The 144,179-nt window shown below is 36.0% G+C and overlaps 6 protein-coding genes across 15 annotated transcripts in view; 3 read left to right on the top strand and 3 right to left on the bottom strand.

Annotated features, from left to right (window-relative positions):
- The window catches only part of LOC120631458 (kinesin light chain), a 75,892-nt gene extending 31,191 nt beyond the window's left edge, over nt 1-44,701 (bottom strand). Inside the window, exons 1-3 of one of the 4 annotated variants that reach the window (XM_039901061.1) lie at nt 28,640-28,764; nt 16,584-16,756; nt 1-96 (exon numbers count right to left, since the gene is read on the bottom strand). The exon at nt 1-96 is cut by the window's left edge and continues 118 nt beyond it. In XM_039901061.1, the coding sequence (XP_039756995.1) occupies nt 1-96; nt 16,584-16,612 (125 nt within the window). In that variant the 5' untranslated portion in view covers nt 16,613-16,756; nt 28,640-28,764. Of the gene's footprint in view, nt 97-16,583; nt 16,757-28,639; nt 28,765-44,617 lie in introns of those variants that run through there. The other 3 variants (XM_039901060.1, XM_039901058.1, XM_039901059.1) reach the window with 3 other exon arrangements.
- Nucleotides 44,702-46,261: 1,560 nt separating this feature from the next.
- Nucleotides 46,262-54,293, top strand: LOC120631457 (thioredoxin, mitochondrial). Of its 4 annotated transcripts, none has more exons than XM_039901057.1 (4): nt 46,262-46,551; nt 48,465-48,611; nt 49,738-49,902; nt 53,117-54,293. In XM_039901057.1, exons 1-4 carry the CDS (start codon nt 46,528-46,530, stop codon nt 53,171-53,173), a joined length of 393 nt encoding a protein of 130 aa, XP_039756991.1. In that variant the 5' UTR covers nt 46,262-46,527; the 3' UTR covers nt 53,174-54,293. The 4 variants fall into 4 exon arrangements, with proteins under 4 accessions (XP_039756991.1, XP_039756990.1, XP_039756989.1 ...); XM_039901056.1 differs by lacking the exon at nt 53,117-54,293 and adding an exon at nt 50,382-52,012 and having other exon boundaries at nt 46,262-46,354; XM_039901055.1 differs by lacking the exon at nt 53,117-54,293 and adding an exon at nt 50,382-52,012 and having other exon boundaries at nt 46,262-46,420.
- Nucleotides 54,294-59,752: 5,459 nt separating this feature from the next.
- Nucleotides 59,753-102,156, bottom strand: LOC120631335 (protein pecanex). 2 transcript variants are annotated; one of them, XM_039900826.1, is made up of 26 exons: nt 101,700-102,156; nt 97,743-97,909; nt 96,602-96,729; nt 91,099-95,612; nt 89,565-89,729; nt 88,634-88,778; nt 87,567-87,733; nt 86,863-87,019; nt 86,032-86,157; nt 85,179-85,295; nt 83,506-83,658; nt 81,731-81,927; nt 80,386-80,555; nt 79,775-79,948; nt 78,993-79,140; nt 74,382-74,533; nt 73,113-73,296; nt 71,754-71,923; nt 70,897-71,045; nt 70,297-70,407; nt 69,597-69,691; nt 68,718-68,840; nt 67,862-67,924; nt 66,565-66,710; nt 65,333-65,756; nt 59,753-64,419 (listed from the first exon to the last, which is right to left on the bottom strand). In XM_039900826.1, the coding sequence occupies exons 1-26, from the start codon at nt 101,850-101,852 to the stop codon at nt 64,279-64,281; spliced, it is 8,439 nt and encodes a 2,812-aa protein (XP_039756760.1). In that variant the 5' UTR covers nt 101,853-102,156; the 3' UTR covers nt 59,753-64,278. The 2 variants fall into 2 exon arrangements, with proteins under 2 accessions (XP_039756760.1, XP_039756761.1); XM_039900827.1 differs by having other exon boundaries at nt 96,602-96,711.
- A 245-nt stretch (nt 102,157-102,401) lies between these two features.
- LOC120631636 (mitochondrial 2-oxodicarboxylate carrier) lies at nt 102,402-108,990 on the top strand. Its single transcript, XM_039901291.1, has 4 exons — nt 102,402-102,839; nt 103,904-104,176; nt 105,840-106,021; nt 108,061-108,990. The coding sequence occupies exons 1-4, from the start codon at nt 102,498-102,500 to the stop codon at nt 108,191-108,193; spliced, it is 930 nt and encodes a 309-aa protein (XP_039757225.1). The 5' UTR covers nt 102,402-102,497; the 3' UTR covers nt 108,194-108,990.
- Nucleotides 108,991-109,347: 357 nt separating this feature from the next.
- LOC120631705 lies at nt 109,348-114,542 on the top strand. 3 transcript variants are annotated; one of them, XM_039901384.1, is made up of 4 exons: nt 109,348-109,407; nt 110,910-111,181; nt 112,155-112,357; nt 113,559-114,542. In XM_039901384.1, exons 2-4 carry the CDS (start codon nt 110,918-110,920, stop codon nt 114,394-114,396), a joined length of 1,305 nt encoding a protein of 434 aa, XP_039757318.1. In that variant the 5' UTR covers nt 109,348-109,407; nt 110,910-110,917; the 3' UTR covers nt 114,397-114,542. The 3 variants fall into 3 exon arrangements, with proteins under 3 accessions (XP_039757318.1, XP_039757317.1, XP_039757319.1); XM_039901383.1 differs by having other exon boundaries at nt 109,366-109,467; XM_039901385.1 differs by lacking the exon at nt 109,348-109,407 and adding an exon at nt 109,920-109,933.
- A 6,286-nt stretch (nt 114,543-120,828) lies between these two features.
- On the bottom strand, nt 120,829-139,461 carry LOC120631602 (ecdysteroid-regulated 16 kDa protein). Its single transcript, XM_039901249.1, has 4 exons — nt 139,295-139,461; nt 123,587-123,700; nt 122,185-122,303; nt 120,829-121,122 (listed from the first exon to the last, which is right to left on the bottom strand). Exons 1-4 carry the CDS (start codon nt 139,359-139,361, stop codon nt 120,982-120,984), a joined length of 441 nt encoding a protein of 146 aa, XP_039757183.1. The 5' UTR covers nt 139,362-139,461; the 3' UTR covers nt 120,829-120,981.
- Nucleotides 139,462-144,179: the final 4,718 nt, after the last annotated feature.

The raw sequence follows: 144,179 nt of genomic DNA, 5'->3' as shown, positions 1-144,179 counted from the left end.
CGCAGAGCCTCAAGCCCCGCGGCCACGGTGCGAGCGCCCGCCACCATCTCCTCCTGCGTCATCGCCGTCATCTTGCCGAGCGATTCGATCTTCTTTCTGAGGAAGAGGAAACATACATATAACAATAGTCCCGATGGTTGTTTCAGACAATGGTCTTCTCACGAAAAACTTCGACCTGTTGACATCTTAAGAAGCTTTCGAAGGTAGTCAGTCATAAAACGGCGCGTGTTGTGAGGAGGTTCCTTACTCTGGAGACCAGACCACCGGTTTCTTGGGTACTCAAAAGCCCCGCAAGCGGAGTAGGGTATTTTTTTTTATAAAAATGATCAAAACCTATAATAGTCCACTGCTGGACTATATACCTCCCCCAAAGAGAGGTTTTGCCCATAAACACCACCCTGGGCAGATGAGTTGGTGATCGCAGTCGCTCCGTTAATTCCCTAAGTCGCATCGTAAACACCCGCGAGGAGAGAAAGGGTGGTGAAATTGTATTCTGATCAGCTGCCACCACATCGCACAAATTCGGATAGGTACTATACATAAATATAAAAATAGTTGGAAAATCTAAAGGTGCACGCCTCATAATTTCATTCATCACAATAAAATTTATTTGTGAATAATAATTAAACTACATCTAATTATACCGTGAAAAGTAAAAGGCTTCTATTCCTCAAAATACTGAAGCCTATAAAAAAAAACAACTGGATAAGTAGAAGTATTTCGCTCGTTATCGTGACCACAAGATACGGGATCCGCACATACACACGGACGTCCAAGACAGAACTTTTTTAAACAATTTTTTAATTAGTTTAAATAATAAAAATAGATTTAAAAATATCATGAGTGTTAAAAATAGTGTTTTTCTCAACATTTTTCTATTTATATTCACTAGAAATAAAGAATAAAAAAGTGACATTTTAAGTTGGAGAATCACTCGGTGTGCGTAAACTGACAGTAATACCCACCTCTACGCTTCGCTTATGAGGCGTGCAATAAGTAAACCTTAGAAAGGATTATTGGTCTTTTTTGGCTATATTGACGGGGAATTTCGGTATCTTTGTATCTTTTGCTCACACTAGGTCCCTAGTAATATCGCCCCAATTTAAATTCTGCCCTGTGGCTCTTGCCTCCATTTACTATTACGAATGGTATAGATACATAAGCTTTACAGATTTAAGCGCTGCTCGTATGTCGGAACTAGTATTTTATCCTTTTTTCCGTTTAAAACAGAGGAACGACATTCCTTACTGCACAAGGCAATGCCAACAGACGTCGCCTATAAATACTTGTAGCACGTAAAACAAAGGAAACGAAGTAAGTATAGGCAGGCGACCGTGAACGGAACCTTGGGATAGAAAACGATACCGATCAAGTTTAAACGTCTCGTATCAACGGATAAGTATAAAGGCTATTGCATTACATCTCTAAAGGCGAACATGTAAAATGGCATTCCCTAAATATAGGTCAATATTTTACTGGTAATGTAATCTTTACCTAATTTATGTTTTCTTTTTGAGCGAGTAATCAAAAGTTTCTGAAAGGACTGGCATTGTATGTACAGATTTAAAAATAGCATAGCGCCAATACAATAATAATAATAATAATAAATATAATATATAACAATATATATAATATTTAAATATACTACGACAATACACACATCGCAATCTAGCCCCAAAGTAAGCTTAGTTTGTGTTATGGGTACTAAGATGCCTGATGAATATAATGTGAATTATATACATAAATACTTAGAATATACATATGAACACCCAGACACTGAAAAATTATCAAATTTTTTCCTATCCGAAAAGCAAGGCCACGTTAAATTTTATTACTATTATCATCATCATGTAGAATCATGACCGGACCACTACATGGCAGGGGTCTCCTCCCACATTGAGAAGGGGTTAAGGCTGTAGTAAACCACGCTGGCCCAGCGTATTGGTGGACTCCACACACCTTTGAGATATTATGGACAACTCTCAGGTACTCAGATTTCCTCACGATGTTTTCCTTCACCGTTGAAGCAAGTGATATTTTAATTACTTAAATGTTATTTAAATGGAATTTGGGTCCACAACAAAATTTTGTCCTTATCGGTCCAGCCGTTCAATAAGTCCGTTCGGTGACAAGATGTTTCAAAGTAAGTATATGAACAACTTTCAAGTAGGTTTAATTACTTATCTAGAATGATACAATATTATATGTAATATAATGACCACACTATCAGTCATCATTACTTAGAAATATTACAAGTACATATAACATTGCTTGTCAACTTCAGGCCTTCTTCTGAAACCAGGGGAAATAAGGTAATACTTATTTCCCTTGGTTTCAATATAGGTTGGGTGCGAGAATAAACGCGGGAACGAACGTTACCCTTCAAGGTACTAGCTGTTGTTTTAAGTAGTGTATTCTTGTAAAAAAATCTGGTGTAGTTTTCAAATAGTACTTTTGTAATTAATTTTGTTTAGGTGTAGTCCTCTAATTTTTAAACTCGAGATAGCTTCTACATTAAAATGTACGATTGAATTAAATAAAAAAAATATTTTACTGATTTTTATACAAGTATCAATATAGTATAGGCTCATCAAACATTCGACTTGTGGACGTATCGAAAGTTATCGAATGTCAATTGATGATAAAGAAATTTTAACAACTCAATATTTATAGTATAAAAGAAATATTATTTTTGATGATGGAAAAGAGCGACTGCTGAGTTACTTGCAGACTTCTTCTCGGTGGCATATGCCTTCCAATCCGGATGGTAGTCACTAAAAAGAGACTTTTAATAGGGCTGCTTGTAGAGATTTTTTTTTATTTTTTATTAAATTGGTTTAGATAAATAATAAAAAAGTAAAATAATACTTATGTCAGAGCGACGAATATGAAATGGGATTGTTATGTTGTGAGGCCCCAGACGACCTGACAATGAGTAGGAAGTGAATTGCAAAATGAAAACGGGGTGCGACGTGGTATCCCACGACATCGAGCTATCGACGGATGTAGTATCAAAAGTGCCATCATTTTAGTTATTTATTTGCATCCTATTTTTTACGCCTTAACATAATCATGGCCCTGTCAGGGCGTAGCGATAAGAAACAGTTTGACCGTTATAGTTAATACAAATACACGATTTCCGTCTTAGGGTTCTAATTAGTGTTAGTAGAAATATATATTAGATGTCAGAATAATTATATTAAAGATCGTCAAGTTAATAAATTAAATCATTGGGTACAAAGAATAAAGATATTTTTGACTTTCACTTTGACTTTAGCAGTTTTATGATCATTATTTCTTAATATTCAATTCTAAAATTCTTCATTCATGTAGGCAGGTGGTTTTAAGTTAAGAGATGAAGGAATTATTAATTTTCGTATACGGAAGGATGGGGCTGACATTCTTATTGTTAAGAAAAGTCCCGAATAAACAAAGAATTAACAAAAAAAAAATTAGACAGGCCTATCACAGGCACATATGAAGCGTTCATAAATATTTGCTTCCATTAATGCGAGGTGATGGACGATGGTGAAAACTACATTCGATAACTTAAAATTATAGCTAGGATTATGTTCGGATTTCGTAGTCTCAAGAAGCAAGAGTTACTTTGCGGTTTTTTTTTTATTCCACTACAAGTTAGACCTTTACTGCAATTCCACCTACTAAGTGATATTGAGTCTAAGAAGGCGTCCATAAAATGTGGGGGCGAGTCAAATCTCATCTAATCTTACGTTGGAGAGATCTTTTGGGCCCAATCTCTCTTTTTGGCTCTTTTGGGGGTATCGGCAAATATCAATATTTTTTTTCTGATTGAAAAAAATATATATACTATTTTGGTCCATTTAATCCGGTGTTTGTACGTTTGTTTTTCTTTGCGTAATGTCATGACATAACTAAGCAACCAAACAATTTTATTTTTGGTATAGAGTTAGTTGCGAGGACGCAGACTATGTATAAATAAAAATGATACTAATGTGCAAGAAATAGAAAATTGTCTATGTTTTTCCTTTTTTACTTAATTGTGAAAAAACTCACGATAACCGAGTGAAAAGTTAACAGGAATTGTAAACATGACAACGATACGGGCTTGCCTAGTGCGGGTACCAACAGTCGTTTTTTATGGTTAGATTGTTCATTGTTAACAAACATTTTTCATTTTCGGTTCCCACAGGATTGGTGCAAACCGTTATAAAAGTGGCCAAGGGTCGCGGGTAACAGCAGCAACAGTTATAGTATTAAAAAATTTTAAGTGTTTCCGTTTGTCCCATACGTTCCGACTCAACTACTGGAGCTCAAAATTTTAGGCCAAACAATAACCAAGCAAACCCTTAAACAATCGCCGGCCTATTTTCCTAATAGGATTCGGCTACTCAAATATAAATCCAATTTGGAAGGATTATTTTACCACAGGTTGACATGCGCCATGAGATTGGGGGCAATCGTCAGATTAAAGCTAACTTTGATTTATAACTTGTTTTCATCATATTAAATTCACTACCTAGTTGCTGCCCGTGACTTTTCGTTTTGAAATTATATTTTAAGTTAATGTATTCTTGTAAAAAATAATCGGAGCTATTAAAATTTGATTTATTGAATTTTTGAATGAATTGAATGGAATGAATTAGGTAAAAACATAAATACCCTCAATGATAAAACTATTTATTTACCTTCTTTTGTTTCTAACGGTGATTTAATAAAATTTTGGAACACAAAAGCTGCTATCGCGATTTAACTATGATAAGTTAGATATATTCCCTCGCGGACTTTTCTGTAGACGATAATAATGAATACTTTAATCATGCAATACACAAGTTTATACCATGCCGTGCCACTTTGGTTTACATTAACAATCAAGTTATTTAATGCAGAAAAATGGGTTAAATAAGATATTTTTTATGCATAATAACGCATGCCAGGATCACATCCCGCAACGTACCGCCCTGAGTCAACCCGAAGCTCAAGTTCAAGTTAAGCTTCATGTCCCTGCAATTACAGTGTTGCTTTGCGCCAGTAAAAAGCATTGCGGTAGTATATTCCCGAACGATCTCTGTCACAAAAAGCTTTCTGCTACTAAACTAATGTCACTGGTTGTAATTTGGCTGGAAACATTATGTTTGCAATAACTAGTCATAGTATATCGAAAGAAGCATCATCATCGTCATCATCATATCAACCCACTACTGGGCACGGGTCAGCTCCCACAATGAGAATGGGTTAAGGCCCTAGTCCACCAAGCTGGCCCAGTGCGGATTGGTGGGCTCCAATAGTCGCGTGCAAAGAGGGTATCCACATAATAATAAATAAATATATTACAACAATACGCACATCGCCATCTAGCCCCAAAGTAAGCGTAGCTTGTGTTATGGGTACTAAGATGACTGTTGAATATTTTTATAAATAATATACATAAATACTTAGAGTATACATATAAACACCCAGACACTGAAAAGCAATTATTCTCATCACACGAACATTTTCCAGTTGTGGGAATTGAACCCACGGCCTTGGACTCAGAAAGCAGGCTCGCTGCAAATTACGCCAATCGGCCGTCACAGGGTTTGCGGATGATAGAAAGAGAAGAAAATTTGTGCTATAAAGCTAAAAGGCAGGCTTTTTATAACTCTTACAGGATAGGCATACCCTTAAGTTTTATAAAACTCGTAATGAAGTTTTTTTTTATATCATCTGCCCGCTTAGTGCATACCCCGTATGCACGCCACTTGGGCTCCACACACCTTTGAGAACATCATGTAGAATTCTCAGGCATGAAGGTTTCCTCACGATGTTTTTTGTTCACCGTTGAAGAAAGTGATATTTTAATTACTTTAAACGCACATAACTAAAAAAAGTTGGAGGTACGTATTGGGATTCGAATTCGGCCCCGCAAAAGTGAAGTCGAGCTTGTGCCAACTGGGCTATCACCGCTTTACCGCACTTAAAGTATGTTTCATAACTATGAAACCAAAGGAAGGACGTTAAAGCTATTGACCCATATCAAAATTGTCGAACGATTTGCATATTATGTGATTTCCTGTCGCATATTCTCACGATGCGTTAGCGGTGCGGCCATTTCACAATTGGTTTGGTGAGTGCGTTTTCATCATCATTTTGCGTTTAGTGCATGCATTAATTTTTTTGTTATTCATTTCGTCATTATAAGATTTTCCAGTTGTGGGAATCGAAACCACAGCCTTGGACTCAAAAAACAGGGTCGCTGACCACTGCGCCAATCGCCCGTCAAATACCGGGAGAGAAGAAGTTTACCCCCCGTTTATTATTATACGTATATTACTTCCATATGTGCGCCAATATGCTCAGACAGTTAATAAAGCTGAGGGAGAAGATAAAATGTTGTCCTTTCAACAGGAAGAACAATGACGGCCGATTGGCGCAGTGGGCAGCGACCCTGCTTTCTGAGCCAAGGTCGTGGGTTCGAATCCCACAACTGGAAAATGTTTGTGTGATGAACCTGAAAGTTTTTTAAGTATCTGGATTCTGGGTGTTAATGTATATTATTCATATAATTATACTCAGTCATCTTAGTACCCATAACACAAGCTATGCTTACTTTGGGGCTAGATGGCGATGTGTATATTGTCGAAGTATATTTATTTATTTATTTATTTAATGTATCCGAACAGTGCTAGCAGCGCGGGTGACATCGCAGTCAAAGACCAACATATAGTTAAATTAAAAATTAAATTCTCCGTTGCAGAATAAATTCTGCAACGGAGGCAACACCGTGAAATCCTCTGAAATCCCTCAGCGGTCTGCCGAAACAGTTTATTACTTTCGCATTGCACCACATGGGGCGGATAAAGCCCCCTCAACGTCGTCTTAAACTTTTATTTCGTACGCTAAACTTCCTTGTCTAGGTGTGAGTTTAAAAATTACCTCGTGCTCGTGCGGATATAAAGGAAATGTGTTCACTGCTAAAACAAAGAATAATAAAGTTCGATGTCCGTCGTAACGAGAACGTAGGAGAACTAAGAGTTCATATTCGAAATCTTCAGCAAGCTTCAGAGTGGCATTGGAAAGTCTGGTTTATGTATTAGTATGTAGATATTCGTATGTATGTACTAAATAGTGTACCCCACCTATTTGTTTTCTTTTTAGTTTTCCTAATCCTAAGGTTGCCTGGCAGATATCGTTACTTAGCGATAAGGCCGCCTTATGTATCCTCCTTCATTCTTAATGTGTTTGTTCGTTTTTTGTCTCGTTTTTCTGAGTGGTGTACAAATAAAGAGTATAAATAAATAAATAAAGTCCCCCTATCGCCATCGAATGGTTAATTAACTCATATCTTGTTTATTTCGTCACAATATAGATCTTCATCGTCAACCCCACAACAGAGCACGGTTCTCCTCTCAGAATGAGAAGGTCGCGCCGTAGTGTACCACGCTGGCCAAGTGTGGATTGGTTGGTAGACTTCACACGCCCTTGAGATCGTTATGAAGAACTCTCGGGCATGCAGGTTTCATCACGATGTTTTCCTCCATCGTTTAATACATATAATATTTAAATTGCTTAAATGAAAAGATGCACATAACTCCGAAAAGTTAGTGACTCGACGACGAAAGGCAAGTCGAAACCTTACTCATTAGGCTATCACCGCTTTATATCAATACTATTGTTGCCAGCGACTTCGTCTGCGTTTGATTTGGTTTTTTGATGTGGCATTCAATTTAGTTGTAGTTCTAAAAAAAAAAAAAAAGTATTCAGTATCGCTAAGCCTTAAATGAGGGGTTTGCTGCTGTCCACTGAGGAGTTCTGTCCTCTATCTCCAACCACGTTCATCAGATTTACACAGTTTGGACAAAATTAAACACATCTCTATAGTACAAAAATAATTATTTAAATCGGTTATAATTTGGCTGAGTTATGGTGTAAAATCGTCAAACACTTTCATCCCCTCTCCCAAAGGAACCGAGCTTAATGTCGGGATAAAACGTATCCTATATTACTTCTAACACTTCCAAGAATATGCGTACAAAGTTTCATGAGGATCGGTTAAGTAGTTTTTGCGTGAAAGCGTAACAAACAAACTTACATTGACATTTATAGTATAGTAAGTATAGTAGGGATACTCTCTTAATCAATATTAAGGAAGGATGGCCACTGATTCATACAGCATAAGAGTCACCTAAATTATGCAGCAGAGATCGTCAACACTTTTTGTTTTTGAATTACTAAATGAAATACCTATTTAGTTGGCCTGTTGCCACAATAAAACATTTTTTTTCTTTTCTCTTTATTATTAAAACAAAAAACACAAAATGAGGAAAGTCTGAACCAGGAATATTTTTAAAGTATTTTTGCTTCCATACTAGTTTTTTTATAGTTATTATTTTAAATTCAAATTCAAAAATGTTTAATTAATGTAGACCTTATCACAGGCACTTATGAAGCCTTCTTATACTTAACATGTTGACACTAATGTTACTGATGGTAATAACTGCATTCGTTAACTTAAAACTAAAGCTAGGAGGTTTCCAAATGCGCCATGGTCTAAGAAGAGCCCACAACAAACTTAGCCAGGTTTTTTTTGTTATCACCATCTCACTGTCACATTAATGTTTAGCTATGAGGTTAGAGCAATTTAAAGCCATGCTTATTTATCATACATGTAATCCTTATTATTATAATAGGAAATTATTATTATTATGTATGGTTCTCCACCCTCACCAACACCTCGCAAGCCGTGCAAGAAACTCGTTTAACAAAGTGATAAACTGCCCCGAACGAGCTCTGGCACAAAAGTGGTGATGCAGTCTTCATTATGGCAGCAACATTTTGAAGTTAAAGCTTTTTGACCATATCCAAGTTAAATGACCTTCATCCAATTAGCTCTGGAATTGCACCCGCAGATGTTTCTTCTACCGCGTGTATGAAATTGTCGCGGGTTTTATTTTTAGAACTTCAATGTCACCACAAAGTAGTTGCATACGGCAGGATGACGGCAGGTGATAATTCCATGTTCGTGTCACGGAGTACAAACTTGTTGTTTTGAGTTTACTATTAGCATCCTTTGTATGCTTTGCACGTTCCTGTTAGACCTAGATTTTAATGTATAAGGATAGGTACACATAATAGGATCGACGCCTTCGTCAGACCATTGTAGGACTAAAAAAAAGTGTACGTGAAACCTTTACGCGCGATTGATGTAAAACTTTAATTATTATTTATTGATGAGAGTAAAATGTTCCTGGGACTCCGCCATTTCATTCAATATTCACTATTTCATTTTATATTCTATTTCAAATTCATTAGTATCAATTTCACATTCTATAAATATTTTCATTTATTAAACAGAATAATTGAGAGTAGAAAAATGGAGGTTAGATCAGCACATGTTAATATAACCTTGTCATTGAATATTATAGAATGTCGCAATCGAAAAAAAAATTATTACTAATTTATTTTAGGTATATTAGAGATTTCCAAAAAACTTTGCAATTTTTTTTTTTTAACTATTGTATTATTATTCACTTTACTATTCACAATTGATCCCTTTAAAAATATTAGAAATAAATAATCCCAATTGATTATGATATTTGCCACTAGCCGGCGTATAAGTGAAGAAGCGTGGAATATATGACTTACGACCAATCTAAATTATTATTTTTAAATAGCGGAAACTACACAGACGTCTGACGTAAGCGTTACTTCCGTCAGATAAAAACTGAGTTACTCCCTAGTCGCGCCTTAACAAGTTTTACTTCAATTACTCTATGCCTTAATTTACGAACGATACGGGTACCGAAATGGGTATATCATACACCCGGGAAAGGAATAAAGACTCCATACCAGGGCTTTCCAATACCAGCTGAGGTGACTGTCGTAGACTAGCCGATTTACATTTCTAAAGTTCCGTGTTTAATATACCTATTAGTTGAATTACTAAACGTGTCCAATATACAAAGGTATAACTTACGAGATATCTTAGATTTTCTTAAAGCAAATGTAAAAGGAGTAATACCGTCAAAATCAATCAATTTCTAGCTGACATCGGAAACAATCACTAAAGTCTAATACATGTACATTTTTTATCTCAAAACTGATACAAAATGCATGGTTGCAAGATAATGATTAATTACACATGGCGGTTCTTGGATAGTTACAGAAATTAAAAGCGGAAATCCTTTGCCAATAAAACTTATAATTATATAACAACAGTTAGATAATATTGAACGATTCCAGCGGAATTAAAAAAACCCAAAAAGACGGACGATGTCGTGGGCAACAGCTTGTTATATACAACAAAAGTAGCAACAAGTTATATCGCTAAACTAATTTGGAATACGCCAAGTCAGAGTATCATGTTTCTATAGTATAGAAAACAGAGGTTATTACAACCTTCCCGAAGTTTCAGCCCCCACCACCCCAAGGGGTAGGTAATAGCGGACGCGAGGCGCATAAAATATCCCCGTCGCCACGGTAACCAAGGGCGGCAACCCTCATAAGCAAGGCTTACGGTTTCAGGAGCTGTACAAAGAATATTCTACTGAGAAATGATTTTACGTCCTCCCAGAGCTAGAAATATTGGTTTTTTATTCCACTACAAGTTAGATATTGACTGCAATCTTTGGTGGTACATGATGATGCAATCTAAGATGGCATCGGGCTAACCTGTTAGGGAGTATAGCAGTTATATCGATTAGCGGCACGTCTTTGTCGGTAGGGTGGTAAATAGCCAATCAGAGCAGACATTAGAAAATACAGAAATTATAAATTTCCCAAAATGCACCTGCCAGGAATCGAATCCGGGACCTCCAACTTGAAACAACAATTAAAGACAACAAGAACTTTTTGGAAACGTTAACTCAAGCGTCAATGCGATTAAATGTCCAGAAAATGCATTAAGTCTGACCTCTTCAATTCGGTACAATTTTGTATCTACCAACATTGTAAAACCAATCAGCAAATAAACGAACTGAATTGAATTAAATCCCTACTTAATATTATAAATGTCAATGTAAGTTTGTTTGTAACGATTTCACCCAAAAACTACTTAACCGATCCTCATGAAACTTTGTACACATATTCTTGGAAGTGTTAGAAGTAATATAGGATACTTTTTATCCCGACATTAAGCGGTTCCTTTGGGAGATGGGGATAAATGTTTGACGATATTACACCATAACTCCGACAAATTATAACCGATTTAAATAATTAAAACCGATTTTTTGTACTATAGAGGTTATAATATGTGTTTAATTTTGCCCAAACTCTGGTTGGAGATAGAGGACAGAACTCCTCAGCAGACAGCAGCAAACCCCTCATTTAAGGCTTAGCGATACTGAATACTTTATTTTTTTTTAGACCTGTAGATCTGATTAAATTTAATGCCACATCAAAAAACAAAATCAAACGCAAACAAAGTTGCGGGCGGCTAGTTAATAATATAACGTTAAAGAAAAAAAATATCGTCCAAAATCTAGATATTGAATACGACATACAAAACGTAAACGTATACGGAATCGTTAGTTAAGCAGTGTTCGTCACATTTGAAAAACACTACATAACTATTTCGTAGTTAAGAGGTAGAGGCAAAAGTCTACGCTTTGTCTTCTTAAACTTAACCAGGGATGTATAAATCAAAAAAGCAAAAAAAAAAGTCGGTGCCGTTTAAATGAATTCATATTTTCCCTCCGCAACTTGAGTTTGTTTGCATAAAATGGCCGTGTCTCTCGTTAGAAATTCTGTTCTTTCTATCTTTAAAAAGAAATGAAGCCGATGCCTGTGATATACAAAACTAAAGATATACCTACAGAACTTGTCAGATGTAACGAATGCTAAAGACATATATGCTTACAACTTAAGTAGGTATGGACCAAAACCATGTGGGCTTGTGCACTGAAGTTTGTGCATTAAAAATATAAATGCCAAACCACATTTTTGTAAGATTCGGCCCGGAGATTTCCGCATTGAAATTTATGTAAAATTCAAATTTATAGACAGACTTTTTCTTATTTATTACGCACCGCAAGTATTACTAAATTTAGTAAATTTATATACTGGTACGTATTAATATTTAAAAGTATACAATAGCACTGAAGAGTCGTTAGCTGCTGTTCGTTAAAGCTCCGTGCTTTGTTCTCGAAGATCTAAAAGTTTTACGTTTAACGCTAAATAAATATACTTATTAACTTCTCTTCTAATTCCTTCTAATTGTCTCGTCCTTATCTTATCTTCGATCTTCGGATATACTAGCCTACATTACAAATTACAAAACTACTCCTTATAAATGTAATAAAGCGGTTGCTTGGTTACGCAATTATTGGTATTATTATTTAAAATGTCAAATTACCGGTGACAGTACAGAGATAAAAATAGTCACCAGCTATAGCCTTTACATCGTTTACTAGTAAGGCCCTAATGAGTATATTTGTAGGCGGATTTATCTTGGCATATACACAGCATACATTTTACATAGGCCTTTTGAGGCCTTGGCCCTTTAAATACCTGTCGTACGGCGGTTTAAATACCTGTCATAATAGAATAAATACATATTATAGCACAAACAGAAATTTGAAATTATGGTTTAAAATCATGTTATATCGTACAAGGCAATCCAGACACTTCAACCACATTCAACAGATTCAACGTATTTCAACAGATACTACAAGTGTGCATCTTTGGTTGCTAACATCAATGATCCCGACTTAAAATAACAGATATTACACTCTGAGAGATGTGGGGTCTTTTTGAGCACCTCTCTGTGCTCCCCAGTTTGTCTAGACGCATCGATTACCCTTCCGTTCGTCCGGTGACGCTACCCTAATTGGATTAGCCAAGCTTTGTTTTACATTTTCCTGAATTTTTCAGCATAGGAAAGTTCTACCTCTTTCACACTCAAAATCATTTTTTCACTTTGTCTCCTCTCATTTCTCCTTTTGTTACCGGTATATATTTCCAATTGCATAAGCTTTGCTTTGTTTTACATTTTCCTGATTTTTTCAGTACATATTTTTTTCTCTCTCACACTCATAATTTTCAGTACATAAAAGTTCTATATCTCTCTACTTCTCTATTCATTCATGCTCCTGTTAGCCGGATTTAATTGCACTATTCACGTTTTAGACAGCCAAAAAAAAGCATGTTCAAAATTTAAAAGTTAAAGTTAAAACAATTCAACAGTGGATGGTTTTCAACAGTTAACGTACTCGTAGCTTTCGCAAGTCAAGATCTTCGCAAACTTACTCATAAATTATCTTTTTTTTGGTACCCCTTGTCGGTTCCTACGGCATCGTTCCGGAGAGCTATATAGTTTAGCAGCACGTCTTTGTCGGTAGGGTGTTATCTCCCGGATCCCGGCTCGAACCAGGGAACTCCAATCATAGGACTACAGCGGTCACCACTGTGCGGGAGGATCGTTATAATCTAGCATCATGGTTCAGATTGCCTCGAGATCGACTTTGTTATGTAATAGCTAGCGGTCCTTCGCGACGTCGTCCGCGTATAACTTAAGCTTAAAAGAAAGGACAAATGATGGCGCGGACTTTTTTTTAGAACTTTTAAAGGAGAACAACTTTGTCATACATGATTTTATCGAAACTTTAACCGTTTACACATCGCACGCAACGGAAGCTCTCAAAAGGAAATAAAACCCGACTTTGTTCATTGGTGCTATGCTCATATCGGTCTTAGCGTGATGATATACAACGTGTAATAGAATCACGAAATAATTTTGAAGCATGCATACGTATATTTCATAAGCAATCAACCCCATGCAAAATATTAAATCAAAAAAAGCCTTTTTTTCCATACCAACGTATTCAAAACATTCTCAGTGTTTACTTATGACAACCCTATTGAAGATAAAAGACCGACACGCGCATAGTACCTACGCTACGCTACCTAATAAAGTGGCAGGAGTCCCATGATTTTAATTTAGCATGTGGTGATAGGGATGTATCTGATTTTATCAGTAAAAAAGTGAATTAATCAAAAACTATTAGGTTTTCGGTTTCACAGATATGTCTCAGATTCATAACATAATGTTTATCTTAAGCCTGTGCAGTATTTATTTCGGTTTTCATTCACACGTTGTGAAGCCTTCCTCGATGGGCTATCCAACACTGAAAGAATTTTTCTTATCGAATAAGTAGTTCCTGAGATCATCGCGTTTAAATAAATTAACAAACAAACAAACTCTACACTATACATTTATATTAGTATAAGATATGTGGTGATTTACCACAAAATGCATTTTCTCTGGACATAAACCAGTTGCTCCAGGCACGTTGCCAAAATTCACCTCGAGTAAACGATATTCCTTTGTGTATGTCCTAGTATGATATGACACTAAATTTATTGGGTCTTATTATTTATTTATTTATATTTTTTCTGCAGCGACCTTCTTTATGCCTTGAAGACCTACTAGGCTCAGTGCTAAGCGCTGTGGATTATAAGTGTGAGATCCAGGGTTCGATTCGCGGCGGGGGTAATTTGAGAATTTATATTTTCTGATTTCTCTGGTTCTGGGGGTCTGTTCTGTGGGAGGCTTCGATCACGGCTAGTTACCACCCTACTGACAAAGACGTGCCGGCAAGCGATTCAGCGTTCCGGTACGACGTCGCGTAAAAACCGACTAGTGGTGTATGGGTTTAATATAACTGCCATACCCCTAACAGGTTAACCCGGTCCCATCTTAGAATGCATCAACTCTAACCATCAGGTTACGGGCTCAATTTTAGTTGTAAAACAAAACTACTTTTCTGTATACAAGGACAGTTGGAACGGGGCTAGTTAGGCGATGGGATGGAAAACCTTTTACTAGACAACATTTTCCTAAGAAATTACGCAGTGACAACCAATAGTAGTGCACGGCTAAACCTACCTAAACGAAATTTTGCATGGCGATAGCTTGCGTCCTAGAAATGGATAAATTACACGTCTAGTATTTTATATGCAGAAAAAAAAACTAGAATCGCATGCTGTTCAAAACAACCATATATTGATACCAGCTTTGTTTACAAAATTTATATTAATCGTATGTTTATAGATGCTGTTGAACGAATAAGATTTACTTACACAGATATATTTATGTATACGAAATTGGGTCGCTCATATCCATTTCACGAGTTGGCTGAAAAGGTTCGATAAAGGCGCTTGCGTAAGCTCTTCAAAGTTCAAGGGCGCTAGGATGAAGTACAATATCGGATCAGTTTCTTTGTCGTCCTTCGTATTTTATCGAGGCTGGAGTTTAATTAGATTATAAAGAACTTTTTCCTTGGTTTAGTTGAACGTGTAAATTTTCAGCACAAAGCCCGTAGTTACAAATAATAAAAGATTACGTAACCGATAAAAAAGCTTGGATGTGAATCATACCTCTAACCAGTCTGCTCTTCTAATAATATAAAATTAAAATTACAATGTGAGATGGTGATAGCAAAAGAGAACACCCGGCTAAGTGTGTTGTGGGCTTCTTCTTAAACCATACTTGGAACCCTCGTAGGATTAGGTTTAAGTTGGTTTACTTATTCTTATCTAAACATATATGTATGAACGCTTCATAAGTGCCTGTGATAGGGCCTACATGAATAAAGAAATTTTGAATTTGAATTTGAATATTATCCCCAAAGAAAAAAACTTTGAACCGTCTTGTCAAACAATGTACACTATTTCATAGACCCCTATGTATTGTTTGTACACTATTTCATAGGGGTCTATGAAATAGTGTACATTGTTTGACAAGACGGTCAAAAATTTCCAATCGTATTGATATAAAAATCGATACCGATTCCAATGTATAGAAAAAGTAACATCGTCCCATAGACAAGTTCAAGGTCGCTATCAGGTTATTCGAAAAAGGAAACAACGTCTCTATTACACTCAAATAAAGAAACAAAGTCAAAGATATGTAGCACATGGGTACCTATAGTGAAAATGTACTACCAATTGAAAACCACTTGCTCAAACAAATCTTGCAATTGATCGTAATATTTCACGTAACCACAGACACGGGCTTGATGCCTGACTGACTGACACACCAAAGCGTTTAACCTGCGTTTTAGTATCAAGATTTTTTCTAAAATCTTGCAACCCACACAATGCGTGCTTAGCGACGCGGCGTTCATATTTGCGTCTTGCGAGCAACTCTTGCTCAAACGGCCGCGTATTTGACGCAAATTTGTAAACCACAAAGGAAATAGGTACGCCTCAGTTTAGGCAAGCTTTAGCGAGGGCCACAACACCGCGCCCAATCCACAAGGCTAGCATGGACAGAAGACACTTTCTCTTCTGGTAATGGACAAAATATTTATCTTATACCACAGTTTTACACACTCTTTGAGCATGGACGCATTGGTGGAAATAATATTCGAATAAAGTACGTGTAATTTTAATCGAGGGTTAACATTTTGTTCCCCTGTTGCCGTATGCTTTTGCAGATGGACAAGTAAATTTTATTCCTTATCGTGGCATATTATCGAAGGATAACATTTTTGTCTCTTACCTATGCTAGCCCATCTAGGCCCTTAGCACTGTTAATGATCGCACGGTGGTCGCAATTTTGAACGCCACAAAGGACGCGGCTTAGACGCCGCATGGTGGCGTTACCTTTAGTGAATTATACTTACATTCTGTAGGCGTTTAAAGTCTTCGACATGGTATGTGATGCGCTCTAACAGGTTATATCCATCACACTGCACTAACACAATTTGCACATACACTTTTGTACTGTATCACAAAATAATCACTAAATTCTTAATAACGATATCAGTCTGAGATAAAACTTATGCGATTTCAAAAGCTAGAAGAAAATAATAATTAACATTTTAAATAGCTCAGCTGTCTATAGACGACTAATAATTAGTCTCGTTTTAATTAATTGTCGATATATTTTGTACTCTGTAGATTTTTTTGTAAGTATTGCATGTTCAATTCGTAGGTTGGTTTGGAAGGTAACCTTTTTGGCTTGCGGTTGTGTGCGAATGCGTTCCCGTTACCCAGTCCCCAGGGGACGAGTTGGAACACCGTGAGATGGCTACCTTAGAAAAAGTTACCAAACTAAAATTAACTAAAAAAAACTATCTCGGTACGTGAAATAATTTCATCCACGTACCTACTACCTATATACTAAAACTGGAAACGACTTCTAAAGTGATTCCCAATAAGCTTTGTTACGGAGTGATTTAAGAGGCAATACCTCTCACAGTGTGCTGATTCTGTAAATGTTTATGGGCAATATTAATAACACTCATTGCCGTACTGTGTAATTTTACTGATAGGTGACCAACCGTGTCTCCATACAAAAAACATGATTTGACAGCAACGGTTGTACACTGCAACCGTTTGACTTTTAAATTGAGACCGGTAATTACTTGTCAGAGAAGTAATACAATTTAAAAGCCGGTGTTATGTTACTGTTATTACCAATTTGCATAAACATATTTATAGCATTAGACAAACCGTCAACCCTCTTTAATAACTCCTAATCAAAGCTTCTTGGAATTACTTTAGAAGTCGTTACCAATTTTAGCATCGAGGTTGTGGAAGAAATGATCTCAATAGAAAAAAATCGAGTAACGTGGGGAAATAATTATATCGTGATGCGCATGCTAGCCTTACTGGTACCGGATAACTCAATTTAATAAATACACGACATTTTTTCGAACATCTTGCAATCCACACACGTGTATTTTTTGGCACACACCGTCAGGAATATATTTTCATGCCAATTATTGCACAATTCCACTCCGACAGAGAGGAAACTATCAATATAGGTATGCGAAAGCAGGACGGAGACATAATCGGAATCAAAATAGACCAACTCCTACGCATCGCGGTGGTTGGTGTGTCGTTGATCCCTCTCGATCATTGTCGCATGTTATGAGAGAGAATTGTTTGTTTGTTTTCGTTACAATAACTTTACTTGTTTTTTGTTCTTAGAGCATTAATGTACTAGATATGCAATCCTTTTTGACGTATACGAAAATATGAGTAAAATTTAAGGTGAGTATACTTTAAAGCGCATAAATAATAATAATAAGTAAAATTTAAGGTAAGTATACTTTTGAACGGGTAAGCGCAGCGTTGATCGACCCCCAACGAGGTGGACAGACGACATTAAGCGCGTCGCAGGTAGCCGCTGGATCCAAGCGGCACAGAACCGTGGAATTTGTAACTCCCTACAAACGACCTAAGTCTGCAGTAGCAGTGGACGTCTATAGGTTGATATGATGATGATGATGATACTTTTTTGCACAAGCAAACTAACGAAAATAAGCTCCCGATACGTAAGTGAAATCTCGTTTTTCTTTACTACTAATATATTATTGATCGAAGGTTTCGTTGTCAGAAATGATATAAACACAATCCACAAGTAGCCCTACTTCACAGGCACTTCGGAACCACTTTAAATTCAAGAGTTACGATACAGCCGATACGGAAAGCGGATTATACCGAGTAGATGCCGTTAAGAAATGTAGGAGTTGCTCTTATCCAAAATTAACAATTTATCATTTAACAGAATCTAAAAGTATGCGAGCACAGAGCCAACTTTATAATGTTAAAAACGGTGAGCATAAAAACTCGGCTATCTCACATCTGTCTGGGGAAAACGCTCAACACATCGGTCAAATACCCAGAAAAGACCCGAGCATCATAGAAACGCTCCTGCTTATAGAACGGCTAATATATAATATATGGGCAGGAGACATTTGTGAACATGAAGTGGAAAACCAACGAAGTATTCTCAAATAATTGTACCTAAATAGTACCTATATAGAGAGCAACAGTACCTACCTTAATCAATGAAATAATAAATAAAGAACCTCATACACCGGCCATTCTTATGTCAGGTTGACCGTTGCTACGACTATCGTTTTAAAACTCAAATAGATAAACTGTACCTGAAAAGTACCTCCTATTGAAACTCCCAATTCAATCTACAATCGATTAAATTTCGGTCAGATTTTCATTATATGTAGGTTTTCTTCTACTAAATTATTTGAAGTATATTACATCAGTTATCTAACACTTCATGTGCCATCTTGACGTTCAGACATTTATCTCCCCGGGGAGAGGACATGTTTTTATTCTGATAATTATATACTTTATTCAGCTTCCACAAATTAACAAAGAAAAGTAACGCCTAATTACTAATTACTCTAATGCTAATTATATACTATACTAAATGCATTATGCATTTAGTTTGTAATATAGGTGCTGCTCAAGGTGCTTTCGCTGAAAAGACTGCTCTTCTCAGCAAGATGTTGCAGTATTTGACTACTGCAGCGCTGGTTTTCAGGTATGGCCTTGGTTGGCGAAAGCGAATTGCGAAAACATATACGGACACCATCGGGGGATATAAATTTCGTCTCCTGCCCAAGCTAGCCGAGAAAGAGTTCGAAGAAAAAAAACCCATTCGTGCGTTGTTCGAGACCTTGGACTGACCACTTGACCATCTGCATTATTTAATAACAATTTCAGCAAGTGTGAAAACAGTGGAGCCACGATCGTTCTGAAAATTGATCGATTGGGGAAAGGTGTAGAGTGTAATTGTTTTTAACTTTGCTTATTTGATTAATTGATACACTAAATGACTGAACTTTTGACTTTTTTCAAAATGGTGGTTGCATTTTCCAAACGGACATACGAGTGGAAACGTTTCAGTGAAGTGTACTTAACTTGAGTTCATTGAAATAGAATGGCAGTAACTGAAGTACTTTTCATGATTGGTTTTCATTGGGCCATTACTGTTTACTAACTAGTTTAAATTGCTTCGTTCCCGTATTTTTTCCCTAATTTTTAACTGCCACGTCTAACGCCTGAAATTAATATCAACCTTATCCAAAATCTAAGGATTGCGGATTTAATTGACTTTTTCTACTCTCCCTGTAAATTACAAGGATGCCAAATTCAATCTGACATTGAATTTGGCATCCTTGTAACTGAAAACTTTGGATTACTGATTATTTACTGACATAGAGGTTATATGAGTTAACCCATGTCATAAAACGTAACATAATACAAATCAAAATATGAGTCCATAATACCTCCTAAGTTAGAGTTGTTGTAACTTGTAACGCCTAAACTCTACGCGAAAATTAGCCATTACATTTTTTTCTGATAGTTCTAAGGCTATACAACTCCAAGGTCATACATTGGAATCGGGAGTGCGGTGCTACTCTCGCTTAATAGGTTCATTCAAATAAAGTAAAATATATATGTTGGAGCTTCTTGCCAGCTTCTTCTCAGTGAATCTGCCTTAGAAAGAAACAAAAAGCGAATTCAATGCCCTGAAAAGAAGCTGGATCGGGCGAGATGGACTTAATAACGAAAATAATCATAAAAATGTAACATATGGCGATCACGTGTACGCAGTCTTTGCAGACGTTCTTACGCAAAGGTTTCACGGTAACTTGTACATCATTCAACTAATTGGATCATGTACTTACACGTCTTGGTTTCTGTCAAAGAACTAATTTCTTTAAGAGCTCGCTTTTATGTTTAGCGTTAGAAACGGGGGCTCTTAAGGTTGCATTCATGGTGAATATTAGCATTATTGAATTAAGATATTTTAGACTCCGCTAAACATGGGAGTAGCGTGGTTGGTTTAAGATCTATATCCCTGTTTCCTATGAGAGCGGAAGTCTGTGTACAACACTTTATATGGGTATATATTTGTTAGTATTATTGTTTTTCAGTTTCTGGGTGTTTATTTGTATTTTAAAAATGTTTATGTATATTATTCATAAAAATATTTATCACTTATCTTAGTACCCATAACACAAGCTAAGCTTACTTTGGGACTAAATGGCGACGTGTGTATTGTCGTAGTATATTTATTTGTATGAAACAAAGTTCGTTTGCCAACATTTTAGAAATTTAGATCGCAAGAATTTACGTCTGGTCATTTATAAAAATGGGCTAATAAGTTGCAAATATCTATTCAAATAAGAAACTCACTTTGTAGGTCACAATTTAATGTACGATTTTTAATATAAACAAGCGTCTAGCTGGCATTTTGTGAGTGAATAAGTAATACATATTAGCATATTATCTATGATAGCACGAATGGTTTTATCGCACGCAACCGAGTATCCTAATTTCTTCAAAGCGTACAAATAATTATAGCGAGTCACTTCGAATATACCTTTAAAACCTACTGCTTTGATAAATTATTTCTGGCCATATAAACGTTTAATTATAATTTTATTAATTTTGTCTGTGTTTTTTTGTCATTCTACCTACTTCTAATTTGTTCAGCATTTTAGTTTTTTTTTGTAATTTCTAATGAATTAACTTGCTTTTTTTTTGTGTAGATATAACCTACACAGATTTCTCCGCCATTTTATAGTCGATTTAAGTTAAATTTAATCAAAATATAGTTGGCATAGCTTTAATCTAATTAAAATAATATAACAAATACAAAAAGAAAGAATATAATGGCAAAATAAGTATATAAGGTAATATTCTAAGAGTCAAGAGTCAAAGTAAACAAAAACCCAAATTTAAAATTTATTTCCTTTGGCAACCAGATTCAAAAGTATAAACTGCACTAAGTAGACTACGGAGTTATAAAAATATTTAAGTTTGTATAACATACTAAGTGGAAGGCTTTCTTACAATAAAAAAAAAATTAACGTCTGCCACTATTCTTCGGTATTGGATAAAGGTTTTTGCTGAAACATTAATATTAGTCTAAATATTACGGAATTAATTATTGTCATTAAAAAAATAATTGGAAACCTTTGGTAAACCGCCATTTCTTATTTTCAAATCAGTTTAGATTCTGAGATAGCTTTTCTTCAAAAACCATTATTACTGGATTCTCTTATTTTTAATTTGTCTGAGATTCTTCATTAGAACCTCCGACGTTATTAAATACAATTAGTAGAGCATTAAAATCCGCCAGCGCCTCGATTATTATCAAGACAATTCTACAAGATCGAGACAAATAGGTCAGATGAGGGATATTAACAACTGTGAACCATTTGCCGCCTAGGCCAATTTATTTTAAGAGCCGGGTAACTTTTTCTTTATTCCACTACAAGTTAGCTTTCGACTGCCTCTCACTTTTGCAACTTATATACTTCACCCTCAAAATTTAAAGTGTATACAGAAATTCATTTATAACAAGTTTCTCTTAAATATTTTATCTGCTTTTATATATATTTGGTTAAAGATTAAAGTGTCTGTGATCGGTATAAATTGGAGTAGACATTCAAAATGACTTGAACTCAGATCAAAAGGAAATATAAAAATGGCGGGAAAAATAAAGGTACAGAGGAGTACAGCCAGAAGTCTCAAGGGAAGATTGAACAAGTGATCTCTTTACACTACAGCGAAACCTTTGTGTATAATCCCCACAAAGGAATGCTGTATAAGATGATATGCAGATATACCTAATGTACCTCCATATTTATTTTATTTATTTTTTAAATAAATAAATAAAATAAATAAATATGGACATACATTAGGTATATCTGCATATCATCAGATATACCTAATGTACGTCCATATTTATTTTATTTATTTTTTAAATAAATAAATAAAATAAATAAATAAATAAATAAATAAATAAATATGGACATACATTAGGTATATCTGCATATCATCAGCTCTCAAACTCACAAAGCGATGAGTAGGTAGGTAATAAAACGAAATCCATGCTATCCAAACAACATTAATAAAAACTTTAATCTTCAGTTTTCTGAACTACTTTACTCAACGCAATCCCGAGCGCGAAATAAGAGCAAAAGTGGAACTAGTAGAAACGGAAATAAATTTTCAACTAGAATTCAATTTGAGCCTCGAATGAAATAGGGCAAGAGATCTTCACTTTGCAGTTACAGAATTCCAATGTGGAAGGAATAGAAACGGAAAAAAATTCAACTGGAATCCTATTTAAGCATCTATCTCTCTAATTCAATGATATAGGACAGGACGATTTTCGAAGTTATGTGCGTTTTAAGCAATTATAATTTATATATCTTTATATATATATTTCTTGTGTGCGTGTGTATGTCACTAAACTCCTCCTAAACGGGTGGACCGATATGAATGATTTTTTTGGTATGCGTTTGGGTGGCACCCTGGAATGTTCAGATTCACAAATCAACCCGACAGATGGCGCTGGGGTCCGCTAGTATATATATATAAAAGAAAGTTGTGTTAGTTACATTATTTATAAATAACTGAAGAACGGCTGAACCAATTTTTATGATATTAGATTTTTTGGATTTCTCTTAGACCAGAATAAGATAATAAGTATTAAAATATAACTATCATAAATAAAAAATGATCCGCGGTACAAAGTTCGCCGGGACAGCTAGTTATTGTTAAAAAAACATCGCGAGGAAACCTGCATGCCTGAGATTTCTCTATTATGTGCTCAAAGGCGTGTGAGGTCTACTAATCTGCACTGAGCCAACTGGTGGACAACGGCCTAAGCCCTTCTCATTGTGGGTGGAGACCCGTGCCCTGTAGTGAGCGGGTAAACAGGTTGGATTATAATCCTGAACAAGTCCACTGCGTGATTTGCTTCATTGACCCGATACAAAATACATCTGCAGCGAGCAACGAGAAAAAAAAACGAAGCAGTAAAGAATTATTGTAAGAAAATAAAAATAAAAAGGAATAAGTTGAGGCTGTGCAGAACATTCGTAATTTTAAAATTGTTAGGATTCCGCGAACGACCATCAGGCCGCTATGTCGAATACCAAATGAGGTTGGAATGCAGAAAGAAAATTCCTTTCTAATATCAAATAACTTCAATGAAAATGGTTGTAATAATAAGCTGAACATTCACTTAGCTCACACCGTAGAAACTTGGACAAGAAAAAATGTATTAGCGGTTGGTTTTCCTCACTAAATAAATATATATTAAATATTTGGTATGAGTGATAACTACTATGGAACCAACGCCTAGCCGTAATAGGGAACGAAGGATCTGAATAGACACTTTATATAATGATGTCTAAAAAGTGAGGACGGTAGTAAGCATGATAACAGGGCATTGCCAACTAAACAAACATCTTTTTATTTTAGGTATAACCGACAGTCCTCTGTGCAGAGCATGCATGGAAGCAGATGAAACACCGACACACGTATTGATCCGATGTAGAGGAGTAGCAGAGCAACGCGCAGCATACCTTGGCTCCCCAGCATCACTCCCTGAAGTACTTGGCGACCTGGGCGGCCTGCTAAGCTTCTGGGAGTTAGCTCGGCTGGCTGCAGTGACCCAGCGGGGAGCCGTACCAGTAGCACTACGTACAACGGAAGGTTCCGGCCGACCAAATGATAGGACAATAATTTTAGGAACTCTCAATAGATCTCTTGCTCTTTTAAGCAAAAAAGCACCAGAGGGTCGAGCTGACATGTCTTTAGAAAGCCTGAAAGAAACTTTAGCTTCAGTACTTTTAGAGATGAGATGAGAAATTGTACGATTCTTTTACCTTCTCCAAAATATGATACGCTGCTTCTATGTCCGATGTTATTAGTTTATCTTATTCAAAATTACCATATTATGGATGGATGGATGGACTCGTTTTTCGATTGCTTTGCTTATTATTATTTTCGGTTCCTAATCGTTCGGTTGAAATTTCATTCTTATCTTCTGACTGAGATCGCGAATGTTTATTACTCAATTTCGCAAAATATTTCCATAGTTAGGAGGGTAATGAATATTTCTTTGCTGTCAGAATTTAACCGATTATCTTATAAATTGAATTTTAGCAATAATTACTATTAACAGATGATTCAAAATTAACGTAACTCCAGTAATGCAGCTTTATATACATGCACTGTAAAAAGTAGACTATAAATATGTAACCATGGCAATCTGATTTCAGCTTCATTACAGAGATATAAGGTTGAAATTTCTTCGTCACCAACGCAAATGTCATTGCACATTGACCACGCTAGCGGATGAGGAATTTTAATGACTGAATTGGAATTACTAACTGCAAGAAATAATAAAAAAACGCGAATGTTATGTTCACGGTACTTTACTATTAGATGATAATAATATTATAACCGTGTATTTTTTTATAGAGTTCTTTTTTCTTTATATATTTGCAGTCTAGGTCACCTTAAGTTTTAGCCCTTAAAATACTTAGGTTTTTTTTTTTTTTTTTTATATTTATAGACGAGCGCTTGACTGCAATCACACCTGATGGTAAGCGATGATGCAGCCTAAGGTGGAGCGCGCTTGCCTAGAAGATGCCTATTCACTCTTGATTTGAAGGCACTAATGTTGTAAGAACTGGGGAAAATGGAAGCTGGAAGAGCATTCCAGATCCTAGCGGTGCGAATTAGAAACGAAGATGCGAAGCGCTTCGTACGCGTCCGCGGTATATCGACCACGTAGGGATGCAGATCCTTCCGGTGCCTCGCGGTTCGATGGTAAAAAGGCGAGGGGGGAACTAGATCAAATAGTTCTTGAGCACACTCTCCGAAATATATCCTATAGAATACCGAAAGGCAGGCAACCTTGCGACGATGTTCCAAACTCTTAAGTTTTTTATTGGCTAGGTCACCGATGAGCCTTCTAGCACGGCGATCAACCGAATCCAGGGCATCAAGCTGATACTTGGCAGAGCCATCCCATAAATGGGAACAGTACTCCATGCACGATCGAACTTGAGCTTGGTACAAGGTACTTTGAGCTATTTGTCACTGCCTATAAATTATTTATTAAAATTCAAATGTGAAACCGTCCGTCTGTCACTTGAACTGTGATAGTTAAGACAGTTGAAATTTTCACAGTTTATTTCTTTCTGTTGCCGCTTAACACATTATAAAAAACCGTACTAAAATAAATATTAATATTTAAGGGGGCTTCTTTTATAATAGACATGATTTTTTTTTCGTTATTATTGATAATGGTACGGGACCCTTCAGCGCAAGTGCGACTCACACTTGGCCGGCTTTTTTTATTTTTTTGTTATATTTGTTCCTTTGGATTTTATGACTCATCTTTATCATAGTTCTGGTAAATTTTGATCAAGAAACTCTACCTCTCTACCATTGTTGCCGTTTTTGTGAACTGTGCATTACAATGCATTACAATTGAACATAAACAGAGCGTTAATAAGAATGCTAAGTGGACGGTAATTCACGATGCGCAAGAATTCGTTGAATCGTCTACTGCAAACTTTTATCAGGCAATACTTTAATGAATATTACTACTTTAATAAATAACAAGTTTGATTTGAATATGGAGTATGGAGTATGGACTCGTCATATTGTCTATCTGAAATCCTTTCAAAAAGCAAGCTTTCTTATCAAATTTGACTTTACTTATCAAATCACAAACTAAAAATTACGCAAACCAGGTAAAGAAACTTCGTAAACAGCATTTCGTGTGCATATAAATATGCACATTTCACCGAAAAAAAAGTCTGTTAGACGGTTCGAAGCGATTAAACAATTATTGAAAAAGGTATTTCTTTTTATTCCACTACAAATTAACCCTTTAATGTAATCTCACCTGGTGGAAAGTGATGATGCAGCCTAAAATAGAAGCGGGCTAACCTGTTCGAGAGTACGGTAGTCACCTAATCGGTTTCCACGCGACATCGCACCGGAACACTGAATCACTAAGCGGCACGTCTTTTCTGTAGGGTACCACACTAGCAACGACCAAAGCCTCCCACTGATTTTCGGCATAGGCTACTTTTTATCCCAGGAAAATAAACGGATCGGACGGATAACGCTGACGAAGAACGCGGGCAGCAGCTATTATTACAATAATACTGTTTAAGCGATGGTAGTTAGGCCCCTGCTCGTAATTTGTTTTTACAAATATAACAAACGAAATTGTTTGCGCTTTGAAGAATAAAAATCCATCCACAATACGAAGTTGGTTGAAAGCTGAACAAAGGGCATTTAATGTAATTGAAATACAACATGCGAATAATAAACGTTACAGGCCTTCAGACTACAAAGCGGTCAACGCTACAAACCGAGTTGTAATCGATATAAAGGTACACAAAACAGCTATTATTAGCACGGTTCACATTGCTCCAGTAGAATTTCACGTCAAGCAAGTAAAGCCACCAAAAGTGTGATGTGGAGAAACTACCTCAGAGTATATTAACGTAATAAAACAAGAAGATACAGAATAAGAACCACAGTAATCAGAGTAGCCGAATGAGTTGTGAAATGAAATGACAGTGGGCACATAGATCGTAAAACCGATGAATGTTGCCAGCTAAAAAGCAGCAAGAACGACGTCGTTACACATAGTAATCGCAAGGTTAGTAGACAAATCATTGCTAGTGGAGATAATATTAACACACAGCAGGGCGTTAGAGACCCTTACAAGAGACCTATATGAAACCATCAGTACAAGTTCATCAAATTGAAATTGCTACACGGATAATGAGAGCACCGTTTGGTTGACCTAGGTTATGTGTGTAGTAGGCTCGGCTCATCCAGTCCAGTTTTAATAAAAACAAAATAGTGTAATTGATAAAGAAGCACTAAATAGACATGTTAAATTTTAATTCTCCTCGATGTTTTTTGCATTATTGCTCTAGAGCTTGATAGTGCGTGCTTTATTATTCTGAAACGCGGAATAAATCATGGGCATGGCGTTTAAAAATATTTGTATTTGTAAATCTCGCACAAAGATCTCTTAGTGTTCGGCGCTCAATGGCCTATTTATGACATAAGTGTATGGACGATCGATATATAAGCAATACATTCTAGTTTTACGCTGGAAATAACTTACTGGATCCAGTTACTGGAAACCTATGAACCGGCCGTAAAGGTACACAAAACAGTACTTTATGAACGCAATAAAGCAGTAGTTTCGATGAAAGATTAAGTATTTAGTTTATCGTGGATAATATGTCCTTGCTTTATATTTGCATTCGTGAAATATATTTGTGCCGAAGCAACGAAGTCAATGATTGCATGAATCCCGAAATATCCTGATCGTTATTGAAAAAATCTAGTGAAATGAAGTGTAAATGTTTATTACAATTTAGGTACTAAATGGAAATACTAAAAGAAAAAAGTTGGTTTAAGTGGTTATAAGAAAATAAACACAAAGGTTACATATTAAATCAATGATTTCGAGGCCCATTTCCGTTGTTTTGGAAACAATATTATTTTGACATTTCCCTATATTCACTTTAGTGTAACATTTTATTCCAAATTTAGCGTAGTATCCAGATCTGTTGTATCATTAGGGATTTCAGGAAATCCTTGAAATGTTAGTGTGTCTGCATTATAAGTACTACTATTAGTATTAATGTATTTCTCTACGACATATCCAACTTGAATTAAGTGAGCCCATCCGTTTGTCATTAGTGCATGAAACGAATGATATAGATAGACACGTGTATGTACTAATAATTTAGTCTAGAAAACAGTGACATCATCAGATCAACCACTGGAGTCCCGAGTCCACAGCTGGACTCGGGTCTTTTGTCAGGATTTCCACTCACTGAGGTTTCCGTAAAGCTCTACAAATTAAATCTTCAATAGAAACATTTAAAAAATGTGGTTAAACTTCAACTAAATTTAATTGACCGATAAGCGCGATTGCCGTATCGATGATTACATTAACACTTCATATTGGATTAGCGGACTAGATTTCTAATGGAAACGAGAAGCCGAGAAACCGCAAAACAGAAAAATATAACAGATGAAAACACTGGTTAATCTAACCATATACCTAAGTATAATCTATATAAGCTACGTTTCACATTTAGAAAACTTGAGGACGGTGAAAAATGGACGCGTATTTTCCACACAGATTTTTTTTAATACCGGCTTCGAGGAGCGGTCGCGACACCACCGCTCTCATTGGATGCCGAGTGCGTACTAAAGCAAATCGACTCGTAGTAGCTGAGTAGGTGGCTAGTGTGGCGCACGCATTGGCGCCAGGCAATATCGAGTCGATAGAACTACACAGGGCCACAAAAATAAATATTTCCACAACGAAAAGCTTCATTATCATCGTCGTTTTCAGCCAGCTACAGAGCTGGAGCCTCGTCTAAGAATGAGATTAAGACTGTGGGATTTAGGCCCAAGACCACGCGAATACGCATTGGTAAACTTCACACTCCTGTGAGACCACTATGCAAACTCAGGCCTGCAGGTTTCTTTCATCGTTAAAGCAAGTAACATTTGATTGCTTAAGACGCACATAGCTCTAAATGACATAGTCTGGTGATGATGATAATGATGTAAATGGTAAATCAGTGTACATTTTCAGACGACAACATGTTTTAACACATTAACCTCATCAATAACCTATAACAGTTGACCGCTGGACCAGAAGCCTTTACTCTGGGTAGCCGTTACTCTATTATTGGTTCACCCATCACACTGAACATATGGAATGGTAATCGCAGTAACTGTATCCCTATCAGGTCACACAATCAACCTCTGCATAGCGTCTACGCCGGCGAAGATAAGGTCCGCGACTACTGACGTCATCTGGAGGTGGACTCACACCACGGCCTCTGAGGCTTGCGGATTAATCACTGTCTGAAACCCCGTCACTCAAATCATCGCCTGAGCCAAAGTTCGGCCTCACATGAGGCGCCCCCAGACCAGCGATCCCTTCGCTTCTTCAAGGGTTCATATTCTTTCATCCGAGCCTCGTTGCCAGGGTACGCTGTTAAAATCATTAGGGCAATCAGCTCTATAAAATCAGAAAAAAAAAGTAACTTGTAGCAGGAGCATCTAAGAAGCATTCCCTAATCAAACTTATCATCTTATCACTCCTCAAACATAATCATAATACGTATCTACGAAATGAATAGCAGACGAAAACACAAATACAAAACTTCGCATGACTCACAGCACCGCCCTATTCCACAGATGGGGGTGACCACCCCTGCGATTAACATACACACACACATGCGCATTTGTGCAATGCACTCGCACACACAAAAGTGGCCTGAATGTGAATCATGATGGGCGCATTGAAACCGCAAACAAAAACTTGCCCGTTATGCACTTTTACTCACCAATTAGCCAGATTAATAAAGAGACAAGAGCTCTGTTGAGTTTATTTAGGCATAGACTGCGAAATAACTCGGAATTGCTGCGAAATAGCTTTTTTTTTTATTTCTTCTACAAGTTCGCGATCTCACCTCATGTTAAGTGATGACGCAGTCGAAGATAACAGCGGGCTAACCTGTTAGAGTTTAGGCAGTTATAATGGATCCATACTCTTAATCGGTTTCTTTGTCGGGTAGAGACGAGAGAAAATATAGAAATTAAAAATTGACCGAGACTCTTCGATTGCGAGCAAGCTTGCAATTAAAATATCACTGCTTCAACGGGGAAGGAAAACATCGTGAGAAAACCTGCACGCCTGAGTTCTCCATGATGTTTTCAAACTCTCGTTGTCTGCTTTCTGCGTCTAAGGCCGTAACCGATTACCACAACTGGAGATGAACATGAATGTTTTTCAGTGTTTGGGTGGTTATCTGTATATTATACGAATTAATGTGTATTATATTCATAAAAATATTCATCAGTCATCTTAGTACCCATGGCACAAAGTACGCTTACTTTTGGGCTAGATGACGATGTGTGTATTGTCAAAGTATATTTACTTATTTATTAAAATAAAAAAGTGTGTGGAGTCCACAGTAGTCTGTATGTAGAATCTTATATTCTACATACGGACTACAGTGCACTGGTGGACTTGACCATACTTCGGTAGGATATAATGGAGTAAAAGTACAGAGGCTATACATTTCATAACAAGCTTTTCTACTCCCATATTTTATTGTTTTGAAATAAATACCTACTCTAAACTTATTAAGGGCTAGCGTAAGGGCTTCTGTTTTACTTACGGGGTGCCGAGTTGGAATCCCAGCACGCAACTCCAACCTTTGTAAGCCTGGGACTCTAACTCATGAACATGGGCTGACCTTATTCATTAATTAAATAAGAATAATCAAAAGTTTTATTACGTACCCACTTTACAAAATTAATCATCATCTTCATCCTATCAACCCATTACTGACCCGCTATAGGGCACGGGTCTCCTCTCACAATGAGAACGGTTAAGGCCGTAGCCCACCACGCTGGCCCAGTGCGGATTGGGGGACTTCACACACCTTTGAGAATTTGAATATTATGAAGAACTCTGAGGCATGCAGGTTTCCTCACAATGTTTTCCTTCACCGTTGAAGCAAGCGATGCTTAAAACGCACATAACTTATAAAAGTTAGAGGTGCGTGCTGGGATTCGAACTCGGCCTCCCGAAAGTGAAGCCGAGGTCTTACCCGCTTGGCTATACCGCTGCACTTTACAAAATTACTGTAACACAATTCAATGCAAAATAAAGAATTCAAGTGAAGAGAGTTATTAAGTTGAAGAATTTTGAGCGCGCTAGTCTCTAGAACTTCCAGTCGGATTTGTTGTAGTGAATGTTTAAGGGCTATATAAAATCACGCCTCGAAGCCGCCCTAGGAGGTGGACACCCGGCTAAGTTTGTTGTGGGCGCCTTCTTAGACCAGGGTGCGTTTGAAAACCTCGTAGCTTTATTTTAATTTTACGAATGTCATTTTCGCCATCATCTCACTACTATGTACAGATTTTATGATTAATTAATGAATCAAAGGTGCCATCTATGTGTCTATTTGAATCCCTATCCCTACTAATCCCTACTAATATTATAAATGTCAATGTAAGTTTGTTTGTTACGTTTTCACGCAAAAACTGCTTAACTGATCCTCATGAAACTTTGTACACATATTCTTGGAAGTGTTAGAAGTAATAAAGAATACTTTTATCCCGACATTAAGCTCGGTTCCTTTGGGAGAGGGGATAAAAGTGTTTGACGATTTTACACCATAACTCCGACAAGTAAACCGATTTAAATAATTATTTTTGTACTATAGAGGTTAAAATATGTGTTTAATTTTGCCCAAACTTTGTGTAGATCTGATGAATTTGGTTGGAGATAGAGGACAGAACTCCTCAGCGAACAGCAGGAAACCCCTCATTTTTAGGTTTAGCAATACTGAATACTTTAATTTATTTTAGAACTACAACTAAATTGAATGCCACATAAAAAAACAAAATCAAACGCAGACGAAGTCGCGGGCAATAAATAGCTAGTAAAGGAATATTTGACTTTGGCTTTGGAGCCGAGTAATGTCAGAAACAAAGTAAAACGAAAACTAACTATTAAAGTGGGTGGGCGATGCACCGAGGTAGTACTCAATATTGCCTATATTCCACACAACCCAGACAGACCTAATTAAATTTTGTTATGGAAAAGTTTACTCATCAGAAGTTACGTGGACGAAGTCACGGTGAATCTCGTGTTAAATATTTGCCAAAGCATAGGCTTCATCTTCATTGAGATATCACTTGAGATAAGAAGGAAAGCCACCATTGAAATTACGTAAACACTGCAAGGTCAACAGAATCGATACATAATATATAAATTTATTATAAAAAAACCCCCCGACTTGCAATATTGTACATTATTGTACTAGTTAAGCCCTTCCATTAGATACTCATAAGTCATATTGAAGGAGTAGTAAAAAAAGAAATTCGCATTCTGTGCTGGCGGCCATCTTTGACCCATTTTCATCAAATATAGTTATGAAACTCCCGACTGATTCACCTTTCAAACAAAAAAAAACAAAATCAAAATCGGTTCATCCATATAAGAAATTCGATGCCACAGACACAGAAACACACACACGCGCGCGCACGCACGCACGTAAGCAAACACGTGAGCACCAACATGTCTAGAGATGCAATCTCACGTACACGTTTTACAACCTCCCTTGCGCATTGGTGACCGCTGTGAATTTAAGTAGGAGGTCCTGGGTTCAGTTCCCGGTAGAGGCAATTTGGGAATTGGTTATATCTGAATTTTCTCTGGTCTGGTCTGGGAGGCTTTGGCAGTGGCTAGTTACCACCCTACCGACAGACGTGCCGCTAAGCGATCAAGTGTTCCGGTGCGATATCGCGTAGAAACCTATTAGGGGTAGGTATAAATAGCATACTCCCTAACAGTTAGCCCGCGACCATTTTAGTCTGCATCATTACTTGCCACCTGGTAAGATTGCAGTCAAGAGCTAATAGGTAGTGAAATAAAAAATAAAACTTGGCACTCTGGTCGACTGTGTTCGAAAATCTGGCGTGAAAAGAGTTAGCACTGTTGAGATAAGAAGGAAAGCTCGAATTGGAATTACGTAAACACTGCAAGGTCAAACGAATCGATACGAAAGGCGCCAACAGGTCTAGATATGTAATCAGAGCGTGAACTGTACGCTATTGGCACTCATTCTACAGCATAAGCGAAATAGGAGCTTCTAGAAAGTTAAATAATGCATGCCGCTTTCACCGAATGTATTAGGGATATACTATAGGTATAGCTGTTGCCGCCGTTCTACGTCCGCGTATCGAGTAGGAGCAGTTTGTTTTCCTGGGATAAAAAGTAGTCCATGTTACTCTCCAGCCTTTCAAGTAACCAATTTCCGAGTGCCAATCAAAAATCAAGTCGATTGGTTGCAAGCAATGGCGTGCACTTCATACAAGCATAAAAGCACTGCCTACCCCAAAATGTCTGTATAAAGGAGATTTTTTTTCCATATCACGCCATCTTCCTTCTATATGCATACCCTGGTCAAAAACCCTGTGCACGCCACTGGCGTAAAGGTAGGAAAAACAAACAAAAACTTTCGCATTCATAATATTACTATGTTATGAACCCATCCGCTATCCTAATCCAAAGTTATATCATATTTTCATGGAATGCGCAGATAGGTGGCGGTCACGCGTTCACGAGTTTTTATTCGGATTTCGTTTCAGAGATCCTCGCGATGTTTTCATTCGCCGTTGAAGAAAGTGATATTTTCATTGTCTAAAACGCACATAACTTAGAAATGTTAGAGCTGGGTTCGAACTCAGCCTCGCGAAATTGAAGTCGATTCTACCCACTGGGCTATAACCGCTTCTTGAGCCAATTAAGAAAGTATATATTCGCAAATTTGGCTCTTTATGGAGCCTAGGATGTTCTTCTTAAAGATAAAACTCTACCACGCAAACGTCAAACACAAATCTTCTTCGACTCTAAGAGATCGCGAGATAATTAAAAATCATCAACTTTCACAAAAGTAAAATTAAAAGTAATACAGAGAGCTCGAGTCTAGATGGGTTCATGTAATTAATCGTTGCACAATTTTAATTACTTTATTAAATTTATATTTGAAGCGTCCATTCACCGTTGTATCAACACATCAGAGAAAGGCAATCGTCGTCACATAGTTCTGTGATCATCAGTTAATTCATAATAATAGATTGTGAATCAAGACCACGAAATAGCTAAAGGCAAGGCCAATCCAACGAGTCAAAGCCTGCGTCCGATTCGCGGTAGCTTATAATGGCTTTTGTACAAGATTTTCTCGCTCGAATTCGAGGATTCGTTTAAGAGTATTTAACTCTGTATCGTCAAATTAAAAAGAACCTTATGCAAATAGCTTTAGAGTCGCAAATCCTGTACTTCTAATTTTTGTTATACAAAAGTTCTGTCGAAAGCCCGAGAAGAAACTTTGTAGTAGATTGTAAACGACTTCTGGATTATAAGCGATCACATCTTGTACTAAGGCTGCAAATTGATGCAATTGCAAGGATTTATAATAAATTTCTGCGTTATATTAAACACTTCTTCTAAATAATATTGATTTTGCATGTCGTAGGTTAAATGCTAGACGTAAACCTGGCTAGATGAAAGACAAGGTTAGGTTAGGTTAGACAAATAACTTTTTATCTCGTGCGTGGAATGCTTTCAACAGAAATATATTGAGACGGACATTTTACAAGTTATAATTGGCACTTTTAGGAAAAAAAATTCTGGCAAAATTAGTATTATAGGCTTTTAAAGGTTTTGTTTGTTTTTAATTTAAATTTTTCTTGGTAATACGGCTATTTGTGGGTAATGTTATCATTTATGTATAACTAAGTTGTGGAAACTTGATAGGTTTATATGATATAAAAATACGGCATTACTCTTATGAGTTATAGCACTGTTTGTTTCCCTTAAAAAGATAATAATGGGAAAAAAAAATACGCAACTATTGCTAACTTTGACAGAAAATGTGGGTGGTGGGTGGGATATACTATAATAAATCTGCGTTATATTGCAGGATACCTACAGGCGTGATGTTATGTTGTATTTTACTTGCAATGCATATTTATGCTATCGCAGCATATCGCGGTTGATTGCAAATCTATATGTAACTAGCGTACCCAGCCCGCTTCGCCGGGCTAGATTTTGCTTTATTTTATTTAATACATCATAATTTTTTTAATTTAAGTCTCATAATATATTTAATCATTTATTTCTCTCGGTATTCATTCTCTTCTATTCTCTTCTCGAGCGGGTGAAGATCGATATCTACACCCATGTACACCCAACAATAGAATATCATCATAGTAAATAAAAGCTGTATTTGACAGTTTGACAGATCAAAAATAGGTGTGCTCCGATCGTCACCAAACATTAAAGGATTACTCGCCAGGTCAATCAGGAGATTCCCTGAAAGTTTCATTGAAATCGGTCCAGCCGTTTCGGAGCCTATACGGAACATACCCACACACTTTCTCTTTTATATATGTATATAGATAGATTGAAATGGTACATTCCGGAATAAAACCCCTTTCGAGCAAAAAAATAACTGCAAAACCGTCAGCCTCATGTTCATTCACAACGGTTGCCGTTGTGAATGAACATGAGGTTGATGATGATGATGATGATGATGACATGATGCTTGGCGGCAGAAATATGCACGGCTGTAATACTTCTCCAGACGAGCTCTGTCAAAAAGCTCTACTAAGTACTAATATTAAGTAGGACGTATGGAAGATGACATTCTTATTGTTAAGAAAAGTCCCGAATAAATAAAGAATTGAAAAAAAAAAAGTACTGATATTAATGTAAATAAAATTTATTTCAGTTTTATTAGTGACTGATTTTACAGTATAACTTTCAAATACACTGTGGTTAAAATCAAGGCATTACAAGATAAATTGTGGCTTATTAAAGTCCAGATCGCGGATGGTGATAGACGGAACGGATTAGCGGCCATTTATAAAGATAACACTCCTTTCACATTTCATTAAACTTTACTAGGTTAGGAATAATGAATAGCCGTTGAAAGTAAAATAATGGGTTGAGAAAAAGTTAGTTATCGCTGGCCTTCAAATTAATCAAATTATAATTTGACGTCTCAGTGAGAGAACATTTGCGGAGCAGCTTCTAACATTAATATTTTAATCATAACTATTGGACATACATCTTTACACGAATCGACATGTGTTAAGTGTTTACCTACCTTTACGACCTATATTTACAATAAGTTCGAGTGTTTTACTTATACCACTGGTGAGAATATATTTTATACGTAAAAATAAATTTACTTTAGGTTCCTTTTAATATATTTTTAATTATTGGTTTTTTAAGGGAAGCAAATTGTTTTGCTCTATTGCTTTACACCATTTTTTTACATTATAAAGATGTAAACTAAAATATTTTTATTATTTTTATATAATGTGGTGGTGAAAGCAGATCAGAATACAGTTGTCATCACCCCTCTCCTTCCCGCGGGTGTCGTACGAGGCGACTAAGGGAATATAACTGAAGCGGGCAGCAGCGTCCTCAGTGCTACTAGTAACATTTACTGCGATCACCAATCCGCATGCCCAGCGTGGTGACTATGGGCAAATCCTCAAGAGGCCTTTAGTCCAGCAGCGGACTGTAATAGGCTGTTGATGATGACGATGAATCTGAAATATTCGTACCCACGCCATTAAAGAATAGATTTAAAGAAGGCAGAAAACGTCTTGGTATCTCTATCGCACAAAATAAGGGAGTGCTAATATTGTGCGAATGACCTAGTCACTCAGCGAGCGACGAAGAGAGCTATGCTCGGCTACATGATCAAATCAGGAATGAAGAGATCCGTAGAAGGACCAAATTTACCGACATAGCTCAACGGGTCGCGAAGCTGAAGTAGCAATGGGCGGGGCACATAGCTCGAAGAACCGATTTAATTGGGGTCCCAAGATCCCTGGACCCAATCGGCACAAGAACGTGGTATGTAGAACTCCCTACAAAAGTCCTATATCCAGCAGTAGAAGTCCACTGGTTTACGATGATGATGATGGGATAACACAGCATCGGAAGCTTTTTATAAATCTTTTCTTGATGGGTGCGGGTATATGTGTTTACAAAATGTTCATACATCACTGATGCTACATAGACTTCACCGTTAAAGTTACTAGCTTTGTTTGTATTTGTATCGAATGACTGCATTGTCCTATTTCATCAAAGCCAAGAGCCAAAGACTATTAGAGCACTGACAACGGCCGGTCACTTGGCATTGTTCAACTTTCCTCATTTCTACCATTCTTACTGCACAATGGCAATACTTGACCTAAATAGAACAGCTGTTAGCTGCTTTTTATCTGACAAACATTTTTTGTTATACATCGGTTAGATTATAAAGTAAGGTTACCGAAAATATACAAGGAGTTAAGATAAACAAACCCACGAGTTAAATAAATACCGTATCCTCCCTAAAGCTTAAGGCTGAATGCTTTCAAGAATTCCAAATACCTTACTCTGATGATAATTTGCCACAAATAGCACAAGTTTTTTCAGGCATATTAAAACCTACTGTTATATTATTAATTTTTTTTTTTTTTAATATTTATTATATGTTAGATGCATTTGTGTGTAATAGTTTATGTATTAGTATTAAGTATTCGTATGTATGTATTTTCTAGATATATACGTCATATCACCAGTACACACGAACAACCAGTTAAGTAGGTCCAATCTCGACAAAGATGTGAACCGCCGAAACCAAATCGGATGGGCAGCGTTCGGGAAACTTCGTGACATATTTTCGTCCCAAATCCCTCAGTGTCTGAAGACCAAAGTCTTCGAACAGTGCGTGTTGCCAGTGATGACTTACTGATTTGAGACGTGGTCGCTAACTATGGGCCTCATGAAAAGGCTCAGAGTCACTCAGCGAGCGATGGAAAGAGCTATGTTAGGAGTATCTCTGCGTGACCAACGTGAATGAAAGTTACCGACATAGCTCAACGAGTCGCGAAGCAGGAGTGGCAATGGGCGGAGCACATAGCTCGGGGAACCGGTGGACGTTGGGGTTTCAAGCTGTTGGAGTGGCAACCACGCAACGGTAAACGCAGCGTTAGTCAACCCCCAAACAGGTGGACCGACGAAATCAAACGAGTCGCGGGAAGCCGCTACTCGTTTTATTTCACAAGCGGCCCAGAATTGTGGAGCTTGGAACGCCCTAAAAAAGACCTTAGTCCAGTAGTGGACGTCAATCGGTTGATTTGATGATGTGTGTGATTTATAATCTGTACCACCTACACCTGTTTTGTCTTTATTTCCTAATTCTAAGGTCGCCTGGCAGAGATCGCTACTAAGAGATAAGGCCGGCTTTTGTATTCTGCATTTATTTTTATGTTTCTGTTTTCTTGTATAATTCTTTAACTTCATGTGGTGTAAAGAGTAATAATAATAATACTGATAACCCCCTTGTAGTATATAACCGTTAAAGCAGTGCTACGTAGATACGAAACCTAATGCAAAAAATCGCATTCAAGTCGTACCTATATTATACCCATATTTTTTTTGCATCGGCGGTTTATGGCTATTTTATTTACGCCAGATGCAAAAAGTATGTCTTTTTGCATTTGATTGAGAATTCTATACTGTTAAACAAATATTGTGGTTAGATATTTTGGTATGTCATCAGGCATTATAAAACAACCCCCGCCGCGTCTGTCTGGGCGCTAAAAACTGAAAAACTCCCGGACGGATGCCGCGTTGCCGGAAATGCCGCGGGCTACCCAGTCGCGTATGATATAGTTTGGAAATAAAAGGACCCGGTTAGTAGCGCTACAATGAAGTTCTAGGTTTTTTTCAGTATTTGAACCGGTACCCCGCAACTTTGTCTGCACCAAATAGGTTATGATTTTTTGCAGACAAAGTTTCGCGGTTCAGCTAGTATGAAATAGAAAAAAAGTAGCGTCAACTCTATTTATGTAGAGTCGGAAGGAGTAAACGAGATGTTTTTACTACGAATCTCTGCCCAGCGTTATCGGGGTCTCTCTCCTGCACCTTACCAGTGTACATCAATTCTCCGAGCTGTGTTCGCCACCCATAGCCAGGTTAGCTTCGCATCTCCTTGAACTATGTTGGTAACTATGGATCTTCTACGTATCTTCTCATCTCAGCTTTGATTATGAAATAATCCCAGTTCTCTTCAACGCTCTGTCATCAAGCGAATAGCTAGCGACCATTTTCCGGAGCCATAAGACATCACATCACTAACAATACGCCTTGCTTTATAAACTTTATATCATAATTATCATCAAATCAACCCATCAAACCATCCGGCTCACTACAAGGTCCTCCAAGGTCAAAGGTCCTACAAGTCCTGAGAAACCACAGGTATGCAGATTTACCGCTAAAGCCAGTGATATTATAATTGCTTAAAACGCACATAACTTGCATAAAATTAGAGGTGCGTGCTTGGATTCGAACTCGGCACCGCGAAAGTTAAACCGAAACCCTAACCTCTATATATATATATATATATAAAAGAGAAAGTGTGTGGGTATTTTCCGTATAGGCTCCGAAACGGCTGGACCGATTTCAATGAAACTTTCAGGGAATCTCCGGATTGACCTGGCAAGTAATCCTGTAAAGTTTGGTGAATATCGGAGCACTCCTATTTTTGAACTGTCAAACTGTCAAATACAACTTTTATTTACTATGATGATATTCTATTGTTGGGTGTAGATAATGATCTTCACCCGTTCGAGAAGAGAATAGAAGAGAATGAATACGGAGAGAAATAAAAGATTTAATATATTATGAGACTTAATTTAAAAAATTTATGACGTAAGTTTTGTTTAAATAAAATAAAGCAAAATCTAGCCCGGCGAAGGGGGCTGGGTACGCTAGTACGCTGTATAAACATTGTACGGAAAGTACTTAAAAAAAATTGTCGATAGGAGATAATTATTTGAAAGCAATAAGAGATGGGAGTAGAAAGGCTTGTAATGAAATTTATAGCCTCTGTACTTTTACTCAATTACATCCTACCGAAGCATTGACTTATATTCTACATACTTTCTATTCTATATCGTTGTTTAAGCGTACAAGTATTGCCTTTTTTAACCGATTTCAAAAAAGGAGGTTTCTAAATTCGACCGTATATATGCTATTTTAGATAGTGCCATTAAAGGCAAAAAGAAGGTATAAACGTGTAAAGATATTTTACCGACTACCTCATTAGTTAAACATGGTCGATTACAAATCACAAATTCAAATTCAGTCAGTCTGTTTGTCATGACTCTACCACCGGTTCGTAAGGCAGGCACGCAAATAACTTAGATTCTAATTCTTACTATAAGAAAATTCAAAATAAGATCTTCCAGTTCAGCGTTATAAATATCCGTCAGTTATGCTAGTTCATATCTTCAGACTAATGTAATGTAATGCACTGAGAAAAACTAGGAAGGTAAAAAAAAAAAGAGTCGTTGGCTTGCGCATTCAAAATTCAAAAAAATTCAAAATTCAAAATGCATTTATTTCAAGTAGGCCTAATATAAGCACTTTTGAAACGTCAAGTCTGTCTGTTTATAGTGATTCTACCACCGGTTCGGAAGGCAGATTCTACCGAGAAGAAGCCGGCAAGAAACTCAGCAGTTGCTCTTTTCCAACATCAACAATTTACATTTTGTATTTTAACATTCATTTTTCTATCTTGTGAGAGCTGAAAGCGGAGCCGGATGCTTCCAAGCAACCTTGTCATTAAAAAATTCATCAATTGTATAGTAACCTCGCTCTAATAAATGTGTTTTAACAAATTCTTTAAACTTGTGCATTGGCAGGTCCAAAATCACCTTAGGAATCATATTATTCGGCCGTGACCTTACTGCGGGACTCAGAATGCAGAAAGGTAAGGGCAGACGGGACCAGTTTCGTGCCCGGTTATACTTGCAGGTAAAGTTATCACCTATTATTATATACATGTTTATTATTAGTATAATAATTGTTAGAATAATAATTATCATCATGCGGTAAGTTGGACAACCCATGTACCGAATAAATATAGAACTTCTAAATGACAACCGAAATAATACTTTGCAGGCGTTAGAGGTACATTATGTACTGTCTGTCAGACTTATCTGTGAAACCGAAAACCTAACAGTTTTTGTGTAAACCACTGTCATAGTAAAACTGAAAGAAATCAGATACAGCCCTAACATTAATTGCAAAATTAAAATCACGTGACACTTTATTAGCTACGAGTCGCGTAGCGTAAGTACTATGCACGTGTCAGTCTTTTATCTTCAATAGATTTGGCATAAACACTTAGGTATTTTGAATTCGTTTGTATGGAAAAAATAAATACGCTTTTGATTTAATATTTTTACAGCGTGATTCCTAATGAAATTTACTTATACATCCTTCAATATTATTTCGTAATTCTACTATAAGCTGTATATCAGGAACAACGCGTAAAATTAGGCTGGCCACAAAGCAGGAATATTTCTCTGAATTCATTATTATTCATTATTAATTCAAGAAGTAATGCAATGTCAGTATGCTCCACACACTTTAAATGAATTAAAAAAGTACATCAAAAAGAAGCGGCTAAAAAAACAGCGTGTACAATTTGATATTTGATTACTACTTTTGATACTTTCTGACTTTTTCAAGACATGCGTATCTAGACTAAACTAAAATATTAAACATAGAGTTATATCTGTTTAAGGCCAAATGGCCTTCAATGTCAATAATATGGTACAGGTAAATGTAGCATGAATCATCAATACATACAAGTTGACTTAAAAGTCCAGACAAGCAGAGTCATTCTAGTATCAAATTAACATTAAAGAATTCAGACATTGTAAAGAACTTGTTTAGGAACTTTCGACAGGTGTGAACTTGGTATAACATTAAAGAATAACGATATTGTAAAAAACTCATTTGCGAACTTTCGACAGGTGTGAACTCGTATAAAGTCAGGTGCCCAGTCAATGGCACCATGAATCATGACATTGAACGATCAATGCCAGCAGAGGAGGTAAAAAATATGCAACAACTTTTCGATAACTTCCTTTCATAAAAAAGTTTTATATAAAAACCGATGCACCCGATGTACTTTTAGATTAGTTATTTTATAATGTATTTTTAAATTAAAAAAAAAACCGACTTCAACGTACACTCAGGAAATAAACGGCAAAAAAAATTTGCTACTTTGGGTTACATTATTGTTGATTTTTTAATAACATCTCGGCCGATTTCGATAATATTGAAATGGGACCATCTGGAAAGTATGCCCTTTAAAACAAAAAAAAGTTTTTTTTCAAATCAGTCTTTGAAAAAGGGTCAAAGGGTCTTTGTGTAATCGGGTAACATACATAAACAAAAAGAGATTCTGACGAATTTAGAACCTCTAACGTGTGCATTAAAGTTTTTGTTAATACAAGATAAGTTTGTTATACTTGGCTAAATTCCATTGTTACAGAATTTAGACATCTACGTTTCTAAACATAAACATAACAACTGTATTAAAATCAAATAGTATTCAGTAAGGTAGCATATTAAATTTAAAAGTTAATACAGTGACTGACTGAATAAGACAAATATCTCTTCAATAAAACACATACACACAAAAAATTGTATATGGTAGTTAGATAAACAACTAAATTTCTGTAAAAAATGATTGTATATCTTATTTTGTTTGTATACCTATCTTCCTTTTATTGTAATTTGTTAAGTTTATTTTCATTGCAATGGTAGAGCGGTGTCTTCTGACACAGGGGTACTTCTGACGAAGACTTCATACCACATAGAAGAAGAAGCACACATATTGCTTCTGTTGTGTGTAGTGTTATTTAATAGAATTCAGTAACAAGTAAATTAAGAAGATTTAATAAAAGTGTTACTGAACTGGCAGCAGTAATAAGCGCTATAATTGATATCCATGAATTGTGGTCCTGAGGACAATGATATAAGACTAAAAATTTGAATTTTATTCTCTGTAACAAAAAGAACTTGAAATTAGGAAATTGGCAGTTTGCACCCATATACCCCAGGAACCTGTTAAACCATCGGTTAATAATTGTAAAAGCCTGCCAACCCGCATTTATTTATTTATTTATATCCTTAGTATACTTACAGCTAGCCAAAATGTATACCAAGTCAGTTAGAGATGTACATTACAAAAATATTAGTAAATTTGTCTGTATATAATTTAGGAACTTAGCTAAACTTATATCAAATAAGTCAATTTGTTGGTGCTGAGCAATCATATTATTAGGAAATGAGTGTGCGAAATCTTGGAGCATTTCGAGCATAGTGTGTACGTAATGAATCAGTGAAAAAGTACTAAAAATAGTAGTATTAGTTAAAGTAGTAGTAGTATAGTAGTTAATTGCTACTTAAGTGTTTTTAGAAAAAAGAAAAAACCAAGACGTTAAAAAATAAATTTATATGGCATACGTAGGCTATACATTAAGAAGTGATGATAGTGAAAACCTCAGACACACCAAGCTACTTTGTTTTATACTTTGTACGAGATTTGTATACATCTTTACTTAGTATTTTATTTACGCAAACATGCTATAGTTTGTTATTCCTTAAATATTGAAAGGTTTCATTGTTTGTAAGCAAAACACTTTGTATTCAAAAAGAAACTAAAAATACTAATATTATAGTCATCTTAGTATTACAATTTATAATAGCCCTTGCTTATATTATAACTTTTCATGCACAGACAACTGAACAGATTCAATAAAATTTTTCAAGGTGATAAACTTTATAACATTGGATATCCTTTACTTTGGGAACTATAAATTTTGCCACCAATAAAGCGAATAACATCAACAAACAGCTGCCACCTGACGTAAGTTAGAATATTTTACTATTATTAAGATCTGATAAACACCTTTGAGGTTAGATCATCTAACTTCTCAATGGGTAATCAGTTCAACAATAAACAGCAAAAACTTAAAGTAAAAACCTTTATTTTTTTTTAACACATAAGTACCTATTGTTAAATTCTGTCAATTAAGTTTGATAATTATCAGTAGCAATATTGAAAACTAAACATGAAATAAGATAAACGAGTGACACACAATGAAATTTTGAATATTCCCATATGCTACCATTTACTTCACAATGACGAAAACTTATAAAACATATTAGGAAAGAGGTTACTGACTTAATGATCATGTTTGCCCTTCTAGTATTCCGCGATAGACCTTGTTACTGGATTAGTCATCAAAAACAAATCGGCAACACATCAACGAAAGAAAATATGAATTTGACGTTTACGCTTAACTCGAGTAAAAGCAGAACTTCTGCGGTAATCCCATTCCATAATTTAAAATAACAATTTAAAAGCATTATCTAAGAAAATAATAAAAGAAAAAGTGATTCAGTTGACTGGCGAAGACCAGAAAATGGCGATAAAGTTTTAGGCGATTTAACGAAACTATGACGCCGTGAACTAATGATTTTTATGTGGCAGCAAATATTACGTGTTTGAAACCACCATTATTGCTTTAAACAGTGCATTAATATACATAAAAACTAAATAAAACTACTTACCTTTCAGTAAAATTGACAGCAACACAGCACTAGGATATCACTTTAAGATTTTTTTCAGATTCTGTGACATTTGGAATTTGTATTTGTTACAGTACCGGTAACATTCAAAACTTAATGTATCCACCATTTACTGGTCTGTGGCATTGACAAGGTTTTGATTACGGTTTTGATGTTTTGTCAGACAAATCAACTATCTTTCAAAAAGTATGTGCGTGTGACCTATACACGCGGTTGTAATAAACCTTTTATTATTATTTATTGTTCCTGGGACTCCGCCATTTCATTTAATATTCACTATTTCATTTAATATTCTATTTAAAATTCATAAATATAACTTTCACATTTTATAAATTTTTTCATAACCTTGTCATTGAATATTATAGAATATCGGTCGCAATCGTCAGAAGATTTAATAATTATTTATTTATTACAAAAGTAATAATTAGAAAAGAAGTTTATTGTTTGTGGGGCCAACAATAAACTTCGAAAAAACTTGTTTTGTAATTCAAGAAAACTAGAATTTTATTGTAACACCTAACCGCTAACGTTCGAGCGAGAAACTCAAACTAGTTAGTCAACTAGCCACCACTGATTATTATGTTACTATCGGTTAGGACCCTGTGATCTGTAGTCTGTTCGATAAGTTATTAACATGAGGCCAAAGGCTCCATGAAAGCTTTGCAGCTAAATTTGTTCTTAGAAAAACTGTAGTATAAGGTTTGTTTAGCATTTGGTAATTTAATACGAGTTTTATACTCTTTTTTCCCCATTTCCGTCAGAAACAATGGTATTCGTAAAGAGAACCAGAATGAAAAGTGCTACCGAGCTACTTTATTCGCGTGTGCTGACTAAATGGTCCATCATACATAAATACTACAATAAATTTATTAGTAGTAAGTAAACTGTACATAGTAATAACATAAGGATTTTACAAAAGTCCGCACGGAAGGAACGGAACTTTACAGTAGGTATTAAAAGGAGGCAGCAAATTATAAACCTATAGGCCGCAATTTCGTGCTTAAAAGATTATGAGGGAACTAATTCAAAAAACGTTCATGAGCACATTTTACTAACTATAGGTGGGTTGTTAAATTCTTTCTAGTTGCTTCTGTGTAACCACTAAACATTATGTTTCATCTATGGAGGGTAGAGGTATGGAGGGTAGAGGTAAGGAGAGTCATCTTATATGGGAGAAAAGTTGAAAAAGTGTCCAGTTGTTGCGCTAAATAACAGTTCAAAAATCCTCCACAATGGCGCTGGTGGATGCACAGGGTATGGTATGAATGTAGCAATCGTAGATGAATTGAAGTATGCCGAGTTAAAAAATTTAATGTCATTATCGACTAAAGTAGTTAATTATTGAGAATTTCAACAACTTACGTTGTACAAAATATTGTGGTAAATATAACCTTACTTCCTTGTTTATTTTTCAAGCCTACTCTAACAATATTTATATTTGGCGCTTCTTTTAAGAGTTACCCTGATGCAAATGTGGCGCCATCCTAATTTAATACATTTTCACGACACTTTTTCATATACACAGATGACTCTCCTTGCCTCTACCCTCCATAGTTTCATCATATCATGTAAAATATCAAATTATTATGTGATATCATGGTCATTGGTCTGTGTTTTCGTGGGTTGTATTCTGTGGAGTGTGTTTGTGAATTTCGGAATTTTATTTTTTGATTAGAAATTTAAGTTTCCTGTGAATTTCAAACACTACAAAATAATTCGGTAAAACCATTTGAGACGAAGCGAGACATTTAAAGTGCATCTATGTGGCATTGACCGAGATAAGCTGTAAATAAACCCATCTTACTGCATGACTAAAATTCTAACATAACATCTACTGTATGAAGAAATTGTATTTTGAAAATTGCTAACTATGATAACATTGACTGATAACAATGTCTATTTATTCTAGTGTCCAGGTATTACGTATTTTTATACTAAGTAGTTTCATTTCTCTAGGCTCACGAAAGATAAGATTAGTGCTAGAAGCTCTGACATTCATCCCAATTTTGTTTTTATTTGTGTTGCACACAAATCTCTCTTAAACTAAAACAGCGTGATAAGGATTGCACTGTTTTTTAATCTCAAATCAACATAGTTAAAACGTAAAGGAGTAAACCGAAGGTTTGCTCCAAAGGTGACATTTAAAAGTTGCTGTTAGTTAAAATGTGACAAAACACTGCAATGCAACTATTCAAGCGCTATGCCACATTTATTTGTTAGGTCTCAAAATTACCTCGAATGTGGGTTGGATACTATTCGTATTACAACATACAAATGACAAGTACAAAAAATAGTGCTCTACGTAACCTTTTACATTGGAAACATTGTTAAACAGACAATAGTACTTGAATACCTATTCATTTTGTTTACCATTGAATTGGCACTATTTTTATTTCCTGCAAAAGACCTTTTCATTAAATCCACTATTTAGTTAATCCAATACAATAAAGTACAAAATTAATTATAGAAAACCCTATTAGGTATCATATGTCTGCTATCAAGATAATCGCTGCAAGCTAACCAGTCAGGTTAGGCTAACTAAGCTTGCTTTAAAATTAACACTGCTAAAACTTTTAAACCACCTGGTAAGTGCTACTTTTAACAGTTAATTGGCTGGGCTTTTATTGTTTTATTTCATATTTGTGTGTTGGTTTTAAATATCCATTATTTGACCCAGTATCACTAAGGATTAGTGACAAAAAAAAAATTAATAGCTAAATTCACACAATTAATTAGTAATTACATGGTCACCAACTGTTCAAGTTTATATAGATTGAAAATAGAGCAACAGATAAAAATGAAAGATCTATTGCGACCACAGATCATTAATTTTATCCAACAAAAAAGTCAAAAGGCAAGAAAATATCTTAGATCTGGAATTCTTTATATGTCCATTCATTATAATTCTTATCAACCTTATCAGCTCTATCATAGTATTTGATCAAATCTTAAAACAAATAATATGTCAAATATGTTTACAACTATGAGTAGGTGATAACTGCTTCTTTTTGTACTAATATTTTATCGCAGTGCTGATACTAAGTACCTTTTATGTTTATTCAGTTATATTAAAGACTGATTAGTTTTTAACATTAAGGTATGTTTAACGATAGCTGTGTGAGGCAAAGCAAACAGGATAATTTTATTTTTCCTCTTAGTAAATGCATTTTAATTCAAAATTAATTTATTTCAAGTAGCCTTTATAAGCAGATAAGCAACATCAAGTATGTATTTTAGGATTACAAGCATATTTTAATAGTTTTTGGCGAAAAACTCCAAATGTTACATACAATTAAATCAGTGACAATTGACAACCCTACATGGATTGGCAATCTAAACAAGCACTTAAAATTGAAGTGCCAGAAGTAAAGTAATTTCTAAACTGCCTTTTATTATACTTATATATTATTGATTTTTATTTATTTACTATTTATTAAGCCATTTTCAGGTTATACAAATTATGACTTTTTATACAATGTTTTATAATTTTTCCTAACAAATCTGTGTGCAAAGGCCTCCTCCGGTCCTTTCCAATTTTCTCTATTTATTGCTTGTCTGGCCCAAATTTTCTGCTATAGCCCTAATTTCATCTGCCCAACTGTTGAATATTATTGATTGTACATATAACCAATACTTGTCCTTCAATCTGTTTATCTAGGCTAATCTTAACATTTGGACAGTTTTGAGTGGGAAATCTGTATTTCCTCTGTTATGTTTTGTTGTGTTGAAATTTTTAGCCTTAATATCCCACTAGATCAAACTAAGTAGTAATAAATGACTGCTAGACTGTTTAAAATCTTAATTAATTTTTTTGTATTATGTTTTTAAGGTAAACATGAATAGTGTCATATTATGTCAAGGGCTGCGGTCGCCGATGCGTCGACTCGCCGCCCTTCGTAAAGCCAAATCTATCTCCACGTCGATAGTGCACAATGAAACTATTTTAGTGAAGAATAATGATGAATTTGTGAATAAGGTAATATTTCAATTTTATAAAACACCATGCTGTTGTAACTGCCCTTCAGTTAAAGGTATTGTTATAAAGAATACAAAATATTCCCGCGGAAAAGCTCGCCGTGTCATGGCCGCACTTCTGACGTCATGCGCAAATCAGAGCTATATAGGAAGACCTTGCTCCATAAATATATATTTTGTTATTGATAACACAAAACTGAGCAATTGATAGTTTGTAATCAAAAAATACTTGATATACATACGCAATTAACACGTGCATCGTTTTTCGAAGTTTGCGGTACAAAATTATGTTTATATAGATGTGACGTAATTCGACCTTTCACCTGTCACTATTTTGCAGTTTTATTTTTGGAAATATTATAAGTTATATTCTGAGTTACCAATCTCACTCAAAATATAAATTAAAATACGTTTTTCATAAGGCCCTAGACCACCAAGCTGGCACTGTGCGGATTGGTGGACTCCACACACCTTAGAGAACATTATTGAGAACTCGCAGGCATGCAGGTTTCCTCACGATGTTTTCTTTCAACGTTGAAGCAAGTGATATTTTAATTACTTTAAACCTACATAACTTAGAAAACTTAGAGGTGCGTACCGGAATTCGGACTCGGCCTCCCGAAAGTGAAGTCGAGCTCCTGGACTATCACCGCTTCAAATTATTTTTACTTATGTAAAGTCAGTTAAAGTTAACTTTTCGTTATGTCATTTACTTCGAAAAGTTTGTGGATGAGAACTAGGGCTGTCGATCGCCGCCGATACTTCGGGACGTCCCGAATTTTCACATTTTTTTCAGTATTGCATAGATACTACTTTACCTAAAGTGAAATATAATTTATATATTTTTAACACGCGGCTGTGGTTGTGTGCAATTTTTTTTTTCTACTGTACATTCGTTCTTCTGACGTTACCTTATATAATCGCAGACAAATGCCAAACAAATATTTTCTCAGTACTGAGTATGTGCATGACGATGGCATTTTACAAAATAGCGCGCGTCAAAAAAATTATTGATGTCGTTGGCTAGCGCCCAGCTTTTGTAACCTCATGTCTGTGTTCAAATCGAAGATTACCTAAATGCATAGTTTCAACTTTCAACAATGATTGAAAACCGTTTTTGGTTCTAGGTAATGAATAACGACAAGCCTGTCATAGTGAACTTTCACGCTGACTGGTGCGAGCCGTGCAAGATATTGACTCCGAAACTCAAGGAGTTGATAGAACCACTTAACAATTTAGACCTGGCTGTCGTGGATGTAGAGGATAATGCCGAACTTGTACACGCTTTTGAGGTGAACTTAATTTCTATTCACGGTGATAATTCAATTTTAACCCACACATTAATAACATTGGGAAAAATATGGATAAATGTTTCGAAAGTGTTTGTAGGTATTCACTCCGCACTAAACTACAAAGTCCTCTACAGTGACATAAGTCGGCGTCAGTTTAATTTGTCGGGAGACCAGTGTGTTGTTTGGAACACGGGGACAGCATTCCTTAATAGAAAATAAACCCAACCCTAACCTTCAGAAGAACAACTGTAGTGTGTTTTTGTGAAGGTGAGGTATTCAATAACCCAAAAAGTATGACCGCTTGCTGTAAGAAAGAATAATTATTATTGTTGTATCAAATTTAAATTTATTATTTAATGTCAGTAAAGATTATTATTATCAATTTTAAAAGAACTACGTGTATAACGACGCAATATTGACTTGAAATAAAACACCCCAGGCAATGAAACAAAAATTATTTTTGTGATTTTATTTTTCAGGTAAAGGCTGTTCCGGCGGTTATAGCAATCAAAAATGGTTTAGTTGTAGATAAATTCATAGGCCTAGTCGACGCAGACATGATTAATAACCTAATTGACCGGATGTCCGGCAAGAAGACAGATGGCGCGTAAACAAATTATTATTAATTTAGACAATTGTTTTATTCGTACAAGGTTATATTTCTTGCCATAGGCACACTCGTTTTATTAGGTAAATATAATTATAACAATTGATGACCAATTTGAGAAAAAATTTATGAGACAGAGATCATAGAAAAATGAAATAAATAGAAATATATTATTTTTAACCAAAATAGTACAAAAAAATAACAATCAAAATAAAAATAAAAATAGGTTTTAAAAATCTGAAATACAGCTTTTTTAGCATCTTGAACCAGGCACCGACTATACGAATCCATCGTAGCGTCCCTTCAAATTGATTTATTGTACATAACTACTAGCTGAACCCTTCTGTTTCACTCGCGTTAACCTTGTAGCAGTAGAATGTTACGTATACTAATATTATAAGGCTGAAGAACCTCCCAAGTACCTGTAGAATTTGAAAATTATTTTCCACATATCTCGTTGAAATATTTAAAGTTATAGTAGTCGTGCCCCTCGGTTACTCCGGCTTTAACAATGGGCCATAGCGTTATGTTACGAAAAGCAGGAGAAAGCTCAAATTTGTGGGTAGAAACAGTTTCGAGAAGGAGATCGGTAGGAGAATACAGGGAGAATACAGCTGGGCTGGGGAGAGTTCGGCAAACTCCGCCGAGTCTATCCGTCGCCCATACCTCAATGCCTGAAGACAAAAGTTTTCGATCAGTGCGTCCTGCCTTTAAGTATGCTTGGTATTTCTTTGAGGGATAATATCTGTAACGAAAGTGATTCGCCAAAGAACAAAGGGACATAGCCCTTTAGACACCATAGGGACACGTGGCAGTGGGCTGGTCACGTTTGTCGGAGGACCGACTGGCGATGGAGTCAAAAGGTCCTTGTGAGACCTTGTGGCGGTAAACGGAATGTCAGGCGCCCCACAACTAGGTGCAGCGATGTCCTCCGAAAAGTAACAGGCATCGAGAAAAGTCGAAAATAAGAAAAGTTAGCGCGGCTTAAAAGAGGTCTTTGTTCAGCAGTGGATGCACATTAGCTGATGATGCTGATTATAACGCGCAATCCAAAATGCGACCTTCTCTTACTCATATATTTAGGGCAATGAGGAAGAATTTCCGGGCTGAACCATCTTTGTTCGTGGTTCATTGTGTACAGTTATTAAGGCATCAGGAATCCTTAATGATTACCTTTGATAGCAGATGCCACTAGAAGAAGATAAATTTGTGTCAAAAGTACGTTCGAACTTAAAAATATAGTCTTCAGTTTTGATAATATTAAGTATGGACGATTTTAATTCTTGTAACGCTTCTTTTTAAAGGACTGATAAAATCATTTGTATTAAAAAATTATCACTTTTACTCGGGTTAATTAGTAGTGTGTTAAATATCTGTGAACCACTTTAATTAAATTTTCCTTTCCTGGCTGTTCATTTTCATATGGCCGACTGGCGCAGTGGGCAGCGACCCTGCTTTCTGAGTCCAAGGCCATGGGTTCGACTCCCACAACTGTTTAATGTTTGTATGATGAACATGAATGTTTTTCAGTGTCTGGGTGTTTATCTGTATATTATAAGTATTTATGTATATTATTCATAAAAATATTCTTCAGTCTTTTTAGTACCCATGTCACAAGCTACGCTTACTTTGGGACTAGATGGCGATGTGTGTATTGTCGTATATTTATTTATATATCGTAGTAGTGTATTTTGGTTATTTTTTATCAGGTTCACAGATGTTTCCTAATTCTATATAAGATGCTGATTTCTTGTTTTAGGAATATGATAATGCTCGGATAATACTAGGGTGTGATCCGCCCACCTATAGTCTGCAATTTTTTAAAGTTTTAAAAGTCTAAACTCTGTTAAACAGTATTTTGTTCACAGTGAGGTGGTGTCACTCGTTAGATTGAATTTGTCGATACGTATACGTAATTGTTGGGTACAATGTGGCAGAAACGTGTGACAATATAGGGAGTAGCTTAAATATATATATTATGATGTATTGGAGACTAAAAATGTGAAGCTGATTTCGCACTAACATTTTATGGGACCTTTAACCTTATCTTCATGCTGATTTAATGATTTACGTAATAGACATTTAGATGTTTATAATGTTTTATGTGACAGTTTTAAGTCAGTTTTTTATGATTTAGGCTTGTTATGTAGTATTTCGAGATTGTCTATTTCACTTTTCGGGATTTATACGTCTCGGAAAGTTCTGTGAATTATACGATGTACAAAGCGTATTTGTAAATTAGCTTCCATTGCTTGGTGAGAGGTGTTCGTCCTGGAAATTTATAAAACATCGCCGTAATCGGGACTGCATTCATACAATTCGGGACGGATAGCAACCCGAGAAGAGTTTTATACTTGCTAAAGAAGCTCCGGCAGAAGGCAGTAGAAAAATATTGTACAGAAAGGAGGTCGATCGCACACGTGTCTGTATGGACCAATAGATGCTAGGATGACCAAACTAAAATGGAGTAAATATAGTTCAGGCAATAAGAGTATGCGGCCATACAGCAATCAGATGCACATATGACCTCACGGACAGTAAACCTTTTTATAATTTTGTTACATTAGTGGCAACCCTAATTTACAATTAAAGTTTTTTTACTTGCAGTGGACGTCCATAGGCAAAATTGGGGTGCTCGTTATAACCGCCTCGCGCTCGTTGTGAAATAATGAAATAATATGTATATTGTGATGTACCTTTATAGGATAAGCATATATTTTTGGTTTTTCTCCTAATGTATATTCCTAACCATCAGCAGATAAATCTTGAAAAATTCAATATTACAGAGAAATTGTTTTATGTGAACCCGAATTTTTGTTATTTATTAGATAGATTTCAGTGGTTTTTAAAAAAATAGGAAATATTAAATCTGATAAAAAGATCGACTATTTTTATTAATTTTATATCTAGGATATTTTGAAAAATAAATAAATATTCATCAAATGTTATTGTAATTTCATAATCGGTTTTTAAACGCTTGTTCCAATGAGCAGAGTTCATTGTCATTTACAATTTATTTATATATAAACTTGAAAGAATTTAACCACTCGTAAAGAATATATGGAATCCTGTCAGGAATAGCGAACCTATATATTTTTTGTATAATTGTTTAATTTTGTAAAAACGCTTAGCGTTGGAAAGCTCTTAAAAATCTTGAATTAACAAGTTTTAGAAGCTTCTTTGAATACACAAAACCGACAACTTAGGATAAGTTGTCCGTTCATCGATTATCATTGTAATACAATAGATAATCTTGTCAGGTTGTATTATAAAGTCACGAAAGATTATATCTTAGGAAAATATAGTCCCGCGGTAAAACTAATCCATTCTCACTAGTAGCATAATAAATCTATGGATTCCAGGTCAGTGTTATTGACATTTATTCTACATATTGTCAATAATATTGTCTGCGTGCGGGCTTATTTAAGAATATACCACAATATTTTATACTAACACCAGCTATAAAGCTGCGAATGGTTACAGTAAATAAGAGCTTTAGAATGAAGTATTTTTGTAATATTCTATTTAGCTACGTCCGCCAACAATCGTTCGCCATGTCTATTACAACTTGAAATATATTTTAAGACTGTATGTGCTCATATAATATTAAAAATCAAAATGTCGACATTGTTATTCCTAGCTAAATAAAATTATGTAGTCGAATTCTTGATTTAAAAAGTACGCAGCGATGTTATATAATCCTTGTTATGTACTTTTAATATAACCTTAACTTTATTTTAATATGTTATGTTATCCTATAGTTTAAGAAATAAACTTTTGGTTCAATTTATACTTTTAGTTTCACTTTTTACTCCTTCTTTAGTAGAACGCAATAATTTTTTTTATGCTTTATTTTACTATTACTAACTTATTTGTTGTTTTGCTAAAATTATTGTATTGATAAAATATTGTATTTTATACATCGTACTTCCTTTATTGAACATTTGGTTAACATAAATTAAACATATTAAATGAAATTAATTGTGTTAATTATTCACGTAATTTTTGCAGGACAATTCGTAAAGTACTCATTTGTGTAAGCGTGTTAAACTGTGAATATATTGATTTACAATGTGTGGGAAACCTTTCACTCGCAAATGATAAACTCGTCTCGCATTAATAAAGTTAATGCAAACTAAATGTATACCTGCAAATGCTGTTTATGGTTCGGTGTGTTTCGTTCTTGAAAAGCGGGACGCTCAGATTTTTTTTTTATTATTTTTGGCAACCCTGCGTGTTGATGAGATTGCACTATAAATGTAAAGCACTCAAATGACTCGATTAAGTATATTATTCTAGTTCCATTTATTTCATATTTCAAAAGATATTTAAATCGAATATTTCCGTAATATTGTAGATTTAGTTGTTTTACAGTATCTATAAGTAGGAAATTATGGTGATGATCTTATAAAAATTCTAGCCAGTATTAAAATTATGGATTTATCCAGGGTGGAATTGTAACCTTATTATATCGCTTTTAGGCGCTCATATTACTAAGTATTTATTGTACTTACATACTCAACTAAAGATTGCGGATTCGTTGGCAAACCGGGGTAAGGCCATCTGTTCTTATCAGGATTTCTTAGAATACCTAAGAAATAGTCTGCATTTTGTACTACAGATCACCAGGTCCTAGAGTATTTCTAGCTTTAGTTTTAAGTTAACGAATGTTGTTATCACAGTCACAATTAAAAGAATGACATACCTATATACACAAAATGGCGAAACACTATTTTTGGAACAAAACTGCATAGAAGTTTGTATCCCCTCTCTCCTTAAAGATTTCTGAATTTCCTTTGGTCTGGTCTCCCACCAGACCTTCCAAAGGCTTCAGCTGTGGCTAGTTACCCTTCCGATGCTACTTAGATGCCGTGAAGTTACTTAGCGTTCCTGTAGAAACCGCTTAAGGATATAATAAGTTGTATGTCAATTATATTAAAGGAGTTGTTGACAAGAGTTGAGTAATTGACATACACCTAAGAGGCAAGTCTGCTACAGTCTTAGACGGCATCGTCGTGTATGATACGACAAAGTGTGATTGCACTCTTGTAGTAGAAAAAAATAATCATATTAGAGTTTAGCGAGCTTAGGAAATGTAAAAAAAAATCTTATAATATTGGTCCAAGATTGAAAATTAGTGAATTTAATGCAGGAGTAGGTACTTATACTATGACAATTGAGTAATAATGGCAAATACATCTATGTACTACTAGATATTGGATAGAGGTAGTCTACCATCACAGGGCCAGCGTGGTGAGCTACGGCCTCCTCTCTTCATTGTGGGAGGAAACCAGTGCCCTGTAGAGGGCTGGTAATGGGTTTTTATATCGGTGTCCGCATAAGTTTGCGTTAAACGAGTTAGATTACTCGGGAGTTTATTTATTATTATTACTCAAAAGTCATAAAAAAATACATATACAAAATGTACCTTTCTTTATTATAGGTTAATTACTATAACTGTATTGGGGCCACAATTGCAATGCAAACAAATCTCAAAAACAAATTGACAGCTCTAAAAAAAGACTTCGCAATTTACTTCAGAGATTTGTGTGCACTAGAATCGGCACTATTAACCTATAAGTCCTCTAAAATGTCCATATCAAAATTTAGAATATTTACCTACCTTATATTACACACCTAATTAAAATTTTGACCCTTTACAATTAAATTAGTGAACCTATGCGTAATTAAAATAAATTTAAACCAAACTGTCGTCCAAAATTTTCTCGTTTTTGTGAACCTTTAGTAGGTATAAATAAAAATTTTGCTTCATGGTATTTAGGCTAGTTAATGAGATTCAATCTGTAAGTATTTACTATTTACATACTTAATAAATATTTTCCGCATGAAGTATCTTTTATTCATCTTCATTTAAGTATTTGATGATACAGAGTTTAATACTCTAAAACAGGCTACTTCTCGATTCATCTTTACCCATTAACGGCCCTGTACAGAGCACTGGTCTCTTCACATAATGAGAAGGGGTTATGGCCGTAGTCCACCACGGCGGCCCAATGCGGATTGGTACCTTTGAGGATATTATGTAGAACTCTCCGGCATGCAGATTTCCTCACGATGTTTTCCTTCACCGTTAAAGAAAGTGATATGTAGTCAGAGAAGGTGTAGGTAAAAACCTTTACTAACAAGTTTTTCTGAGATCAATTCATTCAGAGGAGCGGAAAACGAAGGTACAGAGTTGCCCTAAAAATACGTAGTGACAACCAAAACATCAGCTGTATAATTTAGAATAAAAGTTCTATATCAAGCACTGGACGACCATTGGTCGAGATGACGAAGAAGATGGGAATGAAAAAAAACTAAGCGAATATATTTGCCGAAGGTAACGTCAATTTATTTAAGTTTAGCGTATAACTGAAGTAGCACCAATATATGGTAACAGATGGTGAAATTTATTTGTTGGTAGTTAAAATCCATTAATATTGGTATCTTGCATGATATGAATCAACATAAAGCTTTGGCTCACCTAAATGCAAAGTAACACATTCAATTCATAGTTTCGGGATGGCTACACGACATTTTGAATTTGTTACAAGGTTTATCTTAAAACTATACTTAAATACCACTTGCCATACGCCGTGGTTATAACTATCGCACAATGGAAAAATTATTATTTTGAAGGATGATTTTAAAGGGCAATAAAAAAACACGGATACACAAAAAAAGCGTGGTCATTAAAATAAAAAAATTTAAGTTCCTTCAAGAAAACTTAATTTTAAAATTGGGGCATTTATTTCTTATAAATGACAACATTCATTATTCATTATCTAAGAGAATATGGGTATCGTTTACAAAAACATTCATACAGGACAGTCTTAATAAAAATAAACCATATTGTGTAAATTAAATTAAAAAAATATATTTTGCGCCGAAACTAAACTAAATTCTGATTGTACCTTTCAAAACAAATAGAGCAGAGCATTTTTATTTTTAACAACGTAAATTCATACGTACCTAGTGGTAATAAGATTAACATTCCAATGTTAAGAAATCAACACAGAGCACATTGGAGTATGAGCCTTGTTTCTAGGCAGTTAAGTATCAATTTGCGCTAATTTAAAAAAAATTTAATCCATATTTGTAGGAAGCTTCACTTTTCCTGTCTCTAAGTGTTATCAGTATGCAATACATTTAAAGTACACATTCCTATAATTTGTAGTTTTTTTTTTTGAGGATTCTGTATGGAAGGATCGACCAACTCTGGAAAATACTATTTATATTTTGTGGGAAGTGTCTAGCTTATTTAAGAGCTTTCTTTCAAGATAGTATCTAAATATATTCAGCTGATATTTAAATAAATCATTCAATTTGAATTGTAAAGTTTAATCGGAATTAAATATGAATAAAAACATGTAATAAAAAATGTGTAAACACGCTTCGCGTATCCAATGATTTGTATAAATAGCAATGAGTCAAACTAACTTAAGCTTTTACGTGACTACATAAAGTTCTTTTTCAATTAACCCATAGTTTGACAAAAACAGGTTTTTTTTTAAAAATAAGTATAACAAAGTAGTTTCTAGACGCATAATACTGGGTCGAATATGATTTTTATAATTCATATAATAAGACAGATTTTTTTATTTATTTTTAAATGAACTAAAGTAGAAAGAGATACAAAATTAAATTAATTTAGTTTCGGATCGGTATCATGGCCGTATCATAAGGATATGAAAACCCGCAGTTCTTCATAAGTACAGTGAACACTCAACATTTAACATCAAATAGAGCAATAGGTGACTTATCTTAAAAGTTTTAGAAATACATAGAAAAAAATCATATGGACGAAACAGACTCAAAACTTCTCTACAAAATAAAGAACATCTATAATAATGGTGATAACAAAAAAAAACCGGCAAGTGTTTTGTGGGCTTCTTCTTAAACCAGGGCGCGTTTGGAAACCTAGTTATCGCTATCAACTCCCTTCTATGTCATATTTTACATGTACGCATCAAAATTGCCATCTATGTGCCTATTTGATTAACAATATGGTAAGATAATAAATACAGTAATTATCTGTAGCCTTTTTCTCGTACGCAATTTCATAACTTTTACATTATCTGTGCGCGTTTACATTAATTATTTTCGTTGGCTTTTGTTTATATGCTTTGGTTATAAGTTTGATAAAGGACCCACAATTTTGTTACTAATATTTAAATACATTATGTTTTTTACAAAACATATTTTACAACGAGAATGAAAAATTAATTTTACCCTAAAAGAAGTAAATTTTACTGTCCGAGCGGGACCGTGTACCGTGTTGAGCCGTCCTCAACACGGTACATGGTATAGGTAAAGGTTTAGATGGTATAGTTTTGGTAAAGAGCATCGGTTTCGAGTCTCGTCCGTACTCCAATTTTTAATATATATTTCCAAATATTTTTGAAATCTACCTTCAGTGTCGTATAACACTAATAAAATACAAATAAGTGCTATATCTTAACAATACTCCAGTTATTACTCATACATAGTTAGTAAATCGGCTGAACGCAAAATTTTAGTCTTTTGCACACGACACTGAACAATAATTTATTTATATTGATAATTCCTGATAGATTAGAAAATCACAATACAAAGAGATACAGAAGTTCGATGCCTTTGATCTTGTGATAAATGCCGACATAGTTTAGGGGACCCGTATATGAATCCTGTCCGCGCCCCACAATTACGATAGGGCGTTCGAGTAACTATCTTTATTCTATACTGTCTGATTATATAAATAACAGGGTAAAATAGTACTTATCTGTCTTGTTCTAAAGCTCGCATCGTCCACATACATGCTTAGCAGAACTTTTGTGAAACAACCATCAGTAGTACAGAATTTGCCACTCTAATTACAAGCGATATTAGGTACATTTTTCTTTGCTTTCCTAGTGTTTCGATGCTCGCAGTCGATAACACGATTTAGTGCGTGGAACTCTACTACCAAGTGGTTATTTATTATTTATTTATTTATTATTTCCACTTGTGCGCCAGTGCTCTGAGAGTTGAAAAAACTGTGGGAGCAGATAAATTTGTTTCCATTCCCCGGGGAGATAATTGTCTCCTGCCCATGCTGATCTAATAAGAAATCCAAATAGAGTATCATCTTCATATATATAATTCTTGTGTGCGTGTGTATGTCACTGAACTCCTCCTAAACGGCTGGACCGATTTGAATGAATTTTTTGGTATGCTTTTGGGTGGCACCCTGGATGGTTTAGATTCACAAATCAGCCCGACAGATGGCGCTGGGGTCTGCTTGTAATTAATAAATTTGAATCCACGTAATTTTAGTTTCAAATTATTTTATAGTATTGCTGTATCCTTTTCCTCAGAAAAAAATGTGAGAAGAACGCCTAGTTTTCTCTTTTTAGTCTAGTTTACAACAAAAACTGGTTGGTTGATTTTTATTTGTATTTTGCGTGCAACCGATTTTACATCAATAACGGGCTCACTCTCGCGATTATAAAAAATCAGTCTAAAGTATATTAAGGCAACTCGCGAACGAATATGTATTATTTAATGTGAATACGTTCGTTCAATAAATAGGGGTATGATGGAGGTTTTTTCTTGAGAATTTTAAGATAAATTTTTCGATTTTGTGTTATTGGATTACAATATTTAAGGAATATATGCCACTTCTCAGTGATTTTCTTTTGTTTTTTATTCTTTATTTGTGACATTATTTTTGCTTTAACATTTCATATCAATTAAAATCACCAGATTTTAAACTTTACGTGGAATACTTAATTTTACATTTAGCAGTAATTTTTTGAATATAATTTAAATTTTAAACGATCAACTTGGATAATTGAATCCCTTTAAATTCGTAAAACTCAACGTGCTAGCACAGTATACCAATCATACAGTTCGGAAATGGACATGCCCTGATAGTAATCACCATGTTGTTTTTTAAACTTTGTTGGCATCTAGTAACGCCTTAGAGTTTGTTTGCACGCTCAATCGCACAAACTAAAAGTGGTTTGACACAGGTGGTTTAGGAAGCTATAAATTTATTTTTCTTCGCTGTACTCGATTAAGTTAATAATTACTAAAACAAAAGTGTTAATCCCAATATTTGCATACTTTACATACTATAGGTATGTGCCGCTTTATTTCACTCTATCTTATGTATAGTGTGTGTATAGTACATTTAAATACAAAATGTTAGTATGTCGAAAGCTCGGTCATGGTACTTTAGTGTTCATATTACCAACAAACTATGGTAGACTCAGTCGATCTGAGGCAGCATATAATATAACTTCATGAAAAATTTTCCTTTCTTCCTATCTCACCTAATCCTTTCCTCTTATGGATGATTGCGAAACTTTATATAGTCGTTCCACACAATGCCCTAATGTTACAATTACTGTATTTAAGTACCTCTTAGATCCCACTGACCCATGTATTTTGGGAAAAATGTGAAAATATTTGTGGATCGGACGGACTGAATGTTCTTGGAATGGAGTAATTTTTTTTTTTTTTAATGGAGTAATTAAAAATATATTCCATTCTGAACTGTATGATGGCTGTACTGTGTTGCTAGATATCGCGTTCGCGCTTCAACTTTATGTTTGCGATAAATATATACCCAACAAATAACAGCGATAGTATTATACATATAAGTAACCAACGTACACACTGTGAAGTATATGGAAATTAAATATAAAGAATTGAAATATATGATGCTTTGAAAGTTTGCTCAGCAAAAAATATTAGAAATTATGAAATAGTAAAGACCAACCCTATTATTTTTGCAATTTCATATCAGTTACCTTAAATTTGGCCCTAATTTTTATCAATAGTAGTGCCAATATTTTTAATTTCAAAAATAAAAATAATTTAAGTATCGTTAGGATTTTAAATAACAATACGATTTATCGACGTTTAACATCTTATTATAATGGACCTAGATTCTAGAGCAAAAAATAGTAGAAAGATGACTAGCAGTAGTCTAACACAACTAGGCATTTTTTTGATACTGCTAATATACTGCTCAATGACAACTCCCCAAAGACATACAGAAGTTTTGAGTTAATTGATTTTTTGGATTATATTCCACCAGAGGCTGTTGTTTTTTAATTACATAATATGATGTTTAAGTGGAAACTATACTGCAACAGTGTGTACTCAGTAAAATTTCACTAGATAACTTAGTTTTGTACCAATATACAATGCACATTTTTTTTTTGGTGTTGAAGGGACTAATGTTTGTTTTTTGGAAAGGGTTTTGACTTAAAATTAAAATTTAGTGAAAAAGTAACAAAAATAAAAAAAAGGAAATGTAGCGGGCAGAGTTCGCAGGGTGGGCACATCTTGATTTGCAAATTTAACTTTGCCTAAAGGCGAAAGATTTATATGTTTTGAAGGAAAACCCGAGTAGGACTATGGAACAGCATCCTTGCCTTCCCGGCATCCGAGAAGGCAAGAATGCTTTATAAACTTGTTCTATTAGCTTTAAAGCGGAGAGCAAACTAGTGATAGTTTCTTTTTTGTTATATTTAGCTTCCATAGTCACGTTGTGACAAAGCTCCTTTAAATAAATAATATTTAAAAAAAAAAAAAACTTTGCCTAAAACCTATTTGGTAGTAATAGAGCTGTTTGTGACAGAGCTACTTTGCGTCAGGGCAAACTAGTTTTGCCCACCCTGCCGACTTTGCCCGAAACAAACATATTACTTAAAACAAGCCCTTTCATACAACATAGTGAGATGTACAATAGGACATACATTTTTTACATTATGTACAACATTTATTTACAATGCAACATACATACATTTCAAGAGTTTTTATTATATACACATTTTGGAACTTTATAGTTTGTCCGTTTAGAAATTTCCAACTATTTTTAACTTTCTCAGAATTTTATTATGCATGAAAAACAAAAATAACTATAGTTATCAGACAAATATAATTATATTTTTTAACATACATTATATGATTGGAAATTTCTAAGCAGACAGACCACATTTCCCGATTGTTTGGTACGGTGATATATTTTACAAACAAACAATTTTATATAACATCACATGATTATGTTATTTTTTTTTTTTAGTAGATTCTATCACGAAATCAAATTATTCGAAATCACAACATAGGCCAAGAGTCGGCCTTAATATTTCCTAACGATTAAATACATAGGTAAAGAGTTATTGATCTTACGTTATTGGTACTAAACTCTGTTATATACTAAACTGAACTAAACTAACCTACTATTTTTTTGTTGTATTAGATAATTGTAAATTTTTTATAGTGATTTAAGTTAACGTTTAGTTTAATTTAGTGTATTTTAGTTTAGTAAAAGAATTTGATTCATTGATACCAAAGTCTTTTACAAACTAAAATATGAGTTATTTCTGTATAATCTATGAAACAGATTTTATAGTTATCATAGTTTGTGTATAATTTTATTTAGTATATAACAGAATTCGAATAGAAGTTCTGCAATAATTACAATATTTTTACAATAACAACATTAAATTTGTCAAGTCCCAGTTTCATCGTAATTCATTTATTAACTTAGCGATTATTCTTAACATAATTATATCGAAACTTTAGTCGCCTGTATTTCTACTTTGTATGGTACACTCGTTAGGTGGACAATGTACATGGCGTGGACTTAATTATTTATGTTATTTTTTTTTATTTCAGTACAAGTTAACCCTAAGGTGTAATTTAACCTGGAAAGGTATGATAAAGTATGAGGTGGTAGCCGGCTAACCTTTTAAGAGTATGTCAGTTACATTAAACCAGTGTTTTGAATTCTTAATACCCTATACACGTGAAAAAAAATTAAATTTGCACGACCCTTTGTAAAAGACAGCATTAAACCATGGGTTTCCACGCAGCATCGTACCAGAACGCAAACGTGATTGTCGGTAATGGACGAAGCCTCTACTAAACTAGACCAGAGAAAATCCATATGGAATAAATCCTCAAAATGTCCTTGCTGAGGCGGGACATCTAACTTAAAAGAACGCAGTATTTACCACTGCGTACATATATTTTTTTCATATTGAGGTACCATACAAAGTACAAAACGTTGACATAATACACTTATTCACATACATTACGTTTATCTCACAGTGGTCCGCCTCGCACAGTGTTGGTCCTAAAAATCAAATGAACAATCAACATAATTAGGTTGATTCTACAACACTGTGCCAACTGAGTGCACTGAAAAATTAAAGCAAGTATATAAAATGATTAAAGATTGCCTCATTAAAACAAGAAAAAATATATTTATTGGTTCCCATTGTTAGAGGCGTAAATATTTACCTTACGCTTTTACAGTAGTCCCACTTCTACGAGTTACATCGACATTATTCGTTAGCGCAAAGGAATTATCTAAAAGTTTGTAAACTCCAATAAAATACAGACCTTATTGCATTGTGATAAGATTGAAATTACAATAACAATAGATGAGTCTAACAGAAATGTTATCTTATTCATAGCACATACGCAACAACCAATGAAGACGATTCGCGCGTAAATTTGGTGCGTTCTGATTGGTTAAAATATTTGGTTGGTGGATTTGTGCAGGATAATCGTTGTAACCTATAGAAGTACGGTAAATAATTAACGATGTTGCATTAAAACAATTAAAAATCACATTTTTTAAACATTTGTTCCTGTCTTGCACGCAGATTCACAGATCATAAAGTTTTCTGCCTGGATCTTAAACGATAACGAATCTGCGAAAACAAAAACAAACATCGATTCGACCGATCATTAAGTTGGACGTGTCTATGAACTATTTAATTTAGTGTCTAGACTTCATCGCCTAGGTCTTGCACGCAGTTTTCCGCGATGGGGACGAATCTATCGTCGATTTGAAGCAAAAGTATACTTTTGTCGACGTGGGATCTTAGTTTGGGATCGCGATGACTTGGCGTCCATTTGTGTACAACCTGGAATTTCATGTATCATTATCATTATTTATGTTTTATGGCATTGGTTACATTTAATTGAATATACCTAAAGTAGGAGAGCGGTGAGCGGTGATAGCCCAGTGGGTGGGAGCTCGACTTCACTTTCAGGGGGCCGAGTTCGAATCCCAGCACGCACCTCTTTAAAGTTATGTGCGTTTGAAGTAATTAAAATATCGCTTGTTCCAACGGTGAAGGATAACATCGTGAGGAAACCTGCATGCCTGAGAGTTCTACATAATGTTCTCAAAGGTGTGTGGAGTCCATCAATCCGCACTGGGCCAGCGTGGTGGACGACGGCCTTAACCCCTTCTCATTGTGGGAAATAGCTTATTTCATAGATGGCAGACACATGTCAGGCTTATTATATCTGCCAGTCTATTTGTCTATGCTAATCTTTGCAACAGTTGAACCCATTTTGATGGAATACTTTTTATTCTGGAAGTCTATTTGAAGTTCGTTAACGGGATAAATATGGATTTAAACATTGTTTTAAAACCCTGTTTTCAAAAGTTAGAATTTTAATTGACTTTTTAATAAAACTTTAGGCCTTTTTTTTTCCAAAGAGTACAAATGAGATTTTTTTTAAATATCAGACTCTTTGCGCACACAACCGCAAACGCGACGATTTTGGAGTCTTCACAAGTCGTCTAGTGATAATTTATTGATAAATGGCGGAACTAATATAATCTAACTAATAAATCCGTCTTCCCGGCTACTAATATTATATTAGTTTAATTTTTGCAGTCTTAGTGAACTTACAAATATAGCGATATATATTATGTACATTATAGTTATATATATTATTTTATTTTACATTAGGATAACTTTTTCCTGTAATGACAAAAATGTAAGATTGGGAAAAAATAAGTAATAAATAAATTATCTAACGTACCAATCCATCCATTCCAGCCAAGGGCACCCAACTGCCCCAGTAATTTCGCCCCCCTCTCTCCCTCTGGTACTCCGAAGGCCACAGCACGTCTATCCTCCTCCCCAAGTTAATACAATCATACACTCCCAGAGGTTCAACGATCAACACTTTGCTTCCTACACTAATGTTCACTTTCAGTTCACTTTTACCAGAATCTGATCTTTTAATTTTAGTCTTTATCTCTTTCGCTTTAGGGTCCTTTTTCTGTTCCTTTTTAAGTATCGACTCTTTGTTGGATATGTCCGAGTAGTGAGTCTCCTTCAGGGGAATAACTTCAGGTTTCTCAATGTACCTTCCGGTGAGGTCTCTGTAGCTTTCCCGTTCGTGACGTATGTCTCTGCTGACTTTTGACAGGTCTTTCGACGTACCTTCGTTTATGAAATATCTGAGGACAATATTTAATTGTGTAATATGCAGTATTGGCAAAAAGGCGGTGAGAAATGAAATAAAACATCGGATGAGTACGAAGCTTGCGCTCTGATTTCTAACATGCAACGCATTTTGGAATGCCGTTTTCCAATTTAATAAAAGGACTTTGTAATCCCGTTAATAGGCATCTTCTAAGAAACGTGTTCCCCTAAGGCCGCATTACGATCAGCTGGTGCGACTGCAGCAAAAATAAAGAGAAAATTTCAAGGACGCGTCATGAGTATACCTTCAACATGTTTTTTGTTAAGAGTCCTCAGTTTTTGGGTTCCAAACCAAAAAAAAAATAATTATGTGTTAGAATTACAGAATTTGTAATTAATGGTTGATTACAGTGGGCTATACAACTTGTAACAGAATTACGAAATAATATTGAAGGATGCATATTTCATAAAAAACATAATGTAGATATATTAAATGAAAAGAATCATATTTATTTTTCCATTAAAACATCCTAAGTGTTTATTTATGGCAACCCTATTGAAGATAAAAGACCGCCACACGCATAGTACCTACGCTACGCGACGCGTACCTAATAAAGTGACAAGAGTCAAATGATTTGATTTTGCATGTGATGTTGGGTATCTGATTTATTTCAGTAAAAACTTTGGCAGTTTACTCATTAACTATAAGACATTCCGTTTAACAGATAAGAGACAGTACATAATGTACGTCTAAAGCCTGTGAAGTATTATTTCGGTTTTCTTTACACGTTGTATAGACTTTTGCTAATGAATGAAGGTAAAATGAATGAATGAGTGAGCTACCTGGTAAAGCTAGCTTGCCTGGCGTTTCTGTTGGCGATGATCTTACAGTCCGGGAGGGACACGTCCAGACCGCTCGCGCCTGCCTCCTCCAGGGAGGACCCGGAGCCGGAGCCGCGGGAGTCCCGGGACGCACGGGTGCCCGATACCTGGTATAACGTTAACTTGTATTTAAACTACAGACCGCGTGTGATGAACGTGAATGTTTTTCATGTGTTTTTCTATATCTTCTTTATATATAAAAAAGTGTTATGTTTGTGTACGCTTCAGGCTCTCAAAAAGTTCTGCACCGATCGAGCTGAAATTTTAGCTATTTTCCACAACGATGCAATCACAACGTGCCACAGCGAAGCGTGGCAGGGTACAGATAGTTATATATATATTTCCTGTGTGTGTGTGTATGTCATTGAACTCCTCCTCCTCCTCTATATGGCTAGACCGATTTGAATTAATTTTTCGACATGCGTTTGGGTTGCACCCTGACAGATGGCGCTGGGGTCAGCTAGTTATAAATAAAAACTTTTATCAGACATCTCAGGGCCCATAACACAAGTTACGTTACTTTGGGGCTAGATGGAGATGTTTGTATTGTCATATTATTTATATGCCAATGAGTAAATAAAAAGAACAAAATATTTCTGGAGTTCCGCGGGTAGAATATTGTTTTCTACTTAACAGTCAGTCCTATTTTATGATTGGTTAACCATTAAGTTTCATTATCGCCCGCTCTGTCATTTGAAAGGTGATGGAATACTGCGTTATTACTCCGGCGTTATACCATGTTTATTTGTAAGGGATTAGATTAAAAAACATATTTTGTTTAATCTAGTTTTAAGTTGCTGTTGGAATTCAAATATTTTTTCTCTTTTACACAGCAAAATACAAAATCACTAACGAGATACTAATAAGTTAAGTATAATAAATATTTTTAAGTTCCTTCAGGATTTTTTTTTCTGGGACGAAAGTATGATTTCTCCAGCTGCTGAATGGAATTTCTTTAAAGGATTCGCAGATCGTTTCAACTGTATAGCCTTACATTGGTAACAAATGAACCAACAGACATTAACGCGATTTTAATATCAATAGTTAAAGATCAATTTTTTTTATTAGCTGCGGATATCAGTTTTTGACACCGAGAACCGCATGCCCTAAGCCAAGATGGCAGCCCGTAACAACATTTTAAAACAAATTTTTGAATCGACAGATATAAGTCCTGGAGGCCCGTACCCCGACTTCCACCTATCGAGGAGATACATAAGAAAGAAAATAAAAGATATATGAGGGATGTCGTTAAAAGTACCTTTGCACTAGCGGCACGTCGCGGTTGTTCTCGCCACCCGCACTCCCATCCGCCAGTAGAACCCTTATAACAAAACATCTAATATTAATTACTATATATTTATTTTATAATCCGATCACATCTATAATTACCAAGCTTGACTATTATATTATTCTTAATAATCGGCTATATCTCTCTTAGCTACGGGACCGTTTTCGCTTTATTTCTGACATTCTAGAGTAGTTCCCGCGATAAGTTTAAAAATTGTTAAGGAGCGAAGCTTTAGTCCCAATTCTGAAGTCCACGCAGACGACTGACTTCGTCTGTATGGGGCAGAAGCTAGTTTTAAATAATTTTTAAGGTGGGTATAAAATGGCAAACCTTAGACTCCGGATACTCTATATCCATTTCAATCTCTCGTAGGCTACTTTTTAGAAGTTTCACTTTGCTGTTTGTGTATTTCACAAAGATTTACTTTTTTTTAATTTACTTTTACAAATTCAAATCTTTATTTGCGTGATTGCTGGTAACTAATTTGATCTTAATATATCAAATAGGTATCAAAACTGTGAAATTAAATAACAATGTCAACTTAAAAATAAGTAATATAAAGTAAACCAAAATATAAACCTAGAAACACAATTATTTAAAGCTTTACTTTTAGATATTCGTCCACTGAATAAAACTGACAAAGCCATTCAATAATTTTAATCTTAAATTTAGGCAGAGTATGTCAATTAAAGTATTTGGTAATTTGTTATAAATTGTTATTGCCATACAATAAACATACGTGCATTAAAGTGTTCTTCTTCTTCTCCTTATTTAAAAGTGTAGTCAAAGTTGGATATCACGAGGAACCTAAGTTGTTGCTACGCACCTGTCCGTCGTCTCCGTGCCTCATGTCCGCGTGGTCGGGCGGGCGCAGCGTGTCGGACACGGCCAGCAGCCGGAACGACGCCGGCAAGCGTGAGTCGCGCCGCAGCCGGCTTCTGTTGCTCAGCTGGACAACCATATTAATCAAATGAATGAATTTGTTTGAAAAAATATGGTACAGATACTGAACTTAAGACGAAGCAGTGATAGCCTAGTGGGCAGAAACTCGGCTTACTTTTCGGGGGGCCGAGTTTGAATCCCCTTACTTTTCTAAGTTATGTGCGAATACAATAAATTTTGCTTCAACTTTTTCATTTAAAAAAATAATCAACATTGATTTATTTCAAATAGGCCTACTAATATAAGTTTTACACTATTTTGAACAGTTTAACACTTTTGAAACGTCAAGTCTGTCTGTGTGTAGTGACTCTACCACCGGTTCGGAAGGCAGATTCTATCGAGAAGAAGCCGGCAAGAAACTCAGCAGTTGCTCTTTTTCAACGTCAACAATTTTCATTTTAACATTCATTTTTCTATCTTGTGAGAGTAGATTGATTTACACATTGTATATATAGATTTGCACCCTGCTACAAATTTTTAAATAGAGTAATGTTTTAAATTTAAGAGCAGAAATTGCAGATATGTGTCTCCTCTGAAAGTTGTTTTAAAATCAATTACGAAATTTGACCCGCACATACCAAGTCCGATTGAGTCCGTTGAACAGAGCAAGTTTTTAGAAACGTCGTAAAAATACATACATTTACGAATGTAGTTATCGCCATCGCTACACACTGCTATGTACACATTTTGTATATAATCACGCCTCAAGAGTGCCATCTATGTGCCTATTTGAATACCGAAATATTTGATTTTGACTGCATACCTGCGTGCGTGTACGCGCACTCCTGTCTCTCCGGGCCATGCGTGCCTCCTCGTTACGGCGATGTGCCTCCGCTACGTCTTGATACGTGATGTACACTGCAAATACAATACCATCATAAGCCTCGGCCTAAAAATGTCTCGCAGCTGGGAACAGACCACCGATCTCACAAAAGACTTTGAAGGAAATGTGACCTTGAATGATTATTATCACGGAATTATACGAAATATACAGAAACCGTGTACACGAATGTTAATCAAATAGACCTGCAATGACTGAACGATGTGGGTGTAACTCCAGCGTTATATTCAGAATGAAACGAAACGAATGAAGGCGTTATATTTGCCGAAACGTCAATAAACAGTTTATATAGGAAAATAGATGGGTCCATGCGACCCTTTTCGTTGTCAAATTACTCAAGGTTTGGGAGTTATCAAGGTTCAAGATTAAGGAGATACCAAGGTAAAAGAGATACCGAGGTTAAAGAGAGACCAAGGTTAAGGAGATACCAAGGTTAAGGAGAGACCAAGGTTAAGGAAGACCCAAGGTGAAGGATATTCCAAGGTTAAAGAGATACCAAGGTTAAAGAGACACTTAAATTAAGAACATACCAAGTTTAAAGAGACACCAAGGTCAAAGAGATACTAAAGTTAAGAAGATACCAAGGTTAAGGAGATACCAAGGTTCAGAAGGAGCATCTCACCCGGTTCTTCCGGTGCCCTCTCGTGCGAGTGCTCCCGCAGCAGGCCCGCCAGCGACGCCAGCGTGGACGACGTGGGCTTGCCCGCGCTGGACAGACTGCCGCGAGTTCCTCCTAAGATTTCATTTTAATTTAAGTCATCGTCATCAGTCGCTTGAGCTATTGAATTGAGACATGGTATACGATTAAATCAAGTGCGGGGTCAAGTCTCATAATATATTAAATCATTTATTTCTCTCCGTATTCATTCTCTTCTCGAGCGGGTGAAGATCATTATCTACACCCATGTACACCCAACAATAGAATATCATCATAGCACGAGTAAATAAAAGCTGTATTTGTCAGTTTGGCAGTTCATAAATAGGAGTGCTCCGACCGTCATCAAACTTTACAGGATTACTCGCCAGGTCAATCCGGAGATTCCCTGAAAGTTTCATTGAAATCGTTCCAGCCGTTTCGGAGCCTATACGAAACATGGTATACGATTAAATCAAGTGCGGAGTCAAGTCCAAACTATTGGAAATCAGTCGGGTTTCTTTTGAAAAGTTTGTTTTTTTTTTAGTTTTGTATGCATTTGGATTTAGATTTGCAAGTAGAGCTTACCAAGTGAAGCCGCGTGCGAGGCGTGTGAGGGCAGCGAGTTCCTGGCGGGCAGCGCGGGGGGAATGTTCCGTGACGGGGCTCGTCCGGCTTCCGCCGTAGCCGCTTCGCACGCTCCGCTCGAACAACCTTCGCCGCAGCGACGACGTATCCTGAATTAAACGTATTTTTTTCAAGGAGAAGAATTTTTACTTTAATCCGTACTTTCTCACTTAATATTATAAATGCCAGTGTTTCATTTGTTTGTTTTTGTTTGTCCTTCATTTACACGGGGCTTAGAGCCTGTGCAAAATAAATGAAAATAATTCATGAGCTTTATCAGTGTCCTACAGCTGGGTACGGATCTGTCAACCATAGGCAAAACGTATATAAAGGCTTTTCCAACAAGAGGTTTTATTTCGATATTCAATGAAAAATTGCATTTTCTGAGATAAAAGATCGGATGTTTATTTCGTTTTAATGAGAAAAGTATGCCATTAATAATGGAAAACAATGACATGAAAAATTCCATAACCCAATCGCATACTGGAACTCCATCTTCGAGGTCTTGAATTGATGCTGGTCTATTGGCGTAGACCAAATCTTTTAGGAGGCCCCAAAGGAAGTCAGAAGTCGCAAGGTGTTAAATCACAAGATCTTGGTGGTCAATTGTGATCACCTCTTCGAATGCGGTGTGGTAATCGAACGGCCTTGGACTCAGAAAGAAGAGTCACCAATCGGCCTTTGATACTTTTAATTTCGGAAATGACATTTAAAAAGTGAGAGAGTGAGATTTAAAAATCAACTAAATTAATGCAGGCGAAGGCCCGGCAACAGGTAGTTTCTAAAAACACACTTAAAGAAGGTCTTGGACAACTCACCTTCGCCATAGAGCTACTAGATGGTCACGTATAGAAGTGACAGTGAGGGGAGCGCCTACGAGCGAACACAGTTGAGGCGAGGTGTCCGCATACGAAGTTGTGAGCGGTGATACGTAGATCGGATACCCGATCGGCTGGTCGCAGGATGAGTTGATGATATTCCTAAGAGCCTGTGGAAAAATTAAATCATTTCACACAAGCCTTATCAATTTCCTAATCTGCAGACCTGTCATACATAAGAAATAAGCATCTCTCTCTCTCTGGTCGTTCCTTAATCAGTGAAGATCATGGTCCTGGTGAGATCTTAACTCCGCGCTGGTAAACTGTCTCCGTCGGCTTTTGTTGGAGGCCATTTTGGCGATTTGATAGAAGCGGCACGATTTTGATTTTTCCAGCTTTTCTGCCCGTCTTGTTGGGGACCGGCCTCTAGGTCTACGCTAATAGTTTTTGAGTAAACCACTGCCATAGTTTTTGCTGAAAGAAATCAGATACAGCCCTAACAGCACATGCAAAATTAAAATCAAGTGACTCCTGCCACTTTATTAGGTACGCGTCGCGTGGCGTAGGTACTATGCCCGTGTCGGTCTTTCATCTTCGATAGGGTTGTCATAAGTAAACACAATGTTTCGAATAAGTTTGTATGGTAAAATAAATATGCTTCTTTTGATTTAATATTTTTACAGGGTGATTCCTTATGAAACATACTTATGCATGCTTTCACAGTATTTCGCAATTCCGTTACACGTTGTATTGCGGGTTTAATGACCGGAACGCACCTATAACTTTCCGGAGTTATGTGCATTTTTTAGAACATCTGTAATACAAAAATGAGAAGTACTTATGCACGCTTTCACAGTATTTCGCAATTCCGTTACACGTTGTATAGCGGGTTTAATGACCGGAACGCACCTATAACTTTCTGGAGTTATGTGCATTTTTTAGGTAGGGTATTTGACAGAACATCTGTAAAACAAAAATCAGAAGTACAGGATTTGCGACTCCAACACGCATGACATTAGGTCCACTTTTCTTTGACGATACAGTTTTGGATACTCTAAAACGACTCTGTATAATTATATTGACTCTCGGGATAAAAATCAACTGCCCTACTGAACTGAGTGATTTAATTTCATTAATAATCTTAATACAGATCACTTAATTTATATTTACAACATTTTGGTCCTTCGAGCCGGATAATTTACAATATGAATTCAGGACATTGATGATAGTTATATATAGCTGCCACACTCTATAACAGCTTAGTTAGCCCGCTATCACCATCACTTCACCAGGTGAGATTGCAGTCATGTAGTGGAAGAAAAAAAAGGTTTGGGATACGTGATAGCACAGTGAACGTACCTGCTTCGCGTTCTGTATGGAGCCGCGCTCTGGGTTGCGGTTGCGGAGGTACACAAGTTCCTGCTGCTGGCCCGCCCACAGGCCGCGCACGCACTCGCGGTTCAGCTTGATGACGCGGAACCCCAGGTGGCGCTTGTTCAGCATTATGATCTTGTAGTCGTCGTTGCCCTCGTCCATTACGTGCCTGTGGGAAAAGGTCCATGTAGGGTCTGATAACAATATATAAACAAAATACTTATATTAATTTACCAATAACAATTCGAACATACAAACATTCACACAAACATGTTATACATATTTAAATTGCTTGAAACGCACGTAACTTAGAAAAGTTAGAGTTGCGTGCTTGGGATTCGAGCTCGGCGTCAGAAAGTGAAGTCGAAGTCCTACCCAGGGTGCCCAGTGGAAAAAAAAAAACAACGGGCTAAATGTAGTGCAGTAATGTACTAAACAGGATATTTTTTTTCAGTGCAGATATTTTAATGTTATACCAAATTTATGAACGTATATTTTTTTAATTCTTATGATTTACTTAACGGTTACAAAAGATTAGTCCCCGGAAAAGATAATTATGGGCACCCTGCAACAGCTCTCAGCTGTTAACTTGCGATCAACGTTCTCGCAATCGGTCCTATCGTCACAGCGGTAATTCCATAAAATAAAGCATAATAATAACTTTAACAATTAAAATTGAAAACCCAATACTTATTTATGTATGCCACACTTTACGATGATTTTTTTTTAATTCACTACAAGTTAGCCCATGACTGATGGTAGTGGGCTATTATTTATTTAGGTAGATACCTATTACGAGTAGCCATGATTTGCTTATTTTATGCTCGGACATTGTTAAAAAAATATATATGAAAAATTTAATTTTTATAATTTTTATTAGTGTTTTACCTACACTTGGAGGAAAAATCAATTTTATAAATTTAAAATGCGTATAAAAACTTTTTTTTGGAACCGACAGCATTTGAACCTGCTGACGTTACAGTCGCTATAAGACTGATGTGAAAGGCATACACTAATTTCGGCATCGACGGTAGGAGAGCCGTAGCTTGATTGGAAAAAGCGCTCAGGCCGCGATTGCCAGATAGACGCAGTTTCAAATCCTGTCGGTTTCGACATTTTTTTATATGCATTTTAAAATTTATAAAAATGAAAAAAATTTGTTGAAGCATGTTCTTTTTTACCGGTACCGAACCACCAAAAAAAAATCCTTTATTTATCGCAACACTCGCTCCGGGAACACGGAGCGGTAATTACCTAAGGGCGAGTAGGTGCGGCGCGCCTCGCAGCACGTTGTACCGCCAGGCGGGGGCGGCCTCGTGGCAGATGACCAGTCGTTGCGCGTGCGACGCGATCGCTCCGTACAGCGCCGCACTGCTACAGTACTCCTCCGGGAACATGAAGTGGTCCTGCACAACCACACACACCTTAGCCACCTCGACACTTATTGTTCCAGGGGTAAATCAAACATCATCAATAATTTTTTCATCGAAATTATACTTCTTTTTGCGCGTTAGGGAAAAATCATGAGTAAATTTTAACGATGCGCGCGCGCACCGTCACGAAAAACCGACACCCTGAAGTTAGCTATAAGGTTTGACACTGACACTTTCATATGTCAAAGTCTGCGGGCGCATTTCGTTGATTCAATTGTACATAAATCTCAAATATTAATGTTCGTTGTCCTATAATGAGTCGAATAGTGTTCCAAATTTTATTATGTTTATTATGTACATTTCATTAATTATATAGATTTATTTTTTGTGATATTTAAATAAACTTTATTTAACTAACTAAATAACGAACTGATATTGCGTTATAATAAAACTTTCAATGTATCAAATACCTTTTTCTACAAACGTAGAATAAGGCGAAAGATGACAGTTTTTAAAAGATTTTAAATTTTTATCTCGTTACGCCAAAGGAGTATAACTTCTAACGCGTGTACATAAGTACACACACTTTTTTTTATTTAGTTTGCAATACTGAAAATCAACTGCTTACTCTAGTATAAACTAATAAATATACTACTATATAATATAATATACATAATAATAATAATAATAATAATAAAGCTTTATTTACATTCCTTACAATTAAATACCTTACTGGCTAAATATAATAGAGTTAAGTAAATACAATTTTCCTTAATCCTAAATTCTTATTTTCTATTTTAATGTTTTCATAGCTAAGTAATATATTGCCCTTATTGTACTTATACTATCTAATTTACGTAAGGACCGCCAGTAGCGGTAAAAGCCTCCTCCATATTTTTCCATTTGCACCTGTCCCTTGCAAGAGTACTCCATGTCTTACCCGCAACTTTCGCGATGTCGTCCTCCCATCTTTTCAATGGCCTACCGGGTCTTCTCTTCCAATCCATGGGATGCCAGTTGGTAACAATTTTTGTCCATCTACTATCTTGACATCTTTGAATGTGACCCGCCCATCTCCATTTAAGTTGCATAATTAGCTTTATGGCGTCTCTTGCTTTGGTCTCTCGTCTTATATCAGAGCACCTAATGCGGTCTTTAAGTTTAAGGCCAACTATACTCCTCTCCAAACCTCTTTGACATGTCCTTATTTTTTTCAATGTCCTGATTGAGAGGGGCCAGGACTGGCATGCATAGGTAAGACATGGTAATATACACGTCTCTAGCGCTTTTGTTTTTAATCTTATTGGTAAATTTCCTTTAAAAATTTCCTTCATGCTCCAATATTTTTTCCATGTATTGGTGATTCGTCTATCTATTTCTTTGTCAATAGAGTTTTGGAATGAGATCAGATGACCAAGATAGATATATTCTTCTACGTATTCTATAACTTTCGATTGTATTTGTATCTGACTGCATGTGGAGTTTGTGATAATTTTCGTTTTTTCTTGATTTATATGCAGACCTACTTTCATACTTTGTAAATTTAATGTTTCCAACATATACTGTAAACCATCTGAACTTTCAGAAAATAGTACTATGTCGTCCGCAAACCTCAGGTGTGACAAGAAGCTACCGTATATTTTTAGCCCGACGTTGTCCCAATTTAGTGTCCTGAATATATTTTCAAGGACAGCTAAAAAAAACTTTGAAGAGAGCGGGTCGCCTTGCCTTAAACCTCTTTCTAATTTAAATGGGATTCCGACCGTGTCTATACGAACGCTAGATGTACTTTTGTGGTAGAGTTCTTTTATAATGTCTATGTATTCACTATTAATACCCTGTTCTGCTAGAGCATTCCACATAGCATTATGGGAAATGGAATCGAATGCTTTAGAATAATCGATAAATCCAATGTATAATGGTTTTCCATATTCCTTGTATTTTTCTATTATATTTTTTAGTGTGTGAATATGATCTATTGTGGAAAATCCTTGTATAAAACCTGCTTGTTCTACTCCCTGGTTTTCTTCTATGATTTTTGTTATGCGTCGCAATAAAGTGGTAGCGAACACTTTATAGATGCATGATGTTAGACTGATAGGCCTGTAATTACATATTTGTTTCGGGTCTCCTTTTTTATAAATTAATGAAATTTCAGAATATGTCCACTGAGTCGGTAGTTTTTTCGTATAAAGTATAATGTTAAAAAGTTTCGTCAATGGTACAATAAGACTGTCCTTTCCAGCTATTATTATTTCATTGCTAATACCGTCCGGTCCAGGGCTTTTGTCATGTTTTAATTTATTTATTGATAACTCTACCTCTCTTTCCATAAACGGTGGTGCTGGGTCCGTATTGTATGTTTCTACTTTTGTACCATTTGTATGGGATTGTTGACTGTATAGAGCTCTATAATATTGAGTAGCTATCTGAATAGTTTCATTTCTGTTAGTAACGGTACAGCCTGTAGCGGTTTCTATCTGACTCATGACGATTTTCGTATTGGCTAACTTCTTATAAGCTTTCTTCACTGCTCCAGTTTTTTCTAGTAAGTGTTGGAGTATATGTAGTCTGTAATTTTTAGTATTTTCCCTTATTTTTTTATTAATAGTTCTATACAGCATGCTCAGTTTTTTCTTTTCTTTTCTTGTTTTATTTCTTTTATTCTTCAACTCGTGTCTTTCATTTATTAGATCTTCCACTTCCCATTTTATTATATTTTGCCTTTTGTTTTCTCTACTTGTAATTTTAGATACTTTTGTGCTATCAAATATAGTTTTTTCTATGATGTCATACATTTCTTGGGGGTTTTCCGTCTCATTCCAATATGTTTTGAATATTTTGCTTGCAAGTGATGCTTTAAGTTTAGGTATATCTACATATTTTACTGACTTTTGATTGAATCGTCGTCTAGATCGTTTTTGACAGGTAATATTTAAAGTTGCTCTTACCATCCTATGATCACTTGGAAATTTTAAACTGCTAAGGACATTAACATTCTCTATCGACTTAGGGACATTTGTTGTAATGAAGTCTATTTCATTTCTTGTGGATCCGTTTGGCGACTCCCATGTCCATCTAAGTTGTTTAGGCTTGTAAAATATAGTATTCATTATGGTTAATTTATTTTGTTGACAAAATTCTATAAATAATTCACCTCTTTCGTTTTTGATGCCGTATCCGTATTTTCCCATGATAAATCCCATATTATTATTTGTCTGTCCTACCTTTGCATTCATGTCTCCCATTAGAATCATTTTTAGATCACATTTTTTAATTGTATTGTGCAAGCATTCGTAAAAATAATGGATTTCAATGTCCTTCGCTTCACTTGTAGGAGCATATACCTGAATAATTGAGAAGATATTTCCTTCAATTTGCACTCGAAGTACGGCCACTCTCTCGCTTATACCTATAAAATCCAATATTATAATTTGATTTTGTTTTCTTATCAGAAAACCGACTCCTTTTTCTCCTTTCGTTTCTCCGAAGCTATATAGTATGTATTGGCCTCTATCTTCCATGTTATATCCCAACCGGCGAACTTCTGATAGACCTATAATATCCCATTTTATTTTCGCTATCGCATGCTCTAGTTGTATGACTCTATCTTCATTTCCTAATGATCTGACGTTAAAAGTAGATATATAATACTTTTTCTTTAATGGAGGGTGTTTGTCTACTACCCCCGCGGTGACAAACCGTTCTGGGGGAGATACTAAGATAATATACATAAATACTTATAATATACATAAAAACACCCAGACACTGAAAAATATTCCCGTTCATCACGCCAGCATTTTACAATTGTGGGACTCAGAAAGATGGATCACTGCCCACCGCGCCAATCGGCCATCAAAACATTGCACTATTTGGCATGTGACTACAATTATGCCGATTGCAAACATAGCATGCAAATCCGCTTGGTACATAATTTTAAAATTATATATATAAAAAAAAAAATACAAAAAAAAACGAGAACCAAGGAATACACACTTTTATTGTACACCAAAGAAAAAAAAGTAGTTACAGAGATATAAATACATATCAAGAGAGTATAATTTGGTGGCCTTATCGCTACATAGCGATTTCTTCCAGGCAACCAATGGCGTAAAAGGAAAAAACATAGAAAAGAGGTAGGTGGAGCAATAAATAAGATTTAAAATTATACAAATATATAAATAAAATATATATATACAATTATAATATATATAAATACAAATAAAATATATAACATAAATACCTATATAAATAAATAACATATAAAATCCCCAATTAACAATCGAGAACATATTGCGGAAATAAAAATATCGTGATCGCGATTATATGTTGACATAAATCTCCGACCCAAACTGAGAACTGAAAAGCCAGCCACAAGACTGGTCTGCGGTTCAACATGTTATTAAGAATAACATAAGTTTTCAGGGTTTGGAACATCAATTGCCTCGTGATTGCAGTGACGCAGTAGATGGTACTAAAAGGTTTAGCTCACCTGATGTAATTTAAGGGCCATTCGCACTGCGGGCGCTAGCACGGAGTGGAGCAGAGCCACATCAGAGAAGACCCACTCGTCTCGCGCGCAAGTGATGCGGAAATCACCTTTGAAAAGTGCATGGAGACCGTACAGGAAGAATTCCACACTGCAACAATAACAATCAAAATTAACTCCTTATTTTTACTCATGATTAATTTAGACGCGGGAACGTGTGCAAATATTTATGTTGTGTATTTGTTTGTTACTACAACCCTGAAAAAAGGTATAAAACCGATTCTGAAGCGCTGTTGTCTTACACTCTCTTCTTGCCCGTGACCCACGTTACGCGAAGTTGGCACAATTTCTCTAAACTTGAAGGCAGAATTTGTATTTTTCAGCATATTTTCAACTCCTGTCCAAAGTCAACGTTCTTCAATGCCACAGCCAGATTGGTCTCTTACGAAAAAAAATTCGGACTAACCGACCTGACCGTATTTTAACCTAACTCTCGCTGCTTGAGAAAATACAATAAGCATTTATTGCAGAAAGTAAATTACTATGTAACAAAGTCGAAATGTTTTTGATCTTTAGCAATTTTAAACCAGCCACTTTTATTCAAACAACAAAAAATACGACGAATTGTGACGCATTATTTTTCGTTTTTCACGTCAATTTCCATAGTTTTCCATAGTTTCCATAGTTCCTTAAAACTATGGAAATTGGCGCATCATTTGGTATGTTCTTCCTATTATTCTGCTACACTTTCAATCAAGATGAAAATGGTACTTGGGCCGCCTTACCTGGAAGCGGATAAATGCTGTGCAGCCGCTAAGGCCCTCCTGCCGAGTAGACTGAGCGCGAAGCATAGTGTGACAAGTGGGGAGTCCCTCGCAGAAGCCCGTCTTCGCCAACCTCCCCCTCGCCGCGCACTGCAGTGCACTATCCATTCCTGATAAATCGTGCAGAACCTACTCCTGTGAAATAAAGAATTTCAGGGTTACAACCAAAGAGTAACCAGTGGCCAAAATAAAAGTCATTTTAAGCTTGCAAAACACTGCTTTTTAGTTTTTTTTTTAAATTAAAATATCACTTGTTTCAACGGTGAAGGAAATCACCGTGAGGAAACCTGCATGCCTGAGAGTTCTCCATAATGTCCTCAAAGGTGTGTGAAGTCCACCAAACCGCACTGGGCCAGCGTGGACTACGGCCTTAACCCCTCCTCATTGTGGGAGGAGACTCGTGCCCCGTAGTGGGCCGGAATGAGTTGATATGACTTATCATGCTAAAATTTCAGCTCGATCGTTGCAGAACTATTTGAGTTATTGAAGCGTACACAAACATTTATAAAAATCATATTTACTTTTATAGATTATTCAATGATTTCGTATTTTTGAGTAGCAGATTCACATACTTGGTAACTCCCGACGCTCTGAAATCGTAGTCCTCGTCAAGGTTAACGTTGAATATGGGGTCCAGATCGACGAAAGAGCGCTCGCTCATCGGTTTCAGCGCTTCAGCAAGCTCGGGAGACGACAGCCATTCTTCCAGCTTGGTCGAGTGAATGGTATAGTAGATTATGCTCTGCGAAGGAAAGTATATATATATATTATATTATTAATTTATTGATGATCAAAGCAGATAGCAAAGCTGATGTTAAGTGGAAAAAGCATCGCATATAAACAGAAAAACACTCCCAGCTCATGCAAGGAACCCGTCAAGTGTCGCCCTGAGTCCATCAACATATGACGGCCAATTAGCGCAGTTTGCAGCGACCCTGCTTTCTGAGCCCAAGGCCGTGGTTTCGATTCCCACTACTGGAAAATGTTTGTGTGATGAGCATGAATGTTTTTCAGTGTCTGGGTGTTTAAATGTATTCTCTAAGTATTTATGCATATCCCTACTAATATTATAAATGTCAATGTAGGTTTGTTTGTTACGCTTTCACGCAAAAACTACTCAACCGATCCTCATGAAACTATGTACACATATTCTTGGAAGTGTTAAAAGTAATATAGGATACTTTTTATCCCGACATTAAGCTCGGTTCATTTTGGAGAGGGGATGAAAGTGTTTGATTTTTGTACTATAGAGGTTATAATTTGTGTTTAATTTTGCCCAAACTTTTTGTAGATCTGAATGTGGTTGGAGATAGAGGACAGAACTCCTTAGCGGACAACAGCAAATCCCTCATTTAAGGCTTAGCGATACTGAATACTTTAAATTTTTTTAGAACTAAATTTAATGCCACATCAAAAAACAAAATCAAACGCAGACGAAGTCGCGGGCAACAGCTAGTAATTCATAAAAATATTCATCAGGCATGTTAGTACCCATAACACAAGCTACGCTTACTTTGGGGCTAGATGGCGATGTGTGCATTGACGTAGTATATTTATTCTTCTTATAACTTCAGGGTGTCGGTTTTTCGTGACGGTGTATCGTAAAAATTTACTCTCATCATTTTTCCCTAACGCGCCAAAAGAAGTAGAACTTCAAAGAGTTCAAAAATTAACAAAACAACAAATAAATTGATAAACTGATTGAATGACTTAATATTTATTTATTGAATTAAAAGCTAGTGATGAATAATCAGTGGCGTGCACTGGGTTTCTTACCAGGGTATGCATACAGCAGGAAAATTGCATAAAATAGAAAAAATCCTCCTCCTATAGGGGCTTTATTTAAATTTTAGGGTATGCAGTGCTTTTGTGCATGTATGAAGTGCACGCCACTGTGAACAATGTGCCGAAACTTACCTTCACGTAGTAGCTGAGAAGCACCTTCCGGAACTCGAAGACCTGCAGCATGGACACCGCGCTGTTGTCGGTGACGGAGTACCCCTCGAGCACGTACCGCGCGGCCGCCAGCTGCCACGCCAGCCAGCGCAGAGCCCACCACGAGCCCGGCGAGAGCACTCGGCCTCCGCACAGCCATCGCGAGCCGCATACGCCCTCTGCCATTAACACTAACCTTACGACTCTCGAATAAACGCTTCCATAATAAAACTGGAACAGTGGACCTTGTGAGTACTAACTCTGGTTTCACTGTTATTTTTTTTTTATTTATACACTTTATTAGAAATAAAGTGTATAACCGCAAATAGTAAAAAAGAACAATGGACACAACAAAAGTAAACTTAAAAAGTAGGATACAAAGGGCGGCCTTATCGCTTAGTAGCGATCTCTTCCAGGCAACCTTAGGTTTAGGAAAACCAAGGGAAACCGATTGGTGGGGTGTATTATTATTATATACATACTTACGAACAATAACACACTAATACTTATCAAGATTACACACATAAAATACTAATAATAATAAATATAAAAAACAATAAACTAATATATGCTAAAACATACTTAAATATGAGTTAATCACTGTCGTCTTTATTGCTCAAGATAATGGGCTTTAACAGCATTTTTGAATATGTCTAGTGACCTTGACTGTTACAAATCTAAAAGAGTGTAATTTACTGCAAATTAAACTTAATTTTTGCTAAAAGCATCTGTATAGTGTACTTTAAAATTTAACGTTATGTCACGATTATTACTGGCATCGACTTATTTCACAAAACTTACTCGATATTTAAAAAAAAAGCTTATCGCTAACGTATCGGTTAGCCCTCCCTTGAGATAGATATTACGTACACAACTCCTATTTCTTCCTGTCTTTATGATTATTTTTGCTGTGTTTACATGACATTATTATTATTTTTTTTGTGAATGTCATGGTCACTTGTTACAGATGTACATATAAGTGAATGTTGGACAAGTTTATTGAGGGTATGCAGATGATATAAAGTACAGAAAATCCCCAGTACGAGTTATAAATACTTAAGGGTAGGCTTTTTAATAACTCTTACTAAGTCTAGCCTTAAGTTCTTTATAACTCGTACTGGAGATTTTCTTAATTTTATTTCATCTGCATACCCAGTGCATACCGTCTATGCACGCCACTGTACATATGTATATTGTTAGTGTCATTAAGAAATGACACCGGAGCATCCTCAGGAGATGTTGACTTCACAATGAATTATTTAGAGAGCGAGTTCCGGTGTCGGAGCGAAACGTGCGTAGAGGGTACATTGGCGATACATTGTGCGTAGAGATCTGTTTGGTGTGGAGTTTAAAGATTGAAGAAAGTATACATAGCGCCAAACAGATTCTTAATTTTAATATTATATCATGGAATCCGCAAAATAACGCCTGTTTTTTTTTCAAATATTACTAAATTTTGACAAACTTCAAGACTTTTGACATTTAAATAAATAAACAAAAATATACAAATCGGATCTCCTATAAAAGGTATGCCAGTTATATATAACACTTGTACCCCTAATCAGTTAGTTATCTGGCATCACACCAGAACGCTAAAATAGCTTGACGGAACGTCTTAATCGTTCAAGAACTCTTCATTGCAATTCCATGCCGAGACCACTGCGACTTCACAGGACGACCTATTTCAATGTTATTGCATTTAAACTCGGACGAAATTGTGGAACAGAGCTAGTAAAATACACTAAATAGTAACTCACCAATACTTTCCTCCGGTCCCTCAGATATAGCCTCTACTTCTCGCTGCTGGCAATACGTGCCTCGGAACTCCAGTCCTCTCAGTTGAAACGACACCAAGCCGTTTCCCATCTCCACGATATGCACCAGACAGTTCAGATAGTCGGATGCTAGCACTATATAGAAAATAATCCTACTAATATTATAAATGTCAATGTAAGTTTGTTTGTTACGCTTTCACGCAAAAACTACTAAAACCGATCCTCATGAAACTTTGTAAACATATTCATGGAAGTGTTAGAAGTAATATAGGATACTTTTTATCCCGACGTTAGGCTCGGTTCCTTTGGGATAGGGGATGAAAGTGGTTGACGATTTTACACCATCACTCCGACGAATTATAACCGATTTAAATAGTTATTTTTATACTATAGAGGTTATAATATGTGTTTAATTTTGCCCAAACTTTGTGAAGATCTGATGAATGTGGTTGGAGATAGAGGACAGAACTCCTCAGCGGACAGCAGAAAACCCCTCATTTAAGGCTTAGCTATACTGAATACTTTTTTAGAACTACAGCTAAATGGAATGCCACATCAAAAACAAAATCAAACGCAGACGAAGTCGCGGGCAACAGCTAGTCATTTATAAAATGTAATCAATTAAAAAAACTTATCGGTGAGCCCTCCCTTAAGATAGATATTCCGTACGTAACACCTATTCCTTCCTGTCTTTATGATTATTTTTGCTGTTTTTATAATTTTTAATATTATTTTTACCTACACTTGGAGGAATTATCAATTTTATAAATTTCAAATGCATATAAAAATTTTCGGAACGACAGGATTTGAACCTGAGACTCACTGGCAATCGCGGCCTGAGCGCTTTACCCAATTAAGCTACGGTGACGGTCCTGTCGGTTCCGAAAAATTTTATATGCATTTGAAATTTATAAAATTGATAATTCCTCCAAGTGTAGGTAAAAACACTATTTATAAGAAATTATTAAATTATAAAAAAGCAATGTGTCATCTCTTGTTTCAAACGTGTCACATTGTAATATGGACCTTTGAAAAAGTAGATCGAAACTGCAACGTTTCCTACTAGATGACGCTACAGTTGCTATAAGACTGATGTGAAAGGCATATACTAATTTCGGCATCGACGTTAGGAGAGCCGTAGCTTAATTGGAGAAAGCGCTCAGGCCGCGATTGCCAGAGTCGCAGGTCCAAATCCCGTCGGTTCCGAATATTTTTTTTTTGTGGATGTCATGGTCACTTGCTATCGATATATATAAAAGTGTATGTGTAAAATATTGTACAAGTTTTTTACTGTATTCCACGGCCGAGTGGCGCAGTGGGCAGCGAGCCAGCTTTCTGAGTCGAAGGTCGTTGGTTCGATTTCCACAACTGAAAAATGTTAGTGTGATGATCATGCACATTTTTCAGTGTCTGGATGTTTATCTGTATAGTATAAGTATTTATGTATGTGTATTTTATTTATAAAAAAAAATATTCATCAGCTATCTTAGTACCCGTAACACAAGCTACGTTTACTTTGGGGCTGGATGGCGATGTGTGTATTGTCGTAGTATATTTCTTTATTTATTTATTGTATATGGTGTATATGGTATATATGTATATTGTCAGTGTCCTTAATAAATAAATAAAAGTATTTATTAAGAAGGAAAACTCACCAAAACAGTCTCCTTGTTGGACTTGCCCCCACCGGCCCAGCATCAGGTCCCCACACAGATAGTGTTGCAGGGAGCGAGTCAGGTGCTCGTAGAATATAGAGTTTAGGTTGTTGTCATCTGAAAACAAATTAAATAATTTGTGAAGTTATACTTCTTTTGGCACGTTAGGGAAAAATGGTGAGAGTAAATTTTTAGGATGCGCGCGCACAGTCACAAAAAACCCACACCATGAAGTTGGTCTATAGTCGATGAAAAAAAAAGAATAATCAAGCTTTATTTTTTGACCAGCTTCTTCCCGCGACTTCGTCTGCATGAACTGCAGAATTGGTTCTAAAGCTTCGCACGCTAATAATTTTTAATGCTACTACGGGAACTATTTGAGAGATCGGGATGGAAAGTACATGTCCTTTTCCATAGTATAGGTGTCATGAATACCAAATTTCAAAGGTGTCTGCCCGCGGCTTCGCTCGTAAACAATTTTCAATTTTCCCTCGGGAACTACTTAAGGAATCGGGATGAAAGGTAGCCTATGTACTTTTCCATCTCAAAGGCTAGATGCATGCTAAATTTCATATAAATCCGTTTAGCCGTTTTTGCGTGATTGAGTAACAAACATCCACACAAATATAAAAAAAAATTTTGGAAGTGGCCCAAGATTCATGCTGTGCTAGTCATTCTCCTTTAAGTTAGGTTAGGTTAGGTTGTGAAGTGAAATGAAACGCGGGTGTGAAGTGAAACGTGCGCGGGGCGTTTACACTGTTTTTGGACACAATGCACTGCATGCAATAATGGCTAAAAAGGGTTCTGTATTTTCTTAATTCTGTGGGCAACAGAATATAAAGGAACGACCTACCTGCTCCTAAATTCCTCTCCAGTTGCGACGACAGCCTGGTGTTGCTCTGATCGACCCTCTTCGTGTTGTAGTCGCGCTCCCAGAACTTGACCGGCCGCACGTATGACGTCATGAATATGGCGCTGCCTAAAACAATCACTCGTCATAATTTTTCTGATAGGTTGGATATAGATTCTGTAGTTTTCAAAAATAGGTAAGGCAGATAAATAAAAAACTTTAACGAAAAAAAATTTTGTAATATATTTATTTCTTGCTTTTTAGTTGTATGACAAAGTAGGTTATTTTTTTGTCAATTTTTTATTATATTTGTAAGTTTTTAAATGTTATATTGCAAAAAATGTTTCGGTGTATCTAGCATAATTATAAAAAGAAATGATTTGTTGCCATAAAATAAAACACTTTTAGTGTAAAAAAATTGTTTTTGTCAAAACAGAAAGAGTCGGATTCAAAACTCTATATATACTTATATACCAAAAAAAATTAAGTTAAGGAAACAAATTGCGATTATGGCGTCGTAATTAATAACTAAATCAGCTATAATTTTTACTCGATTTTATAATTTTGTAAGTTAGTCTATTATTTTTTATGGTCAATGTAATGTCCCTTTCTCTCAATCCATTTGTCACGGACCAAAGGCCATAGCCGAAGCCTTCCACCAAACACAACATTTCACCATAATCCCCAGCCGTATCGTGTCCACTACTAGGAATAGGTCTCATCCTAGCTAAATTCGAATTTAAAAAAAAAATATAATAGGCACTAAAAACTTATTTATATTTACCCTCCGCCTATAGATGTTTCACATAAAAAAAAGAAGATGTGATAACTCACCAAGCGCAGGTGTTAGTGGAGAAGACAGCAGGGCGGACACGGCAGCTTGCAAGAACAGCATGGCCGAATGCGGGACAGAGAAAGGTTGAGCGAACGCGTGGAAAGCACTGCCCCACGTGATCTGCCACGGAGCTATGTACGTCACCACGAATTGGATCTGTAAAGCAAATATTATACAGTGACATCGAAACGAAAAGCGGTTCTGATATTTCCATACAAAAAAATGATCCATATTGCATACACTATATATCCCGACCCACCGCGTCGCATCGCCCGCCCGCGATTTGCTTTATCAATGTTTTTTTTTATTTTGGTCGGCTCCTAAGTGACTATAATCATACTCGAGAATTAAGCTATGAAATACAAGAAGATTATTCAAATCCGACTGGTAGTTTGACAGCCGATTGGAGCAGTGGGCAGCGACCCTGCTTTCTGAGTCCAAGGCCGTGGGTTCGATTCCCACAACTGGAAAATGGCTGTGCCATGAACATGAATATTTTTCAGTGTCTGGGTGTTTATTTGTATATTCTAAGTATTTATGTATTTTGCTCATAAAAATATTCATCAGTCATCTTAGTACCCATAACACAAGCTAAGCTTACTTTGGGGCTAGATGGCGACGTGTGTACTGCCGTAATATATTTATTATTTATTTATTTATCACCGCTTATTAATACGACGGAAATCGCCCTTCCAGTACTCACCTTCAACAGAAACTCGTACACCTTGCTGAATATGATTGCCGTGATGAAATAGTCCACGAGGAATGTCTCCGACACTTTCTGGCTGCTCAAATCGCGTTGGAACAACAGAACTGCGAAAACTAGTATCAGATACTGGCTGTCCGGTTCTGAATACGCGTTCCTTAAACCTGTAAAAGTATATCATTTAAGAAAAAAAAACAACAAGTTAGCGTTAGACGGTATGTTACCATGCAGTCTAAACTTTACTTTACAATGAGACAGATACACTATGTAATATAGATACTTAACGGCTCTTTATAATATCCAGGAAATTGTAGTTAATGAAAAATCATCAACACCATCATTATTTTCATCATCATCATAGCCAGTCATAGCGAGTTATAAAAAACTTTGGGATATGCTTTGTAAGAGTTATAAAAAGCCTACCCTTAAGTATTTATAACTCGTTCTGGAGATTTTCTTCATTTTATATCATCTGCATACCCTGTGCATACCCTCTATGCACGCCACTGATCATAGCTCAAAGTGTCGCGAAGCTAAAGTAGCAATGGGTGGGGCACTCTTAGCACGGAGAACCGATGGACGTTGGGGTCCCAAGGTGCTGGAATGGTGACATCGCACCAGTAAACGCAGCGTTGGTCGACCCCCAACGAGGTGGACGGATGACACCAAGAGTGTCGCAGGTACCCAAGCGGCAAAAGATCGAGGTATTTGGAACTCCCTATAAAAACTTACCTATGCCCAGCCGTGTATGTCTATTGGTTGACATGACGATGACTTGGCAGAACGTTTGTAAAACAAAAACCAGGTGTACACGATTTTCGATACGTGACATTAGACCCATTTCACTTTGACGATACAGAGTTTGATTTGCGAAAAACACTCCTCGATTGCGAGCGAGCAAGTCTTGTACTAAGGCTACTGATTAATCGTGGGGCGTGTTTAGGTCGCTGGACAACGATGACTCCCATCACTCGAATTGACTTTATTAATGATCTGATGCTTTATGGAGATTTGGCTGGTATGACCTTGAAGCGTGCACTGCGGTTTCTGCAAATTTTACTTACACTTCAAAGCGCACACGCAAATGATCAGTGCGCCGACCGCGTCGCCGTATTTGGCCGCAATGGCGGGCGCGTCCTGCGTTGTCGCCGCTATCACCACCGCTGGATATAACACGTTTCGCTCCAAGAAACACAGGTACACGAAGATCTGCAAATTATCAGTCATAACTCGATTGGGGATTAAATCTCAACGAGTGATACAAATATTGTTTATTACAAATAGGTATTTGTTATCAAACTAAAAAAACACTCCTTCGTACAATTAAATATACGTTTGTACTTTGCTTCTGTCGGTAGTTCGAAGAAACATTTTTTTTACTACATTTTTGCAGAATTGGGTTATTCAAGTTACAGAAAAAACAAAGCACTGGTTTAATTATTAAGACATTCAAGACAACTTCGTTGTACATCCCATATAGCATTGCCAACCTTTTCACTCTGTTCTTAGTGGTATAAATAGAACCATTTTTAGACGTCGATTTACTTTAGCTTAGCTATTTGTTTACAACAACAGAATCGGTTATTTTTTCACATTATTCAGAAAGCTAACATGTGTAATTACATTCGGATTTGTTATATGTAGATACCATGTTCCTTCTGGCCTCATTCTTAATATTTTAAAGCTAAAGGCCATCAGGGCGTACCTCGCTGAGTGTGCACATCAACTTCACAGTCTACTTCGTCGTCATTCTACTTGAGCAGTGATATCCTAATGTGGTGGAACCCACACGAAAAGTTTTCGATCCACGTTTCTGATACATCGGTAAGATCTGGAACACCCATCCAGCAAGTTTCCTGCCACTTATAACTTAAATACCGACAAGGCAAGAGTATGCATTCTCAAGGCAAGTGTGTCCTGACTTAGACCTCATCATTGCTTTTCATCAGGAATGAAGTCCAGCGCAAGCCCTATCTGTAAAAAAGGGGGTCTTACCTTCTCAAATATCATCAGTTTAGCTGGCTCGGTGACCTCGAATTGTGCATGCTCCTGTTGTTTAAGCACTGGTCCGGCTAAGCACAGCCACGGCTGCTGTTTCCGGAGCTGAGGTGTCACGTAGTGGAGTACCCAGCCCAAGATACCCGCTATGATCCATAGCACCTGATACGAAATGCAAGAGACGTTCATTAGACGTGGGACATATATAACACGCATTTAAATGTAAATGATGAGGAAAAACGTTTGGTAAGGTTAAGGCTTCGGCTTCTCGGTAAGTTCAGGTTAAAGAATCATTTATTTCTCTTAAAGAATAATTTACATATTCACTTACAGAGAAATCATATTGAACTTATATTATACATATATATACATATAAATTATTAAGCCATAGTGAAGTCGTAAGTTCGATCCCCGGTACCACGAAACTTTTCGGAGTTATGTGGGTTTTAAAGGAGTATTTTTGTTGCTAGCAATTTATCAATAGCGTCTCCAAAACTGGTACTAATACCCCTGGGTCCTACCCAATGAACATACAATCACTAGTTACGTTTCATATTTTACCGTCGATTTCGCAGTATTCCTGTTAGACAAGTTGAATAAGTTTCAACTTGTCCATTACCATTGTAATCTATAGATCATGAGAAGTAAATCAACATAAGATTCATTAGTATACAATACAATCGATCGGCATTTTTAAGAAACAAGTGAAGGATCACTACTTGTCTGTATCGGCCGGGCATTGATGGGAATGATCACTGTATTCTTTTTTGTTTATTTCGTTTTCTACATATTTTTGAGGGTTCTTTTATTTTATTTATTTTTTAATTAAGTATTTATAGTAGCGTATTTGTATGTTTATATGTTTGTATATATGTATGGAATATATTTTATATTTTTGTACATATCTTTAATATGTTATGTTTAGTATATACTATGTTTTAAGTTTTTTTTATGTTAATTTAGTTTTAAATCCTAATATTTAATTATGTTTGTTGTACCACCTACTTATTTCTTATAACATTTTCTTGTATGCCTTTGGTTGCCTGGAAGAGATCGCTATTTAGCGATAAGGCCGCCAAATTGTACGTTCTACCTTATTGTGCTGTTGTATTTGTATCTCTGTAAATTTTCTCTGTGGTGTACAATAAAAGTGTATTCATTCATTCATTCATACAATTTGTGGTGGGCCTAATTCCCATACAAAAACAATTGTTTCCTTTTAGCAATTATATATCACTTGGTTTAAAGATGAAAGAAAACTTCGTGAGGAAACCTGCATATCTGGGAGTTCTCAATGATGTTCTGTGAAGTCATCTCATTAAGAGAGGAGACCCAAGCCCTGTCCTGCTTGGGTAGGTGAAAAATTACAAAAAAATCGAAAGCTCAAATGAGTTTGATTAAATAAAATTGTAAGTTGACAGGTAATTAGACCGTGGTATATATTTTTTATCAATAATGCAAATACAAATTATTTTCAACTTTATCCCTTATCCAACCTGTAGAAATATTGAATAAAGAACAAATTTCTTACCGTATTGAGTTGTGGTCTGAGCGTCGTAAATACCGTCGTGCAGTGAAGTCCAAACACGAAGAGTCCAAGAAACGTGCATACTATCACATCGTTCTTGAGCCTCGCGTTTACTGTCGCTTGCAACTTCTTCGGCAAAGGATCTTCCATATCCTCATCAGGTTTTTCATTATCCGGCTTATTCGTGTTTGAGTTCAGAGTGTTAGAGTCCCGACTCTTATCTTCACCTTCAGTTTGAGCTTCAGAACGGTCAGCTTTGAGAGATGTAGTTGAATTCATCGTATCACCTCTGGGATCCATTTTCAATGAACTAATACTGGATGCCTGTGATCTTTTTTGCGTCCTAGCAATATTTGTCTCGGAGCTGAAGTTAATTTTGGACGCAGAACTACCAATCGAGTTCTGTTTAGATATATTACTTTCAGAGTTGTTCTTCTTTTCCTCAGTCAAAGTACTCGGATCGTTTTTCTCAGTTTCTGGCGTACACTCAGGTGTATGAACGACATAGAGCTCGGGTGGTAATAAGTGTTTTTTAATTAAATTCCATATTAGAGTGTAGTCACTCGCACTTCGACTCAAGTGGTAGGCTATAGGTACTAGAAGACCGCAGAATATAGAAAAGAGGATGTTGTGCTTTTGATGCTGTGATTTCTTCCCTTCCACCAAACCACTGTACGCGAAACCATAAAGAACGCCTATGGCTGCAAATGACCGAACTACACAGTATACAGCCGCGCTTAAACTACTGGTCGCATTACCCCCAAATACATGCATATCTATCTGCTCTAATAAGTACATCAGGAACGTGTTCACTTGGGGAAATAAACCTAAACTGAATGCCAATGGAAAAAATAATAGGAACTTAGAAAGGATTTCTTGAATCACATATAAAAAATCTCTCTCGTTAAATTCGAATCCGTATATCGTCATGGGTTTGCTATCGTCTACGCTTCTTTTAGTGCGTAGATTTGATTCTTCTTGAGGTGTTATCTCTTGGAGTTGGCCGTGTACAGCGCATAGTATCGCGGTACACAAACAGAAATAGACCGGTCGAGAAAAGACAACCATTTTATTAAAACCGTGCACTGGTGATGCCGAATCCGGTTGTACACTCTTGAGCAAAGAATACTGACTTCCAGCCATGATAAAACAAAACCAAAACGCGTAAATATCCCTGTAAAACCCTAAATTCAATACCATAGAACCTAAAACGGCCACTGATATAGCTAACATTATTGATACAAAAGTCTCTTTGAATGTTAAATTCCTGTCGAAGAGAGCCATTAATTTTAACCTGTCCATTGCAACTTTGACTTCCAAGCATTTCGATAGCTTAAACTTGTAGTAACTTTTGGATTTTGGTTTATTCGGTTTGTCTAAATCATCCATTAATTTAGAGAATTTACTTCTAATGTTGGTGTCCAAGCTTTCTTCGCCTATCGAAGGCATTAGGCTTGGTATGTGTATGGAGGTATTTTCAGCTTGCTGTGTGACCTGCTGTAGAGCTCTCTGCTGACTCATTAGGAAATTGATATGCATGCTCGGAAGCCCCATCCTTGACTGTCTTTCCGCCTCAATTTGCTCTAAAAAACTATCAGTCACGATAGCAACTGGCGATTTTGGCTGGTCAGAATGTGGACCAGTCCCTCCATCGAAGACGTAAAATCGTTTATTGGCATTACTATTGGTGTTTATGGGAACAACAGCTGATACGTTGTTGTTACTGGATAGCAAGGGATTGTTACTCCCTTGGTTAGAAGAACTTTGGTCTATACTATCTCCCCTCTTTGTTTTAGTTATACTTTCACTATTTGGGGCTTCAGATTCTAGTGAACCGCAACTGCCTTCGCCTGCGGTTTCGTGAGAGTTGTCGGGATTTTCAATGACTTTAGTTTTGCTAAATCTCGAAGGTTCTTCCTTTTCTGGTAACGGTATTGGTAGTGCTTGTGTTCGACCAGAGCTGTTCTTGTCAAACGTATAAGACATCCAGTTGCCGTATTCATCCATGAAGCAGTGTATTGCCCCATCAGTTGTGTCTTCAAATGATGTAGCAAAATGAACATTATTCGTGTTAGGATTCTCTGATGCTGATGGTTTATCTTTTTTATCAGAATTATTTTGCTGCAAGGCTGGATTGTTTCTTTGGCGTGTTGAACGCTTAATTTTCTTTACTCTATTGCGGTGATTTCTATCCATTAAAGGCCTCAGTCGTTGACCGTCTTCGGTCGGTTGTCCCGGTTGTGCGGGTTGAGGATTGTCACCTACACAACATGGCGTAAATTCTACTCTAGAGTTAAGGAAAGCGGCTAATAAAGGCATTGAAGTTGGGAGTAATGTGTTTGTCGATGTTTGTGCGACCTCCTCTATGGAACGTTTTCTAGTTTTGTGCACACTATCCCTTTCTCCTCTAATACTTGGTCGATGACTCCTTGGCCTCTCTTCTCTGTTTGTAGGTGGCATAACTACAGTATTTGCATTAGTAGCTGCAAATAAACATTCCAGGCCTTGTACCAAAGCAGCTTGAGCTTCCACAGCATCCATTAATATTTGATCTGAAGCTTGATTCTCGTCTTTGTCTTTTTTAGAATCTTTCATTTTGTTCTCCTTTTGGGAGGAAGCTCGAGAGCGGGCCAAGTTTTTTATTTGCTTTGGTATGGCTCCTAAGTTTTTTGGAACGTTGGATGACGACTCACCTAACGCGTTAGCAAGTTTTTGGCGTAATACCTCTTCCGGTCCTAAATTTTCCGTGCAGCATGCCACTTTAGATTCGTTGACTTCTTCGAACAACCAATCCAAACTGTATACACTCCTTTCGTCTGAACTTTTACTGTCACAAGTAAGTTGCGATTCCTCAGTTTCTGGCGCATTACGTTTTTCGCACTTAACATCATCTTCTGGTCTTTCCATTTCACTACTACTGCTACTTGTATTGGATATGTCATGGTCCCAAAGTTTCTTTTCAATTGGTTTTTTGTCATGTTCCTTTTCTACTCCGTTTTCATTTGATTCTAAGCTTGATTTTTCTATTAGTAAATCTTTTGAACTAGCACTTGCTTTATCCAAATATTCACTATTCGAATTATATTTACAATCACACGTGTTTGTTAGTCTGCCGGACCGTACCTCACTTTTTAGAAGCTTTTTTAACCTCACTGGTTTCGATTTTTCGTTAAGACACTCTGAGTGGTGTACATTATTTTGGTGCCTCTCGCAGCAGTGTTTTTTACAATCACTTTGGTTTTTTGATCGTACTACTCTAATATCATTTACTTTATCTAATAAAGGTGATCTGGAACCATTATTTTCATAATCGGAGTCACTAGAACGCATAGCTGGAGACTGTTCTGCTTCCCAGTCGAATCCACGAAACTGTTTCTCATCCTCATATTCACTGTAACTTTCTCCACTGGAATCTAAATCGGTTTCTTTTTGGGACGTCTGCATTTCATCTGATATTTCAGCTATAGGATAAACAATTTCTGATCCGTATGTAAGATAAGGGTAACTGCAACCTTCACCAGACTCAGTTTTAGGATATAGATTTAAATGGGGCCCGCGGGTTAAGCACTTACTTGGCGGTGGGATGACAGCACTTTTAGGATTTTTAAGAACTTGGCCGCCTATCGTCTCTGCGCTATTTGGATGAGGTGATAGATTTGAAACACTCGGAGGAGGACAACCTATTTCCAGAGCCGCACTCTTTATCCGCCTTACACCGGGGCTTTTTCCTTTGCTCTTTTCGACATCTCCCGCAGGAGCTTCGGCTTTAACCATCATATACTCCCCCAATTCCACGCTTGCAAAGAAACCAGTATCTGCATTGTTGGAATGCCTTCTCATATGAGAGACTAGCTGAGCTGTTGAATTTAATAATGGTAATTGTATGGTAGACATGGTTGAGTTTGAATTCCTCCTCATGTTGGACGACTGGGCTGTTGCTAATGCCATTGCTGATTTAGTGCAGCTCTCGTCGTGGTAGTTAGTGTACCTCCGTCGCTGCGCTGTCCTTTTCTTCGGAGATGGCGGTCCAACATTCGGCTCTGAATTATCTCTGGAGTCGAAACTAAGTTGGCGCGCGTATTTTGACTGGTAAGGTTCACCGGCCACTACACTGCCATCTAAATACAGCCATTCTTTAAAAAAGTCTCTATTGCTTGAACCGTGTCGATGTGGGCACTCGTGGTATCGTCTACTCACTTTCGCGAAAGAGCTTTCATCCGCAATCACTTGAAGAGGTATATTAGCCTCTCCTGCTGGACTCCGCAACTCTTCGACGATTAGTTCATCGATTCGCCCATGTCCTCGACAAACTTTGACCCTGTTTTCTCTTCTGTGTCCGGATTTCGACCTGTTTCTATTTGGACGGGTTTTCGATGGCCCTGCAACATCTACGGGTTGAACTATGCACAGATCGGACTTCGTTTTTGCAACCGGTTCAGGCGGCTGTTTCGCGGACATCGCACTGTCTTCCACGCTTGACTCTGAACTATTCTTACGATGAACATCCACTTTTAAATCTGAAAGAAGCAAAAGACACCAGTGAAGTATTACATTTATTTTTTTAATTTTCTAAGTCGCAAATCTGTCACAATGAACTACATATCTTTAGCACTTTCAGCATTCAGGATGAATGAAAAACTGAAAATTTAGTCTGATGAAACCTCAGCTTGTGTTTACTTATAAAAACACTGCCTTTAGCATTCATCTGAAATTGTATACGGATGACGAAATCTCATGAATTGTTGACTTTTTTAACTTAAGTTTTCGTTTCGCTTTGGATGATGCCATATGATGATGATGTCACTGCCGTATTAAGCATGAAATTTGCACGCACGCAATCTTTGTGTATTTTTCGAGTAATCTCGTATAACATCGAATAAAAATGGACCAAATAGCTTATATATACTTGAGATAGTCACTGTGTATCCTATGTGTATTATATACCTCTATCTTCTTTCATATATGTCCATCTTTTTCTAGCCACACCACCAACGCCAACGAGCAGTGTTTGACTAAAGCGCATGCGCTGATCATCGGCGTTTTGTTTCCCGCCACATATGGTCGTGTTCGTATCTGAGCACGGGTATCTATATATATATATACTACATTTCTAAAGATATTTATTTAACATATTATTGTACGATACAGGGCGCGGGTGTACCGTTATGTCCATTACGAGTATTTTAGTTTGATGATGATGTTTTCCGAAGCTTGTAAAATAACGACGCGGCGCGTTTAGCTACTTTTTACAGCTTTATCCATGTACATCTTACAAAGGAACGTTCGATCCCTTATGTTTATTTCAGTTTGAAATTTATTTAAAGTGGTGGTTGAGTGCCTTCGGAGTTAGCAATATTTAGGATAATCTTTACTCATCTACCACAGAAAAAGGAAAGATCGATCGGCTGTGTCCATTTTAATTCTACATTGAGGTGCATCGATGCTTGAAAAAACATCATCGAGCAAATTTCATATTAAAGTTATTTGGTCTTGCATATGAACATACCTATAGTGCTGTTGTTAGGCTTGTGGTATTCGAACGACGTCACGGAATCGTTGTCGCTCTGCGGAGCGGCGGCCCCGCCCAGATTCTGCATCTCCATGCCTTCCTCCGGCCTGCGAGTTGACAACAAACTAAACACTCGTAAATGATCATGTCTACTAAGTCACATGCAAACAAAAACTAAGCAAAAATAAGATGAACTACATTAAAAAATACATAGCACTAAGCTAAACATTGAGCTTAATAAACTGAGTTTTGTAGCTAATGATATAGAACGAAAAGATAGCCACGGTGGGTTATGAAGTGTGCCCTGAATGCGCTTAGTGCCGGCCAAAAACGGCTGGTCCTGTGCTGCATGCCATACATTAGAACCAATCAAGAATTTTGCGATTTAGATCATAGTACCCATTTCGAATGACAGTTTGTTAGAATGGGCGACTTCAATGTTTTTTTTCGTTCGATGGCGATCCGCAATAAAAATACCAATTTGTACGTTTTTCTTTTATTTGTTCTTTAAACCCAAAAGTGCTAAATTACTTTAAAATGGCAAAAAAAAGAAAACAACACGAATATTTAAATCTCTCAATTTGTGTCATACAACCGAAATTAATAAAATCGATCTAATCTAGAATCTTCAGATAGAAGATTAAATTTACTTTTCTATCCTTTTCCTACTCTTCCCTGTCGATAGAGATAACTCTAGTCACTTTATTATTTGACCTGAAGATGTAAGGTTTGATTGATTAATTATTTATTAACGATATACAAGGCATATGGATCTAGGTAAAAAAAAACTGTGAATGGTTTTGGAATATTTTTAATACATTTTTTTATGACCGATACATAAAAAATCTTTCACTGTCACTGTAATGTTGCCATGACATAAAAAAAGCTGTACCTAATATATATTTATAGCATATTAATGGACAGCCAATACGCACTGGGCCAGCGTGGTGGACTACCGCTTTAACCCCCTCCCATATCCACAGGTAGTGGGTTGATATGATGACAATGATATAAATGGAAATTCATGGTGGTAAAAGTTGTCTCTATGCATTAGCCAATGGGATCTACGCTATTCGGCTTTTGCCTTCGAACTTCAAATATCCAATATATTATGGAAAGGAAAACAATTAACACTTACGCTGTATTTTCATTAGAATTCCCAGCTTCGTCAGTCGACTGTACAACGATAAGTTCGTTTGTGTCGTACATGTGATGCAACCCGTGATTGATCAGCTTTAAGGCAGTGAAGAGGACGGCCACTAGAGCACAGTAGATTAACCAGCCAAGGCTTGCCGGAGGAAAATACTGCGGACAAGTATGAGCAATAACTACAGAGTATTTTGGTTATTTTAATTACTCAATTTAATCTATTTTCTTTTGCATAATTTTAAAAATTATTAGCCTATGGCATTCCACAATAACGTAGCTTTCTGCTGGTGCAATAATTTTTAAAATCAGTTCAGTAGATCCAGAGATTACCCCTTACAACGAACTCACAAAAGTTAGCTCTTTACAATGATAATAAATAGTAGTATCGGAAACATGATACAAAATAACAAACAATCTAACTATTCACTTACGAACACGGTACTCAAAATTCTATCGCTTTTGGCGGCGTAGGGTTAAATACGCACCAGCTCTTTGGGCGTGTGGACCAATTTTTGGGATAGGCCATCAATGACTGGTGGACCCAGAGTCTCAAAGGCAAGCGCCGCAAAAACATAGTAATTACAATTAACAGATTATTTACGGCGCTTAAGTATTGCCTGTATTGAGTAATAATTTGGAATCGTTTGTATCTATTTAAGTTGTACATTTATTTGTATTAATGCTTGAATAACCATCTTTTAGCAATTTCAAATTAAAATAACAGTTTTATCTCACTACGTCGGGCTAAATGGCAATCGACTTTTCCATTTTGGTCTCGCATATGAACATACCTATATATAGACATTTAGTAGGGCAAGGCCCAGAGTTTTAAATGCCGCAAAAACTGAGTGATTACAAATAACAGAGTATTTACAGAGCATAAGAATTTGGGCAGATTTGAATAATTTGAACAGCACAGTCACATCAGCATTCTATTTTTGTACCCCCACTTAACGATAAGGCTTAATACACTTCACGATATGAGTTACAAGTAGGCAAATAGTGAGTCAACTCTGCCACATGACAGGGCAACGGATGGGTGTGGGGAGCGCTAATTCCCCCCTCTGCCCGCGATGCCTTCGTTAGGCCAGCTCAGTTTTGCTTGCGCGCCGGTATTTCAATGAGTATACAAAGTTGAGTCACTATACTCATAACAATTATGTCTTTACGCGTTGGACTTCAGTAAATAGTATGTTGACTGTTGTCTAGTCTGATACATTGGGGCTGGTACGCTGCAGACTAGATTTCACCTATATTTTCGCAGCAAATAGACTGAATGGGAGACAATTGAAACGCATGTATATTTGTTTTTATTATTCCAGTACATCTTCACCCCTGACTACAATCTCACCTGGTGGTAAGTGATGATGCAGTCTAAGATGCTAATGAGCTAACCTGTGAAGGAGTATGACACTTATATTAAACCCATACCCTTGGTTACTACCCATACCCTTGGTTACTACCCATACTAATTGGTTCCTTAAAACATCATACCGCAATGCTAAATTGCTTAGTGACAAATCTTGCATCCTGGTTATGGACATAGGATACTTTGTTTGCTTTTAAAATTATAGCCAGTGTCAAACTATTTTCTTAATGGATAGTTTTTTATCGGGGTTTCTGATTTCACAATTTAAACAATTCCTCAGACCCCTGTCCAAGAATATTTTACGAAAATAAAAGCCTTATTCGTATTTTATCAAAATCAGATTTATTTTAAGTTCTCATTATGCTTACTACTGAATAAAAGAGCCTAATTAGCCTTATATTGTCATCTCTCAGTGTTGTATGCCATCTACAAAGTTCAATAGATTGTGAGTTTTTGTTCAACAGAACCAAGAATGCCGCCTTGCAAAGATACATAGTAGCAAATAATATCAAAACAGTTATAAAACCCTCAAAACAACAAGTCTGTGAACCCCTGATATACATTATCCCAAGAAGTCTGTGGACCCCACTAAAAAAAACCTGCATAAGTACTACCCAACTGGAGCTTGGTAGTACTAATGAATGCTTTTTTTCAGGCACCATGTGTTTTATCATTGTCATAATAAAGTGATTTCATTAATATATGATTTGATAGTACTTCAGGGATATAACAAATTAATAATATTTGTTATTTACTGCAGGTGCAGGTGAAACAATATAGTAAAATTACAAAAAAATTATAGTTATATTGTTTAAACTTATTAACACTCTTATTTTAATATAGACCTTCTTAGAGTAGACTAACTGAAATATTTCCTATTAGATGGCCCTGTAGACTGACCCAGAAATATAACCTGCTAGATTGCGCTATAAGCTATGCTATGCTATGCTATGTTTTAATATGCTATACTGTTTCTATAAGACTTTTTAAAAAGCATAGAGGTAATCATTTCAGCGTTAGTGGTATGGCTTAGTTGACAAAGCGCTCAAGCCAGTTCAGGAACGTTATACGAACGAACGCACAAACTAACGTTGCTCTCTTCATATTTCTTTTTTATTATTTAGATGATCATGATCTTCTACATTTGATATCTCAACTTAGTGCTTGATTCCATTTTTAGCTAATTTTAAGAGATAATTAAATTAGAGAATAGGTATTCTGGGGTAAAAGATCATTAACATTACATTCATATGGATAAGGCTTGAGCGATGTAAAATATTATATATGCAGATTGTTCGCACAAGAAAGTTACAACTACTTTCAACATCCTTATCAACAGCCATTTAAAAATACTTAACACGTTTACGAAGGAATAGAACAAGAATCTAGGCTAGTTTATGCAACCCTTTCTGATTGTGGGAGCAGACGCATGCTCCGTAGTGGGCCGGAAATGGGTTGATTTGATGATGAGGATAATTTACAGTTATATTTCATTTATTTTGTATATTAATAGAAATATTTTAGGCTCCCAATTTTATTTACACCCATCAGTGGCGTGAACAGGGTTTTTGACCAGGGTATGCATAAAGAAGGAAGATGCCATAAAATGGGAAAATCCTTTACATTCATAAGTTATACAAAAAATTTAGGGTAGGCAGTGCTTTTGTGCATGTATGAAGTGCACGCCACTGATACCCATAATTTTTAATTTGTTTATTTGTTTGTTTATTGTTATTAGGTACACAAAACAGGTAATAACTAAAAGTAGATCTAAATATAAGTAATAACAAGTTTTGTTCTAATCTAAAACCCAAAGTATGTGTACACAACTTGGAATTAAATTAAACAGAAAGTAATGTATAAAATATTATTTCCCTAAAGATTATGTGGATTATTTAAGTATTTCTTTTTTGTTTCAACTTTAATTTTATCATTACTTTCTGTTTAATTTAATTCTATATTATTTCCCTAAAGATTGTGTGGATAATAATATATATATTATTTCCCTAAAGATTATGTGGAATAGTGCTCAATAATTTGATTTTTAAAAATATTTATCCTTAAGTTGAATTAAATGGCATATCCATATTGGGCATTTGTAGTTAAATTGCAGAACTGGTAAATCGTATGGTAATTAAGGGAACTACTAATCACAATACCTGGTAATGCTGCAGTATTGTGGTATTACACTAATATAGGATATAGCAGTGTTTTGCTTTATTGCTAATTTATTACTTAAAATATAAAAACTTGTGCCTAAAAAGTTGGGAATCTGTCATCTTATTTTAATAATTAAAAATACAACAATTCATTTAAATATTTTTAAACAGAATTTATGGCTTAATATTCTAGCTCTTTTTTGTATTATTTCAATAGCACAGACAGCCACTACAATTTATAATTAATTGTGGAGATTAAAATGTTTCAGTATCAAGGTATATATTGTAACCCAGGCCATTGACTCAGTTATTACACACACAAACACACCTTGGGTATTTGTACAGCAACAATAACAAATTGTAATAGCACTGACCTGATTTCTGACACACCTAACCTAACTGTTTACAACCGACTTACCAGGTACACAGAAAACGGTAGGCATAGCAAGAACAGCCAAATATATAGGTGTACTGTGTTGCAAAATAGGTTCTGGTGAGGGTCGTAGAACCAACCGCCAGTTAATGAGGCCCAAATACCCTGGCGTAGTATCTCCAATGTCTGCGAACCCATTGTACGCGCTATGTCCGCATTTCCGCGTTCCACTCACACCCGCACAACACTGTCAAAAGTAAACTTTACACTATTTATTCACATCTCACATCAGCTAATGTCCAAACACAAGTTCTTCGTCTTCCCTGCCATTTTGGATGACAGTGTATAAGCGAAAACAGACTTTATTGACATCTATTGTTGTTTAAAGCAAATAGTTTGCGTGGTGTATGCTAAAATGATAGCTATCAAAGTAAATTTTGTACGTTTTTAAGCATGATTGATGTTTTATATTATTTTTGGAAATCTTTTAGCAAAAATTGTGGTAACAACTTTCCATTTTTGACAATTTAATTTGTCCACTTGACATTTGACACTAAATCAAAGTTGCCATTATTCACGACGACGTCAGAACATTAGCATTTTGCAATAACCGGTGAAATCGGTATGCGGATTTCAATCAAACTCTATCACTAATACAGGAATTAGACAGAGATAGAAGACCTAAGGCGCAATTTTTCTGCATTTTAAAAATAAACTATTTGCTTGTTAGACACAGTAGTATGTGTCGAGCGCTTATTGCGGAATGAGTACCGTAACAGTATTATTGTGTAACTATTTTTATTGACACAATTGCATTATTTATAAAATAAAAAATAAATAAAAATGCCTGACCTAGAGAAGCTTTTAAAACAAGCAGCAATGCAAGTAGGAGCCGGTGGAAGTGCGGGATTCATTGAAGTCTGTATTATGCATCCTCTGGACCTCGTAAAAACGAGATTACAATTGCAAGCAAATAAATCATTATTGAAAAGTTCAGATCCTCACTATTATAATGGAATAATAGATTGTATGAAAAAAATGTATCGTTATGAAGGATTAACCTCATTCTGGAAAGGGATCTTGCCGCCAATTTTAGCCGAAACCCCGAAACGTGCAGTGAAATTTTTAACATTTGAACAGTATAAAAAAATCTTTATGTTCGGCTCCAGTACACCCACTCCTTTAGTAAGATTTAAATTTATAATTTTTTTACTAACGCTTCCTTTACATTTACATTCACTAAACAAGCAATATTTACTTTTATACTAACCTATCCGTGTAAAATTGAAGTTTCAAGTAATGGAAAATTTCATATCTCTACCTCATATCAGATTTCAAATACAATAACATTTGTTTATAAGTTTTCAATAAACACAGTTATCAACAAGTTCTATAAATACGTAGGTATATTAAACGAATACAAGCAGAAACGTTTAAATAAGGAAAAAAACTCGTTATTCAAATTATAGTTTGCTAATAGGTATGGTAAAAATATTTAAACGTGGCCTATTATGTTAGTTAATATATAAATGGGATTTTTAATGAACATTTACTAATTGCTTTTCTGTCGTTACTATTAGGTATTTACAATTTGCAAGTTTATCTGTATTTTACTTGCACCACTTAAAAGGCAATATTTCAATCACAGAATGAATACATATAATACGCAGCAAAATCGGTTAAGAAAGTGATACCCAAGAGTTGACGGAGCCAATCGAATATGACATGTGAATAACGGGATGGGATTACAACTTTGTTCTAATTTGACCTTTAACGTCTACCCCTGCCTTGGAGTCTGGAGAGCACCTCCGTCCCAGTCTTTATTACTAACACCTGTTGATAAGATTAAACTATAACTTGCATTACATTTCCTAAGTTTTCACTCAACACAAACTCTTTCCTATGAATGAAGCTTGGGCAGCAGTGTGAAATATTCTAGGCAGATGATGATCAAAATTCGAAATCAAATTGCTAACTTGCATATTTCAAATCGCAACTTATATCGAAAACTGCGAGGTTCCCAAACAAAAAAATAAACTTAGTTGACCATTTTATGACGATTAGAATAAAATATTTTTGAGTTCTATATTATAAATAAAATAAATAAATAAATATACTACGACAATACACACATCGCCACCTAGCCCCAAAGTAAGCGTAGCTTGAACTTGAATTATAGCTTGACCATGTTAACGCGAATAAAACAACGGATCTCGGTTAGTAAAATATAATTGTTATATTATTTGCAGACATTTGCGCTGGCAGGTCTTGGAGCGGGAATCACAGAAGCGATCTTAGTAAATCCTTTTGAAGTGGTCAAGGTGACCCTCCAATCCAATAAAGCTTTAGCAGCCCACGTACCGAGTACGTGGACTGTAACGCGGCAAATTGTAAGAGAAAATGGACTTGGCTTTCGAGGACTGAACAAAGGTCTAACAGCGACAATAGCCAGGAATGGCATATTTAACATGGTTTATTTTGGATTTTATCACAGTTTTAAGGGATATTTACCTGAATATGAGGTACGTTAATAAAACACTTATGGCAAATCAAGCGATGCCGCTTATTAAGAACCGTTGACTTAGTCACTGGGTGACCCAAATTTGGCATCTGGCCATTCTCCAGTTTTTGTAAAGTACGTATTCGCTGCACGTAAAGCAGTCGATACCATTTACTTCGGTATATATACGTAATAATAACCATTACCTAGGCAATAAGAAAACAAGAATTGGAGATTGTTGTCAAAGCCTGACACCTATCTTGTATTCCTAAAAATGATAATGTAAGAAAACCTGCGGCCAACAGTGTTTTATTGATAAGGAAGGTTACGATAGTCATTCTTTCTATTAGACTGATCAGTGAACTTTATTTCCTCTATACTTTGGTTCTTTGATTGTTTTGGTTTCTTTAGAAATGGTTGATGGAACGTTTATTAGAAATTGAATACAGGTATTATGAAGTTTATTTGCATCGTCTTTGATTGCTTTTTCGGTAAACACGATTTTGTTTTAAACATACACTCTTTATCTAAGTCTCTTTTATCTTTCAGTCGCTGATATGAACGATAATATTATATAATGATATCGATCAGTGTCTTTATAACTTTTAGTTTAAAAACAGATATTTGTTTGCTTAATAATTGTTATCAACCACAAGATGCAGTGATAAGTTTTGTTCTCACGGTTATCGCTTGTAGATATGAGTACCTACTTTAAGGATATTTTACAAAATATGTTTGCGATATATTCATATATCTTAATATAATTCCAAATTATATTACGAAAAAATTGCTACCTGTGCGACAAAAATATTAACTAGAAGTAATATAATTTGGTTTGATAATATTCACGTTAAATTACACATATGTAATTACTGACACAATAGTAGTAAAGGTGCTGACATATCGATAAAATCATTGATTACCTTTTAGCATAACGTTAAGTACGTACCTATATTTTATTTATATAGGACATCATAATATTTATTTTGAACACATTACCGTACAGAGTCTTATTCAGTTACAATAACGTGCACTTATATAAGTTAGAAATACCTAACAAAAAATAATTTAAAATTACCTTCTAGCAAAGTTTAACTAATATAAATAGAATAAAGAATAATTTTGAAAGCCATCTTTTTTTTGATCCAAGTTAATAAGTGCTTATCTCCCCTGTTACGATATGTTATTGTTGTTTGTTTATATACTTATTTACACGCGTTAAACACATATATAGAGAGAATAGATAGATAAAGCTAAATATAGGTAATACTAATTGATATGGAATACTTATTCTTTGATTTCCAACGCATATAGTTATGTTTCAGTAATTTAGACATTAAAATGGAACTTGTTTCTATGGGACCCCAGATACAGCATGACTCCAAATTACTGAAATGGAAACTTTGATCAACTAATAATTAAAGTAGTTCAATAATAATAATAATAATAATAATCTTTATTGAAAGGTATAAACCCAGTTATTAAAATATGAAAAGTTAAATTTAAATAACACAATAAAAATAATAAGTTACAATAAAAATATTGTAAACGCACGTCCGTCTTAATAATTACTCTTTCTAATAGCAAGCGTCATAGTTTATGGGTTATCTTATACCTAACCTTTACATAATCACTACAGTTTATTTTCTATTCGATGATTAATGATTTTATAATTGCCCTTACAGGATCCACTTTTAGAGTTTGGAAGAAAAGTAGCTCTCGGTTTCACGTCTGGTGTTCTCGGATCTTGTGTAAATATCCCATTTGATGTTGCAAAAAGCCGCATCCAAGGTCCACAGCCAACACCAGGTCTCATTAAATACAGCTCAACGACAGGGGCAATCTTATTAGTGTATAGAGAGGAAGGGTGAGTGCAAAATTTTCTATAAGTTTTTAATGTTACACGGAAACTCTTGTGGAATTGGTGTTAAGAATAAGATGTTATTATCTACATATATTGTCATGTATTTAATTCTTGTAATATAAATATAGGTCATTAGCTGTTACATACATTCTTCGACCTCATTTATAACGGTTTTATACAAATCTCATAGGAGCCATTCCCGGGACAAAAAGTAGCCTTTGTTACTCTCGGTCCTATCAACTAATTATTTGCCAAAAATCAAGTCGTTTGTTTGCTTAGTTAAACTAGTAATGATAAACAACACTTTCACTTTTATAATATTAGTATGGATGTTCATCAATGATAACTGTTTAAGCTGGCTTAAGATATACTCAAGTAAATTCTAGAACCTTGTTATCATTAACATGTTGTATTGATTCCATAACTCAATGTATAAAATAGTTAATTATAAAAATAATAAATATAAAAATGCCTAAGGTACTGCAATTAAACTAAGATTCCTAAATAGTAAATAGTTTTTGGCCCGTACTACGGTGTTTTAAAAATATAATCTACCACAGTCTTTACCATCTAGCTATCTGTAGAAACGTAAGCTCTATAAACTGAACTGGAGCAACAGCGTATACACATTGTGACGTGATATGGTAGCGCAATTATCAAATCGTAGATAATGCAATACTATTATGTAACTCTACGGAGTTTCCTGCTCGTTATGATCCACTCGGTTTTTACTGAGTGTAAAAATTTTACCAAGTGGAAGGGTTTATTGCTTTTTCGTAGTAATTCTTACAAAAAAAACTTATTGACCTGAATCGACGATAGATTTCCTAACCGTGTCGTGAAAATAGCTATTTAATTAAATGGCGTGGCGAAATTTATATCCTACAATTTATCACGCTACGTTTTTGGTACCATAAACATCTATAAAAGTATGTGCCATCCTAAACTATTCTTATTACCAAAAGCTTGCTAAAAAGAAAAATATTGCCACGTATTTTTCCTAAGTTTTGCTATGTTTGTAGTTTTTATTACAACCTCTTGTTTTTGAACACAAAATTCGCACCAGCTACTAAAACATATAGGTATAAGAATCACAGCGTAAGCGATTACTATTTTAATGATTTCAAAATATCTCTTTAGCTACATTTTTTATTCACTGATTTAGGTTCAATATTTTAGGTCAACACTCATATCGTAATATTATATCTATAGGGTTATAGTATGGATGGAGCTGTAGTACACCATATGGTGTAACGCAGTTTTACCATTGCATTCTATTCATTCTTTGGTTATTTCAATATATAAAAACTGTAAAATTTAATTTAAATGTAAAATATGTTGCATTAAACTACCTATAAATTTTAGCGTGGCTCTATGCCAAAAGCAAACATAGTATCAGTGATTAATTTACCTTCGTATTATACCGCTTTCGTAAACATTCCAAATGAGTTTTATTCAAAATTATAATTTGCGATAACTAAAACTTTAAATATGCACTTTTTTCTCATGCTACTATGTTACTTGTTTGTGTCAATTATTTGCTTAAATAAGATGTCGGGAATATTCAACTATGCATTGTGTATTCTTTGGACTTATCAAATAAATGCTTGTCATAGTAGGTTATAAGGTAAATGCATTTACTTGTTTACTCTAAGTATTTAGATCATAGATAGGTAAGTACCTACGCCGACAAGTAACTACCTATCTGTATATTCTTAGACTAAATTTAGGTACCCACCGACAGACCTATATTTATTTGAATGTTATGTCAAGGATAGGCCTGTATTTTGATTTGATTGTAATATACAGTAATCACTGCACATTTCTGTATATCGGTGTATTTAAGGCATTCGAGAAATAAACAAATAAGTAAAGGTATTCCACCTATTCTTATTTGCTCAATTCTCTTTGTTATTTTAATTCGCAAGGTCAATGATCTTCAACATATCTATTTTTAATTATCATTGTTTATACAGTTTGGCCAATTTTGGATTCCTATTATGAACATAAATGACTCATGTTGTCAATTTTGTTTATTTCAGATTCCGTGCCCTCTATAAAGGATTACTACCAAAGGTACTTCGATTAGGGCCAGGTGGTGCTATTATGCTTGTGGTATATGATTATGTTTACAACTTCCTAGAAAAAAAATTCGAAGATAAGTCAAACATTTAGTTGAACTGTACTTATATTCCACTTTTGTACACACTGGAATTTACTAAGACTCTAGAAAAAGTTTTGGCAATTTCGCAGCGTATGCATTATAAATAGCAATTGGTATACGATATCAGGTGCTTATCATCATCAATGTTAGAGTATCTAGAGGAAAACAAGTTCTAAAAAAACACCTTAGTGAAAGTGGTTTATTTATAGACGCGACGACTTAGGACTACCATTTCATTATATTGTGTAATTTTTTACCAACGTAGTTTGTGAGTAAAGCGCACTCAAGTGAACATACATACAAAAATCTTCAGAATCATACTAAGAAGTGAAGATTATAATATATTTTTTATTCGAACATTCAAACGTAGTAGGTTTACGAATAAGATAATAGGCTTGGTATTTCTGTGATGAGCATTTTTTGCCTTTTATAGTATTAACAGCATACTGAACGTCTTGGTATACAGGTCTGAAGCATTTAAGATTTTAAGCCGACGACATACTATGTTTTACTTACGCTTAAATAGAAATATCGTAAGTAGTGTGTAAACAGAACAATCTTGAGTGTGAAACATAACGATCGGGTCTAAAGGTGAATCAAAGCTTATCTCATTACATTGAAGTAAACCACATCCAAAAGGTTAAGTACCTTTTTTTAAGCGTGTACAAATTGACAGACTAACTAATAAAACGTTTATCTTAAACGGCAATAAAATATATTGAGAGTAAATTTAAGAAAATACGTACTGTTTTACAATCCTTATGGATACATCATCTTATTTATTTTTAAGTTAATTTAATATCATTTATACAGCATTTAATTATAAATAATTAACATAAAGTTTTAGTAAATATTTTTTTTAAGTATCTACACTTATGTAAAAATCTTTGTTTATTTATATTCTGATGAATAAATTTTTTTGTAATAAAATGTCTTTTACTTAATAAGAAAAGAGGGTTGAGTAATAAGAGAAAAGAGTATTTCTCTTATTACGACAACACGTTGCTTACAAAATGTGCGAGTAACGTTTTAAAAACCATAATTAAATTTAGAAAGAATACCACGTAATGTTTATATATAATTACAGAAAAACCGGTTATATTTTATTGTCATTTTCATTTGGCAACATTGTTGTTTGACATTTACGGTTTTCCGAAGGCTGTTCCTCCGCCATATTGTTATGTTTTGCTTGCGAGATGGAACCGTGGCAAATTAAAACAATTTTGTAAATATTGCAGTTTCCTTTTTTATTATAGTTTTTCTTAGTTCTTACTCATGAAATAAGGTATGCTTTACATAGTTAATAACTACTTCCATTTGTGTTTTGCATTGCTCATGAATAAACGCTTGCAATTAAAATATAAAGAATGGTATTTGAAATTTGCATTTTTAATCTTAAATTTACTTTTAGTAGATAAATATAGGAGATAGTACGTAAATATTTATACCTACAAATAATAAGTTTTTAATAAACCCAAACTTGTCGTTAAGGATTTCAATAAAAAGTAATAGAATTAAAAGTTTCAAAAAGTAGAAACAAACTTACACATCACCCTCTGCTAGCCTGGTACCTTAAAGTATATCTCAGAAAAGATCTAGCGCTGAGTTAGGAGGCCCTACCAATGTAATTCAAGTAGTAGATTAACTGTTTCTTAAAACCATCTGCTCCCACACACGAAGGGTAGAGCTAGAGAGAAGGGTAACTACCACCAATCCAATGCAAATAAAAGGGCTGTTCGATTATTGAAAATGTAAGTTATAATAACCTGCATCTATAGCTTGACATGCACTTTGACCTAAGTTTGATAATACCTTTACTTTTTGGTGGTTTTAAGAATATCCTTATACAAGATTACCTAACAACTTATTGCCACAGTTAAGGAACCAATTCCAAACCTTGTGATTTGTAGCCAGCCATGGTAACCACTAGACTAAGAGTACATAAATTAAATTAAATTGAATAAATATCAATAAATACATTTATTGATGAGTGAAGCCACTGTGCATAATTAGAAAAGCTATCAGCACTTTTAGTTGTGTGGGCATCCATTAATTACTTGAGGCTTTTAGGGGGCAAAGGGGATCCCCCCTTATCAGCTCTTATAATGTCTTATTATGATTAAATTAAGCTATTAGTTTAAACACTTAATTAAGTTATTAGTTTAAGCACTTTCCCATCAATAAATCATTTAATAGTGTGAGTAAAAAATAAGTTTGTACCTATAATAATTGGGATAATAATTATTGGGAATTATTGGGGTTTGGTGATGAAAATCTGTTTCATCACTTTCTTTAATGAAAAAGACTATTGTATATAAAAGGTATGGAATATTATACTAAAATAAGGGCACACATATTCAATATCTTAAAAACACCCTACAGTCAATTATGGGGATAAATAAAAGCAGGATACTTTTTCTGCGGGATTTTGTATGACTCTATATCTAGTACATTATAATTCAAAGACTCATCTGTGGAACATGGCTGCAATGGTGCTGTTGCTTCATCACAAAACATAGAAGATTGATGTTAGAAAACAAGTGTTTTGTAATTTTTTAATTGTGTGTATTTCAAGTGGGGTATTAGGTTCCCAATTTGTATGAATTAAATGTAATATTTTTAATTTTGTGTAATAATTTAAGTAACATTGGGAAACAGTAATGTCTCTCTAGGTTGTTACAAATATATAAATAATATCACTGAAAGATACAATGTTTATCATTTCAGGATAAAAAATGGATCAAATGCAAGTTCCAGCAAGCTTGCCACACATAGTGCAAGTTTATCCACCGTCTGTGTCCATACACCCTTCACTGCAGTCCCAAGGCAAGGTCTCCTACCAACAGACTATAACGTCTGAATCTCTCCACATACCAGTGTCATCTCACATACATGAAATCCAGAACCAGCATCTGATATCACAAAATCAAACTGTTATGTCATGCCAGCAGATACATTTGCAGAATGTTCAACCACTGCAAACACAGATGCAATCTCAGGTAAGGAAAGCAAGCACATTTAACAATAGTTCTTTAAAATGGGTGTAAATAATTTTGTGTCACATCTGGCTTCAGCCAAAAACAGGGGAACCCATGTCTCCTCTCAAAATAAGAAGGGTTAAGGCTTACTAAGTTAGGTTAGTTAAGGTCGACTATAGTCAAGCCAGCTAGCCATGTTTGGATTGGTTGATTTGACATGCCTTTGAATACATTGTGGAGATCTCTCAGGCATGCAGATGTATGTCCTCACGATGTTGAATGGTATGATGTGATGAATGATGATGTGGTCTTAAAGTAAGTGGTATTTAATGCCTAAAAATACACAACTTTGAAAAGTTAAGAGGTGATAGAGTTATAACTGTACCGCCGTAGGGGATACTGTCTTAACCTCTAATCTATCACATGCACATATATACACTTTTTAATAGTAATAATTGATGGACGACTCAGATACCCGCACATTATCATCCTCATATCAACTCCACAATGAGAAGGGCCGAACTATAGGCCATAGTCCACCACACTGTCAACGGCCGCTTGGCGCAGTTTGCAGCGACCCTGCATTCTGAGTCCAAGGCCGTAGGGTTCGATTTGCTATACTGACTGACTTGACTTTACAGTGAGTAATTGCACTTAAGAATTATTCATTGTAAAGTCAACATCTCCTTAGGATGCTCCGGTTTCGGAGCGAAATGTGCGTAGAGGGTACATTGCCGAGGATATGTTTGGTGTGGAGTATATGGATTGAAGAAATTATAAATTACACCATACAGATTCTCCTGCTGTTCACTGAGTATAGCAAATAAACCTTAATTTTCATAATATTTTATGGATTTCCGCAAAGTAACGTCTGCTTCAATCCAATACTTTGGTCACCAGACATCAAGACCAATTTTTGGGACACAATGTTAATAATTTTTTTTTACTATTTTACTTTTTTTTTTTTTTCTAAATTTTAACATCATGATTCCAGGTCTTGCAAGGCGATATGAGCCAACAGCTCCAGATAACATCACACGTCATCCTCCCCCCAGTGCCAATGTTCAAGCAGCACTTGCTAACAAACACTTTACAGCAGCAGTTCTATGGACAGTATGAGGCATATTTGAAAGACACCCAGTGCGTTGTTGCCAAGTTGGAGACTAATGTACCAATGGTTAATGAAAAGGAGATAGAGTAAGAGCCATTATTTTTTATACAAGAACTTAGAAAAATATATCATAATCACTGAAATAAAGATTGAAGACCTCAGTGGTGCAGTGGTGAGTGCTGTGGTCTTATAAGCAAAGGTCCCGGGTTCGATTCCCGGCAGGGGCAATTTGCAATTTTTCCCCTAGAATTTTCTCTACCCTACTACCGTACTCCTAGGCTAGAGAAAATAGGTACCATACTACCGTAAAATAGGTACCATACTACCGTAAAATAGATACATAGTTAAAAAGTCTTTATTAAATAAACAGAAAAAAAAAATTAAACGAAACAAAAGAATAATAAATATATGTATATGAGCAAAGGCGGCCTTATCGCTTGAAGCGATCTAGCATAAAATACCGAAGTGCTGCAAAGGGCTTAACTATTCCCGTGCTTTAGCAGTGGACACGTTAACATACTACTTTGGGAACCATGTAACACAATGCCACAATGAATATCCGCTGTAAAACTTAATTATTCCACCAAGAACAAAGGCTCCTTAGAGCTATCTAATAACTTGTAACAGTCTTATAGTGTTTGGTTAGGTGTTTCTTTTATTGTTGATGTTTATTTATTTATTTATTTATTAGGGACAACAGACAGACATGCACAAAAATAACAAAAAAGACATCTAAAAATAAAATAGCATTAGCACAAGGCCTACATCATTGTCCACGAATTACTAAAATTTAAAAAAAAAAATAGGGCTACACAAAAATTTTAAAAGAGATTAAAGTTATTACAAAAATAATAAACAATAATAAAATAATATTTATTTATTTATTTATTTAATAAAAAATATACATTTTTTATGTTAACATAATAATATCTGTTACGGCGTAACCAAAACCCAGTCGGGTTTATCCGTACACCGGTATTCATCCTTAAGCGCTCGGAATTATAAGTAGGTAAAGTATTTTAAAGCTACATACAAAATATGACGGGTAGTTCTAAAAAAATATAAAAAATAATGATCGCGTTTCAACCAGTTCAATAAATAATTAAATTGATGTTTGTTATAACCCCGGACAATAATTATATCCCCGGATTATATCCCCTGACAGGCACGTCAGGCACGTCAGGTGTAGTAGTAATAGAGAAAACTGCTGCCTGTTCCACATTATAATCCTTTTTCTTCAAAGGAAAATAAAATTAATTAAATAACAATAGATAATTATAATTTCAGACTAAAACCAGAAACTCAGATCCGAGGTGACTCCGTAGATGTCACATCCATGAAAAAAAGACCTCGCAACCAAATACCTAATCCCAACAAATGGGCCTGTAACGTACGTAAACTGAAGCATCAGCGAGGTGAAGCCTATGTAAGCAGACGGGGCAAACTTGTCCCGGAGAGACACGTCCGGAATACAAAAGACTGTCTGAAATCCTGTCGATATAAGTGCAGTGAGAGAATCAATGACGTTGATCGTCAGCACATATTCAAAGCGTTCTACTCCCTCAACGCGAATGAAAAGAAACACTTCTTGCTGAACACAACGGAACGTAATTACGTTAAACACAACAAATTAATGGACGGCAACCACAAGAGAAAGTATTCTTTTAAATATTTCTTCCTAGTGAGAGCGGTTAGATATACCGTTTGCAAGAATTTCTATTTGGGCACATTGGCGATATCTCAGAAGCCTGTGTATAACGTCCATCTAGGTAAATCCGAGATGAATTTGCCAAAACCGGACGGTAGAGGTCTGTCAGAAGCGAGCGCACACTCATTGTCCACAGAAGTCAAAGACAGAGTCCGGAAACATATAATGTCCTTTAATACAATAGATTCGAAGGCTATTAAACAGTTTTCTAGAAAAAAGCAGTATTTAGAATCCAGCTTAAGCATAAAACAGATGTATAACATGTACGCAACAGAATGTACTAAGGATGATACTGTGGTTGTTAAGGAATCTATGTATAGGAAGATTTTTAAACAGGAATTCAATTTGCATTTCAAGAAAGACAAGACTGGCCAGCAGTTGTGTTGTAGATGTAAAGGATCCATAAAGAAAAAGTGATAATTTCTTGTGCCCGTATACTTGATATAAGTGCTATTTTTATATTTGCCGCGTGTGGCCGTGGGTTCATTCCCACAACTGGAAAATGTTTGTGTGATGAACAGGAATGTTTTTCTGTGTCTGGGTGTTTATGTGTGTTTTTATAAGTATTTATGTATATTATTCATAAAAAAAAATATTCATCAGTCATCTTAGCACTCTTACTTTGGGGCTAGATGGCGATGTGTGTATTGTCGTAGTATATATCTTAATATATATAAATCTCCTGTCACGATGTTTGTCCGCGATGGACTCCTAAACTACTTAAGCGATTTTAAATTAAATTGGCACACCGTGAGCAGTCTGGTCCAACTTAAGAGATAGGATAGCTTAGATCTTTAATTATAGTCGCACTTTTATTTTATTGCAAATTATTTGTCTATAATTAATTAACAGTCACATGTTATATATACTACTATATTCATTTAAGGCTTAGCGATTCTGAATACTTTAAAAACAAAATCAAAAGCAGACGAAGTCGCGGGCAACAGCTAGTATATATATATATATATATATTTTTTTTTTATATGCTGAAATTTGTTTCGAACTACCGGTTACATACGCTAAAACACAGCTGTATGTTATACGTGCAATAAAGTTTCTTCTTCTCATGTGCCAAAATTACAACGGCTCCCACGCCCGTCATACCGGAACACAGCAATGCTGATTAGCAGATATAAGCATGGCTGGGCTCTGTCACAAAAAACTCTACTAAAACTGCTTTGCGTGTCTTGTGGTATAAGAGTTCACGTTATGAAAAAGTTACGTCAAAATCGACTAAGTCTTTGTCGTGTCAAAATTTTGAAATTGTTGAAATAGGAAATCTGCCTGTGAAAGACGCATCAAAATCGAAGCAGAAGATTAGTCTGCAATGGCATGCAAACGTATATAAACTAAAAAATCTTTGAATTACTATAATGATAACGCGAATTGGACCTAATGAGACACGTTTTAAAGTCGAAAATTCTGTAATCAAATTTTTATTTTGCTAAAAGCGATTGATGTAGAGGCGTCGACGAATTTGTGCTTTAAAACAAGGTGTTTAAATTCCATTTTACTCTGACTATCGGTAGTCGATTTTCGATTCGTAACATGCAGATTTAATACTAAGGGCCTATTTCACCGCATTCGATACAATGGATATAAAGCTTAATTTGCTACACTCCGCGAAAAGCAGTAGAATCTTTATACTCCACACCAAACAGATCTTCCGCAATGTACTCTCTACGCACGTTTCGCTCCGACACCGGAGCAACCAGGAGATTATGAATTTACAATAAAAAATTGCTAAGAAACTGTTAACTATTACAACGTGTAACCGAATTACGAAATACTGTTGTGCATAAGAATAATTCATAAGGAATCACACTGTAAAAATATTAAATCAAAAGAAACATATTTATTTTTCCAAACAAGCTAATTCAAAGCGTTCTAAGTGTTTACTTCTGACAACCCTATTGGAGATAAAAGACCGTCACGCGCATAGTACCCACGCTACACGACGCGTACCTAATAAAGTGGCAGGAGTCACTTGATTTTAATTTTGCATGCACTGTTAGGGCTGTATCTGATTTATTTCAGTAAAAACTATGGCAGTGGTTTACTCAAAAACTGCTGGCGTTTGTGTTTTACAGATAAGTCTTAGAGACAGTACATTTACATTTATATATACATAACATACATCGAGCCTACATCATTAATATGTCAATAAAGTTGAAATCAATCGATTTTTTTTAGCTTAGAAAATTATTGAACGTTTTTTTAAGGGTGTGAAAGCGGTGATAGACTAGTGGACAAACCTTCGCGTTTCTTTTTGTGGAGACCGAATTCGAGCCCCTACACGCACCATTGACTTTTCGGAGTTATGTGCGCTTTTATTTAAGCAAAATAAATACCACTAAATAGCTTTAAACGGTGAAGGAAAAAATCGTGAGGTAAAAAAGTGTCTGATAGTCTTAATCTGCTTAAACCTGTCATTTTCTTAATTTATGTCAAGTGACAAAGACAATACATGTGAATAAACTATATGACACTTATCAGAACGTGTCGAAACAGGCACTAAAAATACTGGTGTTTATATTTAATTAATTATCCGTTTAAGTTTTAGGAATGTGTCGGAACTACTAGTCAATATAAATATTATACATAAATATTCTTAAAATGTAACTTTTGTAAAGTTAATTTTTATGTTGTCTTCTAAAGTCTTAAACAATAATGTAAACTATCTTTTAGTTAGTGTAAAGTTAATTTTTAATTGTATAGAAAATGATTAAAGCACTTTTCTATATATTTTATGTACTTCCATGCTTTAAATAATTTACAAAAGATTCTGAAAACGTTAGTTTCTTGCCAGTGGCGTGCATAGGAATTTGGATCAGGGTAAGCATAAAGATGTAAAATGGCATAAAATGGCAAAATCCTAATCTGTTGCCAGTTAAATGAAAATGTTAGGGTAGGCAGCGCTTTCGGGCATGTATGAAGTGCATGCCACTGCTAATTGCTAACATCAAAACACCCAATGTCCTGATAACCATAATACCATCCAAACGTATAGATGTATATAGGTTATGTTCTACTGAATATCATGATAACACTCCCATTTTTTTTAAAAGCGCAAAAGGTTTACTCTACTCACAGCCACATTCTTACTTCTTAATTAAAAAAACCAACAAAAGCTTACCTCCCCTATTTTACCACCCTTAAGGGGGGCGGGTCAATATGATTTACACATTTTTTTTATATTTAAAGCCGTATTTCACGTATCTGACTTCAAAAACATAAGAAAACTTAAATTCAAACTTCCAACCCCCGTTTTACCCCTTTAATTAATTTAGGGGGGTAATTTCTCAAAACCGTTTCCGTTTCGAAAGAACCTTTTAAATTTCAAGTTTGCAGGTTCCTTTCGCTTTTATACATATATAAAATACAATGACATCAATTACCATGAAATGTTTCAAATCTACATTTTTAATTTGATAATAATTTTTATTATTCAGAATTTATAGCGATGTTAATATCGATATTCAATATAATCAGTCTCTACTTTATATGCTTGTGATCTCGAAGACATCTTTGATGTTTATCAGAAAGGAAAAATAATAGTAAATAATAAAAATATGAATTTTTATCATTTACTATATTTGTCCGTGACGGATTTGTTTTTCCGGGACGAAAAAATGCGTAGTTTATCCTTTGGCTCTACAACTGTCTATTCGATACAACTTTGAGCCTTTGCTCCGTTGCTGCGTGTAAGTAGAACAGAACAATAAATACTGCAACTATTTATGATATTAGTATAATAAAGTTTATAACTATTTTCTATCTAGAAGTAACACTATCCATTTATGTACATGTAAACAGAATATACCTACTGTAATCTGTATTATAAATAAGTATATGTGAGATTTATTTTTTATTTTTGTACCTTTGCAGGCATGAATAAATATTTTTTTTTATAAAGATACCTTTCTTTTTATATATATATATACTCCTTTGTTTAGAACTGTTTTAACAAACATTTATAATTAACCTGAGTGTTCCGTTTGGCAGCAGCGACATCTGATGTACGTAAAGTAACACACGATTAACTAAAGGTCTGGAGTATTTAATTATCGAAAGCCTAGTTTTAAACCATTTTCGCTATTTTATTTTTATATCGGCTACGCATAAGACCTTTACTTATCAAATCAGTGGCTGGTTTCCGAGATACTATAAGCTCATAATAGCTAATATAGCATCTTGGTCAGGTGGGAGGCTTTGGCCGTGGCTAGTTACCACCCTACCGACAAAGACGTGCTGCTAAGCGATTCAGTGTTCCGGTGCGATGTCGCGTAGAAACCGATTTGGGGTATGACTACCATACCGGCAAAGCATCGGTGGCTCCTCTTGTGCTGCAGATGTTTATGGGCGGCGGTGATCCCTTAACATCAGGTGACCCACTAGCTCGTTTGCCCGCTATTAATATAAAAAAAAAATCTCTAACAGGTTAGCCCGCTACCATCTTAAACAGCATCATCACTTACCCCCAGTTGATATTGCAATCAAGGGCTAACTTATAGCGGAATAAAAAAAAACAGTGACTCAACTTCTTATTACAAAAACCTCTCCACTTTAGTTGTGTTTCTCGAACAGGCGGTTAGACATATCGCTCCATTTAGCAGTTAACAGTAATTATTTTATCTCTAATGTTCTAAATGTTTACCTTCATCATCTATCAATAATGGGTAGCCTTTGACATCTTGGAGATGTCTCTTAAAAATTCAAAGTTTGTATTAAACGTAAGCTTATAGAAAAGTCCTATATATATAAACGACTACGTAATCGATAAAAAAGCTTGGGTGTGAACTATTGCTCTAACCAGGTTGCTCTTCTAATCATTTTAAAAGATAATGTGAGATGTTGATAACAAAATAAAACACCCGGCTTAGTTTGTTGTGGGCTACATGAAGGGAGACTTGTTCGGGGCGATTTAACTGTTTTGGACACAATGCACTGCATGCAATAATGGTTGAATGTGGGTTCTGTATGTTCTTAACTCTGTGGTATAGACGAGCTGCTAGTCTCACTTCGCCATTCGCGGCTGAGCCATCGCGGGTCGTTGTGCCACAGATGACGCTGATGCTCATTTCCGTTATATGTCCTTAGTCGTCTCGTACGACATCCGCGAGAAGAGGTGTGGTGGTAGCAACTGTCTCCTGATCCGACCTAAACGGTGATCTATGAGGGGACTCCACACAAAATATGGTAGGTAATAGAGATGGTACATAAATGAAAGTCATACACATTTCGCCATTTATATCTACTTATTCAATGTGATGTAGGTACAAATATCTTACGTAACTTTGGTGTACAACTTAGGCAAGACAATCTTATTTTATACACAAACTGTGAACGTGCACCTCGGTCCAAATACAATTAAGTTTATTAATCTAGAGTAAGTTTCTATTTACTTGTCTTATAATGTATTTTTCAGTATCTTTTGGTTACCATTAGTGTAAATTTTATTTCCAAATTGTTAAGTCAATAATAAAAACACACTTACGCAAAGAAAACCTCATTTTATTGTGTTTGTTTTTTATTATTAAATAAATAAATAAATAAATATACTACGACATTACACACATCGCCACATAGCCCCAAAGTAAGCGTAGCTTGTGTTATGGGTACTAAGATGACTGATGAATATTTCTATGAATATAATACACATAATTACTTATAATATACAGATAAACACCCAGACACTGAAAAACATTCATGTTCATCCCACAAACATTTTCCAGTTGTGGGAATCGAACCCACGGCCACGACTCAGAAAGCAGGTTCGCTGCCCACTGCGCCAGTCGGCCTATTTTATCGCACTTGTTTTTTTTATATTTTTAAAACATATTTTACACTAAGTAGTAATTAAAAGATTGTTTTCATTATAAGACGAGTTAGAAAAAATATAATGAGTGTATACTATAATATCCAGAGTCCACCAATCCGCACTGGGCCAGCGTGGTGGACTACGGCCTTAACCCCTTCTCACATTGGGAGGAGACCCGTGCCCTGTAGTGGGCCGGTAATGGGTTGATATGACAATTGTGATGATGATACTATAATATTATAAAGAGTTAAAAAAAGAGAGTTAAAGAGTTTGTTTGATTGAACGCGCTAATCTCAGGAACTACTAGTTCGAATTGAAACAAACTTTTTGAGTCTGATAGTCCATGTATAAAGGAAGGCTATAGGTTATATTACATCACGCTACGACCAATAGTAGCGTATAATAAATGAAAAATGTTGCAAAAACGGGAAAAAAAATCGTTTTGAGAGCTACAGATGCGTGCTATGCCAAAATAATCTGGAATAATGGAATAGTTCCTCTTTAAAAGTTAAATAAGGTTCTAATTAAGAAACGAAATGTTATCGTTGAAATAAATACGATAAAACTCTAAAAACCGATAACTAGTTTACTGTATGCTCTAAGCATACGGAAGCAATACGCACCTACTCAGAGCATCAAGTAGTCTAGCTACACGTCACTACGCCAGCCTCTCTACGGCCTGAGGGGGGGTTCAAGCTGTCCTTATCCCCTTCTAGTTAGCGCGGGAGCCCCAGCAATTGCTTGAGGTGGTTGGTAGACGTCCGGGAGGTATACAACGGGTTCCCCGGCGTCTAAAAAAGCCGGCGTCTAAAAAAGCGTCTTTAGGGGGGGGAGATCCACATAACCTCCGCCCTGCCCAAGGGTCGGAGGTAACAAAAAAAAGAGCATCAAGTAGTCTCTGGCAGGTCCGAAACGGGGCTATCCTCAGGTGGGGAAAATGTTGATATTTTTATACGTACACTTGCAAATTGTACTGTATTTGTGTTTACTTTAAAGATTTGTAAGGCACAACAGAATGAAAACCAGTGTAATCCGATGAGAAATCATTGCGATCGTCACATCATCACTTTAATTCTGTCACTCTTCAGCGTATTCGCGGAATCTCTAGTTTTGTCATGGATAGATTTAGGCGTACAATTAACTTAAAATATATAATAAAGCAGTTAAGTTGTTCTTATGGTCTAATGGATCCTAGCGGGTATGAGCACGCAGACCAGGTCCTCGCCAGCTGCATTCTGAAGCTCCCACTTTACGTCCACCTTCACTTTGGGGTAAGACTTTAGTACGGGCAACGTGGATTTGTAGTTTGCTATGTTGCCAGCCTGAAAGAAAAATAATACAATAAAATTGAAAAAACCCCCGACTCTCAATATAGTGTATATTATTATAATAGTTAAGCTCTTTCATTTGATACCAATAGTGGGAAAGTTGTGAAAACATTTTCGTATTTCTCCATTTTGTGGCGGCGGCCATCTTGGACCGATTTTCTTCAAACATCGCTAAGAACAATTCCGACTATTTCATCTTTATAAAAAAAAAATCGGTTTGTGTGTGTGTGTGTTCACCGGTGTTTCTACAGCGAAGCTTAATTATGCAATCGGCATGATCATTATCGTTTCAACAGATGCACGCGAAAAGCGAGAGATATTAAAGCTAAGACCCATGACGCTGCTCCAATCTGAGTTGGTGATCTTACATAAGGAACATGGATAACTTCGGTAGCGATTATTGTATAAGTCATCTAGGCGCGTCCTGCCAGTACCTTGAGCGAAACGCCCTGAACTCATGTGTGCGCAAACACAGCCGCAAACTCTATTCTCACACTCATAATCCGATTAGGCTGCATATACGATTGCAGTCCAGGAAAGTTCCTTTTTTAAGCCTTTGCAAACGAATGTAGAAAGGTTATAAGACATTTTTTTTTATTATATACTACGACAATACACACATCGCCATCTGGCCCCAAAGTAAGCGTAGCTTCTGTTATTGGCACTAAGATGACGGATGAATACTTTTATGAATAATATGCACAAACACCCAGACACTAGAAAAACATTCATGTTCATAACACAAACATTTTCCAGTTGTGGGAATCGAAACCACGGCCTTGGACTCAAAATGGAAAGTAGCTGCCCATTGCGCCAATCGGCCGATTTAATGGGTAATTCATTACTCATTATATTCACAACTGGACAACGTTTGTTCGATGAACAATAATATTTTTCAGTGTATGGCTGTTTATATGTATATTATAAGTATTTATTTATATATTCATAAAAATATGCGTCAGATATCTTAGTACCCAAAACACACTTAAAACTGCACACTTGGTACTTTGGGGCTAGGTGGCGATGAGTGTATTTTCATAGTATATTAATTCTTACCTTGATAGGGCAAGTAAGTCCACAGTCCTTGCACGCGTCTGGCTGCGGTAGGGGGAAGGGCACCGGTAGGCTCATGATGACTCCGTGCACCACAGTTTCCAGACTCTTGGCGTCTACCGCTGGAAGCATTGGATTATTTTGGTTAAACAAGGCGAAGTTTAAAACATAAAAACCAACGAAACTAGCTTTTGTTTTCTTGCCTTTGGTTTGATCTAAGGAAGATCCGGCAAACCTTAAAAAATCGAAAAATAAAATCGATTCATATGTTAATGGAGTTTGGATAGGTATTTTGAATCGCCAGAGCAAATATTGAGCACATTCTAACTTTGAAAGTCGTTACAATATACAAGGTCCGAATATCCTAGCATTTTTTTTTTAAATTTATTTATTAATTCGGAATAAACAGCGTTACAATAAAAATTTTGGTTGTCAAAGGGTTTCACTTAAATCTAGCGCCACAAAGATTACATAAATATAAGATTTTGAAACACGGTCTCGGATTTAAAATAAAAAGAATTAGGTACTGTAATTAAATCTTATATCTTATCTTATACTAATAATTAATATATAAAGCTAAAGAGTTTGTTTGTTTCATTACTTGGACGCGATGATCTCAGAAACTACTGGTCCGATTCGAAAAATTATTTCAGTGTTGGATAGCCTATTTATCGGGGAAAACTCGCTAAAACCAAAAGCACCAATGAAGAATAAATAAAATAAAGCGGGGTTTTTTTTTCTTTCGAGAGCTTCCGCTGCGCTGCGTAAATGGTTAAAAATACTAAGTTGTTCCGCTTTAAAAATTCTAAAAAAAAGTCCGCGGCAGCGTATGTCTATCTTTTGAGGTTGATCATATAAAGTCAAAATCAAAGTCAAAGTCAAAAATATATTTATTCAAGTAGACCCTTTATAGGTGGCACTTTTGATGCGTACATGAGAATTACACGGTAGGGAGACGATGGCGATAACCATGTTCGTAAACTTAAAACTAAAGCTACGAGGGTTCCAAACGCGTCCTGGTCTCAGAAGAAGCCCGCAACAAACTAAGCCAGGTGTTTTTTTTTGTTATCACCATCTCACTATATGCGGACGAATTCGCGAGGGACCGCTAGTAAACACTCGCATATAAAAGAGTTAATATCTTCTTTTGTTTGTTCAACTTATAATGGTGTGAAAATAAAGAGTATGGATAAATTAATTGTCGGTAGGGTGGTAGCTGTCCGAAGACTCCCGCCAGACCAGACCAGAAATACTCAGAATTAATTCCCAAATTGCCCCAGTAGGGAATCAGCTTGAACACAGCGCTCACCTCTGCGCCACGGGGATCGACAGAATAGGAAAAACAGTTTACGCTTTGGCTAGCTGCAAGTATACTAAGGATATAAATAAATAATAATAAACTTACTGGGTGTGAAGTCAACGCTGATGGTGACGTTGGAGTTTCTCTTGAGCACACACTCGGTGGCGTCTTCAGAGCAGCCGCTAACTCCCACTCTCTCCACGGTTGATAGTTTCGAGCCTGGAAGAATAAAGTAGAGATACATAGAATAAGTTTATTGATTAAAAATATATATAAGTATATATATACATGCTTATACTACTTTTGTTCTACAACTTTTTTATAACTCGAAATAAAATGTGAATGAATGTGAAATATTCAATATTCAATATTTTACATAGATACTCTACTCGTTACCACTCTGTAATGTAGCAAGGGCAAAAGCGCGAACCACTCTATCGTGCGTGCTAGCATGGATTTGGTTTCACAGTGTAATGTCAAGTTACAGAAATAACATTTTTTTATTATTTTTTATTGTATGAAATAAATTAGTACTGAATTTTTTTAAAGATAGGAACTACAAGGCCGTGTGCTTTCTCGTATTTTTTATTAAACTCTGTATATGTTTTGTTACAAATATTATTTTTTATACATTTTATATCCTATTTCTATTCTTCCGTTCTTATCTAAAGTCCTGGAACGTATTGTTAATTCTCAATTATCTTTATTTCTTTCTAAAAATAATATCCTTAGCACTTTTCAATCTGGCTTTCGTCGTGGGCACAGCACTGTCACGGCTTTAACCAATGTCTGTGACGATATTCGTTTAGGTATTGATAATAAGCAGGTGACCATTTTGGCTTTGCTTGATTTCTCCAATGCATTCAACACTGTGGATTTTGAGATTCTCTTGGCCATACTAGATTCCATTAATATTTCTTCACCTGTAGTTAGATGGTTCCATTCTTATTTACATGATCGTACGCAATGTATCAGAGTCAAAGATAAATTCTCTTCTTACTGCCGCCTCCTTGCTGGTGTTCCACAGGGTGGTGTACTATCTCCTCTTCTATTCTCCATTTTCATAAATACCATGACTGATCTCCTTTCTTTACCTTATCATCTTTATGCGGATGATTTTCAAATATATGTGTCTGCTCTGGTTTCTGATATTCCTGAGGCTGTAAATAGACTCAACGCTGACCTTAGTGCTATCTGTGACTGGAGCAGATCTCATGGGTTATTGGTTAATGCCAGCAAGTCTCATTCAATTATTTTGGGTAATTCTAGGCAAATTGCGAAAGTGAATTTTTCTGGTATTCCGCAAGTCACTTTTGATGGGTCTCTGCTGCCTTATAGCAAAACTGTGAAAAACCTAGGCATTCTCATGGACAGCAGTTTATCTTGGAGGCCGCAAGTAGCCCATGTAAGCCAGAAAGTTTTTAGTGCCTTTGGGTCCTTAAAAAGATGGAAAAATCTCTTGCCTATCAAGACTAAGATTTTATTAGCCAATACCCTTCTTCTTCCTATTTTAGATTATGCCGATGCCTGTTATTTAGACTTGACTGAGGACCTTCTGGATAAGCTGGAGCGACTACAAAACTTATGCATAAGATTCATATTTGGTCTCAGGAAATATGATCACATCTCTGAGTATCGCAAAAAATTGAAGTGGCTTCCTATTAGGCATCGGCGTAATCTGCATGTCCTTTCAATCCTGAAATGGAATGATGAAATGTAAGTCTCAAAGTTACTCGGAATCCTTCACAATAAAAGCTGCAACGCTGTGGAATGCACTCCCTGACGATATTCGTCGCTCTAAATCCCTAGCTATTTTCAAAAGCCGTGTTAGACATCACTATTTGTCATTACAATTTTGTTGTTCGTATATGTGTACTTATGTATCTATAGTAAATATATATAAATATTTGTTAATATATATATATATATATATATATTTATTTATATCTTATTTTATTTATCTCTTTTAATAATTTATTATATTAGTTATTAGTAGTATGTACTTAAGTGTGTAAATTTATGTATTGTTTATTTTAATTGCGATTTCCCGTCTCTCATGTTTTGTTGTGTACTATCGGTAAGGTTACCTGGCAGAGATCACTTTTAGTGATAAGGTCGCCTTTTGCTTTTAATTTTTTGTTTAACTATATTTGTAATTTCTCCTTTATTACGCAATAAAGATGTTTAAATAAAAAATAAAATATATTTATTTAAGTAATTAAATATTTATCTTATGGGAATATAGAAAAAAGCGGATTTAAGATCCGAATTCCATAATAACCAGTAGGCTGTAACCGCTTTTTATCAAGGACACTTAACACAATTTTTCACAGGGTATTTATTTATTTATTGTTAAGATACTTACAAGTAATTTCGGAAATATAGAGTAATCTATATATATATAATGAAAATGGTCTTCGTTTGAGGCTCAATCACGCCGAAACCACTGATCGTATCGACATGAAACTACCACCATTCGATGCGAAATTTTTCCTAGATGGTTTATGGCTATCTATTTTTTGTCTTCTATCTTCTTCTATCTATCTATCTATCTATCTATCTATCTATCTATATATATATATATAATGAAAATGGTCTTCGTTTGAGGCTCAATCACGCCTAAACCACTGATCGTATCGACATGAAACTACCACCATTCGATGCGAAATTTTTCCTAGATGGTTTATGGCTATCTATTTTTTGAATTCCAACATTCCTTCATTTTTTTATTGCTGTTTTACTTTTATGAACATTTATCCCGCTAATAAAAACAAAAGATAAGCATTTTCTCTTGATTCTTTTGTTTTCATGGATTTCAACAGAGTGTATTAAACGGATTATGGTTTTTTACATTCAGCTATGAATCTACTCACGGTAGTGGAGAACGGCTGGACCAATTGGGCTTTTTTTTTATCTTCAGAATTGTCAGGAGAAAGTTTTGTATGTAAGAAAATTTAAAAAAAGCCCGATAAAAAGTTAAAAATTTCGATGATAATCGAAGAATTCCCATCTATATAGTCACTCACCACGAAATCTCGGGAACCATCGTGAAACTTGGTAGGAATATTACTTTTGCTATGTAGAGGTCAGCTATGAATAGATTTTAAGATATTCATTCCCCAAAGGGGATTGCGGGGGCGTTAACAATGAACAATTCCCGTTTTTAAACTATAGCTCCTATAGACTTCAAATTTGGTAGGAATCTTCTATAAGAGGTGTAGAAATAGGCTATGAACGAATTTTACGATAGCTCACCCCACAGGGGGTTGCAGGGGTGGGTATTAACAATTAATATTTTTAATTTTCCAGCTAAAGCTCCTACAAGCTCCAAATTTTGTAGGAATTTTCTATAAGTGATGTAAAAATGATTTATGAACAAATTTTACGATATCCCACCCCAAAGAAGATTGGGGGGCGTTAAGAATGAAAATTTTCAATTTTCAAGCGATAGCTCCTATAGACTCCAAATTTAGTGAGAGTGTTCTATATGTAATATAAAAATGATCTTCGAGCGGATTTTACAATGAATCACCTCCAATAAGGTTCGCGGGGGTGGGTGTTAACAATAAAAAATTTCAATTTCGAAATATAGCTTCTAAAAATTCTAAATATGGTAGGAATCTTTTATTATTCACATAAAGAACATCTCAAAATGGATTTCAATAAAGTCTACTTCCGACAGGAATTGCGGGGGTGGGTGTTAAAATCTAAATTTTTTATTTCTAACCTGTAACTTCTACAGACTCCAAATTTGGTGGGGATCTTCGTGTATGTAGGGATATTCGTGTATTTCCTTACAACAATCGTCTTTTTGGCAGCGGAGAAAAAGTCATTGAGAGGTTTCAAAAACTTAACTTTACATGTAGCTATCTAATCAACGGACTAAGAATTTTACATTCATTTTACTTTTGCAGACTACATAACCGACGAATTCTTTTATTGCGGGATCGCGGAAATGTAACAGATTAAAATGAATGCATTTTCCAAGCACATGAGATGTGGAAAAGAAATTTAGTCATAAAATTTATTCATAAAAAACATGCACAATTAATTTTCTATAAAAAATTGATGTCACGGAGAAAATTTTAGTTAACAGAAAATTCGTCGCACATGAACCTAGACAGATTTCAACTTCACATATGAGACTTGCAATGACTTTAACTTAAACTTTCAATGCTCATTTCAAATTTTTTTCTTCATGTCAATTATTATTAATTTTTGGAAGAAAGGCACGGAAATGTTATAATGATTGCACATTGAAAGTTACAATGATATTAGTGAGAAAAATCACCTGGATGAAAGATACAGGCTAAATCGATGGAATTTGGAATTTGAGTAAGTCTAAACAATATCGATGCTTACAGTTCTATCCGCGGGGCCTATTTATGTTCATACAAAATAAAAAAAAAGGAGAATAATAAAAATATGAAAAATAAAATAAAAATGAAACATAAAATGTAATTTATTTCCTTTTTCAATTCTCCCAGCGAAGCGGGCGGGAAACGGCTAGTAGCGAATAAACACAGACATTGTTAAAATACCGTTCCGTAGTCATGTTATTAAGTTGTTTTGCCTGTCTATATGTCAGAAAATTTTTACGTAAATCTGGATGGTAAACAGTGCCGTATCCAGCGTGGGTGACATCCGCATTGGAATTCGAAGAGAAAAAAAGGGAAAAAGACGCCGAGATAGGCATAGCCGGGCTTATTTTATCTAAATTTTAGTTTTTTAGTAACGCTTAAAACAGAAGAGAAACAAAACAACTTTAAATAAACAATTTGTGTGCAAATGCGTTCTTATCGCTAAAGCGATCTCTCCCAGACAACCTTTGACGAGTGGAAATGTTTCTTGTTTATTCGTTAAAACATTGGCGTTAGGTATGTATTCCAAGGATGGTCTTTGAAATAGGTCTTTAATGCAACATTTGGAAACTTACAATCGTGGAGTTTCGCCTATCAAAACACTGTGCGACGAGGTATATCTTTTGGAATATAATAAAGTGTTTTTTCTCGCTTCGATATTTGAAAGGTGCTGTCAGTGGAAGTGAGACAAAATACTGCTGTTACTGCATAACCATTCCTTAGGTTTTTTTTAAGGAGTATGCAGGTGTTATACCCATACTCCTAATCGGTTGCTACGCGTCATCGTACCAAAACGCTAAGTCGCTTAGCGGTATGTCTTTGTCGGTTTCTTCTCGGTAGAGTCTGTTTCCGAATTTATTCACATTTAGGTTACGTTTTTATTCAAGGCTCTATAACGCTAAAATAAAGAGGACCTTACGCATTTTACAGTCGTAAACTTGAGCTTACAAGGGTGTCACCCCAAACTGTTACGAGCACCCCGCCACCGTTCTACTCCCCCCCTAGCTACGCCACTGGTAAATGGTCATATTATTTGCATACCAAGGTAGGTATTAGGTATGACATTGCAGTTTGCAAGTACCTAATGAAAGTAACTACCTAATGATTATATTGTAATACACGTGACATAAGTATATAGGTTCTTACTCGTATTTACCTAGTCAGACATAAACGTCATACAAAAAGATACAATAATTTTTACGGTTTATTGTAAATGTCGATTTTTATTACGCACTACCAACAAACAATATACAGACGGACAGATGACTAATACGTAGGAAGTTAATGCCCGATTCACTAAACCTAGGAAACGCTTAAAACGGATGCCTAATGATTAACGTGATGCGAACGATACAAAAGGTTTCACCTATTCCATAGATGATGACTAACGACGTTAGGCGCCATCTAAAGTCACGACGCCGTATCAGCAGTGTGTTATTTAGGGAACTCTTAAACTGACAATTGTCAGATTAAGACATGTTAAAATTTTAATAACCTTTAATCTACACGAAAAATTAAAAATATGCTGATACAAACACAAAATAGCACACCTTGTGGCAAGAATCATAGACAAGTTAGGTTATATGAGTTGCTTAGTGGAAATGGATTGGTGAAAGGTAAATGTCTAGGAATCTTCTTTGATTAGGCGTTACTTACTTAGGCATTGACTTGTTCGTCGTTAGTGAAAACGGGCATACCTCTTGATATAAATCGTGTAAGGTACAAACGCCAGTAATTTAATATCCATTTGAACTTAGTGAGTATACTTTACATCAGTCGACGATGGCAGCGATCTTAACGTATCCACTTAATTCGGATAATTGACACTTAATTAAACATGGATGCTGCTCTTATGTTGAAAAACATATTATGTTGTGCTACAATCTGAATTGACTTAAGGGAAGGGCAAACCAAGGCTGTAAACTACGTCCTTCATTATCATCATCACTTCAACCGATTGAAGTCCACTGCTGCGCATAGGTCTTTTGTAGAGAGTTCCAAAATCCACGGTCCTGGACCGCTTGTTTCCAGCGGCTCCCAGCGACTCGTTTGATGTCGTCTGTCCACCTCGTGGGGGGCCGACCAACACTGCGTTTACCTGTGCGGGGTCGCCATTCCAACACCTTGGAACCCCAACGTCCATCGGTTCTCCGAGCTATGTCTACGTCCTTAGCAGGATATGATTTTGCGTTCACTGGATGCATGGGGTTACCCAGCTTCTGGCCTAGGGAGGGCGAATTGGACTTCTTTAGGTCAGATCGTCAAAGGCTGATATGAATGCTGAATGATATTTGAATTGCTTAAAAGTTAGTGGTGCGGGCTGGGATTCGAACTTGGTCCCACGATAGTGAAGTCAAAGTCCTATCAACTGGGCTATCGCCGCTTCAACCACGTTAATAGCCCGGTAAAGGTTTGATGCGAGAGAAGATTAACGTGGTCCGTCAGTTATCTATCTTCTATATATATAAAAGAGAAAGTGTGTGGGTATGTTCCGTATAGGCTCCGAAACTTCTTGACGGATTTCAATCAAACTTTCAGAGAATCTCCGGATTGACCTGGCGAGTAATCCTGCAAAGTTTGGTGAGGATCGGATCACTCCTATTTTTGAACTGTCAAACTGTCAAATACAGCTTTTATTTACTATGATGATATTCTATTGTTGGTTGTACATGGGTGTAGATAATGTCATTCACTGATCTTCACCCCCTCGAGAGGAGAATAGAAGAGAATGAATACGAAGAGAAATAAATGATTTAATATATTATGAGACAAATTAAAAATTTTATGATGTAAGTTTATTGTTAAAATAAAGCAAAATGTAGCCCGGCAAGGCGGGCTGGGTACGCTAGTTTTGTATAAAAATAAACCGGCTGTAAGTCAGATCTCGCATTATCTACACAGATAGTCGCAGTTCTACAAAATCAACTCAGTTTAATTAGTTCTCTTAGTTGGTGTGGCATGTAAGTACATAAAAATAGAGACAATGTCATTATTACGCCATAAAAGTTGAATGCTTGTAAAGTTAGATCAACAAAGTTAGCTGATTAGAGCGGGCCGGTGACGGTCACTGCCAGCTAGGGTGCACAATTTGTTTGAGTAGTTATTTAATCGAGCGAATGTGATTCTATACCTAATAATAAATTGGCTGGATTTTATCTGATTAATTACCATTATTGTGTAGCTTTAATTTTAACGTCCAAAAAAAGTAGTTAGTTAATTGGGTAAAAACACATCTAATACATTGAGGTTACTATACATTTGATGAATTCCTTAATGACAAGGTAGATTGGAAGCAGACAGCCTCGCTCTTATCTCCCGCAAGACAGAAAAACGGTTGTAAAAGTTGATGTTGGAAAAGAGCAAGTACTGAGTTTCTTGCCGGCTCGTCTCGGTAGAATCTGCTTTTCGAACCGGTGGTAGAGTCACTACTAACATAAAGTAGGCCTACTTGAAATAAATGAATTTTGAATTAGAATTTTGAAATTTGTATTTGTAAAGTATTTTGTAAATGTGTGTGTGAGTGTTTGCCTGTGGTATGTGTTTGAGGGTGTGTGTGAATTTGAGGTATCGTAATTAGTGAATATAATTAACTAAGTGAGCGAGTGAATTGAGACTACAAATATTGAAAATGGCCTTTATTTATTTTACTCTACATAACCAAAGTGAAGTATCATCATCATCATCAATTTAACCAAGTGACGTCCACTGGACGTAGGTCTTTTATAGAGAGTTCCAAAATCCACAGTCCTGGGCTGGTTCCCTTCAGCTGCTCCCAGCCACTCGCCTAATGTCATCTGTCCACCTCGTCGGGAGCCGACCTACGCTACGTTTACCGGTGCGGGGTCGCCATTCCAGCACCTTAAGACCCCAACGTCCATCGGTTCTCCAACCTATGTGCCCCGCCCATTGCCACTACAGCATCGCGATTTGCTGAGCTATTTCTGTACTTCTTCTACGGATCTCCTCATTTCTGATTTGATCACGTAGAGATACTTCTAGCATAGCTCTCTTTATTGCTCGCTGAGAGGCTCTGAGCGTTCTCATAAGGTCCATAGTAAGCGACCTTGTTTCACGTTTCTCTTTGATGGCCTTCGGATTTGTATGTCGAACAGTTCGTGAAATACCAACAAAAAGAACACGAAAGCGGGTAGTTAGATTCCGCCCGTGGCATCCAACTTGACATCTCGCAGTCCCGTCGTGACCACAATCCGTACAACTGGGTCGAAATATCGAAAAATCCCATAATATTATCGTGGTATGTACCCGTTGAACTATATTTAAGAATTGTTTTTAATTGTTATTAGTTCAGATTGTTTTTTTACTTCAAGCTGATTTTTTTTTTAATATATTCTCACTGAAAGGAACATTATTTAATGCTGCTTGCTTAAGTATAACAGTATCTCATTAGCAATCCGATATCCCAATATATTTCACAGTTAAAGCTATTTTACGTTGTTAAAAACATACACATAATATGTCAAAATAAATCAACTTAATAAAAAATGTTAACTAACCTACATAGTTGCTACATACGTCTAACCAATTTTTTTTAATGCGTCCTTAAACTTACTTAAACAAACACCGTGCTCTGAAATAATTTACAGTCAATGTATTATTACTTAGTCTAAAATCTCAATGTATTATTACTTAGTCTAAAATCTCAATGTATTATTAGTCTAAAATCTTTTCGAATCAAACTAGGTAGGAAACGAGGAAGACTCGTATATCGACGTCACTTAAATTTGCCCTAAATTATATCACGTTGGTGCAATACTTTAATATCAAGTGGGGGTGACAACCCTAATATCAACTGTTGCTAACACGTAAAGTTGAAGTACGTGAATAGCTAACATTCATTAATGATAAATTTCCCACTACGTAAATAGGTAGGATATTTTAAATTTATAACAAAACTTATCTTTTAACTCATATATTTCTGTTAAAATTTCTTAGTATCCACTTAAAGTATTTCGCTTTTTTAACACTCTTTATTTCAGCAAAGCTAAAATCCTTAATAAATAGAGTTTATAGAAGTTTATCTATATATCACAGAAAACTAAAACCATGTCTTAGATTTTACACATATTGCGTATTGGCTCGCTCGTTTCCCTATTTCTGAGATTACATTATTCCGAAATTCCTTTAGAAAGTAGTCAGCTGCTTTGTTTTTGAGCTTAGTTTGGCGATTGGCGCAGTGGGCAGCGACCCTCCTTTCTGAGTTCAAGGTTTCGAGTTCGATTCCCACAACTGTAAAATATTTCTGTGATTAAAGTTTTTTAATGTCTGCTAAGCTGTCAAGCATTTATGTATATTTTTCATAAAAATATTTGTAAGTCATCTTAGTACCCATAACACAAGCTACGCTTACTTGTCGGGATGTATTGTCGGAGTATATTTATTTTATTTTTAAATTTTACTTATAGTTTAAAATTAAAAAAGCCATTGCAAAATTATTATTGATGGTTTCCGCGATAGTCAAGTTAGTATTATTGTTAGTTTTACCATACTGTAATAACAGGAAGGCGGATATTGTGGTTCATTAATGTCCAAAAGTTTAGCTGATTGTCTTTTAATGGCTATCATGCACTCGATGACAAGATAAATATTCTATAGTTACCATACGTAAAATGTTACTCTTACTAAAACGTTACGCTCAGCGTCGATTACAAGAGAGACGCAGGTTCAAATCCGGTAGGTCCCGTAATTTTTATATAAATAAATAAATAATTGTAATACAAATTACAATAAAACACACATCGCCATCTAGCGCCAAAGTAAGCGTAGCTTGTGTTATGGGTACTAAGATGGCTGAAATATTTGATGAATAATATACATAAATACTTATCATATACATATAATTATAAACACCCAGACACTGAAAACCATTCATCACAGAAACATTTTACAGTTGTAAGAATCGAACTCACGGCCTTGGACTCAGAAAGGGTCGCTGCCCACTGAGCCAATCGGACGTCTAATGGATAAATAATGGATGGAAATATATGGATTTTACAAATTCATAAAAATGTTACTGTACCTAAGCACCTACATATCGCAAAATTTAATTATTTCCTGACCAAATTCTGCCGCGGTGGTCAACTTCCAGAGAGATATTTTCACTACGCGGGAGATATTTTAGTGCAAAAGTGTGTGCGCAAACACAGTTGCACTCTCTGTACACTCCCGCGATGATCAAGCCTGTACCGCAAAGCTCATAGACATTTTCAATTTTTCTCATATGGCGCGTAAACCATGTATTTTTCCGGGGTTAAAAGTGCCTAGTGGCCTATAATCCTTTTAAACCGGTTGAACTTTCGATAACATCATGTATAACAAAGAAATATCCTACGTTACAGCTCTTCTATCTTTTAAGGTTTTGTGTTTGTTTTGTTTTTGTACCACACTGAACTAGATAATATATTACCACTTCTTTATGTTAATTTTCAATTTCACATTAAGTGAAACTGTTTCTTTTGAGAATAAATGCCTTTAAACCTAAGTCTAGTCTAGTAACTTATAAAAGTTAGAGATGATTGTCGGGGATTGAATTCGATCCCCTCGAAAGGGATGCTGAAATCTTATCCACTAGGCTATCACCGCGTCTTTAGGAACTCAGCAGGGCTAGCACGGGCAGGAGACAAAAATTATATCCCCCGATTATATCCCCTGCCAAGGGATATAATTAACGTGTCCATCTGCTAAAGCAAGTGAACATGGAATAAGAGAATTTTACCGCCGTAACTTATTACACATATGAATGAACGAATGAATACACTTTTATTGTACACCACATAAAAATACAGGAAAAATATAAAAAAACTAGTTTACACAAAGTATACACAAGTATTACAATACGCATATATCGGCAGGAGGCAATTATATCCCCGGGGAAAGGCAAAAAATGTATCTTCTACTACAGCTTTATCAAATCTCAGAGCACTGGCGCATAAGTGGAAATAATATACAAATAATATATGTGTGATAATAAACGGGGGTGAAATTCTCCCATTCCCTGTTCCCGTGCTTTAGCAGGTGGACACAAATTCAAATTCATATTCAAAATTTCTTTATTCATGTAGGCCTATCACAGGCACGTATGAAGCGTTCATAAATATATGTTTACATAATTGTAAGGGAATGGTGATAACTTCGTTCGCCAACCTTAACCTAAAGCTACGAGGGTTCCAAACGTGCCCTGGTCTAAGAAGAGCTGTGGGCTCTTCAAACAAACAAACTTAGTACTCACGGTAAATTTATTTTATTGCTATGAAGTTAGAGCAATTCACACCCAAGCTTTTTTATCGTTTAAGTAATCCTTAACATTGTAATAGGAAAATATACACTAATTATATCTCTCGTCAGGGGATATGATCTGGGGATATAATTTTTGTCTCCTGCCCGTCCTAGGCCCGCAGGGCATGTCAAACAGACAGTGCTTTATGTGGTTAAAGTAAGTCATTGATATAAACCTATAACAAATAGCACGTTATCAGATCGCGTCAGTCACGGGAAACGTGTAAGAATTAACAACAATGGCCGCGGGCAAAGAGGCACGTGTACGCGTAACTTGACACGTTCACTTTAATAATACGGGGTTAATCGTATAATAGGTATCTTTATTACTTAGACCCATAATTATTTTATTATATTAACAGTCGACTTACAAGAAATGGTCATAAATTAGTGTCATCTGCATATCGTCTGCGAAAGGTACAGAAGTCATTTGTGGGATTGAGTATACGCTTTTATAATATGATTCCTAAGGTGATTTTGGACCTACCAATGCATAAGTTTAAAGAATAAGTTAAAACTCATTTATTACAGCGAGGTTACTATACAATTGATGAATTTCTTAATGACAAGGTTGCTTGGAAGCATCCGGCTCCGCTTTCATCTCTCACAAGATAGAAAAATGAATGTTAAAATGTAAATTGTTGGATCAACTACTGAGTTTCTTGCCGGCTTCTTCTCAAAAATGCTCAAAATATTAGGCCTACTTGAAATAAATGAATTTTGAATTTTATATATTAAAAGCGGTGATAGCGCATTGGTCCAACACCTCCACTTCACTTTCGGGGGGCCGAGTTCGAATCCCAGCACGCACCTCTAACTTTTCGAAGTTATGTGCGTTTTTAGTAATTAAAAAATCACACGGTGACGGAAAACATCGTGAGGAAACCTGCAGTCCTGAGAGTCCTAGATAATGTTCGCAAAGGTGTGAGGAGTCCACCAAACCGCACTGGGCCAGCGAGGCAGACTACGGCCTTAACCCCTTCTCATTGTGGGAGGAGACCCGTGCTCTGTGGTGGGCGGGCAATGGGTTGATGTGATGATGATGATATTAATAATTTTATTTTATTTTTTAGGGACACTGGACAGTCATGCACAAAAATAACAAAAGAGACTAAGCTAAAAATTGAATAGAATTAGCGCAACATCCACATCATTGTCCACAAATTACTAATTATGTGTGGTGTGGAGTATAAGGATAGAAAAAATTATAAGTGTGGTCTGGCGTTGTCCTCAAGCAGCAGTGGTACAGCGATTGACCAGCTTCGGTTGATTAGCAGCTATCTTTCCCATCATGGTTTGCATCTGACAATAGACATCCGCCGAAATCGTCTGGCCAGATTTAAAATAGCTTTAGTGGTTATCCACATGATTGTCCACAAATTACTAATTATGTTTGGTGTGGAGTATAAGGAAAGAAGAAATAATAAGTGTGGTCTGGCGTTGTCCCGAAGAAGCAGTGGTACAGCGATTGACCAGCTTCGGTTGCTCAGCAGCTAGCTTTACCATCATGGTTTGCATCTGACATCGTCTGGCCAGATTTAAAAAAGCTTTAGTGGACGACACCGGACTAGTACACTAAACGCTATATTTATATATATATTTATATTTATATATAGTATTTGAGTAGTTTTTTTTTGAGTAGTAGTAATTATTTGTGAGTAAATTTTCGCTTGGGGCAGGATTTGGCTGGTTCGCCACGGCCATTGCGATGTGCGTTTCCGATAATTGAACAGGATCCACCTTTCATCAGAGTTTAATAGATTTAAAATCCCTTCATTATTGTGCCGGCTTAGTAATAAAATACAACAGTTGACGCGCATTAGTCGGTTTGCTACATTCAATTCTAAGGGTCAACTTTCAAGCTTTTTAGCTTCCTAATTCGCTTCAAGTGGATTAAAACAGTTTTATCACTGCCACAGCCTGCAGTTAGCTTGGACGAGGTTTGCGATGGTTATCAACTTTGGTCTCTGGCCGTCAAAGGGGCTTGTTCTGCAGGAATTTTCAGAATGAAAAAGTTGGAGCCAAAAACGCACTGTGTTATCCTTTAGGACACTTCCAAACTTACCACCAGACCAGAGTAAATTCAGTCAGCCGGAGACCAAGCAGATGGTCCACCAGCCAGTGGCGTGCACTTCATACATGCACAAAAGCTTTGCTTACCCCAACATTGATATGATCACTCTTGTAGGAGGGGGATTTTTGCCATTTATGCAATTTTCCTGTTGTATGCGTACCCTGGCAAGAAACCCAGTGCACGCCACTTCCACCAGTTGGCTAGTGGAAAGCCATCGCTTATAAACTTCGCAGGCCATGGAATTAACACGCCTAACAAATTCTCTGTGTCCTTCACCTGAGGCGTAGGTGTTAAATCTCATATGCCTGTAGTTACACCGGCAACTACGCCCTCCATGTTGTTTAGCAGTAACAAGCAAGAAGTTAGTACTTCCCTGGACGAGCTCTGTTATAAAAAGGTCTACACTAAATACTACCTCCCAAGGTGGTCGACAAAAGACTAGGTACTCACTATTGTGATAACAGATTTATATTGTAAGAGGGTAGATGACCGAATGGCCGTTATCTCCACAAATAACCTTAGGGTCACGTGATGATAAGTGGTTGCTGTATCACTGACGTATGTAGTCCAATATTTCTAAAGGGTGGAATCTCAAGTTTTTTCACAGACTTTACTTTATGAGAATTAATAATTCGTTAATTATAATTTTACATTGTCGGTAGTTTCATTGTTTTATTACAATTCAGTCCTTGACTGATGTCTTGGTAGGTAATGTTGCAGTCTAAACTGGTAGCGACTTTTTAGGGGTAAGGCAAGCGCATACCCCTTATCTGTTTGTACGCGGCTGTGTACCGGAACGCTAAATCGCTTTGCTGCACTGTATGCAGGTACTGTATGTTATATGATCTGCTCTGGTTTGCTCCCAGACATAGAACATTCAAAATGCAAAATTATTCTATTTTAAGTAGGCCTAATATAAACTCTTTTGAAACGTCAAGTCGGTGTTGTTGTAGTGACTCTACCACCGGTTCCATGCCGTCAGGTATCATCATGGGACTTAAGTGGTGATAGCTCTGTGGTTATGTCTTACAGCCTGCCTTTTAGGGAGACCGAGTTCGATTCCTGCGCACGCGAACTTAGTATGTTGGAAACCTGGAGCAATTGATAGTGGTCAGTGGAGTAATCTTTAGGAGAAGGGCCGATTGGCGCATTGGGCAGCTACCCTGCTTTCTGAGTCCAAGGCCATGGGTTCGATTCACACAACTGGACAATATTGGTGTAATGAACATGAATGTTTTTCAGTGTCTGGGTGTTTATCTATATATTTTATGTATATTATTCAAAAAAATTATTCATCAGTTATCTCAGTACCCATAACACAAGCTACGCTTACTTTGGGGCTAGATGGCGATGTGTGTATTGTCGTAGTATATTTATTTATTAATTTATTTAAGGGCTTTAATCTGTAACTATTAAAGAACCTACAGCCTAAACGGCTGAACGTACGAATTTTCAATTTTGATAGAATATTCTTTGAGTACCCTAGAGGAGTATTTAGAAGGGATTTCTTTGAATCCAACCCGTTAAGTCGCTAAACATGGGGAGGAGGAGGGTGTTATTAAATTTTGACCTCATAAGCGAAGCGTTGAGGTGGGTATTACTGTCAGTTTACAGTACTTAAAATGTCACTTTTTTTTATTCTTTATTACTTTTATAAGTGAATATAAATAGACAAATGTTGAGAAAAAACACTATTTTTAACACTCATGATATTTTTAAATCTCTTTTTATTATTTAAACTAATTAAAAAAAAAGTTAAAAAAAAGTTCTGCCTTGGACGTCCGTGTGTCTGTATGTGCGCATCCCGTATCTTGTGGTCACTTGTGGAAATACTTCACTTTTGGAGTGGGTTTTTTTTTTCAAGATATGTTGCAATAGCCTAATAGGCCTCTTTCAACGGAAGGGAACCATAATAACCACGCTAGGCAGACGAGACGGAAAGAACGGTATATTGTCTCGTCTCTCGACTTTCTGAAGGTATAGGCACTGCGGGAAACTTCTTGTTCTCAGAAATTCGACGCAGACGAAGTTCCGCTTCATGTAGGTAAAGCAAAGATTAAGAATAATAAAACAGATAATACATACCGCAATCCGTGTAGAATTTAGCCTGCGCACTGGCCACCAGCACCACAACGGTCATATAAAACAACATGTTTATTTGTATTGTTACGATATCGCGCGCTAACGTTTTAACGACTCGCGCGTTGGCGGCAGACTGAACTAATCTGACCGTAACGGGGCACTGCTACTGGGATGGGCGGTGTGGCGCGGCCTTATAAATATTGTGATAATGCGCGTGCGCTGTTCAAAGATTAACTTCTAAGCTTATAACAGATGGGTTAATTGTGCAGATTTAGTCATTGGTGCCTAGTCTGATCATTATCAACCCTTCAGCGTCCCATTATATCAGAATGAGAAGGGCTTAGGCCGCATTCCACCATGGCCATGTGCAGATTGGTAAACTTCACACGCCTTTGAGAATACTATGGAGCTATGCAGGTTTCCTCACGATGTTTTCCATCACCTTTAAAGCAAGTGATATTTAATTGCTTAAATATTGTGTCCATGATACACAGTGTACAGTGTACAGTACAGTGACAGTACTATTGTCAGTTTTTCTTTTCTCCAAAACGATTACTGCCCTTTAGCCGTATCTCTGCATACTTATTGTTGCCTACATTAGAAAACGTATTAGAAATTAGTTATGGCTGCTCAACTTTTAAAAGTGTATCTCATTATTTATTTATTTATTTATTATCTTTTCAAGGGAAACAAACAGTATTATTACACATAAAAGTAATGCCGTATTTTTGTATCACATAAACCAATGAAGTTTCCACAACATGGAATACATATAATACGATAACATCAACCGCAATTGCTTAGGAATAAGTACAAACAAGCAATTATTATACAAAAAAAGAAAAAAATAATAATTTAATTAAAACAAAAATGAAAAACAATTACTTTAAAGTTAGTACTTATTTTGTCATAATAAATTTCCTAAAAGTGCCAGTTTTGACATGAAAAATGTCCGTCAGACAATATTTGTTGTTAAAAGCATTGCACGCACGAGATAAAAAGTTATTTGCCGAATACCTTGTCTTCCATCTAGTCCACGCAAAGGAAGGTTTACGCCTTGCATTTAACCTACGACATGCAAAATCGATATTACTTAGAAGAAGTGGGGAGTCAACAAAAATATGTATTATTTTATATAACAACATTTGATCTCTTAAATCGCGTCTTTTTTCTTAAGTTATTTCAGTTGCAGATATACTGTGATCAAATACTAAATTACGACGTTTAATATAACGCAGAAATTTGTTATAAATCCTTTCAATTGCATCAATGTACACGTTATATTGCGGATTCCAGCATTATAATATTATTATATACTAGCGGACCCGCGCGACTTCGTACGCGAATGAGTCAACTTCAAAAAGTAGTCTTATGTTCACACGCTCTCAAAAAAGATATTTATTGCAGTTTTGCACAAAAGACACACTTTGTTTACCACCCAAAAAAATAAATAAATGACTAACAATCTTGCCGTACTTTTAAAAGTTTTTTGACTTCATTTTTGAAACACGAGGCGGAGTGTCGAAAAATGTCCAAGCCAGCACTTCCAACCAATTTGTTGTGGGTAACAACTATTCTATACAATGGAGCGGATATGCCCAGATTAGATGTAGCGATTCTAGGTCTGAACGTTAGCTTATTCATAATATGCGACCTTGCATTATGCTTTGGTACCGCCAATTGCACCCTGCTCATCAGATTTGGGCAATCGATCCCTCCGTCTATTTTTCTGTTTCCTTTCAGGAAAAAGAGATCAATAAAATACCTGCGATCAGACAGTGACAACTCTTTGTATACATTCAGTAGATCAGCGTAGGCACCTTTTTTAAAATGTTGTCCTTGTATTCAAGGTGCCGTAAAAACTTCTTCTGGACTCTCTCTATCCTATCCATGTGTATTTGATAAAATTGGCTCCATGCAATAGATAATAGCTTGGTAGAAGACTTTTTAAAGTCCTTTGTATTTCTAATGATGAATCCCAAGAATTTCAGAGATTTTTAATCATATGGATAATATCCATATGTGGTATTAAACTTAATTAAAATACATCAACATCATCATCAATACAGCGAGGTTACATTTGATGAATTTTTTATTGAAATCATATTAAAAACAATTTGCTTTAATCGAAGCATGTCCAAAATTAAATAACCGCATGAATGACATAACAACATGCTGATACTGTCAACACTGAAAAAGTTCCAATTTAACAACACGATCCCCATCTGAAAATTATCTTTGTCAATTTGCCCCCATCAATTTATTTAATATATTAGTTACAAAAAATGTGTTAAATGAAGAACCGCTCAACCGATTTTGTGCAAACTTCACATAAACCTTCTATTTAATAGTCCGAACAAAGCCTTAATATTTGGTTTGGATAGGTGAGCCCGTTCTTGAGTTATAAAATTACAACGAAAAGTGGCATTGATTTTTATATATATAGAGATAAGTTATAAGTTTAAGTTTCAACATAACATTGTAATTTAGTTTGAGTGGTTCATAATTGACTTTAGCTCAGATCAATAAAATTGGCACCACTGCTTGACACAGTAATCTATAGTCTTTGCCCTCCGGAAGTACATTCATACTTGTAATCGAATGTTTCAGGAAAATCGTAAGTACGCGCCGCGAATAACAAATCCATTGTTAATATTGTTATTTATTCGTAACAACAGGAATAGTGCGTCTTACTAGAATTTGGAGAGCAAGTGATGGGTTCTATAAGTTAGAGGGCCCAAGTTGGATCCCCTGAGATGAAAATGTGGCAATTTACAATTTCTGAGTTTTTTCTAGTGTGGTCTGGTGGAGGCTTGAACTGTGGCTATTTACTACCCCACTGACAAAGACGTTCCACTAAGATTTAAGGGACCGGTACATTGCCAGTAGAAACCGGTTGGCGTTAATATACAACTGTGGGACGGGATAAACATTTAGTCCTTTCTCCGAGGAGAAGATGTCTTCTGTTCATGGTCACCTAGAACACCTAGATGGCCACCTAGTACACCTAATAGTGACAGGAGACATCTTCTCCTCGGGGAAAGGACAAAATGCTCAAACCGTCCCACAGTTTTATATAAAACCTTAATCGGTTTCTACGGGGCATCGTACCGAAACGCAAAAAAAAACTCATCAACTAAGTAAATGTGTACGATACAGTTTGGTCATTTCCGGTATCTATAGATAATTGTCTTTAATACCTACGAGTACTTTGATCGATGCATCTTGAATGTTGATCAAAGGTGATAAGACTTATTGTATTAACATGCGCATAAAGAATATTTCTCATTAACCTCGTACAAACATGTCATAATAACTAGTTCCTCTTTGTAAGAGAAAAGTTATTACTTTTTAAGTTATATTGTATTATTTCCATCGGGCTTATTAATTTTTATCATAATTATAAGTTACCAGCCAAATAGTTGAGAGAGTGCGTAAATATAAATATTTAGGTACGAGGCTTTATTAAAGCTGGAGCAGAGATCAGGAAATTAAGTCTTGGATTGAAAGAAGTACCTTTACCAAAGTGGAAAAAGTACTCTGCAACCGCAGAATCAAGATCCCTTTGCGCACAGCGCATTCAACTCCTGCGTTGTTACATCTGGCACATACTGCTATACCTCAGGAGACGCATAGAAGTATTAGAGATGCGGGCATTCAGACGTATGTTGGCCATTAGTTGGACTCGCAAAGCACCCAATGAGGAAGTTCTGCGAAGCGTCAACCACCGACGCGAACTTTTGCACACCTTCAAGATCAGGAAAGTTCTATGTCTGGGGCAATTGCTGAGGCACGAGAGATATGGGCTCCTTCAACTTATGAGGGTTGGAAAAGTGGCGGGAAGAAGAGGCGTTGATCGCAGAGAAAAGTCCTGGCTTCGTAACTGCCAACCTACGCTAGTCGGAGAGGCACCGCAAGAAGAAGATAATTTTAATGATAAAGCACAAACAAATTTTCTTATAAAAACAATCTTGATTGTCTTTAATCTTAATTCGAGTAAAATTAGCCTTAACTCGTTTAAACAGGGCCGTTTTAACCGGCCTTTTACCAAATTGACTTAACTAAGAAATTGAGATAAAAATCGAGATTGTGAATTTCGTAGAATGATCTAAGTAACGTGGGACGCCGCTCGAAATGTATAGTGCTTATGGAACAAGGTATAAGAGAAGTCGTTGAAATCCTTGCTAATCAATAAGAAAATATTTTTTTTTGTCCTTTTTTTAACTCAGCAACCAATAAACTTTATTTTTGGCATTCTTCTTCTTTGCCGTAACACTCTTGCCAGTGTGGTCGTGGTCATCACGGTGGGACATTGTTTGTGGCAGTTCTTACTCGCCTCACGATCATTCGCCAGATAGTCTGGTACACTCATGCAAGGGAGCTCCCAGCAGAATTGATCTGATTGGTCCATCGCATGGGTGACCTACAACGCACTCTAGTGCGTACTCCTTCTCCTTGCCCTGCACAACAAGGCATTCTATAGAGTTGTTTTCTCTCCGGGAGACGTGTCCGAAGAATTTCAATATTCGGCTGTGCACTAATGTTGAAAGACGTTGCTTGATGTCACGTTCTTGGATAATGGAATTATTGCGAGATTCGGTCCATGAGACTCCATACGTCTCTGCTCTAGAAATGTGGTGTTACATTTCTAGAGCATCAAGAAGAGTTGGTTTAAAGGAAGGACGGGAATACCAGGAAAATAAGCGGTTAAATAACTACAATAGTGGGATTTGTGTAAAAACCGTAATAAATACAGACGAAGAACGCGGACTACAGCTTATCTGAAATGTGCTATAACTTTCACGCGTCTGTGTGTGTGTTTGGCTATGACATCGGATTTTCCGCACGGATAAACCGTTTTTGATTTAGTTTTTTTTTTCTTGGGAAT

Source organism: Pararge aegeria, chromosome 18 (assembly GCF_905163445.1).
Source record: "Pararge aegeria chromosome 18, ilParAegt1.1, whole genome shotgun sequence".
Classification (NCBI taxonomy): Eukaryota; Metazoa; Arthropoda; class Insecta; order Lepidoptera; family Nymphalidae; genus Pararge; species Pararge aegeria.
Note: the sequence above shows the minus strand (reverse complement) of the source record. Positions and strands in the feature narration are given on the sequence as shown.

Excerpts from the sequence above, each read along its gene's own strand:
- LOC120631457 (XM_039901053.1), top strand. The coding sequence starts at position 46,528 with ATGTCTATTTATTCTAGTGTCCAG. Across the intron at positions 46,552-48,464 it reads CTATTTATTCTAGTGTCCAG|GTAAACATGAATAGTGTCAT; the intron begins GTATTACGTATT and ends TATGTTTTTAAG. Across the intron at positions 49,903-50,381 it reads AACTTGTACACGCTTTTGAG|GTAAAGGCTGTTCCGGCGGT; the intron begins GTGAACTTAATT and ends TTTATTTTTCAG.
- LOC120631335 (XM_039900826.1), bottom strand. The coding sequence starts at position 101,852 with ATGGGTTCGCAGACATTGGAGATACTACGCCAGGGTATTTGGGCCTCA. Across the intron at positions 95,613-96,601 it reads GCCTAACAACAGCACTATAG|ATTTAAAAGTGGATGTTCAT; the intron begins GTATGTTCATAT and ends TGCTTCTTTCAG. Across the intron at positions 80,556-81,730 it reads TTCTCAGCTACTACGTGAAG|AGCATAATCTACTATACCAT; the intron begins GTAAGTTTCGGC and ends TTTCCTTCGCAG.
- LOC120631602 (XM_039901249.1), bottom strand. The coding sequence starts at position 139,361 with ATGTTGTTTTATATGACCGTTGTGGTGCTGGTGGCCAGTGCGCAGGCT. Across the intron at positions 122,304-123,586 it reads CAGCGTTGACTTCACACCCA|CGGTAGACGCCAAGAGTCTG; the intron begins GTAAGTTTATTA and ends CAATGCTTCCAG. Across the intron at positions 121,123-122,184 it reads GACTTACTTGCCCTATCAAG|GCTGGCAACATAGCAAACTA; the intron begins GTAAGAATTAAT and ends TTTTTCTTTCAG.
- LOC120631636 (XM_039901291.1), top strand. The coding sequence starts at position 102,498 with ATGCCTGACCTAGAGAAGCTTTTAAAACAAGCAGCAATGCAAGTAGGA. Across the intron at positions 104,177-105,839 it reads GATATTTACCTGAATATGAG|GATCCACTTTTAGAGTTTGG; the intron begins GTACGTTAATAA and ends TTGCCCTTACAG. Across the intron at positions 106,022-108,060 it reads TTAGTGTATAGAGAGGAAGG|ATTCCGTGCCCTCTATAAAG; the intron begins GTGAGTGCAAAA and ends TGTTTATTTCAG.
- LOC120631705 (XM_039901384.1), top strand. The coding sequence starts at position 110,918 with ATGGATCAAATGCAAGTTCCAGCAAGCTTGCCACACATAGTGCAAGTT. Across the intron at positions 111,182-112,154 it reads AAACACAGATGCAATCTCAG|GTCTTGCAAGGCGATATGAG; the intron begins GTAAGGAAAGCA and ends TCATGATTCCAG. Across the intron at positions 112,358-113,558 it reads GTTAATGAAAAGGAGATAGA|ACTAAAACCAGAAACTCAGA; the intron begins GTAAGAGCCATT and ends TTATAATTTCAG.